The sequence below is a fragment of the Prunus avium genome, chromosome 7 (assembly GCF_965620075.1).
Source record: "Prunus avium chromosome 7, drPruAviu1.hap1.1, whole genome shotgun sequence".
NCBI lineage: Eukaryota > Viridiplantae > Streptophyta > Magnoliopsida > Rosales > Rosaceae > Prunus > Prunus avium.
Genome location: NC_142290.1, coordinates 33,857,966 through 33,982,813, shown reverse-complemented (window position 1 = coordinate 33,982,813; position 124,848 = coordinate 33,857,966). Strand labels below are relative to the sequence as shown.

Below are 124,848 nucleotides of genomic sequence, written 5' to 3'. Positions count from 1 at the left end.
ACGACAACGTTATTAACGCTATTAATGAGATTCGTGAATATAGGCTAGGCAAGGCTTCACCTGTTCCTCTTCAACTCAGCCCCTCACAGGCCTCCAAAGAGCGTGAGCATTCCCAAAATGATAGCACAGGCGGCGGATCTGTCGTCTACAACAATATTACTGGGAATATAATTTATGCTGCCGATTCCAAGGGGGTAGGAATTTCGGTTTGTAATTATATGAATGACCCCATGAAAGAAATTCTTTTTTGGGTTTCGGTCAATACTTGTTTGGTTTTGTTCTGTACTTTTTTGGTTGTCTTCAATACGTTAATGGTTTTGAAAGCAAAACTAGACGTCTGCGAAGAGGACCAAGAGTGATGAACCGATCAACGTGAGGACATGTTTGTGCACTTGCTATTTGTTTCATAATTCTCCAATTGCATGATCCAAAGAATTGCATCAGCATGAATAAGCATGAATTAGAAGTGTATAACCATATAATCAGGGGCGGACCCATAGAGCCATAAATGGAGTCAAGCGACTCCATGGCAGCCGAGAAAAATGCCACCTCTTTTTCTTCTTATTTGTTGACGCAATAAATACCCAATGGCTTATTTCAATATCCTGTCTGATATTCAATCCTCTTTCATATCAAGTAATATCACGTAATGGAGACTGAATTAATATTTATTCAAGAAAAGGACCCGTCAGTTATCACCTACTACAAACCACCTGGCGGTGAAATGCAAAATGGATGGTTGGTCCCCCAACTCACTACCGTGGAAACAAAAATAACTCATCCTTTCAATTCAATGGCAATTGATAGATATGGCAACGTGAACAAGAGTTAGTATAGTCAAAGACAACCATCTGCCTGCTGAGGAGACTCTACTATCTGACTACTATTGAGATTTATCCTGTACCATTATCAGATCATGCGTAAAATCTTATGTCGCGCTAAAAACGCGCCTTCAAATTTCTGACAGGTGCTGTTGTGCTGTCCCAATATAAATCTCCAAAATCACATCGGTGCTGTTTTGTTGTTACACTCTACAATAAATGGCGAGGAGGGGGGTTCCTCCCAGAGCCCGGCCAAAATGTTCACTCTCTCTCTCTCTCTCTCTCTCTCTCTCTCTTCGTGATGTATAATGGCTCTGTCGTACTTTACATTTTCTGGACAGTGTTGATAAACAATGGTTCGCCGTTACAAAGGAATACAAGATTTACTATGACCGCACCCTCCACCTTTGAATCTGGCGGCAAGCAGTTGGTTAGCTGGAGCAGCTAGTTTCCCTGCAAAGAATTCTCTACAATCTTCACTTCCGTGGTTATGAAAATGAGAATCTTGAGAAAAGAGAAGTCGCTGATCCTGAAGCATCAATAGCTGGGCTAGGAGGAACATCTCCGGATGCTCGGTACGCTAGTTGACACTTCTGCATCTGCATTCATATATAAAGTGCATAAATTAGAATGGAATTGATAATCAAGGAAAACCACAAGGGAAGTGTGATAGTTTCGAAGCATCATAGACAACTAACTAACTACAACTGCAGCATAGGAGAAAAGAATTTCACCTCGTCTGGACTAAATTGAAGAAGCATACCAACTACAGGTAATAGGGCCTCCACTTCACCTATTTGAGTAATAAAAACAATCAGACATTCAAATATCACTTGTATAATGTGTCTCACTAGGTGATCGCCCTTGAATATAAAATAGACAACTTTGATCGTTACATCAGTCTAATAAAAATACCTGTTTCAAGAAGCTTTAAGATTACATTTTTCAGGTACGTCATATCTACTCCTTCCCTCTTCTGCGTTCTTTCCATGTTGCGAAGCTCAGCCTTCAACATAGATTCCTGCATATATGTCACACCATTGCCAGTTCATCAGCAATTACATTTTCAGATATTGAGCATTCATACACATTCTATTATTTACTACAACTTCCAAAAGGAATTTCCAAGCAACTGAAATCAAACAAGCCAAAACAACAGGGGTAAAATCTGCAAAATCCAGACTTCATGATACCTGCTGGTTATGCAGCCGATTCTCGCGCTCCAGCTCCTCAATTTCCTCCTGAGTGAAACAAAAAAACATGTATCAGAACTGACCTAAAGAACAGTAGTAATCAAGATGAGGGATTACACACTTGAAGCGCTAAAATGTGCCGCTGTGACTGTGCTAGTTCTTCCTCTCTTTGGGCTTGTTGCCTTGCCAAAATCTGAAATTCATATTAAACCAGCATATGAACACATCTGGATGTACAGCATGAAAAGGAAAAAGCCAGTGTACAAATCTGCAATGATAATAACCCGTATACTTGAACTCATAGTAAGATCTTAAAGCCCCCAAGTAGTCTAGTTATTATAAATATCAGCACTTCAGACCACCATATACCATGAAGTTCATCACTACAAAAGTGAAGCACCTAGACATTCTAATTTTATCCAATCCAGTTGTCTCATAACCAGCCATAACATTATAATACTCCGGGTACAATAAGCCAAGTTTTCCTCTCTTTTTTCCTTGGCAAGACTTGAAAGTAAATATAACAATTAAAAGCGAACTGCAAAAAACAAGAAGCTCCCAGTTGGGTGTTACATGGCAAGAAAAATCTAGAGAGAATATAATTACCAGAATCTGCTGTTCTGCAGCAGAGTTGCTTATACTTGATGCGTCCTGTTTATACATGCCTGATTATACCAGTGTGAAGAAAAAGACATGTTAGAACTCCACTAGGTACCCCAACAGGTAAAGAACACCAAAGTTCTAGTAATAAATAAATCTTCATCTAACTGGAACAGATAATAAGAAATTGTACTCAGGATTCTCCTACCTGTGTTATAATTATCGTTATGATCAACCTGAGGTTATACACCGCAATGTCAGGACAACGGATTACAAATACCAAAGAAAAAATTTATCAGAAATTGAAGTGTATGGATAAAGTTATAGATGTCACTTAAGAAAAAGGAACATACTCGTGGTCTTGAGTCCAATGATTGATGAAGTTTCTTGCTATCATCTACAAGTCTAGAAATTTCTTTGTCCTTCTCCTCAATCATTCTATCAGCAAGATCACGAAATGAACTGTGCTCCTCCTAAAATGATAATACAATTAAGAGAGACCCAAAATTTAAACATTGTATAGGAGCAAAAAGATAGAGATTAAAGCAAATTACCTTCAATTTTTTATACCGTAATTTGAGCTCTTCCAATTCTGTTTTTATATCTTCTCCAGAAGATGCTTCATTTTGAGCTCTCAGTGTGTCACATCTTACTGCAAAAATTATTATTTCAAGAATAAATCCATTCAAACTTTTAACAATAAGCATTTCCTATAACAAGCAATAAGACAAACATTGAAGGAGGGAAAAAACATCATGAAACAAGATATGTAATTAGATTAGCATGGAGATAGTACCCCGCCATGTTTCTTCCAAACTCTTAAGGTTCACTTCCCATGCTTCTTTTGCTGATCGGTGATGAGTATTAGCAGATGCAAGCATTGATTCTAAGCTCTTGATCTGCTGCAAGGTGTCGTTAAGAGCAGCATCTCTGTAACAAGTATTGAACTGAAAGATCAAGATCATTGCTTAACACTTTACAGTAGTATATTACCGAACTCGTAAACAACTAAACGATACTCCATGAAGAGTGGAAGGCTTTTAGACAACAAACAAGACCAAACTACAGTGGGGAAGGAACAGCCACCATGACTCAAGTAATTATGGTCATGAAATGGTGAATAATTGACTACAAGTCTAAAACAGCTAATTGTTGAAATTTGTTGCATCAGAGCATTGAGCTTTTATGAGGAAATTATAATTGTTCAAATTGGTTGCATCAGAGCATTGGGCTTTTCTGTACTTCTGGTTAAACACATGTTGGTGCCTTTTATTTTAAAAATCATCTTGCCGTTTTTCTCTTACAATTACTAATAAATTATAATTACCTTGCCCTTTTATGAGGAAAAAATATCTATACCATTTCTGGATTAGGGACATTTTGAAAACAATCCCAAATTTGGGCCCCTGGGCAAAGCTCACCTTTCTTCTATTTCTTTGTAATGATTAGCCAAGGCATCCTGAAGATCTTGAATGGCCTTATCCCTTTCAGCACACACAAAAGATACTTCCTTTTCAGCCTCCTACAGAAAAAAAGAAAGAAAGAAAAAGTAATTAATAAGGGTTTGAAGATGCGCATGTCAGTTCAAGATTTTTCTTCATGCTAGAAAATAAGATTAATTGCAAGTACACACTTTTAGTGCTTCCTCAAGAGCTTTGACTTGTTCGGAGTCTTTAACTCCAGCTAGCTCTGCATCCTTCTTCTGGAGAAGTGCATGAGCACGGCTTTTGTAAGAAGAAAACTCACGTTCAAGGCGGTTGATCTGCAGGATATAATATGTTGACAGAAGACACATCAGGAAATATTTGGATGTAAGCAACTAGATCTTCACTCAGTTTAATCCTGTTGAGAAAAGCGGGTGGTAATAAATTTAAACCTCATTCTTGACAGCTGCAAGTTCAGCATCTCTAGCATCAAGCATTCGTGTTTTTGCAGACACCTCTGATTCCAGCTGGCCTGCCCAATGGGAAAAGCATGTGACGCTGATATAAATATATATACATATATAAATAGATGAAAATTCAGTAAGGAATATAAATATACTTCTCATTTTGGCTACTTCAATTTCAGCACATATCCGGTTGCTCTCAGCAATTTGAAGCTTCGTGTTCAGTGCCCGGGAGGAGGCTTCCCAGCTTTCCTTTTCTTTCTCCTGGAAGAATTATATATTTTTACGATATATCAAAATTAGAAGCAGCATATCCCAAAAGTACAGAAGTGGTAAAGTAACCAGGCAAGGATAATGGTGGCATTGATTAAAGGCGCAAAAAAAAAACCACTCTTAATCGACAAAAGGGCATCAAATAAGGAACTACACATAATGGTCTGCCAAACAAGAGATCCTGGAAGCCATAATTCATACATGCTCATGTTTCAAGTGAGTAAGGTCTCCTTTTAGAGTTTCCCCAGCCGCTCTAAGCCTTGCTGCCTCACCCGTTGATGCTGCTTCCATCTCTGCAATCTTAGACTCTTTCTCTGCAACTAGCATCTGGAGAATTACATTCACTAATTAGTCTGATCCATTTTCAGGTTACAGAAACAGTAGGTGACTAAACTATGCAATGGAGTAAAATTATTATCCCAAAAAGAAGCAAAGATATAAGATAACACAACCACTAATCCACTTCTACTTTATTGTCTTCTCATTCTGATGCCAACTTTCCAGCCCCTTATATTTTAATGGACCTTATACCTTTCTTTTATTCCAATAGTGGGCTGCAATTGAGAGGAGCACAAGACTCAGGCTTCACATGACTTGACTTGTTATGGTTGCACAGCCTAAGCTCAAACATGCTAATCAGTTCCTAGCATATTCATGAACAAGAAGGTTGAATTATTCCTAATCTAATTACGGGCCACACATTGATAGATATAAGCTTGTTGAAAAGATTACAAAAGTACCTCATATTTGGGGGTCTTGGTTATTCACTTGGAAATTAAAAGGACTTACTGTTGAATTTGTTTAGATTTCAAGTCCAACTCATGATTATTAGTGACGTATTGGGAGTGAAAACGTCTACCAATCAAGCTTGTAAACATGCCCATGCCCACTTACACATTAAAGAACTAAACTTGAAAATATAATGGAGCTCATTAATGTGCTGTATCAGCTCATGCTCAATCCAAAATTACAAAAACCAAATTAAAAGATTTCAAGCTAGCCCCAGATTATGTTCAGCCATATCTTCTTCTTTTTTTTAAATGGAATTTCAAACCTATCTATAAGTTGTTAAAAACGGAGTGAACATTATAATCAAAACTCTCACCTGCAGTGAAGAAATAGTTTCAGTTGCTTTATTTCTATCAGATGACGCATCAGCAAGCTGGGCTTCCAAACTCTCCAAATTCTGAAGAAATCAGAGACAGTAATTAAAGCACCAATTTGTTGGTGAAACTAATAGCAGGGAAAGAAATACACCATCCTTTATTATAAACAAATAGGAATACTAAATTAGACATACAAATGCAAATACACCTTCTGATGTTTAGCAGAGAGTTCAGCTATTGAAGCTTGCCTTTTTTCATCAGCAGCCTGCAGCAACCCTCGCATGTCTTCCAACATCTGAGATAAATGCAAGTTAACATTAACATAGATATCCTTTTCTGTTTATTTCTTATTAATAGATATCTCATGTTAATGAATAATACAGAACTTCCCAAAGTATAAGCACAAATAGTCATACCTGTTCCTTCTCCAAAATTGTATGTTGTAATGCCTCAATAGCAGTCTCCTTTGGTTGCAATTGGTGCCGTAATTCCTCAATGTTGTCTCGTAGTCTGAATGTCAAGAACATAGTTACAGTTAAGATAATAAATGGCAAAAGCAGTTATGAGTCTCTCAACATATGCATAAATGGGTCATGGTAGGAAGTTAAGGATTTACTTATTGTTTGCACTTCTTAGTTGTTGCCTCTCTGCATCAATTGCTTTCAGTGCATCATTTGCTTGTTGCCTTGTTCTATCCAGCTCTTGCTGCAATGCTGACTGTTGGGACAACGCTCGCTCAGAAGCTTCATTTACTTCACGAAATCGAACCTCGAGGTCATCTTTTTCCTGAAGAAAAAAGACAATAGCCACCAGCTTCCGAACTTAATTTCCACTTAAAAGGGTTTTCCACTACGTATGTTGACAATCCGGAAAGAATTTACCTTTTGAACATCTTGAATACGCTGTTTTGCTCGTTTATGAAGCCTGGTGAATTTCAAGTCGAGATCAGAATACTTCTCTTCCCGTTCTTTAATTTCTTGATCCAACTTCTGTTGAGCTACACAAAATGAACAGCAAACAGTGCAATACATTCAGATTACGAAAGATAAACTTATGAATTACGATAATTGGATATTATCAGCAACATTTTCCCAACAGAAACAACAAATTTACCAATGCAGAGACATAATCAGACCTTCAGCGAGCTTTGCAGAGAGCTCTTGAGCTTTAGAATCTGCTTCCGAGTGTGCTTCCCGAAGATGCTTCAAAGCCACTTCAGCTGCAGCTCGTGTTTGTTTCTCTTCCAAAAGCTCCACATTCAACGATTCAATCGTTTGACGCAGTTGCTCCACCTCTTCAGATTTACCGCCTTCCGTCTCACTCGGCTCTGTTTGTTGGAAATTCTGAAATCCTTCGAACTGAGACTTCAGGAATTCGTTCTGCAATTTGAGCTCCATGACCATCTGAACAAGCTGATCATGAGCATCGCTCGAGCCCGGGCCGCCATTCCCCAACGCGAGATCTCCATTGCCATTGCCTCCGTGCTTCTGCGGCTTGGATTTCTCTTCCATTTGAGCCTCAACCTCCGTCGACATTGTTAACGCTTGGTTTCAAGTTTCAACCTGAGAGAGACAAACACGACAATCAAAACAGTGCGTATCAATGCTGTGTGGATCTCATCAGATCCCAAACCAAACAAACAGCGAAGCCAATTCAGTGAAATCAACGCTGCTGAAATTCGAAGCAACAACCAGACGGTACCGTTTTGGGAGATGGAGAATTGGTGATCTATCCAGAAAATTGAAATCTCGCCCTGGTGTTGCTCGGCTGGAGGTCTGAGTCTAACGCTTAGCCAAGCACACAGAAGAGAGAGTCGCAGACACAGGGCGGGACTGAGAACGGTAAACGTCGCCGTTTTTGATACGGACGTGACGTGCATCTGCTGTTAGTCTATATCTCTAACGGTGGCGCGGGAGGACGTGGCCGATGCCTCCGTCATAAGAGCCGTAATTACTTAAATTTGAGAAGGGCTTTTTAGTAATAAAAGAGTGGAGCCCAAATTACTCTTGCTCTCTTGCGCCCAAATTTGGGTGGGAATCTTAACGGAACCTTTCACGTGAAGCCCAAACTCTCAAAATTTGAAGGCCTAGAGCCCATATCTCTTATTAGGCCACTGCTAGTGCTGGCTTTTATTTAATTTTCTTTAAATTAATTAATTTTGAAGAGCACATTCGTTTTTTTTCTTTTTTAGAGTACAAACTAAAGGGAAGGGGGATTTCACACACACAACTAAGATGCCACGTGATTTCAAACTTGAGACGTATGGTTTGTAAATCTAGGCCATTTTCCACATTCTTTTTAAAAAAATGAAAATTAAATAATTTTAAACAACACATTCTTCTAAAAATATAAATTATGAATTTGGGTATGAAAATTAATTTTTTAGTGTGAATACAAAACCCATTATTTTCTGCTGGCTCCATTGAACTTGAAGTAAATCATATCTGCTTCTAGCAAAAAGTAGGCATTAAATATGAAAAGGAGTACATTGGTCACCCACCAACAGGCTCAAATAAAATGACCCAAAACTCCTATCAACTTTTTTTTAAAATCTGATGCATTCAATATTTCAATGCATATTTCAATGCAGTTCAGTTTGATTATAACTTACAAGAGCATAAAATGAAAAACTAGGGTGCATCCCCAACCAGCTTCAACTTCTCCCCATCTGATTCATGGGTTCATTCTTTCTGGGTCACGGCTACTTCTAAAGAAATTTGCTGCTGGTTCTTCTCCCAATTTGTTATGGGGGGTAGAAAGAGAAGAAATCAGGTACTAAGCTTAACATCTCCTGTTCTTTAAACAACTGGTATGAGAACCTCAACATCAGCATGGATAGCAGGGAGTGGACATGGTTAATGAAATTGTATAAGACGGGCTGATACAACAAGTCACTTTCCTCTCCAAACACCACAAACTGCCTTCACATTAGCAATTTAGTAGCGGCGGAGATCTACGCCTAGCTACATCTCTTAAGTGCTCCTATGAGTTCTTTCTGAACTGTGACCTCCTGAAAACAAGTAGCAGATCTTCAAGGACAAAGTTTAAATAAAGCTCTGGAAATAGTTTCTTGAGAAACATTTGGAATAAAAAATTACCAAAAAAAACACACTAACCAGCAGATCTTGTATCTCTACATTGAACAGCTACATGTTCGAAAAACTCTTTTGAGGCATCTGCAGATTCACCACAAACCTAGATGTAAGACATGATAATATAATTGAACCAAGCAAAGACTAATCTTAATTTTAAAAAACAAGATGACCAGAGGAGGACATTCAACCCATGGTACTATAGAATGTGAAGTAGCCTGCCTGTAGCATATAACTTTACTTCAATCCCTAATGGATATGTGATTTCCTTACAACTTTCTGGCCTTCATCTCAATATCCTAGTTCTAAATCAAATGGATAAAACAAATGCAAGACCTCAGCGGAATGAGAACATTTTTTATTTGTAGGCCCTGCTCATATGACATACCATGCTTCATTGTTAACGAAGGATCTTTTTCATCTACATATCCAATCACCTTTGCTGGTATTCCCGCCACCATGCTTGAGAACCAGAGAAAGAAACGTCACTTTCCTAAGAGTAAATATTAAATATTCAAGAATCATTACTATACTGAAAATCAGCTACCTGCGTGGAGGGACATCTTTCAGCACAAGGGAACCAGCAGCTATCATTGCTCCTTGACCTATTTTTATATTCCCGAGTATTGTTGCACTGGCTCCAATTAGTGCACCATCACCTACTTTTGGGTGACGATCACCAATTTCCTTCCCAGTTCCCCCCAAAGTTACACCCTGTCAATAAAGTGCAGGACACATAGTTCTTTGTCATCAACAATTACTTATCAGCACAACAGAAGTGAACCCATGAGTTGATACAAAAAAGAATTATTAAATGAACTTACATGCATCAATGAAACTCTGTTTCCTACAACAGCAGTTTCGCCAATAACCACACCTGTACCATGATCCAGCAGTATTCCCTCTCCAATTTTTGCAGCTTTAGAAAAACCATCAAAGAGAAATTATATTAAATGTTAGTTTTACATTATAGCCAGAGGTCCTTCCCTATCTCCTATAGACACAAATTCTACAGAGAGCAACGGTTTCAACAAACAAATCAAGTGTTGTACATAAATCTTCAATTACTCTAGATTTGACCAAACCTTTCACTTGCTTGAACATGTTGTTCTTTGTTCTATAAGCAAGTGCTAAAAACAATAAAAGAATTGACATGTTTATTTACTTGCTTGAATTATTTTTTATCATTTGGATTAAATTATGCTAATGAATGACACAATGGCGAGTGATCCAGTGATACTATATGTCAATGAGAAACACAATCTTTCGTGTTGGGAGGACTATGTCAGAAGATTTCCAAAATCACATCGATTATATGTTTAAAAGATTCCACCATTTTTCTTATCAAACTCAATATTATCATGTCTACCGATAGCGGAGCAGAAATGAAAATACCTGGGTGAATGTCCACTCCAAAGACCTAGGAAAGCATGGTTATAAAATTAGAAGGAGAACAGAAAAACCACAAACCTATAAAACAGGTAGTAATGGTCATCGAGGATCAACTGAAAAGGAAAATACCTCACTAATTCGGCTTTGTAATGCCAAGGCCAAAACCTTGCGTCCTTTACTCCACAACGAATGAGCTACTCGATGCACTTGCAAAGAATGGTAACCCTGCAAAAGTAAAGTCACAACATCACTTATGCACACTTGTATATCTATAACAAGAGAGTGAAAGAAAACTGATAAGGAAATTAAGAGCAGGGGAAGAGCAGAACACCTTAAGATACAATAGGGCAGAACAATAAGACAAGCAAGCTGGATCACGGTCTTTAAATGCCTGAGGAAACAAGTTCAAAACAATAGAACAAAGTTTCCATCAGTTACGAAGCATAAACAAAGTCAGCCACTATATTTTCAACACAAACTTTAAGTTACCTGCACGTCTAAGCGAACAGATCTTTGAATATCTCTATCATGCATCATCACATCATAAAATATATCCATCAGCTGGGTTGCCAAAAGAGTCGGGTTTTGCAGTCTATTGGCAAGAACAAAGCCCAACGCCTGCTCTAAACAATCATGCGCCAAGATGCTCGCGTACAAGAAGCTACTCAAAATAGGCTCCTTTTCTGCCTGCAGTGTCAAAAACCATCAAAATAATGAGCCTCTGTAAAACCCACGAAAGAAAAAGATCGATGGGATTGCTGTTAATAATTGCAGCAAATTTTGTTGCCTAATATAACTTAAAGCTTCATCCTTTCTCACTTGCAAAACTTCCCGGACTTTTTCATTACCAAAAAAACACTTATTCTGGTTGCTAAAAACAACTATTTTCGACCATTTAACAAAAACTTTTAAATTTTAAAAATAATAATAATATTCAGAGCACCAAACTTCAACTAACTAAAGAACCAGAAATCCCTCGTTAAGAAATTGCATTGTACCTCCAACTTGGCCTCTTCCCTGACGGCATCCCATATCGGGTCGCCCGAAAAGGAAGCCGGGTTAGCCGGGTCGGAGTCGGGTTTCGGAATCCCCAATGCGTACACAGGGAAAACCTTCTCTAACCGGTATGCGGTGGACTCGGACCCGAAAAAGCTGGGCTGCTCGTCGTCGTGGCGGTCTTCTTCTCTCAGAGCCAAGCGTTCCGAGAGCATTTTGGGGAGCGCGACCCAGCTCTCATCACTGACACAGGCCATGAGAGGTTGAAAATGAAGCTTCGCTAGCTAGGGATTTACTGAATCACAATCACTCGATTGGGAAAGAGAGCCTCATAAATAACGAGAAGCAGAGGAGAGAGAGAGAGAGAGAGAGAGAGAGAGAGAGAGAGAGAGAGAAAAGGCGGTGGTGGTGGTATGGGTTCCTGTGTGTCGCAGAGTGTGGCTTTGGTGTGGTGGAGGTGACGAAACTGCTGCGTTTCGCTTCGCGTTTTTTCCCTTTTTTTCCAATATTTTTGGCGTGAAAACTGTCGTGGCTGGGATGAAGATAGAGACGCGGCTGCGACTCTGCGAGCGATTTTGATAATTGTGATTTTCTTCGAATGGATGGTTCATATCATGAGTTGGGTTTTCTTCTCCTTTTTAAAAGCCTTTGGTTCTGATTTTGGTACGCTTTTTGCTGTTTCGTCTTTTTGCTTGCGTAAAAATTCGTGTAATTATTATTATTATTTGTTATTATTGCTCAGGTTTATTTTATGTCATGATTAATTAAATGTTTTGGAAATGGAACAATGTTGTGTCACCCTTTTGTTTATGATAAAGCTGGTATTTTGAATATTTCACCATTCTCTATCTTTTGCTTTATATATATAGATTATCTATTATGTCATTATTATTTTAGGATGTGGGATTATATTTTAGACAATACCATTAATATTAGCGAATCAGAGGTTGAATATGATGATAAATTAAGTTAATGCATCTTTCAGTGCGTTGGAAATGACTCACACTTGAGGAGAATTATATTATTCTAATAATTTATTTATTTTAATTGATGAAGAATTATAATATTCATCAATATAAGTTCGAACAAAAAAGAAGATTATTCATAATAGATTCCTATTAAGTGTAGAAGTATTTTTGTAATCCATATGTTAACATCATGGTCATGAATAAACATAGTGAATCCACTTTTCCTTTTAGCAGATAAGAGTCAACGTCCCATATTAATGAGCAAAATCTCATATTATACGAAAGGGAATAGCTTCTAGTTAATTGTTGTGTGACAGATTATATTATGTAAAGCTTTTTCTTATCATGAGCAAATTGTGTTAGTAATCTAGCCGCAAATGGCCAATACAAATACAAGGGTTATATGAATAACATCAAGACAATAAGGTGTTTCTCCAACTAAGTGGGGCTTGGATAAACCAAGCATCGATAACATAAAAGCAACATTAAAGCTAAACTCTTCAAAGTCATCGATTTGACGATGTGACTTTAACTTCAAGATAAACGAAAACCCAATAAGGGAAAGACTCACTAAGACGAATAGGATGATGCGGAAGATTCATTGAAACGATGACATGATTGAACTTCGAGGCAAACAAAAACCCAATAAGAGAAGAGCTCATTGAGAGGAATAAAATGACGAATTTTTGACTGAAATCAGCAACTACAATAAGTCAATGAGCAATTACCCTTGTCAACATATAGTTAAAAGTAGCTTAGCCAAGTAGGAGCAATTCATTCTAACGTACACCAATTTTTTGTTGGAAATTTTATCAACTTACTTCTTCAAGGATTTTCTAACTTTAAGTATTAAAAGTTGAATACCACATATGCGTCGCTTCCATATTACTCTTTCATTTGTAGGATTGCTAAAATTAGTTTAGTGACTATAATTTGGAGAAATAATACGAGTTTACATTTAGTTTAAGAAAATTTAACTATTTTGTAAACCAAAAATACTTCTAACAACGTTTGGTAGAAACGTTCCTAAATGGTATGTAAATTCATGGAGCTAACTCGAGTATGAGTTATACTTAAGTCGATCGCTCTCAACCCACTTAGTTAACCTAATTGACTTGCAGCCCTTTTTAATTAGGACAAGCTACTTGCTGATCATGCTAATGCAATTAGGAAGACATCGCAAGATCCTGTTAAGTGTACGTTTACTGCTTCAATAGTGGAAGATTTGAGAGGGGGGTCATATGTATATTGTCTCTATCTTATGTCTTATTTGATCAACAATGCTTTTCTAAAAATCGATTGAGGTCGGTCAAACAACTTAAGACAAAATACGTCAAACACCCGATGGGACATGCATGTTATCCCAACGTAGTGTGATTAGACATCTCCAATTGCAGACATGGTGTTATGATTTTTTTTATCTTATGTTTAAAATTTATTTTGGAATAGCGATTCGCACAATTTGTATAAATTTAGGGTAATGATTTTCCCACTTTAATTTTATATACTTACACATTTTTTTTAGTTATAAAATAGAGTGTAAGTAGATAAAATTGGAGTGGGGAAATCACCACTCTAAATTTATTATGTTTTATTAGGTTATAAATTAATCACAACTCGATATATTGTATTCGCATTCTGTAAAAATATTAAGATTAGTACAAATTTTTGGAAGGCACACAAATTTATTAAACCCTTTGATTATTACTTGTATGAAAAATCCATCCCAACCAGTTAACCAAAGAAGCGTAATGAAATTTGAACATCAAAATTGGCATGTGATACATTTGCTGCTAATGTATCATCTATGTAGATATAAACGATGCCTGCGTTCAGTGTATTTCGATCAAAATGATAGCGGGTACCACCACAAAATTCGTGAAGATGGAGTTTTGTCTTCCTAATTATAAATTAAGGGGCTAATCAATCTCTTAATAATCATAACCAGACTTGCTGTCGCCTCATGATTTGTGCTCCATCCAAAATGAGCACCGCCGCAAGTGTGCATAGATAAAGTTGTGTCCTCCTTCGCCGCAGAGGCTGCTGAAGCCGACATAGGAGGTGAGGGACGTGCAAGTGAGTTACTTTACTAGTGTTACTGTAGGCACGTGAAATGAAAAAAGCCACCCGTATGATATGAGGATTGGATTGGGACATTTGAGATTGAATATAGTCATGTACACGGCCAGGGACATTCCTCCATTCATTTTTGTATGCCCTTTCTCTTCCCTTTCAATCCCAACCATATTATATTACTAATCATTGCTCTTCCAAGCATTCAGAATTTTATTCAGACATTGGTATTTTAATATTTATTATTATTATTATTATTATAAGAGGACAATGGCATCTTTGGCATCTGGGATTCATTATAATAATATTAATTATTATATTATTGTAAGTGGACAAATATTGTAGATTTCTATGACCAAGAAGAAACTCAACCAGAGCTTGACCAAAATAGAACATAGGCAATGGTCCTGCCTCAATATCATCAAGCTTCAATTTAATATTTAAAACAAAAGTGAACTGCATAGCTTTCATTAAAAAAAAACACTACTTTTACAGGTATATATAATATATGTAATGATTGGGGGTAGTTGTGAGCAATTCTATGGTGCAAATTTGTAGAGCCATCTAGTAAATATGATGAAATTTGTAAGGTTTACATCTCACGTGTTAAGGAATTTTGTATGCGTGTTTATAAAGAGTCGAGTTACTTTTTTATTGTCAATTAATTTTGAAAAGAAAACTTAGCTTTCTTCAAAATCTAACTCGCATCTAGTGAAATCATAATCGTTTTTATATCTATCTTTGTCATTTAAACTAACGCGAAGACTTTGTAATCTTTGAAATTCAACGGACTTATTTGTCCATACTACAATATAAATTTGTTCACCTCTAAATCTGTTTGTATGACATGGAAACCCGCGCCCTGCTTAACATATTAAGAAGCTTTTAATTGGAATGTCTTTATGTTTATTAATCTCGTTGATCTTCTTTTTTGTTGGTCAAACAAATAATCTCCGGAAAAATGGCGCCTTTTTCCCGCGCACTGCTCTGCCGCTGCTTTTTTCTCATTGTGGGCTCTGCATGCGGTCCAACCGTTCCCCACCGGGGCCCACCATTCATAGAGCCCTGGACGGTCCTTACTATTTCTGGCCCACCAAGCTTTTTATCACTTTCACTCAAACAATAAAAAATAAAAAGTAAATGTTCTTGAGAATCTTCACATTCCAGTCAGTCACTCTCTCTCTCTCTCTTCTGATTCGGCGTCTTTTCCCCACAAATGGCTTCTCGGATCGCATAAGCATAAACATAAACATCAATTCACTGGTCCCGCAAACAAGCCCTACTCTCCCGAAAAGTCCAAAATCCCAATCGGACCTTAACCGCCATGGCCCGAAGATCCGTACCCATCCTCCGCCACCTTCTCACCAAACCAACCACCCCGACCCTCGCCCCCGCCAACCCGACACGATCCGTCACCTACATGCCCCGACCCGGCGACGGCACCCCCCGCGCCGTAACCCTAATCCCCGGCGACGGTATTGGCCCCTTGGTGACCAACGCCGTCGAGCAGGTAATGGACGCGATGCACGCTCCGGTGTACTTCGAGACCTTCGAGGTCCACGGCGACATGCCGAAGGTTCCAGACGAGGTGATCGAGTCGATCAAGAAGAACAAGGTGTGCTTGAAGGGAGGGCTCGCGACGCCCATGGGCGGCGGCGTGAGCTCGCTCAATTTGCAGCTGAGGAGAGAGCTCGATCTCTACGCTTCGCTCGTCAACTGCTTCAATCTGCCGGGCCTCGTCACCAAGCATGAGAACGTCGACATTGTTGTTATTAGGGAGAATACGGAGGGCGAGTACTCGGGGCTCGAGCATGAGGTTGTTCCTGGCGTCGTTGAAAGCCTTAAGGTATATCAATCAAATTCTGTTTGGGTTTTTAGATTTCTTAATGTTAGAATAATACTGTTTGGGTTTTTGTTGTTATTTGGTTTATTGTTTGATTATTGATTGGATTTTGTCGTTTTCTAGTTTAATCATGTGGAATTGAATTTGTTTAAGGTTAAGTATAGGGTAATCATATTCAGTACATGGTAATTAACTATGTTTAGCATTCTGATTGCATTTATTGAAAAAAGTGAGAATGCTTAATATAATGTGACACATGACACATGTTTAGCAATGGTCCTATGGCAGTGACTGAAATTACTCTCTCTTATAATTCATTGTTAAGATTGCACTGACTGACCTATGAGGTCCCACACTATGGGAACCATTGCATGTGACTGTTGTATATGACCTCCCTCTGTTCAACATGTACGTGGGACCCACTTTTAGATGGCACTGGGAGAGTGAGGCCATACGTGAGGATCACACGCAAAATATTCTCGAATGCATGGAAGATTCTGATATGTTCATTGCAGGAAATGTTTGTTCTTCAATTGCAAGTGATGTAGTCCCATTTTGTGTTGCGCTGTTGAAGTTTTTGGTGCTGTTAAGTGGTTGTCTGTTGATTGAGTTTGTGATATTTTAGTGTTCAATCTATAGAAAATGATCTAGTAATTGTAGCAGGAATATCACTTTGTTTCATGGGTTTCTTTTTCTGCTTATAAACTTTTCCCTTACATTTCTTGCAATTTGAAGGAATGTTTCCTGTTATCTTCTACATATTGCATAGTGTTGGGGATATTTTTGTCACTTATACTTACTCTTTTGCTAGGTGATCACAAAGTTCTGTTCAGAGCGCATTGCTAAATATGCTTTTGAGTACGCTTACCTAAACAACAGAAAGAAGGTGACTGCTGTGCACAAAGCAAACATTATGAAGCTTGGAGATGGCCTATTCTTAGAGTCTTGTCGTGAGGTGGCCACAAAGTATCCTGGGATTGACTACAAGGAAATAATTGTGGACAACTGCTGCATGCAACTTGTTTCGAAGCCTGAGCAATTTGATGTCATGGTATGCCAATTACATTCAGTGAATCTGGTCGTTATAAGCAAATTGTTTGTTTATTATTAGAAAAATGGAACCCCACATGGTAAAGATAGGCTATTACTGTACATATTGGATAAAGAAAAGTATGTTGCATCTCTTTCCATTATTGTGTGGGACAGTAGGACTGGACCTTCTATTGGTTGAGCATTTTTGAGCAGCCTAGGATGCCTCAGAAATGATGAGGCATCTCTTATGAGGGTTAGAAGATTCCTGAATCTTTGATTCTGTCAGATAAAAAACTATAGATTACCATGAATATTTCCTTGGTTAGGAAGTTAAATCCTTTTTGCTGCAATCTTTCTGTTAAGCAAAACCTGATTGTGTTGGAGCATTGTACCTTCTAGATTCTTGGGAAAAAATTATGAATGTTTTGAATTGTAGAAAGTAGGGGAGTTTGAGGAGATGAGTAAAATTAAAACTAGTGCAGTGTGAGTTTTCTTTCTCATCTTGAAAGATTGTTGCTTTTAACAATTCTAGTGGGTCGAACTATCTCAGTTTTTTGTTTCTATTTTATAAATCAAAGAGGCAAAGTGAGTTTTGTAGCTGAAGCAGGCGGATTTACATTTTGCAGGTGACACCAAATCTTTATGGTAATCTAGTTGCAAATACAGCAGCTGGTATTGCTGGAGGCACTGGTGTCATGCCAGGAGGTATATCAATTCAACTGTTTGATTTATATTCCATTCACGGTCTTCTTTATAATACTGTCAACAATGCCCCTTTCAAATGAAAAATCATAGGTAAAAAGAAACCTGATCCATGTTTGAACAATGTGTTTCTTGTTGGAAATTAACAATGATGGTTCTGGTCTTTTGCCTGCAGGCAATGTTGGGGCTGATCATGCTATTTTCGAGCAAGGCGCTTCTGCAGGGAACGTGGGAAATCAGAAAATATTGGAGAAAAAGAAAGCGAACCCAGTGGCCCTGCTTCTCTCATCCGCCATGATGTTGAGACATCTGCAGTTTCCTTCCTTTGCTGATCGACTAGAAACTGCCGTGGCGCGAGTAATATTAGAGGGTAAATGCAGGACAAAAGACCTCGGAGGACAAAGCACCACGCAAGAGGTTGTTGATGGAGTCATTGCTGCCTTAGAATGACAGAGAAGAGAAGGTATTCTTGAGCTACTACTGTTCATCCCATAGAATTTTTGGATTTGGCAAGGGGGGAGTGTTTATCCGCCAGAAATTTTCCAAATTTTTTTAACGTAATTCTTTGATTGCCTCCAGATATTATTCACAAATTTTGTTTCATAATAATTCTCAAAGATGAACAACACTGATCTGGTGTTTTTTTTGATACAAAATCCTGATCAAGTTTATGCTCATTCCTATTCTGTTCATAAACTATGGACCTTTTTAGATTGGGGTTCAATTGAATTCATCATGAACCAGGAACAAAGGCTTTTGATTTTGAACTTGTGCATACGCAGTCACAGCATCAATTTTTGAGTTTATAGAGAAGGGTTTCTGCAATGGGCTGGGTTGTAGTTGATATTTGGCCAAGTTTACGCCTGGGAATTTTTGATGAGGAGGCCAAAATGGGGCTGGGCTATAGTTGGACAATGGGCTCTTGTTGTTGGGTTCACTAGGCTTGCTACATTAAGTGTACGGGTAAGGTGCTGGGCTAATAAACATTTTGAAGTCATGGGGCCAATAAAATAAAAGAAAATTGGCCTAACATTAAAACGTCCAACTGGTTCTCATAGCATAGCAATAGTGCAATAATTGTTATTATTTATTTCTTTATTGAGAAAATGTAGTGATAAGATTGACTTCTATATCTAAAAAAGCATGGATTTTTTGTATGCCCATATATCACAATAATATTCCAAGCCTGTCACCCACTCTTATGTTGCAAAGTTAAAACACATGATAATGAGTATAAGTTTAAAATACATGCACGGTGACATTTTCGTTACATCCAAATTTTTTTCCAAACGAACCCATATTATATTATATGATCAAAGTCCATTTATATTTTTTTTTTGGTTACATTGGAGGAAAGAAACCCCACTGGGGTTCGATCCTGGGTGCCATGGGGGGAAGGGGGAATCCACCACCACTGTGGTGGGAACCCATTGGCCAAAGTCCATTTATATTGCCAAGTTATTTATAACTCCTTTCCATTGAAAATAACCATATCCCCTGTCCATTAGCCAAATCCGCCCAAGCAGTCTTTGTCAGCTATCTAGAGACTTCTTCATTTATTGCTTAGGAAAACTACTTTTAACTTGAAATCCAAAGCACACGTCTTTTTTTTTTTTGGGTTGAACAAGGGAGGGGTAAGAACCCCAACAACCAAAGAAACTAAACAACATAAATCATGAGGTTTAGACAACTCCAGCAGGTCATCCACCAACACAGAGTCAAGCCAATCAAAAGCACACGTCTTTTGCAACATGATAAGGTTCTCTTATAAAACAAAAAAAACAAAAAAACAATCAAACAATATAAAATATAAATCCTCATCTAAAGTATTGATTAAGGGTGCATCCACCTAACTTACACAATCCAATGAATGAGTCAAATTAATTTTTACTATAATAGAATAGGGTGAATTCGTGTAAGATGAATCAAAATTAATCTATACCATAACAGAATAGGGTGAATCCATTATGCTTACACGATCCAATAAATCGAATTAACCTATATCATAATAGAATATGAATGTATCCATCCATCTAATTAGGGATGGCAATATTTCACACGTGTTAGGGTCTTTGCGGGGCTTCGACTCTAATGGGTCGGATATGAAGGATAGAAAGCGGGTATGGGGAAATTTTTGGGTATGGTCTTCGGAGTGGGGTGAAGATGGTATTTTGATCCCCAACCTGAACCTGCCCCTGTTTAGAATATATATGTATATATTATTTATTTTTCATATGAATATTTTTCTAAGTGACATTTAACTTTGTCCACAATTCTCACCAAATTTTATGTTATAGATATTACATTATATATTAAATTCAATAACATAAAAACTGTAAGTCTAAAACAAAACTTTTGTCTAACTTTTGTTATTTTTTTCTTATTCATCTTTTTTTATTGATATTTTTGTAATGGGGCGAGGCGGGGGATTCGTTTCCCAATGAAGGTTGGGATGGGGAATTCCCGATTTCAATATTATGGGTATGGAGGCGGGGATAGTGAAAGAAAACTTAACGGGGATGAGAATGGGAATGGCATACCCATCCCCAATTCGCCTGATTGCCATCCCTACATCTAAGGGCTACAATAATGTTGTTACTAAATCTAATGTTGCCTTGCCTAATGCCAGTCTAGCAAAATAAACATTGTTACCATAAGTGGTAAGATTAGCATGGCGACTAACATGAAATTTACCCCTTGTAGTTATCTTGTCAGTGCAGCTGCCAACCTAGGAATCGGTAATGACAAACCACTTCTTCTGACCAACTAATGTACTTGTAGACAATCCAATTATCCAATATTCATAGAGGCACAGGATTTTCAGAAATCTCTTTGTCATCTCCGTCAAGACCATGAACCACTTGGTCAAGAACTCGTCGACTCGCTTGGCTTCTGCTATCAGTCGTTATCATTTTCGTCCTGCTGTTGCTCATTATCTTCGTTTCTGCTCTCACTTCTCTGGGAATAATTTTGAGCCAGAGTCATGGAAATCAATGGAGGGCCTTGTTCGGTGCCCAGCTAACCATGTTCCTTTATCTCCAATAGTGTTCTTGGAGCGAGCTGCAAAGGCCTACACAGACAGGACCTCACTGGTCTATGGATGTCTGAAATATACCTGGGCTCAAACTCATGAACGCTGTCTGAAACTAGCTTCTGCTTTAACCCAGTTGGGAATTTCCCCTGGTGATGTGGTGAGTTGGTTTTTTTTTTTCCTTCATGTTTTTATTGGCTTCTTTAATTCACTGCTTTCTGTGCTGCTTAATTGTTTCTTGTTTCTTCAGTTTTTCCCATTTCAGAATATCATGTTTTCTTGACAGATACCTCAAAATCATACTTCAAATTTTGAATTAATTTGCTCATCTATTATGTTAAATTATTAGTCAAAGAAGTTGCGGATGAAGCCTGTTTTCATGTTTGAGCATTTCCATTGTTGAACCAGGTTGCAACCTTGGCTCCCAATGTCCCAGCCATGTATGAGCTGCATTTTGCAGTTCCAATGGCGGGGGCAGTTCTTTGTACACTAAATGCACGCCTTGATTCAGCTATGATATCTGTCCTGCTGAGTCATTCTGAGGCGAAAATCGTCTTTGTAGACTACCAGTTACTTGAAATTGCCCAAGGAGCAATTGATCTTCTCACCCCAAAAACAGATACAAAACCACCTTTTCTTGTTTTAATTGCTGACTCTGATGGGTCATCTAGCACATCTCCCACCATATGCACTTCAAACACCTATGAATATGAAAGTCTTCTGGAAACTGGAAATTGTGGATTTGAGATAAGAAGGCCAAGGAGTGAATGGGATCCTATCAGTGTCAATTATACCTCCGGCACAACATCCAGGCCGAAAGGGGTTGTTTACAGTCACCGGGGCGCTTATCTTAATGCATTGTCTACGGTTCTGCTTCATGGAATAGGCTCAATGCCTGTTTATCTATGGACTGTGCCTATGTTTCACTGCAATGGGTGGTGCCTCACTTGGGGGGTGGCTGCTCAGGGTGGCACTAACATATGCCTCAGAAAAGTCAATCCAAAATATATATTTGACAACATAGTTCAATACAATGTGACACACATGGGAGGGGCACCAACTGTCTTGAACATGATTGTTAATTCACCGGTCAGTGACCAGAGGCCACTTCCTCGCAAGGTGGAAATAATGACGGGTGGTTCACCACCCCCGCCACAGATCCTTTTCAAGATGGAAGAACTGGGGTTTGGAGTAAATCACTTGTATGGTCTAACAGAAACTTATGGTCCAGGGACTTATTGCTCATGGAAACCAGAGTGGGATTCTCTGCCTTCCAATGAAAGATCAAAGCTTAAAGCTCGACAAGGGGTGCAGCATCTTGGTTTAGAAGAGGTTGACATAAAAGATCCTGTCACTATGGAAAGTGTAACCCCTGATGGTAAAACAGTGGGTGAGATTATGTTCAGGGGAAACACTGTCATGAGCGGTTATCTTAAAGACTTGAAAGCAACAAAGGAAGCTTTTAGAGGTGGATGGTTTCGAAGTGGGGATCTAGCTGTGAAACATCCCGATAACTACATCGAAGTGAAGGACCGGTTGAAAGATATAATCATATCTGGGGGAGAGAACATAAGTACAGTTGAGGTGGAAACAGTTTTTTTTAGCCATCCAGCAGTTCTTGAGGCTGCAGTTGTTGCACGCCCAGATAACCATTGGGGGCAGACTCCTTGTGCATTTGTGAAATTGAAGGAGGGATTTGATCATCTCAAAGCTCAAGACCTAATCGAATTCTGCCGGGATAACTTGCCTCATTATATGGCTCCCCGGACAGTAATTTTCGATGATATACCAAAAACTGCAACTGGAAAGATACAGAAATTTATTCTCAGAGAAAGAGCAAAGGCCTTGGGGAGCCTCTCTTGAACAAGCTGTAACAAGTGGAAGGTAACTTGTTGGCTCCTTATATTATAAGCAAGGCAAAAATTAAATATACCAAGTTATACCATTGCATCTATCTATGCTTAAGGTTCTCTAATGAAGCTACACTAGCATTGCATTTTTGTTGCAAATTATATCGAAAAACAGGAAATTGTACACACTATAGCTCATGTAGTGGGATGTGCATGATGTTGATGGAGATCGAGGCAGAGAATGTAGGGATAATTGGATTAAGCTAGTTGATGGTACCAATTATTATTTAAATGTAAGTCAATTAACCTAGTTAAATGGCAAAAAAAAAAAAAAAAAAAAAAGGAGTAACAAAGTTAAAGACTGCAAACGATGATAGTTTTAAGAGCTGTGGTAGGAATCTTGAAGATTTAATGAAACATAATGATGTTTATGCCTCTCTCTCCTTTGAGCCGTCGCCTCCTAGGTTTTCGCCATGTTTTATATCAATTATAGTACTTTATAATTTATATATCCTTTTATTTTGCATGATTTTGGTATAAATTAATAATACAAAATAATTATAAAAGAAGGAAACGCCTAGGCACCTGCCTAAGCCCTGATTACTCTTCTAGGCGCTAGGCCCCTGCCTGCGGCCCGCCTACCTCCTAGCCATTTTTCGAACATTGCTGCTACTAATATATATACATGGCATCATGTGCAGTGCAGGATATGGGCGGGCAGATGGCTATTGAACATCAGTTATCTGCTGAAGCAGGCTCCAAATTCAAATTGAAATCTTCTTTCTAGAGTACAGAAATGTGAAAACAGCTGACATTAAACCAATCATGTTTTGGAGCCAATATATGATTATGTCTGTCCAGGTGAAGAAGGTAAAGTACATTAAATTGTGTCCCTCCCTAGAGTGTGGTAATAATTGAGTTCATTTTCCTTTTCGCCGTTGAAATTGATAGTGCAATTTATATTGTGTTATTGTAGCCTGCACTCTCAACCATAACAGGAATCTACAAATGGTATCAGTCTCACTGTTCACCAGAATGTACCACTTAATTAATACAAGGTGAAGGTGACTCGGCTTTCAGATGTTGATAAGCTTTTGGTTCAGCAGAATAATCATCCCTGAAACCAGAAGGAAAAGAATAAAAAGTGAAAATGCAAACTCTTGATGTAAATTCGAAAAGAATAACTGCCGCTTGTTTTCTTGATCATTTTCTTCCTCTTGAACTGTCATTTGCTAAACCAGTTAGAAGTAGAAGAATTGGCTCTCCATTAGAAAATAAGTTGATTTCTGCAGATAGCCTGCTGTCACAATTAAACTTCCTTCAGGCTATAAAATTGAGTTGTACGACATGTCAAAAACATAGCATCAAAAATCTCTTTGGCCAACCTGCCCGAGAAAGCACCCAATCGTCATCATTGGTGACTTGAAACACATTGGTACCAAGTAGCTTCTTCTCCTTGACATATGCACTTGACATATGCAATCTTAGCTCTGATAGCTTCCGCATCATTAAAACCAATCCAACTCAATCCTATGATGCAATAATTCACAGCATAAGTAGAAGCGTTATACATTATGGGAGCTCCGTAGCTTCGAATGTACCACTTGATGTACTTATAAGTTATAGCTCGTGGAACCGTCTTTTGTCTCAGCTTTGCCGGCTGCAGATGCCCCAATTCCATTATTGTCTTGGGGGTTCACAAGTGTCCACGCATATAGCCATGGTAAGGCAAACCCAAAACCAGTTTGCTAGCAGGAAATGAGTTGTTTAGCCATTGCTTTATACTATAGCTTTGTTTAGCAAAGCTGAGCCTTGAGATAATGAATCAATTAGACATGGTATGCATTTATGTTCTAGCTATGTTCATTCATGTGCGCATAGGGTTGAGGGAAAATTTATGCATTGTTTGTGTGTGTTGCATGTGTATAAAGAGGTTGCTTATCTTCTTAGGTGCCTTTTGTCATATTTCCTCAAATCAGTAAAATATTTAAATATTCACTAAACAAATAATAATTAAAACATAATTACTAATTAAAGTAATTTAAAAAGCTAAGATATTACTTAACTACATATATCACTTCCTATTTTTTTTCAAAAGATACTAGCCTCTTTCATGCGCTTCTGCGCCTGTGGGAGGTTTTTTTTTTTATAAAAAAAATTAAATTTATTTCAGAATTAAAAAAAGATAATGGGTAGTTGTGTTCCTTAAAAGGAGGATCCATTATCTTATTTTTCTTTTAATTTTAAATTTTTTATATATGAAAAAGTGTGAATTTACCATATTATCCTCATTTAATTAATAATTTCAATTCTTAATGTTTGCATTAACCAAGAGCATTTTCTGGTATTTTGAATGTTTCACCATTTTCTGCTTTTTGCTTGATATATATAGATAATATCGCCGAGCGGCTATACTCGTTTTTTCTAATTTTTATTTAAAGAAATAGTATAAAAAGGAATATTAAAGCCGGTCGGCTATACTCGGTTTGTTCCAATTTTTTTAAAAAGAAATAGTAACGCCGGGCAGCTATACTCGGGTTTTTCCAGTTTTTTAAAAAGAAATAGTATAGCCAACCGGCTATACTCGGGTTTTCTAATTTTTTTTAAAGAGAAAGAGTATAGCCGACCGGCTCTACTTTGTTTTTTAATTTTTTAAAACAAATAGTTTAGCCGACCGGCTATACTCTGGGTTTTCAATTTTTATTAAACAAATAGTACAGCCGCACGGCTATACGCGTTTTTTAATTTTTTAAAAGAAGTAGTATAGCCAACGGGCTATACTCCATTTTTTCAACTTTTTAATATAAATAGTATAGCATTACGGCTATACTCTGTTTTTACTAACTTTTTTATTAAACAAATACGCTATACTCTTTTTAAAACTTTATTGTTACAGAAAGCGTATAGCCGCGCGGCTATACTATAATTTTTCTCTTTTGTTAAAGAAATGTTATAGCCGTGCGGCTATACGCTGTTATTTCTAATTTTTTTATTATAGCTATACTCGTTTTTAAACTTTTTTACAGAAATAGTATAACCTTCCAGCTATACCCTGTTTTTTCTAATTTATTTATTTTTTATAAAAGAGGCTATACTCGTTTTTTCCTACTTTTTAAAAAGAAATAGTATAGCTGGCCGGCTATACTCGGTTTTTTCCAATTTGTTTAATAAAAGAAATCGTGTAGCCGCACGGCTATACACCTTTTTAAATTTTTATTTAAATAAATTATAGTAAAATATTATATAGTGGCCGTGATATCTATAAAGTATAAACTAATGCAACTAGGAGGGTCCCTTTTTCATAATGTTTTTTTATTAAATAGTATAGCCAATCGGCTATACCATTTAAATATAATGTATTTAAATAATATAGCTGCCTGGCTATACTAGTATTTGGTTAGGAGAGGTCTAATACGGCAAGTTTCGCCGGGATAGACATGTGCCGAGGTAATTTCGTCGGGGAGGTTTAAACAAATATATATAAACTTAGCATGTTTATGTTAATTAATTTTTTTAATTTTATTTTTAGTAATTAAATAATATCTCTTCCTTATTTAATTATTTAAATTATTATTTATTTAGTGAATAATTAGTATTAAATGTTTTAATTAACTTCACGAATTATATCACTTAATAAATAATAATTCAATTTATCTATTTTTTTTCCTTTAATATTCACTAAGTAAATAATAACTAAAACATAAATACTAATCAAAGTAATTAAAAAAGAGAAAACCATATTATGCTACTTAAAAGGGTATAGCCGTGCGGCTATACGTTTAAAATATTCTATTTTTGGCGTATAGCCGCGCGGCTTTACGTTTAAAATATTCCATTTTTGGCGTATAGTTGCTCGGCAATACATTTAAAATATTATATTTGTAGAGTATAGCCACTCGGCGATACATTTAAAATATTCTATTTTTCCCATTTCAGAATATCTTACATTATTAGTCAAATGAAATTTTTTAACAGATACCTCAAAATCATACTTAAATTTTTTATTATTTGATTTCCTTATCTATTATGTTACATTATTAGTCAAATGAAATTGCAGATGAAGCCTGTTCTCATGTTTGAGCATTTCCATTGTTGAACCAGGTTGCAACCTTGGCCCCCAATGTCCCAGACACGTATGAGCTGCATTTTGCAGTTCCAATGACGGGCAGTTCTTTGCACACTAAATGCACGCCTTGATTCAGCTATGTTATCTGTCCTGCTGCAGAGTCATTCCGAGGCGAGAATCATCTTTGTAGACTACCAGTAACTTGAAATTGCCCAAGGAACACTTAATCTTCTCACCCAAAAAAAAGATACAAAACCACCTATTCTTGTTTTAATTGCTATTTCTGAGGGGTCATCTGACACATCTCCCACCATATGCACTTCAAACACCTATGAATATGAAAGTCTTCTGGAAACAGGAGATGGTGGATTTGAGATAAGAAGGCCAAGGAGTGAATGGGATCCTATCAGTGTAAATTATACCTCCGGCACAACATCCAGACCGAAAGGGGTTGTTTACAGTCACAGGGGCGCTTATCTTAACGCATTGTCTACGGTTCTGCTTCATGGAATAGGCTCAATGCCTGTTTATCTATGGACTGTGCCTATGTTTCACTGCAATGGGTGGTGCCTCACTTGGGGAGTGGCTGCTCAGGGTGGAACTAACATCTGCCTCAGGAAAGTCAATCCAAAACACATATTTGACAACATAGTTCAATACAATGTGACACACATGGGAGGGGCACCAACTGTCTTGAACATGATTGTTAATTCACCGGTCAGTGACCAGAGGCCACTTCCTCGCAAGGTGGAAATAATGACGGGCGGTTCACCACCCCTGCCACAGATCCTTTTCAAGATGGAAGAACTGGGGTTTGGAGTAAATCACTTGTATGGTCTAACAGAAAATTATGGTCCAGGGACTTATTGCTCATGGAAACCAGAGTGGGATTCTCTGCCTTCCATTGAAAGATAAAGCTTAAAGCTCGACAAGGGGTGCAGCATCTTGGTTTAGAAGAGGTTGACATAAAAGATCCTGTCACTATGGAAAGTGTAACACCTGATGGTAATACAGTGGGTGAGATTATGTTGAGGGGAAACACTGTTATGACTCATGAGTAATTATCTTAAAGAATTGAAAGCAACAAAGGAAGCTTTAAGAGGTGGATGGTTGCGGAGCGGGGATCAAGCTGTGAAACATCCAAATAATTACATCGATCGAAGTGAAGGACCGGTTGAAAGATATAATCATATGTGGGGGAGAGAACGTAAGTACAGTTGAGGTGGAAGCAGTTTTGTTTAGCCATCCAGCAGTTCTTGAGGCTGCAGTTGTTGTGCATTTGCGAAATTGAAGGAGGGATTTGATCATCTGAATACTAAAGACCTAATTGAATTCTGCCAGGATAATTTGCCTCATTATATGGCTCCCCGGACAGTAATTTTCGATATGTATCAAAAACTGCAACTGGAAAGATACAGAAATTTATTCTCAGAGAAAAAGCAAAGGCCTTGGGGAGCCTCTCTTGAACAAGCTGTAACAGGTGTAATTGGAAGGTAACTTGTAAGCAAGGAAAAATTTAAGAAACCAAGCTATACCATTGCATTTATATATGCTTAAGGTTCTCTAATGAAGCTACACTAGCATTGCATGTTTGTTGTAAATTATATCAAGGGAGCAGGAAATAGTACACCATAGCTCATGTAGTGGGATGTGCAGGATGTTGATGGACATCAAGGCGGATAATGTAGGGATTAACAATCGAACCGCAGTAGAGGTAATTTCCAATCTTGATCCCACTTGAAATGAGAAACAACTCAGGATCAGAATAGTGAGCAGTAGGTTCCCCATTCAAATTCACAGCCAACACACCAGCATTCTTCTCCATATGCGGTCTGCCTGCTGCGTACCGCTTCACAATTGCCAGAACCTTTCGAAAAAAAGGATATCTAAGTGCTAGATCCCAGAATGGTGTAACCTCCTGCCAATTTGGCATACAAAATGTCAATAAACCATGAAAAAAAAATGCATCCTTGTTCCATTCAAAACAGAACAACTGATGTGATTTTTCAGAAAACAGAGAGAAAATGAAGATCACCGTGGCCAATGCAATCCAGTACTGGCCTTCCCCATCATATCTGATATTATCAGGCAAGCCTGGCAAATGGTCAATAAAATTTTCTACACTCCCTTTTTTACTGCCTTGTAGATAGTATTTTCTACACCTTCTCCTGCAATATTAACCATTTAAGGCAGTAAAAAACTTTGTCCATACTTTAAGATTTAAAAAAAAAAAAACATAAGTCTTTAAGTACTAAGAACTTACATGACAGTTTCACAGAAGACAACGAAGTTTTGATCTGGAGAGACTGCCACTCCGTTGGCAAAGTAGAGGTTGTGGACCAGAACTTTGGTCTCTTTGGTTGTTGGGTTGTAGCTCATCAATCTGCCATGGGGTCTGCCCCCTAAAATATCCGAGATGAAGTCTTTTAAGCTGTATTTGTGTGAAGCATCTGTGAAGTAAAGCATGCCATCTTGTGCTACATCTACGCAGTCTGTTAGCTTGAATTTTACACCCTCGGCCTCATCTGTTAACAGTTCTACTGTTCCGTCCTCACTTATCTTCAATAGCCCCTGATTGAAAAAAATAATAATAACAAAAAGAAAACAAAAAGAAATATTGATATAAGTATGAGGCCACCTCCCTCTTACAATATGCACATGAGATTCAGGACCTACATTTATGCATGTTGTGAAACTGTAGGAAACTTAGGTGGGGAGTTGTCTTGCCTGCGAGCTTTGTCAGTGAGAAGCAAGTTTCTATACGAGTTTTGTTCATAAGACCCTACTCTCAGAAAAATTCATGTCAGGTTATATGTCTGATTAACGTGACAGTACGGATGGGTTACAAATTGTTGTACATGCATACACCGTAGCAGCGGGACCTACGTGCATGTTGTATGGACCTTACCAACTGAACCTCATTGTTACGTTTTTGTTTTTGTTTTTGTTTTTTTGGTAAGAATCCATGTATACTTAACTTTGACCAAATAATAAACATGAACAAATTTAATATGCACTGATAATTAGGATCGAGCTGACCTTTTCTGTGTCAGCCACAAAGACCTCGTTCTTATGGCCGTGAGCGAGTCCAAGCGGCCTCCCACCGGTGAAAACCCAGTTCTCCACCACCGAGTCAGCAGCCGACTCGGTCAGCCTGACTCGCTTGACCCACCCGTCAGCACAACCCGTGTAAATCAGCCCCGACTTTGAGTCATAAGCCACGTCTTCCGGCGCCACCAAAGCCCCAGCACCCACAAACTCCGACCCTTTGAGCATGTGGGCATTACGCGTTGGAGCAGCCGCGACTGGCTGAGTCAACTCGTGGAGGGGTAGAGGAGCTGGGTCGAGCGAGTCGAGTTGGTAGATGAGCAGAGCTATTGCCAGTGGACCCAGAACTGAGAAGACAAGAAAAGCTGAGGGCCATGATAATGAAGACGACGACGACGTTTTGGTTGTGGGAATGGGATGAATGTGAAGAGAGGGTTGGGTTGGGGAAGGCGGGTCGCTTGAGTTGGACATTGTCACGTACTGAGTTAATAATGGTGATCAACTCGTCCCAGAAAATCGATGGAGGATATGACTCATGAGAGGAGTGGTATATAATTGAGCCGTGCGAGCATATACAATAGGGCTGATCCTAATTTTCAACAACTAACGTGGCTTCTTTACAAAACAACACGCGTTTCTTTTCTTTTGTTTCTTTCAACTCCTTAACTCAAGTCTTTTGCTGGTTTTCTTTAACTTGGGTAAGTTAAGGAGGAAGAGACGAAGGCAGGGGCGGCGCCTTGGGCTTCGGTAGGCTACTATATGTAATATTATTATAAGAAATAGATATAATATATAGGTTAAAATAGTAAAATTAGTAAAACGTTCTTCTTCCTCTCTCCGCCAGCTGGTTATCACCCTCTTTCTTTCTTTAGCCATTTCCTTCTTTTCCCCTTCTTCTTTCTTCCTCTCTCCGGCTGTTTTTTCTTTCTTTCTTTCTTTTCTCCTTCTTATAATTTAGGAATTTTGGTGAAATAAAGACCACTTATTTTCCATGAGCCTCATATCAACTGAAGATAGACCTTCATTTTATTTTCCATTTTGGCTGGGTTAGCATGGTGCCTCTGGCCTTTTAAAAAAAATACCATTTTTGCCTGACTTGGTGTGCCTAGAACAGCACCGGCAAATTTTTTTTGATTTCACCTCAATTTAGCATGTAAGTTTTCTCCTCCTTCTCCCTCTCCCTCTCCTTCTCCTTTCTTCAACAACCATGAAAAATCTTTTTTTGGAAAAAAGAAAAGAACCTGCAAGTCACCCTCCCCTGCCTCGTCTCTTCCTCCTTAACTTACCCAAGTTAAAAAAAAACCAGCAAAAGACTTGAGTTAAAGGAGTTGAAAGAAAAAAAACAAAAGAAAGAAACACGTATTGTTTTGTAAAGAAGCATCATTAGCTGTTGAGGAGGAATGACTCCTGATATCAGGAGCCAAGCATTCTCCTTCATGTACAGGATATGGGAAAATGTAGAACTTCGAGGATGAAATTCAGTATTGGCGGTGTATGCCATGCCCAAGAGCCAAAAAATAAACATATAATAAGACATGTTTATGTTACCAAATCTGAACAACCCATATATGCAAATCTGCCTGATTTATATGATTTAGATTATTCATGTCCTAGTTAGTCACAAAGATATGAAATTGCTCTCAAGTTATAAAAGCATCCCACGCCTATACACTTGCGAGTGTAGGCGATTGAGGACCATCAATATTGCGTTATGAGATTTACTTACATAATGGATGTGTTATGAGACTCAATTACATCAATAATTCCCAGTTAGTTTGCATGCATGTATGAACCACCGATAGTAGAAATGCTATAATATGAAAGTGCTCTTAGGTTATTTTGTCATTTCCTGCTAGTGGCAAACCTTCAATCTTTTTATTAACTGTGACAGAAAAATGCGAACGAAATGTCGGAAGGAACAAGCGGTGCGTACAAATCTTACATGCTACCCAAGCAATTATTTATAAATTTTGGTCACTTGTATTGTATTGTACCCCACCATCCCAGGATTGGTGAATATGGGTGGTGGGAGAAGTGCAAGCGTCACACATGCATGTGTGCACCATGGATATGTGGATTTGGTGAGATATTGATGATGACACACAATTTCTCATACAAAGCCTAGCACGCACAGAAAAAAAAGAAAAAATCTAACATGTTACGTTAGATCACACGTTCGGGTTACAATATATAACATGTTTCGCAGAAAAAAAAGCTACAGAAATTTATTCTCAGAGAAAAAGCAAAGGCCTTGGGGAGCCTCTCCTGAACAATCTGTAATAAGTGTAATTGGAAGGTAACTTGTTGGCTCCTTATCTATTGTAAGAAAGGAAAATTTTATTAAACGAAGCTATACCGTTGCATCTATGTATGCTTAAGGTTCTCTAATGAAGCTACACTAGCATTGCATGTTTGTTGCAAATTATATAAAGGGAGCAGGAAATAGTACACCATAGCTCATGTAGTGGGATGTGCAGGATGTTGATGGACATCAAGGCGGATAATGTAGGGATTAACAATCGAACCGCAGTAGAGGTAATTTCCAATCTTGATCCCACTTGAAATGAGAAACAACTCAGGATCATAATAGTGAGCAGTAGGTTCCCCATTCAAATTCACAGCCAACACACCAGCATTCTTCTCCAAATGCGGTCTGCCTGCTGCATACCGCTTCACGATTGCCAGAACCTTTCGAATAAAAGGATATCTAAGTGCTAGATCCCAGTATGGTGTAACCTCCTGCCAATTTGGCATACAAAATGTCAATAAACCATGAAAAAAAAATGCATCCTTGTTCCATTCAAAACAGAACAACTGATGTGATTTTTCAGAAAACAGAGAGAAAATGAAGATCACCGTGGCCAATGCAATCCAGTACTGGCCTTCCCCATCATATCTGATATTATCGGGCAAGCCTGGCAAATGGTCAATAAAATTTTCTGCACTCCCTTTTTTACTGCCTTGTAGATAGTATTTTCTACACCTTCTCCTGCAATATTAATTAACCATTTAAGGCAGTAAAAAACTTTGTCCATACTTTCAGATTTATAAAAAAACAGAAGTCTTTAAGTTCTAAGAACATACATGACAGTTTCACAGAAGACAACGAAGTTTTGATCTGGAGAGACTGCTACTCCGTTGGCAAAGTAGAGGTTGTGGACCAGAACTTTGGTCTCTTTGGTTGTTGGGTTGTAGCTCATCAATCTGCCATGGGGTCTGCCCCCTAAAATATCCGAGAAGACGTCTTTTAAGCTGTATTTGTGTGAAGAATCTGTGAAGTAAAGCATGCCATCTTGTGCTACATCTACGCAGTTTGGTAGCTTGAATTTTACACCCTCGGCCTCATCTGTCAACAGTTCTACTGTTCCGTCCTCACTTATCTTCAATAGCCCCTGATTGAAAAAAATAATAATAACAAAAAGAAAACAAAAAGAAATATTGATATAAGTATGAGGCCACCTCCCTCTTACAATATGCACGTGAGATCAGGACCTACTTTTATGCATGTTGTGAAACTGTAGAAAACTTAGGTGGGGAGTTGTCTTGCAAGGTGACCTGAAAAGAACTATCTAGTTAAATCATAACAAGCGTTACATAAGACCCTAGGGGGTCGTTTGGCATGGCGGACTGTTATGGACTGGACTAAATTCTGGAACTGTCTAGCTTGAATTGGCCTAAGCTGGATTAAGTACTGACCTAGGTTTGTGTTGCGTCGGACTAAGAAGCTGGATTGTAAAAATGGTGAAGACTTATGTTTGGTGTTGTGTTGGACTAAAAAATAATTCTTACAATATTTAAATTTAATTGGGGTTTTTGACCTAAAAGATAAATAAATGCTACAAAGAAACCCAATTCAAAGATTTATAACAATATCTGGCAAAAGAAGAAGAAGATTTAAAACAATAATAAAAAAGAAAACAAATAAAATTCTGTTTTTTTTATGAAGAATAAAATTATGATATTTGTTTTTTGGCTTCTCAAGATTAATCTTAATTGGTCGAAACATTGTTAAAGGAGCTAAGCTCACTCTATATAATTCTAGGTTTTTCATGGCCCAAGTAAAACAATAATTAATATATATATATATAATTTTTGTATATTTGACTTTTGACTTCAAACTGAAAAATATAATTTGACAAGGTAAAATTGCTTGCGATAAAGAAAGCATCACATCATTTGGAAAAAAAAGAAAAAGAAAGCTATCACATCATGAATTATTAAACTTGTTTCAATATCAAAAAAATTTCAAACATTTGTAAATTACTATAGTTTGATTTTCCAAATGCAATATCAAAATAATTATTGTAATATTTTAAGGATTTTTATCTAAAAAAAATAAATGCTGCAAAAAAAAAAAAAAAAAAAAAAACCCATTCAAAGATCTAAAACAATAATTAAAAGAAAAAATAAATAAATTTCTGGTATTTTTTAAAGAGAGGCGTCGGACTCACGTGTTCTATTTAGCGAATCACTTTTCAAGCTCACTATATTAGACGAGCAAGTGAGGCGTTTTTTTCACTATTGGACTATACAGTCTCATTTAAGTTAGTTCTGTCTCTTACCAAATAGGAGTTTTGTCAGTGATAAGCAAGTTTCTATATGAGTTTTGCTCATAAGACCCTACTCTCAGAAAAATTCATGTCAGGTTATATGTCTAAGTAAATTACATATCGTGCACCAATAAGGATTGCTGGCATGACAACGAATACTGGTGGGGCTACACACAGTGCGTGCATGGACCTTACCAACTGAACCAACCCTCATTTGTTACGTTTTTATTTTTGTCTTTGTTTTTTGGGGGTAAGAATCCATGTTTACTTGAACTTTGACCAAATAATAAACATGAACAAATTTAATATGCACTGATATATTTAGGATCGAGCTGACCTTTTCTGTGTCAGCCACAAAGACCTCGTTCTTATGGCCGTGAGCGAGTCCAAGCGGCCTCCCACCGGTGAAAACCCAGTTCTCCACCACCGAATCAGCAGCCGACTCGTTCAGCCTGACTCGCTTGACCCACCCATCAGCACAACCCGTGTAAATCAGCCCCGACTTTGAGTCATAAGCCACGTCTTCGGGCACCAGCAAAGCCCCAGCACCCACAAACTCCAACCCTTTGAGCATGTGGGCATTACGCGTTGGAGCAGCCGCGACTGGCTGAGTCAACTCGTGGAGGGGTAGAGGAGCTGGGTCGAGCGAGTCGAGTTGGTAGATGAGCAGAGCTATTGCCAGTGGACCCAGAACTGAGAAGATAAGAAAAGCCGAGGGCCATGATAATGAAGACGACGACGACGTTTTGGTTGTGGGAATGGGATGAGTGTGATGAGAGGGTTGGGTTGGGGAAGGCGAGTCGCTTGAGTTGGACATTGTCACTTACTCGTCCCAGAAAATCGATGGAGGATATGAGAGGAGTGGTATATAATTGAGCCGTGTGAGCATATATAATAGGGCTGACCATAATTTTCAACAGCTAACGTGACGTGTTTCTTTTCTTTTGTTTCAACAGCTAAATAATTCAGTATAAGTCTTATTCTTACGATAGAATTTGTGTGCAATTCACACACGTATTGTTAGTAATCCAAGTTCTTTGACTTCAATGACATATAGGATTACATTCATTTTCTAATTTTATGATGTAATCATATATATTTTTTCTGTTTAAATTTATTTTCATGTTCCAAGTAGAACTGTAACAGATGAGGCCGGGGATGAACTGTCAACACTTCGTCTGTGAAGAACGTTTGTTTTCTTTCTTTTCTCCTTCTTATAATTTAGGAATTTTGGTGAAATAAGGACCTCCAATTTTTTTTTTTCCCATGATCCTCATATTAACTGAAGATAGACCTTCATTTTATTTCCATTTGGCTGGCTTAGCATGGTGTCTCTGGCCTTTTTTTTTTTAAAAAAAAAAAAAAAATCCATTTTTGCCTGACTTGGTGTCACCCTCCCCTGCCTTGGTCTCTTCCTCCTTAACTTACCCAAGTTTAAAAAAAACAGCAAAAGAATTAATTCAAAATATTTATTTGAAGTGTTTTGCTGCATTTCTTTCTTTGATCGTGACTTGCACGAACTAGACACGCCTTTAATGGTTGACTTATCTTAATGCTTGGAAAGGAAAATGAAAATGTTTTCGTTCCTTTAAATGGACTTGTATTAAAAATATCTATCACGAACTTAGGAGATAACCATGAAAACTTGTCACATTTACATCATAATTAAAATATATCAAACACTGAGAAAATATAACCCTTTCAATTGTGAGCATAAGAACAATTGCCCTAGCAATTTTCACAAAAACCGCAAGCATTAAGGGATAATCCTCCAAATCTGTTCTTATAATGGAAATAAAATCATAAATAGTACGAATGCCTCCATCTTATCTCTAATTCTTTATCTAGCTTTGGAGCAAAACAATGGACTTTGTCAATAACAATGTGACATGTGCATAAGTTTTTCTTTTTATATTTTTGATAAATTATTTTTGCATATTTATCAAACTGTGATTCGTAGGAATAAGGAGTATCTCCTTACCGACAAGGAGGCAAGTAATATCTATAAAAATATGAGTCTGCAGGGTTCACTGAGTCGGACACGACCGTTAATTAACGTTGGGTTGGTAGTTTTCTCTATTGTATGTGTTCAAATTATAGTAGTGTCTGTGGAGATTTTATTGGCTGCACTGCATGCATGCAGAGATTGTGCAGGTGGGGTGGGGTGAGTGAGTGAGTGGTGGGTTGCTCTTGCTGGTGACTTATCTTGCGTATATGGAGAACAAAGTGGACGGGTCGGGCCTAACTACAGCCAATTGCGGAAAATTAAATAAATGGGTTGGTTGGTTTGGTTCTGTATAAACTGATGAACCAAATTAGTTAGTCGTTTAATTATATTGATTTGTTTGATTCAGCGGTTAAGAGATATGAACTCATTTAAGAACTTTGTCACTATAGAATGACTCAACAAATAGATAACATGATTTGCATTCTGGATTATTGTTAATGGATTGTTGTTTTGGGCCATTTTCTTATTTTGTTTTATTTTACCCCTTTGGCCCATTTCTTCTTATAATATAACTTAAGCATCTCCTTTTGTGACACAAGTTCTGTATTTCATGTCTATGGAGAACTTAGACTTGAAAAAATCGGTTTCATTTTACTACTAATACTATGTCTATTGTTTGATTTCCTGCAATGTATTATGTAACAAAGAAAAAAAAGAAAAGCGCTATTATAACCTTATTATGGTATACAACAAAAATAATAAGTAAATAATCATCCTCAACCCCAATACCGAAAGTTTTCATGTAACCAAAGGGTGTAAAACCAACAAACCTGTTTGCCAATTGTCAAATCAAATGCCCATATCAGGGATTATTGGCCTCCCACAAGATTGGTCTTCCCCCTCACAATTTTTTTTTAAATCTTCCCAGTTGGGCTAGGCAAATTCCCATACATCATAGCTTTTGTAACCATAAAAGCAAGCAATTCCTCCTTACAAAACTTTAGAATCTCTCTAGAACTTGCATCAGCCCCACCACACCCTTGTAATTCACTATCGCTTGTATTAAAAAATATATATATTACCAACAAGCGGTCCTTAGTAAGGTGTCATTTTTTTTAAAGCCCTAAATTTCTAATACAACCCACCCAAGCCTATTCATAATACCCCTTCACACATAATCCCTTTATGCAAGATAAATTTAGTCCACCCCATTTATGTTGAGGGATATATATAACAGAGAAAATGTGTTTCGTACCGCATTATATATAGTAGCTTCTTGTTCCTCAAGCAACAACCATTGTTGGGTATTGTTGAATGTTGAGGTGAAGCATGTAAGGATGGAATACCGAGCCGCAGAAAATGTGATTTCCAATCTTGATTACACTTGAAACTAGAGACAATCCTGGATCATAATAATGTGAAATCAAATTTCCATCTAAATAAACGGCCAAAACGCCACCGTTCTTCTCTACACTGGGTCTCCTTGTGTACTTCTCCATAATCCAATAACTTTTCTGATGAAAGGATATCTAACAGTTAAATCCCAAGCCAATGTAGGTGACAGCATCAAAAGTTGCACAAAACAAAAACTAGGATTTTAGTATAAGCCCTTTACAAGGAAATGCTTTTTGAAAAAAAAGGTGGGAACATTTTTTATTTACCATTGACAATGCAATCCAGTAATAGCCCTCTCCATCATATCTGATGTTATCTGGCAAGCCTGGCAGCTGATCAATAAAAGTCTCAACACTTCCCTTTTTCTCCCCTTGTACGTAATACTTTTTACATCGCCTCCTATATATAACATGCACAAACAAAAAAACAATCTAACATGTTACATTATCACACTATCAATCTAGATTACACGTTCATACAACAGAACATCATAAACTAACATCGTACATGGGGTTTCACAGAAGATTACGTGGCTTTGATCGGGCGAAACCACCGGTCCATGAATCTACCACGAGGCCGACCCTCCAAAAAGTCCCAAACAAAGTGTTTTAAGTTGTACTTGTATGAAGCATCTGTGAAACCCCCATTTTTCCTAACTTTTAAAAAAGATATGAGTAATGCTAGGCTTACCACATTTTTCATACCACATTGTATACCACCCCCGCATCTATTAGAGAGGTGGTATCAATGTGGTATGAAAAATGTGGTAAGCCTAGCATTTTCCAAAAGATATAGTATAGCCGTCGGCTATACTCTGTTTTTACTAATTTTTTTTAAAAGAAATGGTATAGCCATGCGGCTATGCATGGTCTTTTCCAATTTTTTATTATAAAGCTATAGTATCGCCGCACGGCTATACTATGAGTTTTCTAATTTTTAAAAGGAAATATCTATAAAGTATAAATTAATGCAGCTTGGAGGGTGCTTTTTTCATATTTTTAAAAATTAAATAGTATAGCAGCCCATGCTATACTATAGCCGTGCGAATATACTAGGTTTTTCTAATTTTTTTTATAAAAGAAATTGTATATCCTAGTGGCTATACTATGTTTTTCCTAATTTTTTTTTTAAAAAAGAAACAGTATAGCCGATTGACTATACTCGGTTTTTTCCAATTTTTTTAAAAATAAATAGTATTGCCGCACGGCCATACCCTTTTGTAAAATTTTTATTTAAAGAAATAGTATCGCCGGCCGGCTATACTCTGTCTTTTCTAGTTTTTAAAAAGAAATAGGATAGCCGCGCGGCTATACACGGGTTTTTCCAATTTTTTAAAAAGATATAGCATAGCCAGATAGCTAAGCTCTATTTTTTCAAATTTTAAAAAGAAATATCAATAAAGTATAAACTAGTGCAACTTGGAGGGTCCTTTTTCATATATATATATATATTTTATTAAACAGTATAGGAGACCTGCTATACTATAGCCGGGCGGATATACTCGGTTTGTCTAATTTATTTTAAAGAAATAGTATAGTAGCGGCTATACTCTGTTTTTTCCAATTTTATTGAAAGAATCAGTTTTTTCCAATTTTTTTTATTATAAATAAATAGTATAGCCGACCGGCTATACCGTTTTTTAATTTTTATTTAAAGAAATAGTATAGCCGGCCGGCGATACTCTGTTTTTTCTTATTTTTAAAAAGAAATATTTGTAAAGTGTAAACTAACGCAACTTGTTTTAAACACTGTAGAAGCCCGGCTATACTACGTTTTTTTTTTATAAAAAAAATAGTATAGCCACGCGGATACGCTCGGTTTTTCTAATTTTTTTTAATTATAAAAAAAATAGTATAGCCGCTATACGCTCTTTTTTAATATTTTAAAAAGAAATAGTATAGCCGCGCGGCCATACCTGGTTTTTTCCATTTGTTTTTAAAAAATAAATAGTATAGCCTGCCGGCTATACTCTGTTTTTTCCAATTCTTAATAGCCTTGATTCAGCTATGTTATCTGTCCTGCTGCTGAGTCATTCCGAGGCGAGAATCGTCTTTGTAGACTACCAGTTACTTGAAATTGCCCAAGGAACACTTGATCTTCTCACCCGAAAAACAGATACAAAACCACCTGTTCTTGTTTTAATTGCTGTTTCTGAGGGGTCATCTGACTGACACATCTCCCACCAGATGCACTTCAAACGCCTATGAATATGAAAGTCTTCTGGAAACAGGAGATGGTGGATTTGAGATAAGAAGGCCAAGGAGTGAATGGGATCCTATCAGTGTAAATTATACCTCCGGCACAATATCCAGGCCAAAACAGGTTGTTTACAGTCACCGGGGTGCTTATCTTAACGCGTTGTCTACGGTTCTGCTTCATGGAATAGGTTCAACGCCTGTTTATCAATGGACTGTGCCTATGTTTCACTGCAATGGGTGGTGCCTCACTTGGGGGGTGGCTCCTCAGGGTGGAACTAACATGTAGAAAAAACTAAAAACTCACGGCAGCAAACTCACAAACAACAAACAGACCAAACACCAAATGATGGCACGCAGATGAAACCCAAAGAAAATCAAGCAAGAAAACACTCACTCAAGAACTCACACAGACTCAGAAGAGAATAGAAGGAAGAAGACATAAGCTTCCTGCTCTCGATAAGTTTTCATTCAATAATAATAGTTTTATACTACAACACTCTCATTACAAAACAAGAGACCAACGTCTCTTTGAGAGACAAACTTTTAGTCAAAAGAGAAAAGTTGTATTGGGACAACAACCGACAACATGGGTAAAACAACAGTAGCTCATTGAGCCAATAAACTCATTGAGCCAATAAACGACAGCATGCTCTTACAAAAGTAGCTTTGGATTCCTGCTTGGTTTAACTTTCAACAGCCTCCCTTAAACCAAGCTCATCATAGCTCTCCATTCCCATCATCTTCTTCAGCTTCATGAACGCATCCATCCTGAGACCCTTTGTAAATATATCTGCAATCTGTTCTCCAGTTGGACAATATTGGACTTCAACCACCTTGTCATTCACCAAATCCCGAATGTAGTGGAACCTCACAGGTATATGTTTAGTCCTCCCATGAAAAACAGGATTCCTTGCCAATGCAATCGCTGAATTATTGTCACAATAAATTGTTGTGGGGCTTTTCTGTTCATGATGAAGATCACCAAGTAATTGGCGCAACCATACTGCCTGTGTAGCAGAATTTGTGGCTGCAATATACTCTGCTTCAGTAGATGAAAGGGCTACAACTTGCTGCTTCTTTGATGACCAAGAAATCACTCCAGAACCAATATGAAATGCATAGCCAGAAGTACTTTTTGCACTATCAACATCACCAGCCCAGTCACTGTCCGTGTATCCTACTAGCTTCACAGGACAATTAGCTGAATAGAAAATACCATCACTTTGAGTTCCTTTGACATATCTCAAAATTCTTTTTGCTGCCTGCATATGTGACTGTCTTGGACTTTCCATAAATCTACTAATTAGCCCAACACCAAATGTGATATCTGGCCTAGTAGCAGTTAAATAACGCAAGCTACCAACCAACTGTTTGAAAAATGTTGGATTAACCAACTTTCCAGCTCCATCTCTCTGCAGCTTCAATCTTTCTTGAACTGGAGTTGAAATTGGCTTGCATGACTCCATTCTAAACCGTTTGAGGATGTCACCAGCATATTTCTTTTGAGAAATAAAAGTCCCTTGTTCAGTTTGTTTCACCTCAATACCAAGAAAATAACACATCAACCCCATATCAGTCATCTCAAATTGAGATGCTAAAGCCTCCCTGAATTCTGCAACCAATCTCATATTATTTCCTGTAATTATCAAGTCATCCACATACAGACAGACAATAACAACATCCCCTTGCTGATTATTTTTGACATACAAAGTATGTTCATATGGACACCTTTGAAACTTGTGCTTCATGAAGTAAGAATCAATTCTGGTGTACCATGCCCTTGGAGCTTGTTTAAGGCCATACAAAGCCTTTTTCAGCTTATACACCATATCAGCTTGCCCTTGTTTCACATAACCTGCTGGTTGCTCAAGATAAACCTCTTCTTCCAAGGTTCCATTCAAAAATGCAGATTTTACATCCATTTGGAATATCTTCCAAGCATTATGGGCAGCAAGAGAAATAACCATTCTAACAGTATCAAGCCTAGCAACAGGAGCAAAAACCTCAAAATAATCAATACCTGGTTTTTGCTTGTAGCCTTTAGCTACTAACCTCGCCTTGAAACGATCCACATCTCCATTCGGCTTGTACTTTGTCTTGTATACCCATTTAACTCCAATAGGTGTTTTTCCTTCAGGAAGAGAAGTAAGCTCCCAAGTGTCATTCTTTTCAATTGCATGAATCTCTTCACCCATTGCTGTAATCCAGTGTTCATGTTCACATGCCTCCTCAAATGATAGAGGATCACAATCTGCATATAGGGCAAAATTCACAATTTCTTCATCTGAGGCAACATTTCCTGTTCCCATTTGATAATCTTGGAAACGAGATGGCAATCGATGCTCACGTGTTGACCTTCTTGGCTCAACTTCCTGTTGAATTTCTGGTTCATTTACTTGTTGATCATCTCCAAAATGATAATTATCAGCTGCTGGAAAATATGTTGCAGGTCTGCTTTCATTCAAGGACCAATCCCAAGTTCCTTGCTCATCAAAAATGACATCCCTGCTGATTATAACCTTCTCTGTCTTTGGATTATAAAGCTTGTAGCCTTTTGTGACTGTGCTGTAGCCAATAAAAATGCATTTTTCTGCCTTCTCATCAAGTTTCTTTCTAATATGATCTGGGACATGGGAATAAGCAATACATCCAAACACACGAAGATGCTGAATATTTGGCTTCCTGCCACTCCAAACTTCATAAGGAGTTCTTCCATTCACACTTCTGCTAGGAGCCCTATTCAAAATATACACAGCACAAGCAACAGCTTCTGCCCAAAAATACTTAGGCAGATTCTTCAATTTCAGCATACATCTCACCATATCCATAATTGTTCTGTTTTTTTCTCTCAGCCACACCATTTTGCTGAGGTGTATACCTGGCTGTCAATTGATGTTTTATCCCATTCTTCTCTAAAAACTCATCACAGACTATGTATTCTTGGCCTCTGTCAGTTCTCAGTACTTTTATCATTTCACCACTTTGTTTCTCAACATAGGCCTTGAACTTCTTGAAAGTGTCACAAGCATCATATTTGTTCTTTAAGATATACACCCAAGTCTTCCTGCTGAAATCATCAATAAATGTAATGAAATATTTTCCACCACCGTGTGAGGTTGTCTCAACACTACACAGATCAGAGTGTATCACTTCAAGAGGCCTTTGAGCTCTAAAGGCTTTTCCTTTAGGAAAACTGTCTCTGTGCTTTTTACCATGAACGCAGGTCTCACATAAATCATTAGGCACATAAATATGAGGCAAACCAAATACCAAATTTTTCTGAGCAAGGAGATTTAAACTGTTAAAATTTAAATGTCCATATCGCATGTGCCATAGCCAATTATCGTCAACCATCATTGAGCTGAAACAAGGTAATTCACAGTAACTGAGATACAATGGAAACAGCCGGTTTGGAGTCATTTTTACCTTTGCTATTAGTCTATGATTGGCAGCATGGATGGTGCAAACTCCATTGACAATTTGGATGTCATATCCTTTCTCTGACAACTGTCCCAAGCTCAACAAATTGTGCCGCAAACCAGGAACGTAATAAACATCTGATATGGAATTGGACGAGCCATCCTTTAGCCTGATAGTGATTCTTCCTTTTCCTTTGGCTGGAATCTTTGTTTGATCACCAAATGTAATCACAGACTGCACAGACTCATTCAAATCACTGAACAAATCCTTGTGCCCACACATATGATTACTACATCCAGTATCCAACAACCACTTGTTTTTCTCATCATCACTTACAGCATTAAAAGCCAGCAACAAAGTCTCTTCATTCCCCTTTCCATCTTCTGCAACTTTAGCATGATGCCCCTTATTTTCAAACCTCTGAGAATTGCATTCATTTTTGTAGTGGCCATATTTCTGGCAGTTAAAACACTGAACATTAGATTTATCACGAGCTTGACTCCAACTGTTGCTATCACGGGCTTGGCTCCAATTGTTGCTTCTTCCTCTTCCTCTGCCTCTTCCTCTTCTGTTTTCAAATCTATTCTGTCCCCTTCTGTAATTTGAGTTATGATTCTTGCCATTTGATCTTGCTTCATTGCAGGACTCCTCATTTTTAGAGTCATTCTTTTCCTTTTTCAAGTTCACTTGGGCCTTCAATGCTTCTTCAATCCCAATCTCTGACTTCTCATTTAGTCTTTGCTCATAAGCTTGCAGTGAACCTTGCAACTCATCAACTGTCAAAGTACTAAGGTCACGTGTCTCCTCAATAGCTGTAACTTTGCCTTCAAACCTGTCTGTCAAGGTTCGAAGAACTTTCTCCACAATCAGTAGCTCTTTCATATCCTCACCATTGGCTTTCATCTGATTAGCCAAGGACAAAGTACGTGAGAAATAATCAGAGATGCTTTCTTTTCTTTCCATCTGCAAAAGTTCAAACTGCCTCCTCAAGGTCTGCAACCGTACCTTCTTTACCTTCTCTCTTCCAATATAGCTATTGATTAGCACATCCCATGCCTCCTTAGATGTAGAGACATGTGCAATCTTCTCATAGACTGCTGGATCAATTGCACCAAAAATATACATTAAGGCCCTGCTGTCTTTCTTCCTATTTTTCACCAACTCTTCTCTCTGGTTCTGTGTGAGAGTTGCTTGATCTCCTGGTTCTGCAAAACCATTTAATACAACATCTGTGTACTCCATCACTTTGAAGAAAAGCTCCATCTGAGAACGCCAATATTGGAAGTTCCCCTTCCCATCAAATTTACCGACGGGGCACTGCACAAAGTCATTTCTGTTTGCCATTCTTCTTGAGCCTCAGCTCTGATACCAGATGTAGAAAAAACTAAAAACTCACGGCAGCAAACTCACAAACAACAAACAGACCAAACACCAAATGATGGCACGCAGATGAAACCCAAAGAAAATCAAGCAAGAAAACACTCACTCAAGAACTCACACAGACTCAGAAGAGAATAGAAGGAAGAAGACAGAAGCTTCCTGCTCTCGATAAGTTTTCATTCAATAATAATAGTTTTATACTACAACACTCTCATTACAAAACAAGAGACCAACGTCTCTTTGAGAGACAAACTTTTAGTCAAAAGAGAAAAGTTGTATTGGGACAACAACCGACAGCATGGGTAAAACAACAGTAGCTCATTGAGCCAATAAACTCATTGAGCCAATAAACGACAGCATGCTCTTACAAAAGTAGCTTTGGATTCCTGCTTGGTTTAACTTTCAACATAACATCTGCCTCAGGAAAGTCAATCCAAAACACATTTGACAACATAGTTCAATACAATGTGATACACATGGGAGGGGCACCAGCTGTCTTGAACATGATTGTTAATTCACCGGTCAGTGACTGGAAGCCACTTCCTCGCAAGGTGGAAATAATGACGGGCGGTTCACCACCCCTGCCACAGATCCTTTTCAAGATGGAAGAATTGGGGTTTGGAGTAAATCACTTTTATGGTCTAACAGATACTTATTGTCCAGGGACTTAATGCTGATGGAAACCAGAGTGGGATTCTCTGCCCTCCATTGAAAGATCAAAGCTTAAAGCTCGACAAGGGGTGCAGCATCTTGGTTTGGAAGAGGTTGACATAAGAGATCCTGTCACTGTGGAAAGTGTAACACCTGATGGTAATTCAGTGGGTGAGATTATGTTAAGGGAAACACTGTTATGACTGGTTATCTTAAAGACTAGAAAGCCACAAAGGAAGCTTTACGAGGTGGATGGTTGCGGAGCGGGGATCTAGCTGTGAAACATCCAAATAATTACATCGATCGAAGTGAAGGACCGGTTGAAAGATATAATCATATGTGGGGGAGAGAACATAAGTACAGTTGAGGTGGAAACAGTTTTGTTTAGCCATCCAGCAGTTCTTGAGGCTGCAGTTGTTGCTCGCCCAGATAACCATTAGGGGCAGACTCCTTGTGCATTTGTGAAATTGGAGGGATTTGATCATCTGAATGCTAAAGACCTAATCGAATTCTGCCCGGATAATTTGCCTCATTATACGGCTCCCTGGACAGTAATTTTCAATGATATATCAAAAACTGCAACCGGAAAGATACAGAAATTTATTCTCAGAGAAAAAGCAAAGGCCAAGGGAGCCTCTCTTGAACAAGCTGTAACAAGTGTAATTAGAAGGTAACCTGTTGGCTCCTTATCTATTGCAAGAAAGGAAAATTTTAATAAACCAAGCTATACCATTGCATCTATGTATGCTTAAGGTTCTCTATTGAAGCTACACTAGCATTGCTGTTTGTTGCAAATTATATCAAGGGAGCAGGAAATAGTACACCATAGCTCATGTAGTGGTTTGTGCAGGATGTTGATGGACATCAAGGCGGATAATGTAGGGATTAACAATCGAACCGCAGTAGAGGTAATTTCCAATCTTGATCCCACTTGTAATGAGAAACAACTCAGGATCAGAATAGTGAGCAGTAGGTTCCCCATTCAAATTCACGGCCAACACACCAGCATTCTTCTCCAAATGCGGTCTGTCTGCTGCATACCGCTTCAGAATTGCCAGAACCTTTCGAATAAAAGGATATCTAAGTGCTAGATCCAAGTATGGTGTAACCTCCTGACAATTTGGCATACAAAATGTCAATAAACCATGAAAAAAAAATGCATCCTTGTTCCATTCAAAACAGAACAACTGATGTGATTTTTCAGAAAACAGAGAGAAAATGAAGATCACCGTGGTCAATGCAATCCAGTACTGGCCTTCCCCATCATATCTGATATTATCAGGCAAGCCTGGCAAATGGTCAATAAAATTTTCTACACTCCCTTTTTTACTGCCTTGTAGATAGTATTTTCTACACCTTCTCCTGCAATATTAACCATTTAAGGCAGTAAAAAACTTTGTCCATACTTTCAGATTTAAAAGAAAAAAAAACATAAGTCTTTAAGTTCTAAGAACTTACATGACAGTTTCACAGAAGACAACGAAGTTTTGATCTGGAGAGACTGCCACTCCGTTGGCAAAGTAGAGGTTGTGGACCAGAACTTTGGTCTCTTTGGTTGTTGGGTTGTAGCTCATCAATCTGCCATGGGGTCTGCCCCCTAAAATATCTGAGACGACGTCTTTTAAGCTGTATTTGTGTGAAGCATCTGTGAAGTAAAGCATGCCATCTTGTGCTACATCTACGCAGTCTGTTAGCTTGAATTTTACACCCTCGGCCTCATCTGTCAACAGTTCTACTGTTCCGTCCTCACTTATCTTCAATAGCCCCTGATTGAAAAAAGAAAATAATAACAAAAATAAAACAAAAAGAAATATTGATATAATTATGAGGCCACCTCCTTCTTACAATATGCACACGAGATCAGGACTCGTCTTGCTCGTTGACATGAAAAGGACTACCTAGTTAAATCATAACAAGCGTTACATAACACCCTACGAGTTTTGTCAGTGAGAAGCAAGTTTCTATACGAGTTTTGTTCATAAGACCTTACTCTCAGAAAAATTCATGTCAGGTTATATGTATAAGTAATGAGACAGTACTGATGGGTTACAAATTGTTCTCCGCGCGTACACCGTAGCAGCGGGACCACGTGCATGTTCTATGAAACTAAAACCAACTTGAGCATTGATTAATTTTAGTTAATAATTCATGGGTGACCAATTTTTGTACGTTTTTGTTTTTGGTTATGAAAAGTTTAGGAAGAGATCGATTACTCTCACCACAAGCACTAGGGCATACTCGCAACCTTGAACCGAAAGGACTTATGAGTGGCACCCAAGTGCCAGTTGCCATCAGTATGGATTTATGTATTAAATTACTGATTGAGCACCAATTAGGATTGCTGGCATGGCAGCGGGACTCGAACACTAGTAAAACTACACACAGTGCATGGACCTTACCAACTGAACCAACCCTCATTGTTACGTTTTTGTTTTTGTTTTGTTTTTTTTGGAGGTAAGAATCCATGTATACTTTGAACTTTGACCAAATAATAAACATGAACAAATTTAATAAGCACTGATATTTAGGATCGAGCTGACCTTTTCTGTGTCAGCCACAAAAACCTCGTTCTTATGGCCGTGAGCGAGTCCAAGCGGCCTCCCACCGGTGAAAACCCATTTCTCCACCACCGAGTCAGCAGCCGACTCGTTCAGCCTGACTCGCTTGACCCATCCATCAGCACAACCCGTGTAAATCAGCCCCGACTTTGAGTCATAAGCCACGTCTTCGGGCGCCAGCAAAGCCCCAGCACCCACAAACTCCGACCCTTTGAGCATGTGGGCATTACGCGTTGGAGCAGCCGCGACTGGCTGAGTCAACTCGTGGAGGGGTAGAGGAGCTGGGTCGAGCGAGTCGAGTTGGTAGATGAGCAGAGCTATTGCCAGTGGACCCAGAACTGAGAAGATAAGAAAAGCTGAGGGCCATGATAATGAAGATGACGAAGACTTTTTGGTTGTGGGAATGGGATGAGTGTGATGAGAGGGTTGGGTTGGGGAAGGCGAGTCGCTTGAGTTGGACATTGTCACGTTCTGAGTTAATAATGGTGTCAACTCGTCCCAGAAAATCGATGGAGGATATGAGAGGAATGATATATAATAGGGCTGATCATAATTTTCAACAGCTAACGTGTTTCTTTTCTTTTGTTTCTTTCAACTCCTTTAATTTTTAAATCAAGTCTTTTGTTGGTTTTCTTTCAACTTTGGTAAGTTAAGGAGGAAGAGACGAAGGCAGGGGCGGCTACCATAAGGGAGCTTCTCCATTGCGAAGTCAAATAATGCTGAGTGATTACGAATTTCTATTTTTGACTGTGAGATGATTTGAATGCTTTTGATTGGATATATATATATATATATAATTTTATTTTCTTCATTCTTCTTCTCCCCGAGTTCAATATTCTCTCTCCCCTCTTTCTTTTTTTATTTCCGTTCCTTCTCTCTCTCTCTCTCTCTCTCTCTCTCTCTCTCTCTCTCTCTCTTTTCTTCTTCTTCTTTCTCTCCGACAGATATCTATTCTTCTTCTTTCTCTCCAAAATGTCCAAAATAGCGTCTGTCAAGTTGTACTTGTATGAAGCATCTGTGAAATAAACTGTACTATCCATCGCTACATCTACACCGTCTGGAATTCTAAATTTTACACCCTCCCTTGTTACATTCAGCAGGCCCTGCCATATCATGCACATATACTTTACATACAAGATATTAAAATAATAATGTTCCAAATTGGCCTAACATGTAATTGCATTTTCATGTATAATGTATTATCAATTAATAAAAAAATAGGAAAATACTTCTCTTCTTACTAGATAAATAGGAGTTCCTACATTTCTGCCAATAACAGCAATGTGATGAATTATTTTTACATATGTATCAAACTGTAATTCGTAGGAATGACGAGTATCTCCTTGCCAACATGTGTATCACACATGGACACGACCGTTAATTAACGCTGGGTTGGTAGTTTTCTCTATTGTATGTGTTCAGATTATGGTAGTGTCTGGAGTTTTTATTGGCTGCATGTGCAGGTGGGGTGGGGTGAGTGAGTGAGTGGTGGATTGCTTTTGCTGGTGACTTATCTTGCGTATATGGATATGGAAGAGAATCAGATGGTTTTTATTTAGACCAAGATTTTTCCCACTAGGGAGCCCACTGACGTGGCATTTGGACCTTAGTATTTTCTTGACCCCAAATGAAGAACAAAGTGGATGGCTCGGACCTAACTAGTAACTACAGCCAATTGCGGAAAATTAAATAAATAATTTGGTTGGTTTGGTTCTTATTTTGGTTTATTTTACCCCTTTGCCAATTTCTTCTTATAATGTAACTTAAGCATCTCCTTTTGTGACACAACTTCTGTATTTCATGTCTATGGAGAACTTAGACTCGAAAAAATCGTTTCATTTTACTACTAATACTATGTCTATTGTTTGATTTCCTGCAATGTAACAAAGAAAAAAAAAGCGCTATTATAACCTTATTATGGTATACAACAAAAATAATAAGTAAATAATCATCCTCAACCCCAATACCGAAAGTTTTCATGTAACCAAAGGTTGTAAAACCAACAAACCTGTTTGCCAATTGTCAAATCAAATGCCCATATCAGGGATTATTGGCCTCCCACAAGATTGGTCTTCTCCCTCACAATTTTTTTTTTAATCTTCCCAGTTGGGCTAGGCAAATTCCCATATATCATAGCTTCCCCCCCCAAAGCAAGGTTTGGACCTCCAGTGCACAAAAGACAGCCTGGACAAGGCATGGGACCCACCAGCTTGGGCAAGCCCACAGGCAAATCCTGCCTGGGCTTAAGCCCGAAGGTGTTGATGTCATGCTGATGTCAGCGAGCGAAAAAAATTCCAAAAAAGTTCTTTTTTAAAAAAAAAAAACCAAAAAATTATGGATGTTTTCCTACAAATACATAACAATTTTATTCACTTTCCACACCAAATCCTCATACAAACTCTTCTCCTTCCAATATTTGTAAATTGTAATCATTCTTTTTTCTTGCATTTGTAAATTTTTTATATTTTCTTCCATATTTTTTTTTTCTTGCATAATCATTTTATTTCTTACATTTCTAAATTGTTTATATTTTGTTGCATAATATAACCCACCTAAGCCTATTCATAATACCCCTTCACACGTAATCCCTTTATGTAAGATAAATTTAGCCCACCTCATTTATGTTGAGGGATATATATAACAGAGAAAATGTGTTTCGTACCGCATTATATATAGTAGCTGCTTGTTCCTCAAGCAACATCCATTGCTGGGTATTGTTGAATGTTGAGGCGAAGCATGTAAGGATGGAATACCGAGCCGCAGAAAATGTGATTTCCAATCTTGATCACACTTGAAACTAAAGACAATCCTGGATCATAATAATGTGAAATCAAATTTCCATCTAAATCAACGGCCAAAACGCCACCGTTCTTCTCTACATTGGGTCTCCCTGTATACTTCTCCATAATTCCCATAACTTTTCTGATGAAAGGATATCTAACAGCTAAATCCCAAGCCAATGTAGGTGCCTGCATCAAAAGTTGCACAAAACAAAAACTAGGATTTCAGTATAAGCCCCTTACAAGGAAATGCTTTTTGAAAAAAAAGTGGGAACAGGTTTTATTTACCATTAACAATGCAATCCAGTAATGGCCCTCTCCATCATATCTGATGTTATCTGGCAAGCCTGGCAGCTGATCAATAAAAGTCTCCACACTTCCCTTTTTCTCCCCTTGTACGTAATACTTTCTACATCGCCTCCTATAACATGCACAAACAAAAAAACAATCTAACATGTTGCATTATCACGCTATCAATCTAGATTACACGTTCAAACAATAGAACATCGTAAACTAACATCGTACATGGGGGTTTCACAGAAGATTACGTGGCTTTGATCCGGTGAAACCACGAGTCCATTAGCAAAGTAGAGATCACGAACCAGCACTGTGGTCTGTTTGGTTGCTGAGTCATAGCTCACGAATCTACCATAAGGCCGACCCTCCAAAATGTCCCAAACAAAGTGTTTTAAGTTGTACTTGTATGAAGCATCTGTGAAATAAATCGTACCATCCACAGCTACATCTACACCGTCTGTAATTCCAAATTTTACACCCTCAGCCTCGTCTGTCAGCAGCATCACCTCACCCCCACTTGTTACATTCAGCAGGCCCTGCCATAAATTTCATTTTATTATGCACAACTTGCATCCATACCCTACCTCATATAAGGCCAGTCTTTCTTAAGCAGATACATTATCTCAAAATAATATTCAAGTTTTACACTGATTACATTATTAGTTTTTCCAGTTTCCAAAGATGTCACAAGTTTCTTTGTTCATAATTAAAAAAAAAATAGTAAATTTGGCTTACACCCTTCAAATTCAACTTACCTTACATGCAACCCTTCACTTTTTGTTCCTATAAATAATATCCAATTTTTATAAGGAAAAACCAATGACTAGGATCCAACTCATCAAGTTACCTTATTAAGCTCAATATCTGATTTATTATCATTTTTTTGATTGCCAAAATACCTTTATTTATATTTCAACGTGTAATGGGGTGGTGTTTTAATTTGAGATTTTCTATTTAAACCTCACACTTCTCTTTGTTCACACCAACTTCTAATTTAAATTTTCACAATTTCTAGGAAAATCCCACTATCTTCCCAAACTACCTTTAAATACACCCCAAGCTGAAAAAATAAGCAATAAAAGAGATTTTCTATTTAAACCCCACAACATCTTATTTTATTTTTTACCCAACGGAAAAATGTCAATTATCAAACATTGTTAAACCAACCCTGTATCAGGAAGAGAATGGTCAGGAAGCCACTGGAAGTTGTTCATTATAGAGCTGGTCCCATAACATGTTATAAACAAAACCAAGACAAATGAAATAGCAAATACCTCCACCCATTCCATCACAAGCACCCTACGAGTTGTGTAATCTAGACACATTTCTAGAACCAAAACATTTGGTATAAATTTTAAATCAAAAATCAAAACAACCAAGCAATCAACAAAGGGAAGAGAATAAGATCATTACAGCCAAACAATCAACAAGCCCTTCCATTAGCTACCATGCAGATTTTAAAGAGGTAGGCTCCTCAATGTTCTACGTCTTTAAAAGAGAAGAGTAATTTGGCAATAGGATGTAGAGGAGTTTGTATTTTTCTAAAACTTAATATGAAGAGTGGTGGGGTGTGTGTATAGATGTACTAGGGTTAAGTATTAAGTTGGATGACCTTTTTTGTCTTTTTACATAATAATAAAACTTACAGCTTAATGATTTAAGTATTGGGGTGAATAAAGAGAAGTGCGGGGTTTAAATAGAAAATCTCTTTAATTTTGGGTTCCCCAATTTATTGTGGTGATTCCCTCTAACAATTTTGTCTGCAATTAATTATCCGTTTTATTATTAAAAATGACTTTAAGCCTTAGTTTTTTCAAGCCCATTTAGATATGAGTGCGGACCCATGACACAAGTAATTTTACACAAATTTTCAACTATTAGATTAGGCCAAAATGAATGACTGAGATTAAACAAACTAATTACTTCTTTTTTAAACAATTATAGATATTAGACCTTTGATTATCGTAACTATTATAATATTTTTAATCCAAATATATATTGAAGAAAAACAACCAAGAAATAAAAATATTGAACATTTCCTACGTGTACCAACCTTATCGGCATCAGCGACGACAACTTCATTGTAAAGTCCGAAAGCGAGCCCGAGCGGTCTGCCGCCCGTGTTGACCCAGCTCTCCACCACAAACTCGGGATTTTCCGAGTCGTTGAGTTTAACTCGCTTGAGCCACCCGTCTTCACAACCCGTGTAAATGACCCCCGACCCGGAATGATAAGCCACGTCCTCGGGGGCCCGCAAGACCCCAAAGCCCACACGCTCTGACCCTCGAAGCATGCGAGGGTTGTGAGCAGGAGCCCTCCTGGTTAAGCGGCGAGTCAACTCGTGATAAGGCAGAGGGGCTGGGTCGAGCGAGTCGAGTTGGTAGATGAGCGTGGCGGTGATGATGGGAAGTATTAGGATTAGAAACAGAGAAGTTGTGGTTGAGGGCCATGAGTTTGAGGGTTGGGTTTGGGTAGCTGACTCGGCCGAGTCTGCAGGGTTCTTTGACTCGGACATGAACTAAGTGATCAAACTATAGTCAATTGGAGAGAAATAAATAAATGGGTTTGTCGGTTGGTCCATTTAGAATTATAAATAGGTTGGTTGGTGTATGGAGAGCACAGTTTCCACGTCTTCACCAATTTGAACGTCCAAACCATGATCTCGATAACAAAGAAAAAGAAAAACGCTATTGTAACCTTATTATAGTATACCAAACAAATAATAAGTAATTAATCATCCACAACCCAAATACGGAAAGTTTTCATGTATGATTTGCCAATTGTCAAATCAAATGCCCATATCAGAGATTAGGCATCTTATTCTTAGCCTCCCACAATATTGGCCTTCTCCCTTAGAACAAATTTTTGTATCTTCCCAGTTGGGCTAGGCAACTTCCCAAATATCACAACTTTTGGAACCATAAAAACAGGCAATGTCCCCTCACAAAACTCTAGAATCTCTCTAGAACTTACCTCAACACCACCACCAAACCCCTCCTTCAACTTCACAAAAGCACAAGGAGTCTCCCCCAAAACCTCATCATATTTTCCCCCAACAGCAGCGTCCAAAACTTGCGGATGAATCAGCAAAACTGCCTCCACCTCAAGGGTGCTGATAACCTCACCTTCACAAAAAATGATATCCCTTGCCCTGTCTTTCATCTGAATGTACCCATCTGGATGCCTAACTGCCAGGTCACCAGTCCTATACCATCCACCCTTGAAAACCTCATGAGCTGGTTTTGAATTCTCTAGATAACCCAGCATCAAAGTGTTGCCTCTGAACACAATCTCCCCCATTGATTTCCCATCAAATGCCACACTTTCCGTTGTTTTTGGATCCTTCACATCAACCCCTTCCATCATCAGATTGTACTGAGATTGCATTTTAAAAGTATAGGTTATTTATAGAGAATAGCCGCGCGGCTATTTGTTTTAAAGAATTTGACAAAAGACAAAAGTAAAGAAACTAATTTTATACTTTTATATATTTTTAAAAAAACTTCCCCGATGACATTCGTCGGCCTAAAATTTGCCGGATTAGACCTCTCATGATGACATTTCGTCAGTAGAGGTCTAATCCGGCAAATATTTGCCGACAGAGACATATGCGGACGAACTTTTATCGGGAGAGTTTAAAAAAAATAAATATACACTTAATATCTTTATTTCAATAATTTTTTTTAAAAAAAATTCTTTCTAGTAATTAAATAATATCTTAGCCTTATTTAATTACTTTTATTAATTATTATTAATTAATTATTATTTATTTCGTGAATAATTAGTATTATTTCTTTCATAAATTATATTGCTTAATAAATAGTAATTAATTATTTTAATAGAATATTTAAATACTAATTATTCACTAAGTAAATAATAATTAAAATATAATTACTAATTAAAGTAATTAAAAAAGAGAAATCTAGATTATACTTTTTAAAGGGTATAGCCGCATAAATATACCTTTAAAATATTCTATTTATAGAGTATAGCCGTGAGGCGATAGTTTAAAATATTCTATTTATAGTGTATAGCCGTGAGGCGATACTTTAAAATATTCCCTTGACCAACAGACTTCTAACCATGTTGAGAATGGTTCAATTCTTCCTCTCTGATACACCATTATATGCTGAGGTGAATATGTGGCTGTGAGCTGCCTTCTTATGCTTTGTTCAACACAAAAAGCCTCAAACTCCTTTGAGAAATACTCTCAACCACGATATGTTCGAAGGGTTCTAACTTCTTCCAATTTCATTCTCAACAAGTGCCTTGAAACTTTTAAATGCATTAAAAGCTTCTGATTTTTTCTGCAAAAAATACACCTATGATTTTCGACTAAAGTCATCGATAAAAGAAACAAAATATTTCTTTTTACCATTTGAAATTGGATTAATTGGGCCACATATGTTTGAATGCACCAAATCCAACAGATTATAAGCCCACCACGCCTTTCCTTTTGGGAATTGATCTCAGTATTGCTTGCCAACAATGCAATCTTCACAAATTTTGGATGGTGGTGTGATCATGGGAAGGCTAGTCACCATTTGCTTCTGATGAAGTGTCCTCAATCCATTGAAATTCAAGTGACCATATCTAAAATGCCACAACCATGACGAATCATCTTCCTTAGCCATTACACAAGCCTGAACTGTCTTTATCTTCAGCGGAAACAATGTGTTTGTTGTCATTTGAACAACGACAATGGCACCCCTTGCTGGATCATATATTTCACACACATTTTCTTGAATTGTTATAACATAACCCTTATCTTGTAATTGGCCAGCACTCAACAGGTTAGACTTCAAATCAGGAACATAAAACACATTTAAAATTGTCTCAACAAAGTCATTTTTAGTCCTAATTTGAATATCACCCTTTTCCCAACACATTAACAATTGAACAATCCCCAAAACTTACAGTAATACGAAAATCTTCATTTAAAAATGAAAAAGAAGACTTACTACCAATCATTTGGTTGCTGCAACCTGTGTTAACATACCGTACATCCAACTCAGGTTCCTCCTTGGCATGGAAAGCCATCAAAAGTGTTTCTTCTTCCTTCTTTTCAGCAAAGTTTGATATTTCTCCATTTTCTTTTTCTTTGGGCAGCTTCGTGTAGCACTCATTTCGATAGTGCCCAAGGTTGCCACACCTATAACACTCAATTTTGGACTTGTCACCTTGTCCTCTACCTCTGTTTTGGGAATGGTCATCATTCCTCTTGTAATTATGAGATGATCTGCCTTCATCTTTGTTGCCTCGACCTCCATCTTCATCTCTGTTTCCTCGACCTCTTCCTCTTGAACTTGAGGATTCAGCAAAAATATAAGCATTAAAGCTCGCTCATTTGAGGTGCCTCTATTTATCATTTGATCATGGACCAGCAAAGAGCTTTGCAGCTCATCTATTGACATCTTGTCAATGTTATTTTACTCTTCAATAGAGCACACAACATAAACGAACTTGGGAGCCATAGATCTCAGGATCTTTTTAATAATGGCCACATCATTGAGCTTGTAACCATGGATTCTCATCTTGTTTGCAATTCCCATTGCTCTCCCAAAGTAATCTGTAATAGACTCTCCTCCTTTCATTTGAGAATCTCAAAGTCTTTTCTCAAAGCTTGAAGCTGTACACGCTTCACCCTTGCTGACCCATGGTACTTTTTTTTTCATGGATTCCCATATGTTTTTGGCTGTATCCTTTTGGAGAATCATTTTCAAAATAGCACGATCAATTGCCTGGAATAAATAATTATTCACCTTTAAATCTTTCAGCCTTTGATCATCAAGTTTCTTCTGTTTTTGTTGTGTCAGTAGTGCTCCTTTTTCTGGCACTTCATATCCCGTCTCCCCAATATCCCAATATTCTTTGGACCTTAGGAAATTCTCCATCAACATGCTCCAATGATCATAGTGACCATCAAAGCAAGGTATGGCTGGCTGGACAAAGGTCTCTGCTGGCTGTTGAGGCCTAAAAAATCCAGGGTTGGGCCCAAATAAATTTTTGGCCCAGTATGACACCTTATTAAGAAAAGACCCGGTTCGGAGCACGGGAAATTCGTCATGCACGCTTGCACGAGCCACAACCACGTGCCATGCCAAATCAATATGGAATCCACCACGCTATAGCCTATAAAATGCACTGGCTCTACGAGCCCAAGCAAATTATCCCGTCAAGCATCATATCCCTTTCCAACGGTGATAAAATTCAAGCACGCCAATCAACATGCCATGCCAAGCGAAACATCATTATTTTACACATTATTTTACACATAGCCATGCACAAGCTTAAGTGGGCCCAAGCCACGCAAATGTCCAAGGCTTACTGAGTGGGTTGTGGTATGGATGGTAACGAGCTTTCATGAGGCTCATTGATGAGCCGAGAAATGGAAGTTTTGGGTTTTTTTGGGAGCTCAAAACTCAAGCCCATTTCTTGAGCCCAAATATGTGGGTAAGCATAAAAGAGAGAGAAAAAGGAAGCCCAATACTCTAGAAAAATTAGCCCATCACTTGAAAAGATTAGCTCATTCCCTTAGTAGGCTTACCTATCACCTTAAGAAAGCCCAAGCAAACCAAGAAAATATCTACAAGCTTCCAGCACATGGCTGGAGATAAAAACAACGACAAAAACCAAAGCTATCCATAGGTGTGAGCTGCTGGGAGGCTCCAGCACATGGGAAGGAACAAGTTTTAAGCAAGAAACATCCAACGAACCATGGAATATTGGTGTGCAAGAAGGGAGGCACCTTTCAAACCAGCGTGCATATCCATTTCTTTCTGCCTATCAGATCTAGCCATAGAAGATGGGAGAAAATAAGGAAGAAAGATAGCTGAAAGTGGGCATTCCCCATTGAGACAGCTACAGGAAAATCCTAGAGCTCCCCAAATCCTGTTTTTGTGCAATTGGGCAGAGAGGATTTCACCAAATAGGATAAGTCAATGGAAGAGAAGAGAAAAGAATGGAAAGATTTGGCCAAATTGGATACAAACCATTAGGGTTTCTTGGAGAAAGGGGGCTTCCAGCAGCTATAAAAGGGGTCATCTTCTACCCATCAAAACCAACACACATTCAAAGAGCAAGCTTCATCTCTCACCCTGAAATCTCTGCAATTTCGAGCCCTATTCCTCCATCTCCTCCCCTTTTTCTCTTCTATTAAGGCGTTCCAGAGCTTGACAGAGTTTTCGTCAAGCTGCCGGAAACTACTCAACACACCCATTATACCCCCATCTTTCTCTCTCTTCAACAAACCCTCTTATAATCCATTCCCCCTTGTCTTAAAACCCCTGTTTCTCATAGGAATTCATAGCCTTCTCTCTGTTTATGCTAAACTCATGATGGTTTTGCTCCCATGCCACAAACTTCTCATACCAAGCTAAGAATCTACCTGTAAGCCATCGTTATTTCTATTGGTGAAGATAACCAGGTTGTTTCCTAAGGTTTTACTATTCTTTCGAAACATTCTTGGGGCCTAGTCCTTAAACTCAGGCACAGGGAGTAATTTCACCTATTTTCGCTCCTTACGGCAGCCCAGCCCATTTGAAGCTGTCGGAACAAAAAAGCCCCTACACTGGCTTGTTAGTCGCCATAAATTCTTGCTACTGCAAGATACAAGAAGCTACTGCTGTTTGGGATTTTTTAAGTCAGTCCCAGTGGGGCTCTAATACCAGATGTTGAAAATTAAAAGGCTAAAGAAAAATAACCAGAACGTTGAAAAAAATAGGAAAAGGCTGACAGACTTCAACTTAATTCTTAATAAACTTGAATGAAAAATTACATCTTAAATAGAAACACCAAAGTTACTGTCGCAAGTAACTCAGCCACAACTTTCAGATTTTGTGGAACTACATCCCACGATTAAAAGCATGAAGAAAGACGGACTAATCATGACTCTTACAAACTAGAGATTCTCCTATAGACTAGGGAATACCAGTCTCCTATCTATAGGCAACAACCTTTATTGAAACTAAATAACTTTTAAAATAAATCTTAACGATTGTACCCCACCATCCCATGATTGGAGAATATGGAGGGTAGTACAAATGCAAGCGTCATACATGCAACCCTATATATATATATATATAGCTGCTTGTTCCTCAAGCAACATCAATTGCTGGATATTCTTGAATGTCGAAGCTAAGTATGTAAGGACTGTGCAGGGAACCGCCGAAAATGTGATTTCCAATCCTGATCGCACCTGAAACATCTGTCAATTCTTGATCAAAGTAATATGAAATCAAATTTCCTTCTAAATCAACCTCCAAAATGCCACCGTCCTCCTGTGTACTGGGTATCCCTGTTGTGTACTTCTCCATAATTCCCAGCACTTTTCTGGTGAAAGGATATCTAACAGCTAAATCCCATGCAGGCGTAGGCGGCTGCATCAAAAAATTGCACACAAAAAACAGAAACTACTTGTTAAGCCCTTTACAAGGAAATGTTTGAAAATTAAAGGGCAAGAATGTAAAGTGGGAACTTTCTGTATTTACCACCGGTAATGCAATCCAGTAATGGCCTTCTCCATCATATCGGATGTTGTCTGGCATGCCTGGCAGCGGATCAATAAAAGTCTCTACACTTCCCTTTTTCTCACCTTGTATGTAATACTTTTTACATCGCTTCCTATAGCACGCACAAACAAAAAAACAATGTAACATATTACGTTATCATGTTATCAATCTAGATCAAACATTCGGATTGCAATATATAACATCGTGAACTAATATCGTACTTGGGGGTTTCGCAGAAGATTACGTGACTTTGGTCGGGCGAAACCACCACTCCATTAGCAAAGTAAAGGTCATCCACCAGCACTTTGGTCTCTTTGGTTGTTGGGTCGTAGCTCAAGAATCTACCATGAGGCTCACCCTCCCAAATGTCCAAAAGAGCGTCTGTCAAGTTGTACTTGTATGAAGAATCTGTGAAATAAACCATACCGTCCGTCGCTACATCTACACTGTTTGGAATTTTAAATTTTACACCGCCAGCCTCGTCTGTCAGCAGCTTTACCTCACCCTCACTTGTTATATTCAGCAAGCCCTGCCATATCAATCACATGTGCTTTACATATACTGGTCATAGTCTTTCTTGGACAGATACCAGATATTAAAATAATGTTCGAAATTGGTGCATTTTCATGTATTATCAAGTAATAAAAATACTAGGTATATATAAATGTATTATCAATTAGGGTTTGGTTTTGGAAGCTGACTCGGCTGAGTCTGCAGGGTTCACTGACTCGGACATGACCGTTAATTAACGTTGGGTTGGTAGTTTTCTCTATTGTATGTTGTTTCTGATTACAATAGTGTCTGTGGAATTTTTATTGGCTGCACTGCATGCATGCTGAGATTGTGCAGGTAGGGTAGGGTGACTTATCTTGCGGATATGGATATGGATATGGATGAGAATCGAATGGTTCTTATTTAGGCAAAGATTTTTCCCACTAGGGGGCCCACTGACGTGGCGTTTGGACCATAGTATTTACTTGGCTCAAAATTTTTTTTGATCAAATTACTTGGCTCAAAATGAAAAACAAAGTGGGAGTCATTCAACAGTGAGGGTCATATATAAGGCCATCACTGTAGAATTCTTGGTTTTTGTTGTTGTAGAATTCTTGGTTTTTGTTGTTGTTGACAAAACATAAATCGAAATTATTTTAACAAATATTACATGTATTCTAATATGCTTCACCTCATAAAAACTTAGTAGCCCGCCACATGTAACCTAGTAATTCATTGTACACTCGACATTATATGCTCAATTAATATTCATAATCCCACACTAATTAGTGACTTTAACTATCTTTATTTTCCAATTTTATGGGAAATTCTTGACAAATCATATCCAATCGCCACATAATTACTGCTTAATACTTATTTCATCTATATATATAAAACAAAAGGAAGAGAATGGTGAAACATTCAAAATATTAAAAAATGCACTTGGTTAATGCAAACATTAAAAATTGAAATTATTAATTAAATGAGAATAATATGGTAAATTCACAATTTTTCATATTAAAAAAATTAAAAATAAAAGAAAAATAAGATAATGAATCCTATTTTTATGGAACACAACTACCCATTATTTTTTTTAATTCTAAAATAAATTTTAAAAAAATTTTAAAAAGTCTCTTGCAGGCGCGAAAGCACGTGCGTGCGGAGAGGCTAATTCCAAATAAAGTCAATATTAGCCAACACAGATGCTTCATTCAAGTACAACTTGACAGACGCTCTTTTGGACATTTGGGAGGGTCAGCCTCATGGTAGATTCTTGAGCTACGACCCGAGTGCAGGATCAGCCTCAAATACTGACATAGTATTTTTATTAGTTAATAATACATGTTGATAAGTGTATTTATAATATCATGTAAAAGTATTATTGTGAGTTAGGACAGTTCAAGAGCGGAATCATGAATTTTTTAATAGGTGAGTTAAGTAAAGGGTGATACAATCACCGTTAACATGAATATTGATGACAAACTGAAAATTGATTAGACATTTGATTATTTTGGGTACCTCTCTTATTTCAAACATTTACTTAATCCATGCAATAAGTTCAAAAGATGAAAGGTGGATTAGACATTATTATTGTAACTATTATAATGTTTTCTTATCTAAATAATGCGTTGGTCCGTATATTAAAGAGAAACAACCAAAAAACAAAAAAATTTAACATTTCCTTCGTGGACCAACCTGATCGGTATCACAGACGAGAACTTCATTGTGGAGTCCGAAATTGAGCCCGAGCGGTCTGCCGCCCGTGTTTACCCAGCTATCCACCGCAAACTCGCTTGGATTTTGCGAGTCGTTGAGTTTAACTCGCTTGACCCACCCGTCTTCACAACCAGTGTAAATGAGCCCCGACTCGGAATGATAAGCCACGTCCTCGGGGCCCAGTAAGACCCCATAGCCCACAAACTCTAACCCTGGAAGCACGAGAGGGTTGTGAGCCGGAGCCCTCCTAATGAAGTGGCGAGTCAACTCGTGATAAGGCAGAGGGGCCGGGTCGAACGAGTCGAGTTGATAGACCAACGTGGCAGTGAAGATGGTAAGTATTAGGATTAGAAACAGAGAAGTTGTGGCTGACGGCCATGAGTTGGAGGGTTGGGTTTGGGAAGATGACTCGGCTGAGTCTACAGGGTTCTTTGACTCGGACATGGTAGTGATCAAACTACAGCAAATTGGAGACAAATGAATAAAAGGGTTGGTCCGTCCATTTATAACTATAAATGGGTTGGTCGGTTTATTTATAACTATAAATGGGTTGGTTGGGGTTGGTGTATTATTGTATGGAGATCTCGGTTTTCACTTCTTCACCAATTGGAGGGTTGGGTTTGGGAAGCTGACTCGGCCGAGTCTGCAGGGTTCTTTGACTCGAACATGAACTATCTGATGAACTAAACTATAGTCAATTGGAGAGAAATAAATAAATTGGTTATTTGGTCGTCGGTCCATTTAGAATTATAAATGGGTTGTGTATTATTGTATGGAAAGCTCAGTTTTCCACGTCTTCAACCAATTTGAACGTCCAAAGCATGATCTCGATATTGTTAATTTGTTGTATGGGTTCTTTTCTTATTTTGACTGGTGTATACTGGTGAGGGAGTGCTGGAGCTGGTGTATACTGGTGAGGGAGTAACATAAGTTCCTTCAAATCTATGTTTGAAGAACTTAGATTTGAAAGAACATCAAACAAATAATAGTATACCAAACAAATAATAAGTAATTAATCATCCACAACCCAAATACTGACAGTTTTCTTAAATAAGCCACGTCCTCGGGGCCCAGTAAGACCCCATAGCCCAAACGCTCTAACACTGGAAGCATGCGAGGGTTGTGATAAGGCAGAGGGGCCGGGTCGAACGAGTCGAGTTGATAGACCAACGTGGCAGTGAAGATGGTAAGTATTAGGATTAGAAACAGAGAAGTTGTGGCTGACGGCCATGAGTTGGAGGGTTGGGTTTGGGAAGATGAGTCGGCTGAGTCTGCAGGGTTCTTTGACTCAGACATGGTAGTGATCAAACTATAGTAAATTGGAGACAAATAAATAAACGGGTTGGTCAGTCCATTTAGAATTATAAATGAGTTGGTCGGTCCATTATTGCATGGAGATCTCCATATTGTTAATTTGTGGTTTGTGTCAAAAATGGTCCAACACTTGTGGCCCAATTTAGTGATGATGACATGTTGGTGCATTATTGTATGGAGATCTCAATTTCCACGTCTTTCACCAATTGGAACGTCCAAAGCATGATCTCGATATTGTTAATTTGTTGTTTGTGCCGGCTGATGCTAAAAAATGATCCAACACTTATGGGCCCAATTTAGTGATGATGTCACCTTCAATCTCGTGTCTTTGACAGAGCGGATGATCTGTAAGACAAAGAGTGCTCGGTAAGATCTTTGACACCGATGTGATATCGATCAAAGGCTCTCGATATACTTAAATTAGAATAAGCGCGGAATGAATAGTGATATGGACAGAATAATGATTAAATTGTCGAATGTCGCAATTACCTTGTTTTATGTGCATATTGGGTAGAATTTCAATGTGGGACTATCGGCATTATCTGAGGAGGTGCCACGTGTATCTATAAGGAATTCTTATGAAGTGCGTCTTTTTCTATGATCAGCAGTCCAGGGTGCCGAAGGCTCACATCCTGCCGATGATGCTTTGAGAAGCGCAAATAATTACCGATTTTAACGGGTCCTCTCGTGGGTCCCTTATTCCACATGTCATTTTCTGATTGACCAATTATATATTGTATAAACAGTATCCTTTTCTTATTTTGAATGGTGGGTTTGTGAAGATACTGGTGGTGGGAAGGAGTGGTGGAGCTGGTGTGGGGATAGGGTTGGACACGAAATGATCATTTTGCTCTTAAATTTAACAGAAAGTGTAATGGAGTTGCTAAAGGAAGTGGAATTCACGGACTCAAGAAACCATTTTGCGAAATCAACAACCAAAATTCAAATTGGGGAACAAATTTAGAACTACTTTTGCTACAATTGAGCATTAGTTTTATTTTATCCGTTTAGCCAATTTGCTCTTATAATATGATATGATTATTATGGCAAAATGGTTGTCACAATATTCACTTTGAGACTTCAATTTCTTGATTGACATAAGTTACTTCAAATCTATGGAGAACTTAGATTTGGAAGAACATCATAGTTTAATAATTATGTTCATTGTTCGATTTCTTGCAATGTAACAAAGAAAAAGAAAAACGCTATTGTAACCTTATTATATAGCATATCAAAAAAATATTAAGTAATTAATCATCCACACCACTACCCAAATACTGAAAGTTTTCATGTAAAAACCAACAAACCTGTTTGCCAATTGTCAAATCAAATGGCCATAATCAGAGATTTGGCATCTTATTCTTGGCCTCCCACAATATTGGCCTTCTCCCTTAGAACAAATTTTTGTATCTTCCCAGTTGGGCTAGGCAAATTCCCAAATATCACAACTTTTGGAACCATAAAACCAGGCAATGTCCCCTCACAAAACTCCAGAATCTCTCTAGAACTTACCTCAACACCACCACCAAACCCCTCCTTCAACTTCACAAAAGCACAAGGAGTCTCCCCAAAAACCTCATCATATTTTCCCACAACAGCAGCCTCCAAAACTTGTGGATGAATCAGCAAAACTGCCTCCACGTCAAGGGTGCTGATAACCTCACCTTCACAAATGGTAATATCCCTTGCCCTGTCTTTCATCTGAATGTACCCATCTGTTAGCATGTAGACTACTGTTTGGTAGGTTGGCTACTCTAGAGTGGCTATAGGGCTGCTGTAATTAATATCTGCTGTATAGGCGGGCTGTGTGTAATTAATGTAATAGGCTGCTGTGTGCAACCTCTCCTAGTATAAGGCCATCCTCAGTGGTTGGGGCTCTAAAAAGGGTTTATAGAGCCTCATTTAGAGCTCCGATGGAATTTTTGGGGCTCTAAAAGAATCTCTCCCACAATGGGAGGCCCTATATTCATGGCGGGCTCTATATTTTTTTATGATGTAATTTGATTTATGTGGTGTTTTTTTTTTTGTTAACTATTTTACTTTAATGTTTGTTCATGTTATGTTAGGTTTTTTTTTTTAGATTATTATAAATAAACCCAATCCTAGACATGTATTTATAAAAAAACCCACACACTATTTAAACATAGAAACACACCCAAAATCAACTCCAAAATCAACAATTGTATATTTTTTGGGTGTGTTTATAAATGGGTTTTGAGTGTGTGTAATGATGACTTTTGGGTGTGTTTATAAAATGTTTTGGGTGTTGGGTTTTTTTATAATTTCAGCCCCCATTTTGGGTATTTTAGTGAAACCCATTTTTTTTTTTTGTGAACATTTCAACCAAAAAAAATCAAAATTTGGACAAGATTTGGAAATCAACATTTTATTTCATAAATATGATACAACATGGTTAAATTAAAACAAGATGCATAACATTAATTTCGGCCATTAGTGAAAAAGAGATTAACAAAAAAATTACAAAAAATTAAATAATCTAGTGAGTGAAAAAATTTGACAAATTGATCAAGAGTGATAAAGATGTTGTGGTGTGTAAAAATTATGAGAGATATGATGGATATTTATAGGAAGAATTGAGTTACAAATCTATTTATTTTAAATTTTAAAAAAAAGAAGAAGAAACAATATGGCTGTTTTTAGCCGTTGGACATCTGTAGCCACCTGTTGGCTTTGAAAAAGTGGCTTAATAATATAGTTGTTCACACAGCTTTTGGAATTTTGGTTTAGCATGTTGGGTCAACATGCTATTGACAAAACAAAAAAATGGCAAGTAGGCTTTGTACAATCGCAAGGCAAGTGAGAGACTTGCAAAAGGTGGGCTGCAGCTTTTTTCCTTGCTGGATCCACTTGGTTTCAAAGGCTTCAACCAAGCACATATATTTAGCTACTACTCCGGTTGGGCTTCAAGTTTTAGAGCCCCAAACTTGCACCATTGGGGATGCCTTTTTAAGAAGAGTTTGTATTTATGGGAGCCTTGTGGTGATTGAGCCCCGTATAGAGCCCCCATTGGAAATGGCCTAAGTATCACATATTAAAAGAAATTAAAACCAGAAAATCTCTACACTTTGTCTCTACACTTTGTTTAATTCTCTACACACCATCTGGATGCCTAACTGCCAGGTGATGAGCTGGTTTTGAATTCTCTAGATAACCCAGCATCAAAGTGTTGCCTCTGAACATAATCTCCCTCATTGATTTCCTATCAAATGCCACACTTTCCATTATTTAAATACTATTTATTCACTAAGTAAATAATAATTAAAATATAATTACTAATTAAAGTAATTAAAAAAAAATCCAGATTATACTTTTTTAAGGGTCTAGCCGCGCGGCTATACCTTAAAAATATTCTGTTTATAGAGTATAGCCGTGAGGCGATACTTTAAAATATTCTATTTATAGTGTATAGCCGTGCGACTACACTCTTTAAATTTATTGTATATATGCTCATGTTATAGGTTAAGAAGGTTAACAAAATGAGGCTCGCTGAGTACATTGAGGCAATGAGTGGTGTGAAGGTTTGGTCACAAGTTCTTACAACTTCTATCCTGTTCATCGTTTCTCTTTTGTCTAGGAGGTATGTTTAATAGATTACATTGAAATTTATCACTTTCAACTGCAGGTTAGTTTAGATGCAATGTTTGATGTGCAAACAAAGCGAACACACGAGTACAATAGACAACTGCTTAATATACTTGGCATTATCATCGATATGACTGTGTTAAGGTGAATCTGATTTTATATGGTGAAGAACTTTGCATTCCATATTTTTATAACTTATTAACAAAGAACTACCTTATACCTTCTAAAGGGAGCTATCACCATCCTCCAGCATTGTGCATACCTATTTCATCTTCTTCTCACAGTAATTTGTTGATTTTTCAATGAGATATGGATGTGGAGTTGGAGCTTTCTTTTCTTCTCATGTTTTTTCTTTTTTGGTAAGAAAAAATAAATAATGACACGGATGTCGGAGATCTTCTGAAGTTGGTAACAGAAATAATTTTGTATCCTTCCATGCAGTCTTCCTATCCGGTTTTGTACAAATATTGAGAGTTAAAATCTCTGGTTTTCACTCTACAACGTGTGATGATTCCTTTGCAGCACCGCAGGACATGAGGCCTCTGGACTGGAAGCATGAAATTTCTTATGAATGGATGTTTACTCTTAGCTACAGAAGATGGGTCTATACAATTGTTGAAGAAATAGGAGCAGACAACCTGGTAAATTTTATATAACGTTATACAAGCATACCACTGTGATGTGAATTGATAAACCTTCTCTAAAGATAGATGACGTGTGACTGAACATAACATGAGCTTCCGTAGAGAATGGAAAGGCCGAGCGAGATTTATGTAGCCAACTATAATTTAGTTGAATTCAGCTTAGCTGATTGTGATGTCAAGTATTGTCGACCAACTGAAATTTGCTTTTGCTGTAACTTCTGCAAGATGGAATCTGTGTATTGACTATTTCAAGATCTTAGATTGGTATATGGAAAGATATACTTGTTTATAGTATACAGAGATAATTCTCTTAGAATTTGCTTTCTCCAATTTTTGTTTGGGGGAAAGATTCATGAAGTTCCTAAATTGCATGAGGAAGTATCTCCTAAAATGCCACTGCAATGTGCACGTGTTATAAGGTATGCAATTACAGTCACTTCAATTAGTCATACTCACTTAGCCAATTAGTGATTGGGGTGACCAGTCTAGAATTTTCAGATTCTTTAGAGGGCATGTGTTTGGTGTCATTTTTTACCATTGTTGTTGAGAATTAATGACTAACTCACTGCCCTTTTAAGATCTTGTTGTTGATGGACTTTGGACAAAGAACTCAATGATGGATGAGTCTTACACACACACACAGAAATTAACCAAGCACAAATGACACAAGTGTTTATAGAGGTTCAGCAAATTGCCTACATCCTCTTTGGTGATCACCTTGAGAAATTTCACTAATGAAGATAGGTTACAACTTTGGTTTACAAAGGAAACCCCCTTAGAACACTACCCTCACAATCTGTTTCTCTCACACCCTTGCTCAACACCTTGATACACTTAGAGAACTCTCTTGCTCTCCCCTTAGTTTTTCTGAACACACAACTAAAACTTCAGCTCTAACTCAACTTGGAATACCAGCTTCTTCCACTTACAATTATTCAACTTGTTTTCTCCTCTTGTGTTATCTTACTTCACCCCATTTCCTACACAAGCCAATAGACAAGAGATAAGATATCAGCTTGTCCTCCACGTTCTTCCCTTTAGTCACCACTTAGACTAAATGTCAGATCAAGTAGGTAAATAGAATCCAACTCAGCCACCTCCCACTTACACCAGAAAATGGAGAGTGATATCTTTGAAATAAGATAACCAATTAGCCATGAGTGCTCTCCCAACTATCCAGCAGGTAGTCAACGTTCATTTAACTCAGAAGTGACCCACTAAGCCTCTGAAATCTTGTGGAAAGCGATAGCCATTGAAAACACTGTTGAAAACGCGTAAGAAATCGTCACAGCACGATTGGGACGACCGGTCGCCAGGAACTGGCGACCGGTCGCTTTTGGTTTTTCCTCCAGACCTTGAATCTGCTTCTAAACGACCGGTCGCAAATGCTAAGCGACCGGTCGCTAGCTTCCTGCGACCGGTCGCAAAGAACTGGCGACCGGTCGCTCGTTGATGTTGCTCCAGACTTCGAATCTGCTTCAAAACGACCGGTCGCAAATGCCTAGCGACCGGTCGCTTTTAGGCAGATTCAAAATCTTCCTTTCAGCGCCAAGACCAACCTTGTATCCTTAGGTGAGCCATTTTCCCAACAATCTCCACCATGGCGAGCCTAATACTCCTTGTGGACATCATTGCCTTCTAGGACATCTGTAATGTCTTGAGAATCGTCCTAATAACTCTCAAGAACTCCACCTCAATCTTTAGCATGTAACAAGATTGAGCAAGCTCAAACAATGCTTGAACTTAGCTGTTGTGACTGGCTTTGTTAGGCAATCTGAAGCGTTCTCATTTGTATGAACCTTCATTATTGTGATGTCTCCATCATTCACCCAATCCCTTATCCGGTGGTATCTCACATCAATGTGTTTGGACCTCCCATGGAACACTTGATTCTTCACTAAGCAAATAGCACTTTGACTGTCACTTAGAATCACCACCAAGTCTTGAGCTATCCCGAATTCCTTTGCCAATCTCTTCAGCCATACCGCTTCTTTTGAAGCTTCCGTTAAAGCCATATACTCCGCTTCCGTAGTAGACAAGGCACTAACCGATTGTAACACTGCTCTCCAACTAATCGGTCCTCCACCACAAGTGAAGACATATCCTGTGGTGGATCTCCTCTTGTCTAGATCTCCTGCATAATCAGAATCTACATACCCCGACACACATGCCTTTCCTTGTTGTCTTTCAAACAATATCCCAAGCCTTTTGGTGCCCTTCAAGTACCTGAGAATCCATTTTTCTGCTGTCCAATGTTGCCTTCCAGGATTCGCCATATACCTTGACACCACACTAACGGCTTGGGCTAAGTCGGGGCGTGTGCACACCATTGCATACATGAGACACCCTACCAAGCTTGCATATGGAACTTTACTCATTTCCTCCTTCTCCACATTCGTAGAAGGACATTCTTTTGCACTTAACTTAAAATGCTCCGCCAAAGGAGTAGACACCGGTTTGCAATCCATCATATTAAACCTTTCAAGTACCTTGGAAATATACTTGCTTTGTGACAGCCACAACTTGCCTTCCTTTCTGTCTCTCCTTATCTCCATTCCTAGGATCTTTTGTGCAGCACCAAGATCCTTCATGTCAAACTCCCTTCCAAGTAATGTCTTCAAATTCTGGATTTTTGACATGTCCTTACATGCAATTAGCATGTCATCAACATAAAGAAGCAAAAGGATGAAGTTACCATCCTTGAATGCATGAGAGTACACACAACAATCAGATTCACATCTTCTATACCCAATCTTCATCATGTAAGAATCGAAGCACTTGTTCCACTGCCTTGGAGATTGCTTCAGTCCATACAAAGACTTCTTCAACCTGCAAACCAGATTTTCCTTCCCTGCTTCAATGAACCCTTGAGGTTGGCTCATGTAGATGTCTTCCTCCAATTCACCATGAAGGAAAGCAGTCTTCACATCCATTTGCTCCACCTCCATGTCCTCTTGTGCTACTATGGAGAGTAGTAGTCGTATAGAAGTATGTTTCACCACCGGAGAGAAGATTTCATCATAATCAACTCCCTCCTTTTGCAAGAATCCTTTTGCCACCAACCGAGCTTTGAATAAGGTGGCACCCTTCTCATGCATTTCTTCTTTCTTCCTAAACACCCATTTGCAGCCAATAACCTTGCGACCTTTGGGTTTAGGAACTAACTCCCAAACTGAGTTTTGGTGTAGAGATTCCATCTCTTGCATCATAGCTTCCATCCAACTTTCCCGTTCCTTGTTCTCAACAGCTTCTTGGAACGTGGTTGGTTCTTCTTCACTAGCATTTAGGGGATAGTGAACTGCATCCATCTCCCATCCAAACCTTTGAGGTGGTTTGATGGTTCTCTTGGGCCTGGACCGAGCTATAGATGATGGCTCCACCTGTTCTTGAGCCTCTTCTTCTTCTTGAGTGTGTTGTTGATGCTGCCCAGCTTCTTCCTCTTCAATGTCGGACTCCACCTCCTCCTGAACGTCTTCAGTTGGCTGTTTCTGAGTAGTCTTTCTTGACACCTTCTTGAGTGGAACTTCAAAGGTTGTTTCTTTCTCAACAACATCCTCCTTTGCCTCTGAATTCTTGACTTTGTTCATAGGTATGGTCTTCTCATCAAACACAACATTTCTGCTGAGTATCTTCTTGTGGTTCACTGGATCCCACAGCTTGTAGCCCTTCACACCACTCTCAAATCCAATGAAAATACATTCAAGAGACTTTGGCTTCAACTTGGATCTTTCATCACTAGGAATAAGTGCATATGCACTGCACCCAAACACCTTAAGATTCGAATAATCGATTGACCTTTTAGACCATACCTCCTCTGCACACTTGAACTCAAGATTTCTTGAAGGCGATCGGTTAACCAAATAGGCAGCGTGGTTAACCGTTTCTGCCCAAAAAGATTCGGGCAACCCTGCATGAATTCTCATACATCTCTCACGCTCCATGAGAGTTCGGTTCATCCTCTCCGCAGCTCCATTTTGTTGGGGTGTCTTCTTCACGGTAAAGTGCCTCTTAATGCCTTCACTTTTGCAAAACTCAAGGAACTTGCTGTCCTTATATTCACCACCATTGTCACTCTTTAGGATCTTGATCTTTCTTCCGGTTAGGTTCTCTACTTCCGCCTTCCACTCTTTGAATTTGGTGAAGACCTCAGATTTCTCCTTCATGAAGTAGACCCAAACCTTCCTGGAAAAATCATCCAAGAAAGTCACAAAATAGCGAGCTCCACCCTTCGATTTAACCGGTGATGGCCCCCATACATCCGTGTGAATATAATCTAGCACACCCGTGCTTTCTTCCTCTTTGTTTCGCTGCTTGAAAGCTATTTTTGATTGCTTTCCCATGGTACAAAATCTGCAGAACTCAAGCTTGCAACTTTGAACACCTTTCAACAATTTTCTGTTGTGTAGTTCCTGCATGCCCCTCTCACTCATGTGCCCTAGCCTCAAATGCCAAAGCTGAGTTTCATCTTCCGAGTCCTTGCTTGTAGATACAGCTGCTCCACCTATGATTGTTGTACCACACAACCTATATAGACAATTAGGTTGAATCTCACCCTTCATAATCACAAGTGAACCTTTTGAGACTATGAGTTTCCCTCCATTTGCTTTGAATGAATAACCATTCTTATCAAGAGTTCCAAGGGAAATGAGATTCTTACGTAACTTTGGAATGTGCCTTACCATTCCAAGCGTCCTAACAGCCCCATCATGCATCTTTACCTTGATTGTACCGGTTCCTTTGACTCTACACATTGAGCCATCCCCCATCATCACTTCACTGCTATCTTCTTTCTCATACGTGTCAAACCACTCCTTGTTTGAGCACATATGATATGAGCATCCGGAATCCAAAATCCAATCGGAAGAGGAACACCTTAAAGAATTAGCCAATGCATTTGTTTTAACATTGCTATTAACACACAAAAGCTCACCATCACTTTCCGTGACATCCTCCGCTGTGTTTGCTGCATTCTTCCCTTTGTTCTTCTTCTCCTTCCATATGGGGCAATTCTTTTTCCAATGCTCCTTTGACCCACACTCGAAACAACCATCTTTCGCCTTGGATTTGGACCTTCCTCTATTGCCTTTCTTGCCTTCACGCCTCTTTGAACGACCTCTCTCTCCGGTCTTTGCAACTAGACCTTCACCTTGAGAGTTTTCTCCCGAACGTTGAGTCATCCTATGGTGTGTCATGATGTCTTGCACCACAGGCTCAAAATCAAGAGTAACCTTTCCGAACATAAGAGTGGTTCGGAAGTGTTTATAGGACGAAGGTAAGGATGTCAACAACATGAGAGCCTTATCCTCCGGACTATAATTCACATCCATTCTCTGCAAGTCAGCAACACATCTATTGAAACTACTTAGATGTTCCATTAGATTTCCTCCCTCCTCCATCTTAAGATTCAGGAGTTCTTCCTTGAGGAAGAGTTTGTTGGACAACGATTTCCCTGCAAACATCTCTTCGAGCTTCTCCCATGTTTGCTTCGCTGTATCCTTTATCACGTTGATGAGCACCTCATCGGAGAGATAGTTTTCGATAGCTCCTCTGGCTAACTCGTCAAGAACTCCCCACTCATCATCCGTCATGCTTGCTGGCTTCTTCTCCTTGCCAACCAACACTACATGGAGCTGTTGTTGTGTAAGAGCTGACTTCATCCTTCGTTGCCAAAGAGTGAAGTTCTCCTTCCCTGTGAAAGGCTTTAACTCCACCTTCATACTTGCTGCCTGTGGTGGCTTCATATGCTGTGAACTGCTACCACTCTCAGCTTCCATGTCACTTGCCATCTTCAACACACTAGCACTCCAAGAGAAGAACTAGCTCCAGCTGCCAAACACAGCTCTGATACCACTTGTTGAGAATTAATGACTAACTCACTGCCCTTTTAAGATCTTGTTGTTGATGGACTTTGGACAAAGAACTCAATGATGGATGAGTCTTACACACACACACAGAAATTAACCAAGCACAAATGACACAAGTGTTTATAGAGGTTCAGCAAATTGCCTACATCCTCTTTGGTGATCACCTTGAGAAATTTCACTAATGAAGATAGGTTACAACTTTGGTTTACAAAGGAAACCCCCTTAGAACACTACCCTCACAATCTGTTTCTCTCACACCCTTGCTCAACACCTTGATACACTTAGAGAACTCTCTTGCTCTCCCCTTAGTTTTTCTGAACACACAACTAAAACTTCAGCTCTAACTCAACTTGGAATACCAGCTTCTTCCACTTACAATTATTCAACTTGTTTTCTCCTCTTGTGTTATCTTACTTCACCCCATTTCCTACACAAGCCAATAGACAAGAGATAAGATATCAGCTTGTCCTCCACGTTCTTCCCTTTAGTCACCACTTAGACTAAATGTCAGATCAAGTAGGTAAATAGAATCCAACTCAGCCACCTCCCACTTACACCAGAAAATGGAGAGTGATATCTTTGAAATAAGATAACCAATTAGCCATGAGTGCTCTCCCAACTATCCAGCAGGTAGTCAACGTTCATTTAACTCAGAAGTGACCCACTAAGCCTCTGAAATCTTGTGGAAAGCGATAGCCATTGAAAACACTGTTGAAAACGCGTAAGAAATCGTCACAGCACGATTGGGACGACCGGTCGCCAGGAACTGGCGACCGGTCGCTTTTGGTTTTTCCTCCAGACCTTGAATCTGCTTCTAAACGACCGGTCGCAAATGCTAAGCGACCGGTCGCTAGCTTCCTGCGACCGGTCGCAAAGAACTGGCGACCGGTCGCTCGTTGATGTTGCTCCAGACTTCGAATCTGCTTCAAAACGACCGGTCGCAAATGCCTAGCGACCGGTCGCTTTTAGGCAGATTCAAAATCTTCCTTTCAGCGCCAAGACCAACCTTGTATCCTTAGGTGAGCCATTTTCCCAACAATTGTGTGGTGTTGTTCTGAGCAAACTGTTTCCTGCTTTGATATTTATCATGTGTAGGAGGGTCTGAGATGGCTATTTCGGCTTTAAAGACTACTTTGAATCTCTATGCGCATGATACTATGGACGGTGGTAAAGACTTCTATTTACTTGGTTCTGATTTTGAAGGCTATTTAGAGGCGCATGTAATTATTTCTGTTTACTTGGCAGTCCCAACTCAAAGCATATATATGCAGTTTGAGTTTTGTGTTGTACAATGCGTGGGATTTGACTCTATATGACTACAGGCTGCTGCTGATAAAGCATTTGCGGATCCAAATAAGCGGACTCAGATGAGCATCCTTAGCACAGCTGGGCCGAGGAGATTTAGCAACTATAGAACAATCCGAGACTACGTGGAGAAGACTTGGGAAATAGAACCATGCAGATTCCTTTTTGATGGCTAGCACACCCTCATCCACACCCCAGTAGCAACATTTTACAAATTTGAATCAATGGTCAATAAGCTTTCTAATAACATATATGTTCCAGATAAGCAGCTGTGAGCTTGTGGCAATGAGAGGGTAATAAAGAGATAGACAAGCATCCGACGCCTATACACGTGCGAGTGTAGGTGATTGTGAGCCATCAATATTACATATATAGGATTACATGAGTTATGAAATTTACTTACATGGTGGATATTATTGTGTTAGCTCGCATGTATGAACCACCGATGGTAGCAATGCTATAATATGAGAGTGCTGATGAGTAGATTTTATATCATATATTTAACCCAATTCTTAGTATATTTTGGTTAATATTTTGAAAATTTTTTGATACTTTGAACTATATTTCCAATATAGGACTTTCGACTTCCTCTGGAGCAAAACATAATCAAATGGACGAAATTTGGAGTAATTCCAGTTGGAGGACGTTCGTGAGTCATTTAGCTTGATTATATCAAAATTTCAGATGTTTCTATCAAGCGGTTATTTTCTGGAAATAAAATAAAGGAGCAGTGCGCGGTGCTGGAATAATGACGTTTTGGGCCTTTATTGCATTTTTGGAGCCCAAGATGACCTCAGATGGGTTCATGGCCTTCTGGAGAAGTGTTCAGAACGTTTTTATCTTTAAAACAAGCTATCTTGGGCCGGATTTGGAGGAGATTTGAGGCCAAAACGTGGCTGGGCAGATTGTGGGCAAATTCTCCTAATCCAATTTAGACTTTATATCCTAGTATTATTTTATTTTAATTTAGTTTCCTTGTGGGGATTGGGCAGCTAGGTTTTAGGAGGTATTTAAATTCTTTTTCGCAGCAATTTTTGGGACCTTTCTTTTATGCAATTTTGGGGAAGACAGAGACTTTTGCTAGGGTTTTTGAAGAGCTTCTACTTCAAGGTGTTTTTATTCCTATTCATTCGAATGATATTTTCTTTGATTTTAATTATGAGTATGCGTAACTAATTCAAATTGCTAGGGCGAGGCCATAAGCCTTAGCATGAATATGTAATTTTATTAATTTGCTTATAAATGGATGCATGTTTGCTTTGAATTATTAATCACTGCGATTAAAACTATCTATCTATTTTAATGACTAATCACCATTATGATATTTAGACAAGTAATTTGATGCAATTTCTGTTGGAACACCACCCTGAAATTGAGGAGGGCTTCTTGTGATTAGTAGTTGTAACTTGTAAGTTCACTTAAGGCGAACATCACGCTCTTAAGGGTTGCATGATTTTTCAAAGAGTTTTCACAAAGCTTAATGAGTCTTGCCTGTTTATATTTGATCTGAACATCACAGACGGATTGCATGTTAGATATACGTTTTCGCTTGAACATCACAAGGAAAATATGTATTAGGAAAACCTAACTTTCAAAGCATATATGTGGAAATTCATAAGTAATTGATAAAATTGCATAGGATTGTGACAGTGATGGCTAAACCCTAGTTTTCTCTAAATTGTTAATTTTAAAAACGTTTTTCTTCTTCGTTGTTATTATTTCCCAACTTTCAGATTTCTTTTACTGTTAATTTAATCTTTTCAAAGTCATAAATTTCAAATCTTTGACAAAGTCTACTTTAATTATTAACTAAGAGTTAGTTTAATTACAAATTAGTCAAACAATCTTTGGGGACAACGACCTTGCATGAGCATTTATACTACAATTACCTTGTATTCTTGCAAGTATTTTCAGAGATTTTAACCCTTTTTGCGCAGGTACTAAAAATCCTATCAAGTGCTCTTAGGTTATTTTGTCATTTCCTGCGAGTGACAAAACCTTCAATCTTCTTATTAACTGTGGCTGAAAAATGCGAACGAAATGTGGGAAGGAACAGGCGGTGCTTACAAATCTTACATGCTACCCAAGCAATTATTTATAAATTTTGGTCACTTGTATTGTTGTTGAAAATTAAAAGGCTCAAGAAAAATAACCAGAACGTTGAAAAACAATAGGAACGGTTGAGAGACTTCAACTTGATTCTTAATGAACCTGAATGAAAAATTACATTTTAAATAGAAACACCAAAGTTACTGCCGCAAGTAACTCAACCACAACTTGCTTGGGTAACTCAACCACAACTTTCAGATTTTGTGGAACTACATCCCACGATTAAAAGCATGAAGAAAGACAAACTAATCATGACTCCTACAAACTATGGATTCTCCTATAGAGTGGGGAATACCAGTCTCCTATCTATAGGCAACAACCTTTATTGAAAATAAATAACTTTTAAAATAATTCTTAACGATTGCACCCCACCATCCCAGGATTGGGAGTAATTTTTGAGTGTTCCCGGTACACCACGTGGTTGGTGTACCATCCAATAGACGGAAGACATATGGAATATGTCCAATGTAGTCCGCCACATGTCATAAGAAGAAATGCAGTAAGTTGGATAATAATTCCACATGTTCTATGTTTATTGGATGGTACACCAGACACGTGGTGTACCTGGAACATTTAAAAATTTCTCCAGGATTGGAGAATATGGAGAGAGGTACAAGTGCAAGCGTCATACATGCAAACCCAGATATATATATATATATCTGCTTGTTCCTCAAGCAACATCAATTGCTGGATATTCTTGAATGTCGAAGCTAAGTATGTAAGGATTGTGCAGGGAACCGCCGAAAATGTGATTTCCAATCCTGATCGCACTAGAAACCTCTGTCAATTCTGGATCAAAGTAAGATGAAATCAAATTTCCTTCTAAATCAACCTCCAAAATGCCACCGTTCTCCTCTGTACATGGGTATCACTGTGTACTTCTCCATAATTCCCAGCACTTTTCTGGTGAAAGGATATCTAACAGCTAAATCCCATGCCGGCATAGCCGGCTGCATCAAAAAATTGCACACAAAAAACAGAAACGACTTGTTAAGCCCTTTACGAGGAAATGTTTGAAAATTAAAGGGCAAGAATGTAAAGTGGGAACTTTCTGTATGTACCACTGGTAATGCAATCCAATAATGGCCTTCTCCATCATATCTGATGTTGTCTGGCATGCCTGGCAGCGGATCAATAAAAGTCTCCACACTTCCCTTTTTCTCGCCTTGTATGTAATACTTTTTACATCGCTTCCTATAGCACGCACAAACAAAAAAACAATGTAAGTTATCAATCTAGATCAAACGTTCGGATTGCAATATATAACATCGTGAACTAATATCGTACTTGGGGGTTTCGCAGAAGATTACGTGACTTTGGTCGGGCGAAACCACCACTCCATTAGCAAAGTAGAGGTCATCCACCAGCACTTTGGTCTGTTTGGTTGTTGGGTCGTAGCTCAACAATCTACCATGAGGCTGACCCCCCCAAATGTCCAAAAGAACGTCTGTCAAGTTGTACTTGTATGAAGCATCTGTGAAATAAATCATACCGTCCATCGCTATATCTACACCGTCTGGAATTTTAAATTTTACACCGTCAGCCTCGTCTGTCAGCAGCTTTACCTCACCCTCACTTGTTATATTCAGCAAAGCCCTGCCATATCAATCACATGTACTTTACATATACTGGTCATAGTCTTTCTTGGACAGATACCAGATATTAAAATAATGTTCGAAATTGGTGCATTTTCATGTATTATCAAGTAATCAATTAGGGTTTGGTTTTGGAAGCTAACTCGGCTGAGTCTGCAGGGTTCACTGACCCGGACATGACCGTTAATTAACGTTGCGTTGGTAGTTTTCTCTATTGTATGTTGTTTCTGATTACAATAGTGTCTGTGGAATTTTTATTGGCTGCACTGCATGCATGCTGAGAGGGTCAGCCTCATGGTAGATTCTTGAGCTACGACCTGACAACCAAACAGACCAAAGTGCAGGGTCAGCCTCAAATACTGATCTAGTATTTTTATTAGTTAATAATACATGTTGATAAATGTATGATATATAATATCATGAAAAAGTATTATTGTGAGTTAGGACAATTCAAAAGCGGAATCATGAATTTTTTTAATGGGTGAGTTAACTAAAGGAACCGTAACATGAATATTCATGACAAATTAAGGAAACAAATCGAAAATTGATTAGACATTTGATTATTTTGGGTAGATCTCTTATTTCAAACATTTACTTTCTTTTTCTTTTTCTTTTTTTGGGTGGATTAGACATTATTATTGTAACTATTATAATGTATTTTTATCCAAATAATGCGTTGGTCCGTATATTACTATATTGAAGAGAAACAACCAAAAAACAAAAAAATTTAACATTTCCTTCGTGGACCAACCTCATCGGCATCAGCGGCGAGAACTTCATTGTGGAGTCCGAAAGCGAGCCCGAGCGGTCTGCCGCCCGTGTTTACCCAGCTATCCACCGCAAACTCGCTTGGCTTTTGCGAGTCGTCGAGTTTAACTCGCTTGACCCACCCGTCTTCACAACCAGTGTAAATGAGTCCCGACTCGGAATGATAAGCCACGTCCTCCGGGCCCAGTAAGACCCCATAGCCCACACGCTCTAATCCTGGAAGCATGCGAGGGTTGTGAGCCGGAGCCCTCCTAATGAAGTGGCGAGTCAACTCGTGATAAGGCAGAGGGGCCGGGTCGAACGAGTCGAGTTGATAGATCAACGTGGCAGTGAAGATGGTAAGTATTAGGATTAGAAACAGAGAAGTTGTGGTTGACGGCCATGAGTTGGAAGGTTGGGTTTGGGAAGATGACTCGGCTGAGTCTGTAGGGTTCTTTGACTCGGACATGGTAGTGATCAAACTATATTAAATTGGAGAAAAATAAATAAACGGGTTGGTTGGACACTATATAGAATATTTTTCAAAATAGAAGAGAAATTGGACAAATTATAAAACCAACTGGTCTGCCTCACCAACTGGTCTCACCAACTGGTCTGCCTCTCACCCTCTCACCCTCTATGGGCCCAAAATGAATTATAAATGAGTTGGTCGGTCCATTATTGTATGGAGATCTTGATAATGTTAATTCGTTGTTTGTGTCAAAAATGGTCCAACACTTATGGGCCAATTTAGTGATGATGAGATCTCAAACTGTTAATTGGTTGGTTGGTGCATTATTGTACGGAGATCTCAATTTCCACGTCTTTCACCAATTGGAACGTCCAAAGCATGATCTCGATATTGTTAATTTGTTGTTTGTGCCTGTTGATGCTCAAAAATGGTCCAACACTTATGAGCCCAATTTAGTGATGATGTCACCTTCAATCTCGTGTCTTCGACAGAGCGGATGATCTGTAAGACAAAGAGTGCTCGGTAAGACCTTTGACACTTATGTGGTATCGGCCGAAGGCTCTCGATATACTTAAATTAGAATAAGCGTGGAGTGAATAGTGATCTGGACAGAATAATGATTAAATTGCCGAATGTCACAGTTACCTTGTTTTATGTGCATATTGGGTAGAATTTTAATATGGGACTATGGGCATTATCTGAGGAGGTGCCACGTGTATCTGTAAGGAATTCTTATGAAGTGCGTCTTTTTCTATGATCAGCAGTCTAGGGTGCCGAAGGCTCACATCCTGCCAATGATGCTTTGAGAAGCGCAAATAATTACCGATTTTAGCGGGTCCTCTCGTGGGTCCCTTATTCCACATGTCATTTTCTGATTGACCAGTTATATATTGTATAAACATTATCCTTTTCTTATTTTGAATGGTGGGTTTGTGAAGATACTGGTGGTGGGAAGGAGTGGTGGAGCTGGTGTGGGGATAGGGTTGGACACGAAATGATCATTTTGCTCTTAAATTTAACAGAAAATGTAATGGAGGTGCTAAAGGAAGTGGAATTCACGGACTCTAGAAACCATTTTGCGAATTCAATAACCAAAATTCAAATTGGGGCACAAATTTAGAACTACTTTTGCTACAATTGAGCATTAGTTTTATTTTATCCGTTTAGCCAATTTGCTCTTATAATATGATATGATTATTATGGCAAAATGGTTCTCACAATATTCACTTTGAGACTTCAATTTCTTGATTGACATCCTAAGCATCTCCTTTTGTAGCACAAGTTACTTCAAATCTATGGAGAACTTAGATTTGGAAGAACATCATAGTTTAATAATTATGTTCATTGTTCGATTTCTTGCAATGTAACAAAGAAAAAGAAAAACGCTATTGTAACCTTATTATAGCATACCAAAAAAAATATTAAGTAATTAATCATCCACACCACTACCCAAATACTGAAAGTTTTCATGTAAAACCAACAAACCTATTTGCCAACTGTCAAATCAAATTGCCATAATCAGAGATTAGGCATCTTATTCTTGGCCTCCCACAGGATTGGCCTTCTCCCTCAGAACAAATTTTTGTATCTTCCCAGTTGGGCTAGGCAAATCCCCAAATATCACAACTTTTGGAACCATAAAACCAGGCAATTTCCCCTCACAAAACTCTATAATCTCTCTAGAACTTGCCTCACCACCATCACTAAACCCCTCCTTCAACTTCACAAAAGCACAAGGAGTCTCCCCCAAAACCTCATCATATCTCCCCACAACAGCAGCCTCCAAAACTTGTGGATGAGTCAGCAAAACTGCCTCCACCTCAAGGGTGCTGATAATCTCACCACCACAAATGATAATATCGCTTGCCCTGTCTTTCATCTGAATGTACCCATCTGGATGCCTAACTGCCAGGTCACCAGTCCTATACCATCCACCCTTGAAAACCTCATGAACTGGTTTGGAATTCTCTAGATAACCCAGCATCAAAGTGTTGCCTCTGAACATAATCTCCCCCATTGTTTTCCCATCAAATTCCACACTTTCCATGGTGTTTGGATCCTTCACATCAACCCCTTCCATCATCAGATTGTACTGAGATTGCTTTTGATCAGGCTTGCATGGTGTGACAATTGCTGGCCCAAGAGCCTCTGTCATGCCATATCCATGGCTCACATTGAATCCCAGCTCTGCAACCTTGATCAAAATCTGAGGTGCTGGCAATGCACCAGCAACAATAATCTCCACCCTTGATTTTATTTCCCTGGTTTGGTCATTTTCTGAGGCATCTGCTAGCATGTTCAAAATAGAAGGTGCACCACACAAGTGTGTTACCTTGTGGAGATGAATTGCTTCAAAAATGAGTTTGGCTGAGACATTTCTGAGGCAGATGTTGGTGCCTCCAAGAGCAGCAACAGCCCAAGGGAAGCACCAACCGTTGCACCGAAACATTTCGACTGTCCATAAAAACACCGGCATTTTTCTCATGTCACTTTGAAAAATGGCTGCCAATGAATTCAGATACACAGCTCTGTGGCTGTATAAAACTCCCTTGGGATTTCCAGTTGAGCCAGAAGTGTAACTCACTGAAATTGAGTCACATTCATTGTTGGGTCTTAGAATCTGAAAGTTGGGTTCTGCTTTTACCTGCAGCAGGTCATTGTAATTCAGGGTACCTGGTGGAAGGTCAAGATCGATGGGAGAAGATGATGACGATGATTGGTCAAACTCAGGGATAAGAATGAGCAGAGGTGGATTGGATTTTGTTTGGGACAATCTGTCCAGTGCTTGGAGGACAACTTCAATGTGCTGATGATCTACAAGAATGGCTTTTGCTTCCAACTGTTGTAATATCAATGATAATGTGGGAGAGTCCAGCCTAATGTTAAGTGCACAAAGAATTGCCCCTGCCATTGGAACGCTGAAATGAAGCTCATAGAGTGCTGGAATATTTGGTGCAAAAGCTGCAACCTGGCCAGGGAAGAAAATCAACCATTTTAATTACTTGGCTACTGTTAGGTACATTAGACCTGCCTCTAATTTAAAGCATGTGCAATCCACTGTATTGAGGTAGATTAACCAACTAACTACAAGTTTAGTAGTATTTTTCTTCATGTTATTAGAGAATGTTAAAGAATCGAATTCTCTTACTTCCAATTAAAAGAAAAAGGGTGATGTTAAATGAACCTAAAATTAACCAAGTACACCTTATTACCAAACTAATTTACCATAATATAAAATGACCAAAAGGATATATTAAATTGTGAAACAAATGTAATTTTAATAAGTACACACTACTCACCATATTCAACCCTAATAAAAAATAAAAGAAAAAACTACTTTTTTCTTTTGTATTTGGGTTACATGTAAATTATAGCATGTTATGTCTCCGGGACTCCTTTTTTCTTGGATTTTTTCCTGATATATATGTTTCAAGATTTCTTTATAACTTTAATTCCCTGTGGTGTGGCATTTTCCATTTGACTTATAAACCCCTACACTAGTAGTGCTGGATGACAGAATCATCACTGCAGCCCGAAAATTATGATTCAAACAACTTTTTGTCTAATTGACTGCAGTCGTTATTTGAGTTGTATTTGTTCCTACAGAGAAGAAGATTTGTAACAAAATAAGAAACAAATTTAAGAGGGTTGATTGTCTTCGTTATGCCAACCAGGATGTCAACTACTAAAGATCATAAGAAGCACAGAAACCGTCACAAGGACCAGAAGGTGGGTTAAGGAGCAAGTTCGGCATCAAGGTGAGTTTGGTGGTTTGATAGTGTTCGGCAGTCAGCTTTCGAATAGGTTTGGTGTTGTGTGATAAAGTGAATTAGGATATACCAAGGGTATTTTTGGTAGTTAAATATAGTGTACTTCTTTAATTTTACATTTTGATTTAAATATTAAGATGTACTTAGATCATATAGTGTACTCAGTTAATTTTAGAGTTCATTTAACAACGCCCAAGAAAAATACCAAAATGGGACTATGAGAAATATTTCTTTTTATGTATGATAAAACTATATTATTTACTCTTGCTAATACTAAATTAAAAGTAGATAGAAGCTAGACTAGGTTATATAGTTAGTCGAATTTCTAAGCCTATCTCACTTTGACTGACTCTGGGTCTTGTACTACATTGTGTACTACTTTGAAAAAGAAATGTGAACATCTCCTCTTCTCTACTTTTCACTATTGGACAATATAGCATTACAATATTCAAGATGTTCACACTAAAGAGCGTACCAAACACACAAATTATTGGCTTTTGACATGATCCCACTTCAAATTAGCAACTAAATTAAAAGCGAAAGTACTCAATTAGTGACATGATCTTGAATTATCTTATAATTAGTGACATAATCAATTAGTGACATGACCATTAATTATTTATAATAGTCAACCTATATTGTCCGCATGCACTCTATTGTATTGTTAATAAAGATTAGTGTCACAATACTTGTGTCACTGGTTCTGTTCAGGATGTGATGTCTTAGCTAGGTATGCGGATCTTATACGACTAATTATGCTAAACTTTTTTTTTGTAAGAGACTCTCTTATTCTGGGATCACATCATCACCCGTCAAACCACTTTCATAAGTAAAATTGATTCCTTGCATTTGGAGTAGGACTAACATAAGGAGAAGTTATAGAATGTTACGGGCGGGTGGAATTCAAACGTAGTGTAATTTATTTACATATCATAATATAAGTGAATTATCTCTCCATCATAAGGCCGGGTGGAATTCAAACGCAGTCCAAGCGTTTCCCTTAAGACTATCTTCTTGTATTTATTAGGATCACTCTTGCTATTGAAGTGCATGAATGCGTGTAACGCATGCAGGACTAAAAAGGGCACTTCATTGACGTAACTTTTGGGTTTTAGCAAGTGTTTGTGTTTCCATTGATTTCTTATTCTCAATAAAGATAGGGGGTGAGGTAGCTGTATTCTCATCCTTTTCTGCTAGTCTCTATCTATCCTTATCTTTGTCCGCGTAGGTCCAGAAGAGAAGAAAAGAAAAACGAACAACAGACAAAATCTACAAATTGGAATCAATTAGCAATAGACAACAATTGATAAACAAAGACATCAAAAGCTACGTTCGTCGTCAGTCACCTTGTACGCGCATATGCATGAATTATTACTTTCTATTGATCTCTTTTAACATATAAGTATGTGAATCTTGATTATCGATTAAATTGGTTATATATTGTCTTAATTAATATATGATATTCAAACTTATGTGTAGTCTCATAATAAGTATAGAGTTTGTCTAACAATTTAAATTTGGTAAACGAATATTACCTTATGTTATGTGAGCGCAACCTCTACTATTTCACTACATTAAAAAACAAACAAAAAATCTACTAGTAAAGAACGTGCTTTGTGGTGATCAAAGTTTTCCGTTAGTGGAAATCATGCGATGATCACGACTTTTTATTTTGTCATATATAGGTTAGCTAGCAAAAGAGATCAATATAATAAAGAGACAAGAATCAAGAAACAAACGGAAGTACAAGTTTGTAGAGTTGTTTATATAATAACTTTGTAGCTTTTGAGGGATTCCGAAATGAATTTTTTTTCCAATGATCCAAACTATCTATTTTTTAAGTCTATATTTATAGATCATTATTACAAAAAATTAGACAACTCGGAAATCATTTCGACATCCAATTGTATCATACAAAATCAATAAACACGGTGCTTAGGAAAGTACTAAAATCAATAAACTCGGATTCAAGTGATTTTTATAGAGATGATCCTTGAATGATTATCTAAAACATAGACGGTTTAGATTAATGAAATACAATGCAAAGTGAGTCCTACAAGGATGTCCTCAAATAAACTTCCATTGAAGAATTCCTCGATGGAAGCTATATATATATATGATGCATGTATGTGCACGCAATTGCAGCTCTATGATTCACTGATTAATTGAAGATGGTCAGCCAGCCGTCATGGGACAGTTTTATATGAATAAAACGCCGACAGGCATATATCTAAAGGAGGCTCACCATGTTACTTGGTGGTTCGATGATCATGGGGCTCATGGCCACTGTCCATTTGACCCGCCAATGTGTAAATAATATTGTCCCAAGTTCTATGTATTGACTTGTTAAATATTAAAAAAGATATCAGAACCCGACAGTCACGCAATAAAGTACAATGGACTCTTGACTTGCTAAAGTCTCAGTCTTTTTGGCAAACTAGTCGTTGCCTCTCGTTGGTTAATGAACTCCTATGGCTTTGCAATATTCATGGCTATGGTTTCCTCACTGGTTTAAATCAAACAGATCAAATATCTACCTCTCTCTCTCGATCTCTCGACATGACATGTCCATGCACTTCCTCCATTTGCCCTCAAATTACAATGAGTTTCTCTTCGAAACACAAGACTTACTCAAGTTGTTGAAGGAAAACATGATCACAAGTTTATATAGGCGTCCTAAAACATGTATTAACTTACTCTAAGTACACTAACGGATTAATATAGGTATAGTAATGCTTGAACTATAAACACACATAAGTTTGGTTTAATTAGATTCATTTTATACGAAATTTAAACCACAAGATATATTCATGTTCATGAAATAATTAAGATTAATAGCTACTCACAACGTCATGGCGGGATATCCCTAGGCGGACAAAAGCTGAAGCGACCTTGAAACATCTTTGATGCGTCTCCTTCCATGAAAATCTCTGGTCACCATAGATGATCGAAACCTTGTTGCCATAGATGACAGCTGCTCGCTCTAAGAAGCTTATAGGTGACAAGGGCATGTAGTTTGCTGAGCACTGAACAAGACAACCCTTATTCATGGTTTGTTACGTCTAGCTTATAGGGTCTTCCGCATAATATGATTCTACATAAGTTAGGTTACATATATATATATATATATATATATATATATATATATATATATATAGAAGAAACCATGTGGATCTCGTTGGTGGGTCTGCTGACTCGGCACATAAAAAATAAAAAATAAATAAAAAAGAGTTAATCATGTAAATTCTTTTTGGGTGTATCGCGTTAGAGTAATTATTAATTAAGATAAGGACGAATGCATAGTGGAATCATACGTATAGTTCTTGATTTATTCTTAATCACTCTCTAAACTTTCTTTTACTATCCCGAAATCCGTACATATAATTTCTTGTATTTTGCAATCAAACGGTTATTTGGTTCCAGAAGCACAACCATTGAGAACCCGGTTTAGTTTCAAGGTTAGAATAGGGGTCATCATTAGGCCCGTGAGCTCATGGGTCGATGGGAGCCCACCCAGCCCATCGAGAGCCTAGCCCGGCCTGTTGTGGAGTGGGTCGGCTTGAGCTTGGGTGTCTAAAGCCCTGCCCGGCCCATAAAGAACTATGAAAAAAAAAAAAAAAAAAGGAAACATAGAGGGAAAAAAATAAAGAATTGACAAAAAATTACATATTAAAAAAAAAAGACAAAATAAAATAGCCCAGCCTTGATGGGCTTAACCTGGTCCAACCTGATAGGCTAGGCTTGGACTTTGAATTTAAAAAAAAAAAATCTGCTCGGCCCGAGCCTAAGCTTGGATCAGGCTAGCCCAATCTTGCCCATTGACTTTAAAATTAGTATAAAATTAATTTTCCATGTTTGGTTACGTAATACCTCTTATATGAGTATGAACCTCTCATATAGGAAGACATGATACCCCGTCCCCCTTTTGATATGGATTTCCATTTCTTAGGAATATGAATTTTGTGCTTTCATTAGCATTTCACCGTTATTAGAACCATGACCGTATATTGTGCTAATGGTCAGCCTATTTTAAATGGTGTGGCGGTTGCAATATTCTATGGAAGAGGCCATTGAAATTGGAAAGTCATAATTAAAAAACAACATATAAAATTTCAGCCTAAAATAATGCGACCCAGGCCCAAGCCCAAGAGTTAACATATAGTCCTTTTAACAATTTCATTTCCTTCTTGTTTGTGGGGAGACCAAGGAAGAATATTCACCCATGTATGCTTTTTTTCTCTTCAAACAAAAACGGTACTTTGGCAAGTTGGCATTCAATTTCTCACCTAAATGTTCGGCTAGACGCTCGTCAATGAGAAGTTATTGGTTTTTTTAGGTCAATGAAAAGTTATTGGTTAAACCAATTTTTCCAACACTTATCGCTAATCAATATAAGGAGAATGTTAGCAACCTTCTCCCTTTTCTTCTTTAACATGTGTCACTTTTCTTATACTTAAAACAATATCATTAATGCTTTAGTCAAGTTTTTTTTTTTCTTTCCGAATTTACTCTTATTAAATTTATTGACTTTTATATCTCTTTCAATTTAATTTAATTTTAGAGATTCCTTCAATTTATACAGTTATCACCTTCTCTTCTCTCTTCTCCCACGACAGATTTGACATTCTTCTCCACAACACTGAAACATATGGTTCTTCTTTTTCAGTCGCTAATGGCCATTATTTGTTGTCTCAAACCCGAATAGCTTTACTAATTAAAATCTTGAGTATAAATCGTTTTATCATGATGGATTTTTATATTTCCTTCTTGTGTGCCAAACTCCAAGAATACTGTATCTATTCAAAAGCCAAACACTACAAAATAAAAAGAAACTGTGGGACCAAAAAGTAGCAGCATATGAAATAGGGCAGGCAACCTCCCCTCATGAGAGTTTTGGCAACCTTGGTTTATCCTCGATGTGGAAGACTGACCCCAAAGGAAATTGCACGCACAATGTCGGATAAGTTAAAGGCACACCATGTAGACTCTTCTGGCCTTGCCAACTTTGCCAGCCATCTAGAAATTGAGAAAGGTAACAAAAACAAAGAACTACAAAGCCGCACTCTTGGGGTAGCAATTCAACTGCGGCAAGTGACAAAAAAAAATAAAAAATATCTGGAGCTTTCTGATATGAGGTTAGTATCAATGAATGTGATGGTGGGATCCAAATTAGGCTCAGCAAATGAGTTATTCATTAACTTTTTGATTGTCCGACCCTCTTTGCATATGGATGGACGTCTTCTTCTCCTCTTCTTTTGAGCTGGGTTAGGGAGTTGGGAAGAGGAAAAGTCCTAATTGGTTAATGTGTTTTAATTAATAATAAATAATTAATAGGGGTAAACTTGGAAAATAAAAGCTACTTTATCTGATGCATTAATGACATCACTATTTGCGAAAATAGTCAAACAAAACCGCTTCCTCTCTACGCTATATATAGACATCCCCACGAAACCAAATCCACAGATCAAAAAGACATCAAACACTTTCAGAAAAAGAAAATGAAGTTGCAGAGTCTTATCATTTTATCCCTAGCTTTGCTGTTAGGGATCTCAGCAGAGCAATGTGGGAGGCAAGCTGGAAATGCAGTGTGCCCTAATGGGCTGTGCTGCAGCCAATTTGGGTGGTGCGGCACCACAGCTGATTATTGCGCCACTGGTTGCCAGAGCCAATGTGCCTCGACCCCTACCCCAACCCCAACCCCAAGTGGTGGCGGTGGTGGTGATGTCAGCAGCATCGTTAGCTCAGCTGTTTTTGACCAGATGCTTAAGTATCGAAATGACGCGAGATGCAAAAGTAATGGGTTCTACAAGTATGATGCTTTCATTGCTGCTGCTCGAACATTTAATGGGTTTGGCACAACTGGGGATGTTACTGTCCGGAAGAAGGAGCTTGCTGCTTTCTTGGCTCAAACCTCTCATGAGACTACTGGTCAGTACTCTAATATTGGTCATGATTGTTTGTTTGGTATAAGTTACGCTATGTTGTCGGTAGTAAATGTGTTGTAATAAGAATTTCATAGTTCATATAAACAGATCCAACGATAATTCACAAATCTAATCTCTACTATTAAAAATTTGATTCAATTGTTAGAAAAAGTGCCTACGAATTCTTACACGATTCTCTCTTAACCCTATCACGATGAATCCTGAATATGTGAATTTGATTATGCAGGAGGCTGGGCAACTGCACCAGATGGACCATATGCATGGGGATATTGCTTTATCAATGAAAATAACCAAGATGTATATTGTACACCATCCGCCCAATACCCATGCGCTGCCGGCAAGAAATATTATGGCAGAGGACCCATCCAACTCACGCAGTAAGTCTCTCTCTTATCTCTCTTCACATAACAAGTTCTGGTCCATTGACTTGTTGACTTTGACTGACTTGTTTACGTGTTGACTTTTCTTCTAGCAACTACAACTATGGTCAAGCGGGTAAAGCAATCGGACAGGATCTGATAGCCAATCCGGATCTAGTGGCCACAGACCCGGTTGTATCATTCAGGACAGCTATATGGTTCTGGATGACCCCACAGGGAAACAAGCCATCGAGCCATGACGTCATCACTGGCAGGTGGAGCCCATCTGCTGCAGACACGTCGGCGGGTCGGGTCCCCGGGTATGGAGTGATCACCAATATAATCAACGGTGGGATTGAATGTGGGCATGGCCAAGATGATAGGGTGGCTAGTAGGATTGGGTTCTACAGAAGGTATTCTGAGATTTTGGGAGTAAGCTCAGGGGACAACTTGGATTGTTATAACCAAAGGCCTTTTGCCTAAAAGATAAAAAGGCTAAAATAATTTTATGTACGGTCTACCAAATAATACAATAATCATCCTATGTAATAGGAAATGTCTCGTTTCTATTTCATAAATAAGAGCTTATTACTTTGCATTTGCACTAATTTTCTTTAAATACAAGTGATATTACAAAAAACAAAAAATAAAAGGAGAAACAAACACCGACCAAATGAGCGAGTAAATAATTTTAAACATTTGAGTTATTAGTTAACCTTATACTACTCACTTGTCAATTATTATATAGAAAATAACAAAGCACTTGTCAATTATTATATAGAAAATGACAAAACATCGTTCTTTGTTTGATTTGGTTATCATGAAATTTGAATATAGAACATCCTCTTCCTCTACATAAACCCTAGTCAATTTACTAAACGACAACTGTAATAACTAACTTTAAAATTAAGGGCATATGGTAATTTCATTCACTTTGTTACTTACTCCACTTGCTCTCTAACTTGTAGGCTGCTTTTTCATTTTGAGCATGAGCCAAGACACAAATTTATTAAGGTCATATTCTTTTGCAATTTACGATATGTCGTTTTTCATCAACATCTAGGCTTTTCATTTTGGGCCATTACGAAAAACCGGGCTTTAGCGCCAACAATGTCAACAACGAACCTAAAGGAGTAAACCTCCCCATGACCCATCACAGCACCCGCAATCCCCAAATCTCAAACCCCTGCAAAACCCTAACACCTTCACCAGCACAGAGCTTCCCCTTTTGATATGGATTTCCATTTCTTAGGAATATAAATTTTGTGCTTTCATTAACATTTCACCGTTATTAGAACCATGACCATGTATTGTGCTAATGGTCGGCCTATTTTAAATGGTGTGGCAGTTGCAATATTCTATGGAAGAGGCCATTGAAATTGGAAAGTCATGATTAAAAAACAACATATAAAATTTCAGCCTAAAATAATGCGACCCAGGCCCAAGCCCAAGAGTTAACATATAGTCCTTTTAACAATTTCATTTCCTTCTTGTTTGTGGGGAGACCAAGGAAGAATATTCACCCATGTATGCTTTTCTCTTCAAACAAAAACGGTACTTGGCAAGTTGGCATTCAATTTCTCACCCAAATGTTCGGCTAGCTGCTCGTGACTGAAAATTTTATTGCTTTTTTTTAGGTCAACGAAAAGTTATTGGTTAAACCAATTTTTCCAACACTTATCTCTAATCAATATAATGCTATATTTTTTTCACACATAAAAAATAATCCTATCTCCACTTGGAGTAAGGCATAATGACCAGTTAACTCTTATCGAAGAAAAACTTAGTTACAATAGGGATAATACTATTTTACTATCTCCGACTAATAATGCTCTGTCACGTGGAATTGTTATCACACGTGTTATAATGTTATTAGCCGAAGATAGCAAAATAGTGATATTCATGTTTATTGGAACTCTTTCTCCTCTTATTGATAAAGAGATCCCTTTTGCAAGTTTGTGATTTCAAATAATTCCCATTACCCCACCTAAACCTGATATATCCTCTGATATTTTCCTTTTCCTGTAGCCAGACATTTTTACAGACAAAAAAAAGAAGTTTCAGATACATACAGAGTGTGAGCGAATGATAAGAATCTATGACAAGAATAAAACAAAGAAGTAAGAAATAGTAAGAAAATTATACTTGGGGTAACTTTGATCAATCACATTCACCTTGATTTCTATAGACTTGGTTTTAGAATGTGGTCAAAAGAAGAGAGATTCAAAGTACGACTAGATCTCTAGTTCTAGGTCTGCACTGTTCCTGCCCTTATCCTTCAATTTTGAGATTTCAATCGATTGCCGTGTTTTAAGGGGAACTGGTCAATCCGTACGTAAACTTTTCAGATATTTTCTAGCAGCCTGCCCAAATACACCGTCTCTAAAAATAATCCTGTTGTGTAATTTCCACAACTAAACAAACTTGGAAGAAAAAAGCAAATACAATGGGGTGGGTGCATTGCCAATTTGAGAAAATAGTCAAACAAAACCGCTTCCTCGCTACACTATATATAGACATCCCCACGAAACCCAATCCACAGATCAAAAAGACATCAAACACTCTCAGAAAAAGAAAATGAAGTTGCAGAGTCTTATCATTTTATCCCTAGCTTTGCTGTTAGGGATCTCAGCAGAGCAATGCGGGAGGCAAGCTGGAAATGCAGTGTGCCCCAATGGGCTGTGCTGCAGCCAACATGGGTGGTGCGGCACAACAGCTGATTATTGCTCCACTGGTTGCCAGAGCCAATGTGCCTCGACCCCTAAACCAACCCCAACCCCAACCCCGACCCCAAGTGGTGGTGATGTCAGCAGCATCGTTAGCTCAGCTGTTTTTGACCAGATGCTTAAGTATCGAAATGACCCGAGATGCAAAAGTAATGGGTTCTACAAGTATGATGCTTTCATTGCTGCTGCTCGGACTTTTAATGGGTTTGGCACAACTGGGGATGTTACTGTCCGGAAGAAGGAGCTTGCTGCTTTCTTGGCTCAAACCTCTCATGAGACTACTGGTCAGCACTCTAATATTGGTCATGATTGTTTGTTTGGTTAGAAAAAGTGCCTACGAATTCTTACACGATTCTCTCTTAACCCTATCGCGATGAATCAATAAGCATCCTGAATATGTGAATTTGATTATGCAGGAGGATGGGCAGCTGCACCAGATGGACCATATGCATGGGGATATTGCTTTATCAATGAAAATAACCAAGATGTATATTGTACACCATCCGCCGAATACTCATGCGCTGCCGGCAAGAAATATTATGGCAGAGGACCCATCCAACTCACGCAGTAAGTCTCTCTCGTATCTCTATTCACATAACAAGTTCTGGTCCATTGACTTGTTGACTTTGACTGACTTGTTTACTTTTCTTCTAGCAACTACAACTATGGTCAAGCAGGTAAAGCAATCGGAAAGGATCTGATAGCCAATCCGGATCTAGTGGCCACTGACCCGGTTGTATCATTCAGGACAGCTATATGGTTCTGGATGACCCCACAGGCAAACAAGCCATCGAGCCATGACGTCATCACTGGCAGGTGGAGCCCATCTGCTGCAGACACGTCGGCGGGTCGGGTCCCCGGGTATGGAGTGATCACCAATATAATCAACGGTGGGATTGAATGTGGGCATGGCCAGGATGATAAGGTGGCTAGTAGGATTGGGTTCTACAGAAGGTATTCTCAGATTTTGGGAGTGAGCCCAGGGGACAACTTGGATTGTTATAACCAAAGGCCTTTTGCCTAAAAGATAAAAAGGCTAAAATAAACTTATGTACGGTCTACCAAATAATACAATAATCATCCTATGTAATAGGAAATGTCTCGTTTCTATTTCATAAATAAAAGCTTGTTACTTTGCATTTGCACTAATTTTCTTTAAATACAAGTGATATTACAACAAAAAAATTGAGAGAAACAAACACTGAATGAGCGATTAAGTAATTTTAAACATTCGAGTTATCAGTTAATCTTATACTACTCACTTCTTTCTATTAAACCCAAAAAGAAAAAAGAAAAAAGAAAAAAAGAAAAAAAAATTCAAATTAGATTGTTAAGACCTAAGAGAACAACCAAGTGTGTCAATAAAAAAAACCTTGATTAAGGAAGAAAGAAAACTTGTAAAAAAATCTAGTATACCCAGAATTACCTTCGAGATGAACAAAACTTTCAGATACAACTCATATGATAGTTTTCTCTCCTTGCCATGTAATTCTTGATCTGGAAGTCAGGTAATAGTGTTAGAATCTCCCATCCATACTAGGGCACCATATCTCCACTAAGAAAATAAAACCACGCCACAAGAGAGTAATGAAGCTATGAAAGATAGGAAAATATAACCGGGCATGGGGCTGACGGAGGGGGGATAGATACAAGAAGTAAAAATTAAACTAAGTAAATGTAGCAATAACTTATATCAAGTGATCTTTTATGTTTTCTAAATTTGTACTGAGAACATAGGAATTAAGAGTATATGCTATAAAAATAAAAGAACAGCAAGTTGGCTAATCTAAATAATCAACCACTCATATCTCTGAATGAGATTGATATTTGAGTCAATAAAATGAATGTACAGGGACACCTAGTAATTAAAGACATTGAACAACTAACTTAACTGTATTAAACATTCAACCCTTCGCTTAACAACTTCATCTTCTTAAAGTGTATGTGGCTGCTATACAAACACAAATTTGAACCCAAGCATGTTGCAAATAATTATTTATAAACATATATAAACATAATTGAATGGGTGGAGTTGCAGCAACTAGTACAATTTGCAAGTTCTTTCTCCTTAGCAGCTGCCATCCTCCTTAGCTTTGCAGCTTGTGCAAATGTTGAAGGCCTGGATTCAACAAAAATAAGATCACAATCCTGCTTATGTAAATGTAAAAACTTTGAAGATGCAATTATCAAAAGAATGCTAAGAACCCAAAACCCAAAATTAATATAGCATGTATTTAAATTGATGGAAAATAAGATTTAATTAGTAAGAATCACTCACTGTGACAATGAGCTTGCCTCCTTCAAAAGCCCCTCTGCGAATAAATACAATTAATGAATCAAGAACATGATTAAGAGAATGATTTCACGCCAAATTACCATTAATTTCTTAAATGCGTATCGATAATCGTTGAAGCAAGTACCTTCTTCAACTGTTGCAGCCACCTGGACACAAATTGGAAAACGACGACGAGTATGAAGACGAGAGGAGCTGCCACCGACCTTCTATGGCCCTCTAGGGTTTCAACCACCTCTCCCATCTCTGATGGTCTCCTTGCTCGATCCCTACCAACAACACCTTCTTCGTCCTCTCGGAATCTCAATACCACTGCTACCTCTGCATCTGGCTCTCCGTTTTTTTTTTTTTGGGACAGAATGGCACTCGGTTACGTTCTCCTGCTTCTCACATCTGGCTCGTCGTCGTTTTCTCTGGTTTTTTTTTTTTTCTGTTCAATAACGTCGTTTTGTAATTGTTTTCTTTGGTCAATGTCGTCGTTTTTCTCGGTTACTTTGTTGTTCTGACCCAAGTCCAAATGGGCAAATTTAGCGGCCGATATTTGCTTGGGCATGGTCCAATTCAAATTTGCCCCAAATCTGAGGTTAGAACTTAGTATCGACGTTTCAAATTTACTAATTTACCCCTAAAACAATAATGTCAATAACCACTACCATTCCAGAAATGAGATAAAATCAAAGCCTAAATTTGTCATTCCTGTTTCCATGATTATTTATTGATTAATTGTTTATTTCCTAGCTAAACCCTACTTCCATTCCAACTCTCTTTACTTTCCGCCCAAGAAAAAGAAAACTCTAATTTTTTCTATTCCAGTTAGCAAAACGAACACAGTATATGAAGACACCAAATCATCAACAAACCCTATTCTTATTTCTTGACCAAGAGCAGCTGGGACCTAAGATGAAGGAAATCCTTGATAGTTGCTGGTTTGGAAGAAACTTTTTAACCGGATGCATCGATCTTCTATTAATTTTGATGCCACATCTTTTAATATTTTCAATCAAAGGTAAGTATTGTTGATTTGTTGTTACAATTTAATTTACTTGAATATGTAACTGTTTGACATCAACTGTGATACTTGTTTGTGTTTTTGTTTTTGGTAAATAATACAATTTTGTGTTAATTATATCTTGACTCCTTTGATACAATTCTTATATGAACCATCTACGTGATGAGTTCAATACTTATATTCAAATTTGTTACTAGGGTTGGAGAAGTCGAGGGCTAAGGGAAACGAAAATGTACACAGCTTGTACATTTAATTACGGGTTATGGGTTAATCATATCCTAACACAGCTACTATGCAATTTAAATGTACACAACCACCTTATGCTTAGAGGAGCAATAATCCTGCGTTTTTGTAGAAGAGTGATATTTTTATTGATTAGTGCGATGCACATTGCATCTATCATATCATCATTTTTCAAAGATTTTCAACTAGGCTAATTAAATCTCGTTGTCGGTAACAATATTATTAAATGAATATCTTCTCCTCATCATTGGTTGAGGATGAATTTGTTGAACTTTTAGTATCTGAGCCTATAAATTATTAAAGATGATCACACGTGAAAGGTGACCGAGCCTAAGCCCCCAATTAAATTATGTGAATGCAAATCTTATGATATAAATACTATCTTATGTGAACGTTGGGAAGAGTTTCACAAGGCAAGTCATTTGTATCTTATGTGAACGTTGGGAAGATGATCACCCTAAATGATTTTCAACTCCAAGACCTACTTTCACAAGGCAAGTCACTTGTACCTTATTTTTGGTAAATTGGATGTGGTAACAGAATGTCACACCTTAACCATGATTTTTGAGAGGGCTCTCTTAATCTGAGTAAGTTCAGGTAGATTGGACAGTAAAACAAGACCTATGGGACATACCCAACTCTCTTATGGTTGTCCTAGAGGTCAGTTTGTTTGGAATATACGAATTCCATTAAAAATACAACAAATGATTTCAAACCTGTAATGATTGGTTCCAAACACAGTCAACAATCAAGCATTGCCTAAGTGGGAAACATGAACTCTTTGTTGCCAACTTGCTCATTCTCATGCACCCCTCATTGCAATGAGCTTACAATTAGGGCCATTAATCAGTGCTTTTCCAAAAAAAAAAAAAAAAAAAAAAAAAAAAACCAGGTTACACCATAATGAAACAGTCTAAAGCATGCAAGAGCAATTTTCTATATGAAAGTTTGCACACGGGAAGGGAACTGCAGGCTTTACTGATTTGCTGCTATTACTGTTTCGATACAATCGATTTGCAGTTTATGAAGCTTAAGAGTCTAAGAAGCTTCTGTGGAGTCCAAGTACAATGGAAGCTCTGCATTTGTAATTCCGGGGTCCAAATATAAATAGAGGCTCTTAAATTCAAGGCAAAGGAATGGCATATGATGCCTGCAAAAACAGGTCTCGTTTTCGGCTTCAATTGACATTCAAAATAAATGCCAGTAGGCAGTGTTGGTAACGTAATTGACCGAGCAACTAGCTAGGCTAGACCATCCACATGCCATGCTTTGAGAGGTCATCACCTTAGCCAAATAAGCATTACCACAACTCTAAGCAAGAGGAGTCCCACATCGGAAAACTACAAGAGATGGAGACTCCTCCTCACCTATAAAAGAAGACTACTCTCCCCTTAAAAAAGGGCTCTCTCTTCGAGACTTTCCTGCTGGTCTGGTCTTCGGGTCCTGGGTCTCCGGATCTTGGGACTTGACCCCTGGGCTTTGGATTCCTAGCTTAGTACCTTAGGCCCTAGGCCTTCTTCCATTTATCTTTGGGTCTAATCCCCTTGTACAAATGTAAACAAACATTATCATAATGAGAACATCTTCTTCGTGGACATAGCCCATCATTCGGGTGAACCACGTATATCTTGTCTTCTACATGCTTATTTACTTTATTTACCTTAACTGCCGAAGGCAACAATATGCCGAAGGCACATACACCTGCTGAAGACTCATGTCTTCACACATCATCCACCATTCCATCTTTATCTAAGTTGACCTCCCAAAAAGAGCATTAACAGTTTGGCACTGTCTGTGGGAACTGACACAATAGACTTCTGTTGTTCTCCCCTTCTTCAGTGGCCTTCGGCACCCATACAATCAACATCACCTAAGTTGTCGTTCAGCAATACCTTACTGGAGCAACAATGAATGCTAAGGCAACAAATTGCAGAAGATGATATTTTAAGGAAAAGCCAATGAGAATGTGGCTATCATTTTGCATGGCTTGCATGGCCAAACCAACATCTCAATTCAAAGTGTCGTTCGGCACTTCTTTGAAGAGTAAAAATATGGGGACTTGAGTTTGTCCTACAAGCTTCATCATTTGGCACATGTGCTACCTTCGGCACCCCGTCATCATTCGACGCGAGCGATGCCTTCAGCACCCCGTCGTCATTCAGCTCGAGCGATGCCTTCGGAACCTCATCATCATGTGGCGCATGCAATGCCTTCGACAGGCCTCTCTGACGTGAGCGATGCCTTTGAGACCTCGCCTTGCATGGCCAAAAGAGAAAGCCACCATTTCAGCCCAAGGAACCTCCTTTCAGTCACGTTGAAATAGTCAATTTATGGGTGGCCAAATATTCCAAATGCACCAAGGATATCACCATGCATGGCTTGCGCATGGCCAAGGAAAAATTGCTCCACTCCGAAGGATGCCCACGTGCATCCATACCACAAGATAAGATTTCTCTTCTTACATATAAATATTGTATACAAGCATGCAATATGTTTGTACCATATCTGATCCTCCACTCATCCATTGACACGTGGATCGCTTAAACTCTCCAAATGCCCAAAGGCTCCGAACAATCAGCATCGGCTACCGATGATATTGTCTCAAAGCAGCAAAAGACCGCTACAAGCCCAACACAGCCTACAATCGGTATCCCTTACCGATTCTGCAGAATCAACCTCGAAGCACCCGCCCGAAATATCTAAGGACTCGTGTCAACCTCATAGGGCCCTCCCACGAGTCCCACATCGAAAATGAGTACCAAGAGCATACAAAATCCCCTCTATAAATAGGCCCATTCACTGCAATACAGGGGTAAGACTTTCCAGCTTGACCTTTATACTATTATATTGTCAACAGCGAGGGTTTTTAGAAAACAAACTTACTTTAGCATCGGAGGGTCTTAGGCTGGTTCCACACCGGTTCCATAGACCTTATGAGCCTCAACCCTCTTCTATTTAGGATCTGCATCCGAAGACAAGAAGAATCTGCATCTATCACTCAATCGATCTGCTAGATCGTCCTCTCCACTTGTAAGTTGCACTCATCTCTGTCTGTTCAGTTTAAGCGCCAACACAATATTTAAATAACTCATTGCACAATCCTATTCAACAATATGATTCATAAAGATTGCATATGAATAACAGCTGTCCAGATTCGGCCACTTTGAAAATGTTCCAATTTGGCAATAGCCAAATATTCCAATTCATCAACAGCATCACTTTGTATGGCTTGCATGGCCAAGGAGGCCAACCACCATTTCAATCCAATGGGAAGCCCATGTGGTTTTCTCCAGTTCAACTAGAGTATATTATTTCCAAAGGTAAAGATTCTCTCTCACATATATTATTTCAAAGCATGCATGCAATCTTTGTTACAGACTCTATTTAACGTGGCTCAATTGGATGCCAACATGGGCATGCTATCATGTCAGCCCAGAAGGATACCCACGTGCTCCTTTCAAACCTCATATGAAGTATAAATAGATGGCACCTAACAGCCAGACCAGCAATGGGTAGCGTCCACCTTGGTGTCTTCATCAAGTTTTGTTCAGCAAAAAAGTTTAAGAATGGCACATTATTGTTCGGCGTCCCCATGCAAATAAGCATATAAAGACTCTTCCAGCATTGGACCAACAAAACCCTAACTAGAGACCACTCGTGTGCTTACCGTTAGACACTTTCTTTACTAAACCAGATAGACAAATCTCATTGACTGCAAATAGACACAACCTCCCATCCCTGCCAAAATTTTTCAAGTGGGCAAACCAAGAATGCCAAACTCATGTTTTCAAGGTTCTAATATATCGGGCGGCACACCCATATCCAGGATATTGCTCAAGGAACCCAAGATTTTTGAGAGATCACCATCTCCATGCCATTTGATCAGCTACCGAACGATAGCCATGTCATTGGCTTTCTCAAAAAAAAAAAAAAAAAAAAAAACATGCCGAGGCAATGGTGGAGGAGGCGCAAGAAAGAAACCCGCTCCTTCCAAGCGGATGTTGCCGAACCCAGCTCCAATACCTCTCTATCATATTCGAACCAGCCTATGTAGAAAAACGGAGAGGTTACTAATTTTTTTTTTTTTGGACAAGCCTTGCCGTTCGGCAAGGCCTATGCCCAAACTACGACCTTATGTAAAAAGTCTTACCAGTTGACTCTGTCGAATGCCGACGCCAAGGACGATCGCCGTGCGAACAGACGGTCCTCCCACAGAAGGACCCTTGCCGAACGGCAAAGGTGGTGTCGCACCTTAGGGAGTCGAATTTGACTACCACTAAAGCTGTTAAAAACCGAGGACCTCACCTGCCTTGCTGAAGCCAAGGGACGCACGCAATCTCCTTCCAAAATCAACCTTGTCGACGCTCCAACAACCCAGACATACTCTCTTGCCGAAGATCTAGGAGGCTTAAAAAAAATATTCTACAATCCACCCTTGCCGAACAGCAAGGGCTGTGCAGAACCTAGGAGGGCGCTCGAAATTGTATAGCAATGATCTTGCCTAAGGCCTCCTTCGAAACCAGTCTTGCTGAAGCTCCTTTCGAACGGTAGACTCTATATTATGCGGAATGGTAGGCAGCATGCCGAAGCCCAGCTCCTGGGGCAGATTCCAGCCAACCTTACTGAACGGCAACATTATGTTAAAGCAACGCAGAGCCCAAAGAAAACTCACCTCCAAGTCGACCTCAGCTCGGATAGCACGACAGCGCTGCCCAAAGACCGGCCGAATGCCGACGCCAAGGACGCGAGCGATAAAATAGGGGACTCGTCTCCTTCCAACCACGACACCGAAGGGGTCCACTAAGACTCACGAAGGTTATTTTCAACATCACTTCTCCTTCACGAATCTTGCCGAACGACACCCATCTCAAAAATGACAGAAGCCCGACTCCAACTTATGCCAAATTCCAAACGGCAAACCAACTGAAAACCTGCTTCGAAGCCGTCGGGCCGAAGGAAAACTATGGTGGAATCGTCACCAATCTTCCGTCGGCGTTTAGGGTGGTGCAGCTTTTTAATTCCCAGGGCTGGGAGCGAGTGAAGGTATTCGACTCCAACCCGGTCATGCTACGAGCTCTTCTCCGCTATCGCCAAGTCCCAGTCCTTCGCCACCAACTGGGTCCAACGAAACATCGTCCAGTGATCGACAACGAGGTCTTCATCGACACCCACGCAAGCAACCACACCATCTCCAGACATTTGCGGAACCCCCAAGTCTACGATGGCGTCAGCTAGAGGCTCAAACCCACCTCCATGATTGATGGGCGACATCCCCCCCAATTTACTTCGGCAAGGACCCTGCCGAACGACAAGGGTGACATCACACCTCCCTACCAGTAGGCCGTTGACCAAAGCTGTAAGACAGTCCAAATCCAACTCCAACGACCGGTAAATTTCATCAACAACATGATGTCACACTTGCCGTTCGGCAGGTGTCGTGCTAAAGGTAGGTAACAACCCCAAAAAAACTCCTCAAATTGATATGGGTTTACCACTATCCCAAATATATATATATATAATTATTTTTCCTAAATAATAATAATTCAAAAAAAGGCGCCCCGGGGGGGGGCACGTTTGCATTTGTTCCCTTAGGCACCCTCTTTCCTTTCGGAACCCTCCTTCCGAAGATGCGAAGGGACCTAGGCGACACGCGATGATGTCATACCTTCCGTTCGGAACCCTCCCTTCCGAAGTGTGGAATGAGACCCACGCGACATGCGATTACGTGGTAACCCAAGTTCGGAACCCTACTTTCCATTCAGCACCCTCGTGCCCAGCACATTGCCTTGCGACATGCAAGCTTTGTGTCACCTTTGGTACCTTCACGCCTCAATCGTATACAACAAGCCTATTTAACAAACATAAAATTACCCTGATTTCTTACCATTTCTTTTTCCCAAATTCATTGCAAATTTCCCGTATTTTGCTAAGCCGCCTTGGCAGACGAAGAAGTAGTACAGACATCGGAAGTTAGAGAAGACATAGAAGACTCACTAGAATTCAAACTCTTGCTATCCATGAAGAGATACTTCGAATTCCAGAAAGCTGTAGAAAAGGACCGAGACAACGCCGAAGATGACTAGAAGCGCTCCAATGCACATGTTATTGTTCAGTATACCGAGTCCGTCAAAACTGAGATGTGGGATCAATTGCGACCTAAGTTGATCCCATTAATGGAAAGCAATAAGATTTCTTCACCGCAAAGTCTGGATAAGCCACAATCTTATCAAGATTTTGACGTGCTTGAGTTTCTACTGAGGTATGCGCACACCGCCCCAGACCAGCGCCGCAGCCTTCCGACGTCGCCCGCCCATCCCATCCCATCCCATCCCATCCCATCCCACCCACCCACTTGGACGGAGTGGTTCATGCAAAAGGGAGTGTCTTGGATATCCGCTCGAGGTAGTACCGGTGGAAAATTCGCTACCGCTATACTTCAGCTTTTAGCCTCTGTCCTAGTTGCCAAGCTCATGTCTGGGGCTTGGAACTGGTCGCTAGGAAAAGACCAAGAAACTTCCAACAAAGATACTGACAATACAAAGCCCAAAGACAACGGCAAAGGCGAAGAGAATGAAGACCTAGACTTGGGTATTTCATATGATTTATTTATTTATTTTTTAAACATTATCTGTTTAATTTTTTATCTCTTTCATTTTTTAAAAGATTATATTTGTAATAACATACTGTTTCTCAATTGGACAAATTTCTAAAGCGGCTCTGGGGCAATTCCTAAAAGAATCATTTGGCGATGGTGCTAGCACTAGTGGATTTTGAATTCTACTTCTTTCAAGGTACTGTTATATAGTTTGCTTTTTCACGCACACTCTGTAATTCACTATTATAGTAGCTATATAAATCTATTTTGGGTTTTTATTAGTTTTGCTATTAGTTTGATTTCTGTTTGTAGGTAATGGACTTTTTTCTATGTAGATTCGATTTAGATTAGATTTATTAATATGACATCCCCTAGGTCACGGACTTTTTAAGGATTAGATTTATTCTTTTCTTGAGAATCTTTTGAATACTTAAAAATTCAAGCAGTTTTATTGACAGGACTCGACCCAAATTCCACTTTGGAATTCGAGTCGAACCATGTGCATGTTCGACACCCTCTTTCCTTAGGTCATGGACTTTTGCATTTGTTCCCTTAGGCACCCTCTTTCCTTTCGGAACCCCCCTTCCGAAGATGCGAAGGGACCTAGGCGACACGTGATGATGTCATACCTTCCGTTCGGAACCCTCCTTCCGAAGCGTGGAAGGAGACCCATGCGACAAGCGATGACGTGGTAACCCAAGTTCGGAACCCTACTTTCCATTCAGCACCCTCGTACCCAGCACATTGCCTTGTGACATGCAAGCTTTGTGTCACCTTTGGTACCTTCATGTCTGACACTTTGCCTTGCGACATACAAGCTTTGTACTTCCGGCATCCCCTTTGCATTCAGCACTCTCGTGCCTAGCACATTGCCTTGCGACATGTAAGCTTTGTGTCACCTTCGGCACCCTCGTGGCTGGCCCATTGCCTTGCAACATGCAAGCTTTGTGTCACATTTAGCATCATGTTTGCCTTCGGCACCCTCATGCCTAGCTCTTTGCCTTGCGACATGCAAGCTTTATTCCTCTGATATCACATTTGCCTTCGGCACCCTCGTGCCCAACACATTGCCTTGCGACATGCAAGTTTTGTGTCACCTTCGGTACCCTCATGCCTGGCCACATCGCCTTGAACAGGCAAGCTTTGTGCCTTCGACACCCTCGTGCCTAGCCATATCGCCATGCGACATGCAAGTTTTGTGTTGCCTTCGACATCCCCTATGTCTTCGGCACCCTCGTGCTTAGCCACATCACCCTACGACACGAAAGCTTTACACCTCCGGCACCCTTGTAGGCACATCGCCTTGTGACATGCGTCTTCGCCTTCGGCACCTACGTTCCATTCGGCACCCTTGCATAACAAAAACGAGACTTGCAAACCACTTAGGTTTTTGTTGCAAGTTCCCTCCCTTTAATGTCCTTCTTACCCGGGGACTTGGGGGACAATGGGCAGTGCACTATGCAGCTTGGAAGATGAACTGTGGTGTGGCTTGGCCAGTGCACTTAAAACTACAAGACCCCAATCAAGAAGTACCTTCTTACTCGAGAACTTGGGGGACTACTGTTGATATCGTAACTGACCGAGCAACTAGCCATGCTAGACCATCCACATGCCATGCTTTGAGAGGTCATCACCTCAGCCAAATAAGCATTACCACAACTCTAAGCAAGAGGAGTCCCACATCGGAAAACTATAAGAGATGGATACTTTATTTACCTTAACTGCCGAATGCAACAATCTGCAGAAGGCACATACACCTGCTGAAGACCCACGTCTTCACACATCATCCACCATTCCACCTCTATCTAAGTTGACCTCCCAAAAAGAGCATCAACAGGCAGTAACTGATAGGAAAATACTTGTATCATGATTCATGTTGTTGTGTAGGTATTTGGTTCCATGGTCTTTAGTGAAAACAAGAAAAGCAAGGCCGTAGGACCGCTTAGTAATTTGGTGGCAGTTGATCGCATTACTTTTTTTCCTGCTATATATATTACTGATCTTGAAAGATAAACTATCCACATGGGTTTAAAGTATAACATAAATGTTTAGCAGATTCAATGATTTTACTAATATAACCCTATAGCAAATTACTCATATAACCCATATACCTCAATCGTATAGAACAAGCTTCATATTCAGCAAATTTACATATCTACGCCTCAATCGTATACAACAAGCCTATTTAATAAATATAAAAATACCCTGATTTCTTACCATTTCTTTTTCCCAAATTCATTGCAAATTTCCCGTATTTTGCTAAGCCGCCATGGCAGACGAAGAAGTAGTACAGACATCGGAAGTCAGAGAAGACATAGAAGACTCACTAGAATTCAAACTCTTCCTATCCATGAAGAGATACTTCGAATTCCAGCAAGCTGTAGAAAAGGACCGAGACAACACCGAAGATGACCAGAAGCGCTCCAATGCACATGTTATTGTTCAGTATACCGAGTCCGTCAAAACTGAGATGTGGGATCAATTGCGACCTAAGTTGATCCCATTAATGGAAAGCAATAAGATTTCTTCGCCGCAAAGTCTGGATAAGCCACAATCTTACCCATCCCACCCACTTGGACGGAGTGGTTCATGCAAAAGGGAGTGTCTTGGATATCCGCTCGAGGTAGCACCGGTGGAAAATTCGCTACCGCTATACTTCAGCTTTTAGCCTCTGTCCTAGTTGCCAAGCTCATGTCTGGGGCTTGGAACTGGTCGCTAGGAAAAGACCAAGAAACTACCAACAAAGATACTGACAATACAAAGCCCAAAGACAACGGCAAATGCGAAGAGAATGAAGACCTCGACTTGGGTATTTCATATGCTTTATTTATTTATTTTTTAAACATTATCTGTTTAATTTTTTATCTCTTTCATTTTTTAAAAGATTATATTTGTAATAACATACTGTTTCTCAATTGGACAAATTTCTAAAGCGGCTCTGGGGTAATTCCTAAAAGAATCATTTGGCGATGGTGCTAGCACTAGTGGATTTTGAATTCTACTTCTTTCAAGGTATTGTTATATAGTTTGCTTTTTCACGCACACTCTGTAATTCACTATTATAGTAGCTATATAAATCTATTTTGGGTTTTTATTAGTTTTGCTATTAGTTTGATTTCTGTTTGTAGGTCATGGACTTTTTTCTATGTAGATTCGATTTAGATTAGATTTATTAATATGGCATCCCCTAGGTCACGGACTTTTTAAGGATTAGATTTATTCTTTTCTTGAGAATCTTTTGAATACTTAAAAATTCAAGCAGTTTTATTGATAGGACTCAACCCAAATTCCACTTTGGAATTCGAGTCGAACCATGTGCGTGTCCGACACTTGGCAGGTGCCGGGCACAAATGACTAATTTGCCCCTCTAACAAAACTTCAAACTAATCTCAAGTTTGACTTCTGCCGAAAATTCGGCAAAGTCTCCCCTGTAATATGAACATTTCCCAAAAATTTTACCTGTCAAATAAGCATATAAATGTATATCACAACGGCCAGCATGTAATAAATTATATCCAAGAAAATCAAGCATCAAAACATTTTGGCCTTAGGCCTCAATAAAACGAATAAATCTTGCTACTATCAACATTCGATTCAAATTTTTAGAACATCATCAAAACAATTTTAGATCTCGAAATAACTTAGCTGGACTACCTTTTAATCACTTGACCTCGCGGCTGCACCTAGAATTCTAGGTTGCCTACGTACCCTTAACCAGGGATCAAGCCACATGTAGTTCTTTCACTTATTATACTGTTCTTGTTATACTTGTACATAAACCGAATATGTTCATTTATATTTATATATCCATTCATGCGTTTGCATAAGTCTTCACACCAGTTTAAAACATTGTAAAACAAATATTCATCTTCCACCTAAGTGTGTCTATCATTATTTGTCATTTCCTTGTGTCTCAGTTCGTGACATGGCTTCGCAGGCCTCGATAACACAAGGTCGCCCGAGCCGCAACCCTCGCAGGATTCAAGGGACGTCTAGTCAACCTGATCCGCATTTCTCGAAATAGTGCGTATTCAAGCATATGTAAGTCACTTATTGCATTTCCTCTAGTTCATACATATGTAAGTCACTTATTGCATTTCCTCTATATATATAATTTATACGTCATTGGCTTAAATGATATATATATATATTCAACAACGTAATTAGAATATATATTTCCATCTTCATTTGTAAAACAATTTATCGCTTACGAAAATAATGGTACTGTATAAACTCCTCCATTTTAGTTTAAAAGCATCTCAAAACTTAAATTCTCTCCACCTAGGCGTACCCCTTTCCTGATCCGTCAATTCCATCCTCGCAGGCCTCGGAGACCCCAAGTCCACTCGAGCCGCAATCCTCGCAGGCCTTAGAGATACCACTTCCATCCGAGCCGTAATCCTCACATGCCTTAGAGATACCACTTCCATCCGAGCCGCAATCCTCGTTGGCCTCGGAGATACCACTTCTATCCAAGCCACAATCCTCGCAGGCCTCGGAGATACCACTTCTATCCGAGCCGCAATCCTCGCACTGCACGTTTCGGATGTCCCCGAAACTTGTGGGGCATGTCATAAATGACAAATGGTTTCAAGACACTGGGGGGTACTCCTCTGGTAGGTTTGAAAGTCATATTCAGAAATTTATCACAAACTTTGCCTTCTATTCCTCAAATCTATTTTTTGCTACTAAATGTATGGACTCAATATAGATATATATTTAAATATTTAACTAGTCTGTTAGTCCCTTCGGACTCTGATGAACAATCCCTTCCAATATTATGTTTATAGTCTTAACAACACAATTAACTATATGAATAAGTAAATAGGTGATAAATGAACAAATAAATAAATACTCATACTTGTTTACTTGTTGACTTTTCTTCTAGCAACTACAACTATGGTCAAGCCGATAAAGCAATCGGAAAGGATTTGATAGCCAATCTAGATCTAGTGGCCACTGACCCGGTTGTATCATTCAGGACAACTATATGGTTCTGGATGACCCCACAGGGAAACAAGCCATCGAGCCATGACGTCATCACTGGCAGGTGGAGCCCATCTGCTGCAGACACGTCGGCGGGTCGGGTCCCCGGGTATGGAGTGATCACTAATATAATCAACGGTGGGCTTGAATGTGGGTATGGCCAAGATGATAGGGTGGCTAGTAGGATTGGGTTCTACAGAAGGTATTCTGAGATTTTGGGAGTGAGCCCAGGGGACAACTTGGATTGTTATAACCAAAGGCCTTTTGCCTAAAAAAGACAAAAGGCTAAAATAATCTTATGTACGGTCTACCAAATAATACAATAATCATCCTATGTGATAGGAAATGTCTCGTTTCTATTTCATAAATAAAAGCTTGTTACTTTGCATTTGCACTAATTTTCTTTAAATACAACTGATAATACAAAAAAAATTGAGAGAAACAAACACCGAATCAGCGAGTAAATAATTTTAAACATTTGAGTTATCAATTAACCTTATACTACTCACTTGTCAATTATTATATAGAAAATAACAAAGCATAGTTCTTTGTTTGATTCGGTTATCATGAAATTTGAACATATAACATCCTCTACATAAACCCTGGTTAATTTACTAAACGACAACTGTAATAACTAACTTTAAAATTAAGGGCATATGGTAATTTCATTCACTTTCTAACGTCTAGGCTGCTTTTTCATTTTGAGCATGAGCCAAAGGCACAAGAAGACTAAATTTATTAAGGTCATAATCTTTTGCAATTTACGATATGTCGTTTTTCATCAACATCTTAGGCTTTTCATTTTGGGCCATTGCGAAAAACCGGGCTTTAGCGCTAACAATGTCAATAACGAACCTAAAGGAGTAAATCTCCCCATGACCCATCACAGCACCCGCAATCCCCAAATCTCAAACCCCTGCAAAACCCTAACACCTTCACCAGGACAGAGCTTCCACCCACCAAAGAAGAACAAGAACAAGAAATGGGGAAAATCCCACCATCACTTCGGTCCTCAGTTTCAACCTCACTCATCAAAAAGCCATCTTCTTTAGTCCCAAACGAGTCCCCATCTCACAGACCCCATCACTTTCCCAAGAAAACCACCAAGAAAATCCCACCCCAACTTTCCGAGAAAACCAGAGAACCAACCTTCAGAAACCCCTTCACCTCCGCCAACCTCTCAGACGCGAAGAAGGTCTTCAACTCCATCGTCACCACCACAAAAGTCCCACTTGACCTTCGCGTCCACAACGCCCTCCTCCAATCCTATGCCTCAATCTCCACCCTCAATGACTCCATCTCTCTCTTCAACCACATGATCAAAACCCACCCTCCTTTCTCTCCCGACCAATCGACCTACCACGTTTTGCTTTCCCAGTCTTGCGAAGCACCTGATCAGACCCTCAAACCCGTACACCAAGTCCTCAACTTTATGCTCACCAATGGTTTTAGTCCCAATAAGGTCACCACGGATATCGCAGTCCGGTCACTCTGTTCGTCTGGTAATGTTGGCCTTGCCGTGGAATTGATCAAAGAAATGTCGCTTAAAAACGCAGCACCGGATTCTTATACCTACAATTTTCTTGTTAAGTGTCTCTGCAAGTCAAGTGCTGTGAGTACTGTTTATGAGTTTATTGAAGAATTTAAAACGTCTTTCGGTTTGAAGCCTGATATTATCACTTATACAATTTTGATTGACAATGTGACTAATAGAGAGAATTTACGTGAGGCTACTAAGCTAGTGGATGTGTTGGCTAAGGAGGGATTTAGGCCTGATTGCTATATTTACAATACAATTATGAAAGGTTGTTGTAGGTTGAATTTGGGCAATGAGGCACTTGAGGTTTTGAAGAAAATGAAGGAGAATGGTGTGGAGCCTGATCTTGTGACGTACAATACTTTGATTTTTGGGTTATCGAAATGTGGGCGAGTTGTTGAGGCTAAGAAGTATTTGGGTGTCATGGTTGAGATGGGTCATTTCCCGGATGCGGTGACATACACTTCATTGATGAATGGAATGTGTCGGAAAGGGGATGTCTTGGGTGCATTAGGGTTGTTGGAGGAGATGCAAGAAAAGGAGTGCGAACCAAATGTTTGCACGTATAATACGTTGCTTCATGGATTGTGTAAAGCAAAATTGTTAGAGAAAGGGCTAGACTTGTATGGGGTGATGAAAAAATGTGGGATGAAGCTTGATACAGCTTCTTATGCTACACTTGTGAGGGCACTTTGTAGGGAGGGGAGGGTGGCAGATGCTTATGAAGTGTTTGATTATGCAGTTGAGAGTAAGAGTGTAACTGATGTTGCTGCTTATACAACTTTGGAGGGTACACTGAAGTGGCTTAAGAAAGCAAGGGAACAAGGCCTTGCTACCTAACTGGTATTTTCTCTATTTTCTTTAACAACCATATTTTGTGCATGGATTCCAATAGTGTTTTCAAATGTTCCGTGATTGATTATATCCTTGTAACTCAAGATGCCACAGTGATGTTTATCAATTCCCATATTGGCAGATGCCACAGTGATGTTTATCAATTCCCATATTGGCAACAGTGGCCTTTGGTTTTTCTTAGTTTATGAAACTTACAAAGGTTGGATTGTGCTGTTGTTTTGTTTTCAGTAACGACTAAACTTGTTAATCTCAGTGAAAGTGTAACTGTAACACTCAAGGTTAAGCAAATGGCATTAACCCGGTTGTGTTTGTTTAATTTATTGTTTACTTGAAGAGAGATATTACACGAGTTTAAAGGTACTGAAGTGAATCCCTTTTGGCAACACTTAAATATGTACAGATGTTTTGTCTCTGAGATATGCTAAAGTTAATGCTGCTTGGATTTGTATGCTTTCTGGTTACCTAGTTTTAGATTATTGGAGCTGTTAGGTTGTTAAATTTGAAATTGTAAGTTTGTCATCTTCCAAATGCCTACAGTTGTCATAGCTTGGATTGACACAACTGTAATCAGGATTTTGAACACTCTTACCTTTTTCACATCAATGCACATATGATTATGTGGGTTTCACTAGTTGTGCTCTATTAAGGTGCGAAATGTGAATTGTGGTTTTTCTTTTCTATTATTATGCACGTAAGGCCATTACGTATATCTTTCATCATACAATATCCTGACTAAATCGAAACACTTCTTGATATTTGGGCCACCAGGTTTGTTATGGGGCTGTTGTAGAGTTTTCAAGATTCATCCTTGGTGAAGCAAGAAAGCTGAATGTAACATATTAGCACTCCTGCAATCTATCTGCACCAGGACAAACAACTCTTATGGTGAACGACAATGATAACAAAATCCCCCAACCCGTCCTGGACATGAAGCCATGGGGAAGGTTCATACATCTAGCCGTCATCCCTAAGATCTATAATTCCGTGATGCTGCAACAAATTGCAATTTACAGGACCAGTTTGAGCATATAGCAGACCTAGATTATTGACCGGCATTAATAACCTTAGGAAGCTCAATTTCCCCATTTTGTATTCACCATCCAGACAAAAGTTTTGTTCAATTACAATGAAAATCCAAAACCCAAAAAAGGAAAAAAAAAAATCAAATTAGATTGATATCAGTGAACACAATTAGGCAAAGGCAGGAAAGGGTGCCCTTAAAAATGCATCAATTAGCGGTCTCCTAATGAAAAAAGAGCGTAGCATTACTCTTTGTTTGTGATTTAAGGTTGCTAGGTTTGCGTCCTTCCAACATGGTTATGCAAAGTGCACGTGACACAAGTTACAAAATGTGGGCATTTCTGACTCCTGAGGTTTAGGCTCTTTTGTGACAGTAACTGCCAACAACCTGCCGCCCCTCTTAACCCAAAAATGCTTAACTATAATGCTTGGTTTTTGGGAATAAAAAAGGGTCAAAATGGCTCATTGTCTGTGCATAAACAAATGGGTTTTCTGCCACCTTAGTGCTAATTGTATGGTACACAAAATGATACGGAAATCGAGTGGTTACTTGATTGGATGAACCAGACCATTTTGGTTAGACGTACCTAGTTAATTTGACTAGCAAAGCCTAGCTAGATTCTTGTATTTGAGGTCTATAGATTTAGGCTAAATCTTGTCTAAGTGTTGTTGTTTTGGCTTGATTTTAACCCATTGATGCCTTCTTTTTGGTTTTCTTAAAAGACCACCAAGCACTGCCAGCCTTTCATGTCCATAAAACAATTCAAAAGGAATATGATTGAATTGTGATTGAGAGAATGGTACTGGTAAATGATTGGGGGAGGCAAGGAGGCATACGGCTCTCACGGTCTGTACATGTTGTTTGTGAAAAAAGATATATAATTTGTAGTTGTTGGCCAAATTTGATACAGGATCTTCAAATTGCAGGGTGACCCAGATTTACAATCACATGCAGGCCGTACTGGGTTGGCATGAAAAAGGCCATACATGTAATCCTCATCATTTGATGCTATAACTTATATATATATAAGACTTAAAGAGTTGGGTTTATTCAATTCAGTGTTCACTTTCAATTGTGAGAAAAAGTAAAGAGATTTTTTTTCAAAGCACATAGCTTTTCTTTCAAGTGATTGAAGATGGCTGTTTCACTTTCATCCATAGTGCCCGTGAGGTCCATTAGCTTGCCATCTAGGCTAAACCCCAATTCTCAAAAGATTGAGTCAGAGCTCAACAAGTTAAAGACTTTGAGATTTTCATGTGCTGCAGAAGCAGCAACTTCAAGTCCTCTAGGCAGTGAGGCTCTTCTGGAGGGTTTGTCTGGTCTTGCAGAGTTGTATAATTGCATTGAGGAACTTGTTCACTCTCCACTGACCCAACAAGCTCTCAACCATCACCAACAGTGCAAAACACTAGTGGAGGAAGCACTTGATGGCTCAGTTGGGTTGCTAGACTCATGTGGCAATGCAAGAGACCTGCTTTTGACAATGAATGAACATGTTCAGAACCTTCAATCTGCACTGCGCAGGAGGAGGACCGGAGATTCGAGCAGCATCCAAAGCAATTTCACGCTTTCGAAAAAATTCAAAGAAGAATATTGCAAAGACCCTTAGAGATTTGAATTCAAAGAAGAATATTGCTAAGCTCAGTACCATCCTCTGAATTCTCAGGCACCTCAGGGGAGGAGGGTGTCTCCGGAAAGAATACCTCATCTGGATACATCTTCTGGAAAAGCTGTCAAGTACCAGCACCAACACCAAATTTTATGAGGGCTTAACATTAGGTGATATGTAACAAGTAATTAGGCATGGTGAAAGTTATCAAACTTAAGCCAGTTAAAAGAGGGCATACCACCACAGTTGATTCTATCAGATCACTGAAGTTAATATTTCCATCTAGCATCGGAGTGGAGATGATATTTTCATATTGACCCTGAAATCAATGCAAATCAGAAAAGGCATCACAGGTCATACCTCTATCAAGATTCATGTCGCATTTACAAAAACCAGTACAACATGGTTCTAATGTCTTTCCAAAAAGGTAAATATTATATCTACATCACATGTGCCCTTTTTCAGCTTGATCCTCAAATCATCCACAGATGAGAACAAGTCATCACATTGGCATCCACAAATTTAATACATCTATGAGAACACATCAACATCCTCATCATCATTGCTAAACATCAAAGGCGACAAAGAACAAAAAAGCATTAAACAAGCGAACAATCACAATGCAAGACATAGAATTACTGAGAAACAAACTTTAGTGCAGACATACAGTGGGCAACGTTGTGAGCTCCTGAATGTATAACCTGCTCCAAAGCAGGGTGGGTTTTACTTCTGCATCTTCACTACCAGCTGCAGAACCACTTTCAGGATTCGCAGAAACAGGAAGGGTGAGAAGAGCATTCATGGCTGCATGTAGCAACCTTTTCCCCTGTCCTGCATCATCACATAAACCAGAAAAGTACAACACAAACCTGAAGAAGAGATGGTAAACAAAGTCAAATTTAACAGTTTCCTGGAAAGTGTGAGGGTGGGTATCTAATATCTAATCCATATATACAATGGTAAATACCCGGTATAGAAACTCTTTTTTTAAAGACAATCCCAAAAGAAGAAAGAATAGCAACCATGACTAGATAAGAGTCAATAACTATTAACAAGTTGATATACTTCGCGACCTAACATTAGTCATTTCTAGGCAATAGGACCAAGTATTTAGGCAGTTCCATATCATAACTACAGGAAACCAAAGGTTTGACCATTTCTATTTTTAGAGCTTAATAAGTCAACCAACTTGGGTTCATTAAATATACAGTTACAAATCCACATATGTAGGTGGCAAGTGGTAGTTCTTTTTCATTGCTTCAGGGTAGTTGGTCTATCAGATCTCATTGCTATAGCATGGAGAACAGATATGATGTGCCTAACATATACTTGAAGTTGTACATGTAATGCATAATTGCCAAATATTTAGCCATCAAGATATTAAAAAAAGTTAAAAAGAATGTCAAGATAAAAGATAAAAGAAAATGTGTATATATCTCTGTGTCAATGCAGAGAGAGGGAGAGAATTATTATCTTCAAAAATTTAGCATAAACATACATGCCTGATGGACAAACAGCCAGTTTGTCCAAACCGCCTCCTATCTGGAGAGCCCGAATTGAAGTATCCTGCTCAGGAAACAAAGCTGGGGAGGAGGGGGGAGGAAAGGAGACAAACAATTTTAGTTCTATTATTCAGTTTCAACAAAGCACACTAACATAACCAGAGTTAATTCTTACATCTAGGAGGATATATGAGCAAAAAATGTGATATATCTGGCTTCAAGGAACTGCTAATTATACATATTCCCCTAGCCACCTTTCTTTTATCATCTTTCAGACTTAAAACTTGAAAACTTTCTCTCAGGTCTGGTGGAGATGAAGCTGGCAGCAAAGGAACTATGAAGGTTGGATCCAAAACCAGCTGATGACTAAACAAATCCTCGCCTGAAGCTAATCTAACACCCTTGTATTGTCCACTATTCTGCAAAAGTCCTTGATAAACATTAACTAATTCGCAACTTTCAGGTAAAAATTTATTTCCATAAATATGTTACATCAGAAACAACAATAAGTACCCTCATGCCCATACCTGGTCAATAAGCAGAGCAGTCACTGGCATTCGCAGAACCTGCATTAAAATATTTTTCAGACAAGGATAAGCATTCCAACTGTATGTATGTATGTATGTTTATCTATACTTCCAGTGAATGCTATGGATTAAGCAGTAGGAACTAATGCACATGAACATAACTCCAACTCCTATAAAAGAAAATAAGTAGAGCTAAAACATTAACCTAACCCACCATTCTTTTTACAAATACCATGATTCACAATTTGCAAAATACAGAGTTGGAGACAAACCAAAAATTTCAACAAAGAAAAGAGTAAAAGTTAAATAAGACCACACATATAGGCCAATAATAAATAAATAAATAAATAAGGGTGGACAGATATGAAGAAGTATGTACAGGCCAATAACTTTAGGATACTTTTTTCCTTGAAATTAAGTAACAGACACTTCCGCTTAAACTTACATAAATGCAACCTTTAACAGCAGTGCGACGGCAAAAGGCTTGTGATAACTCCCCAAGACCATAAGTAGGATAAAGCAAAGCCCCAGACGCACCATACCTAAGAAGAACAAGAATGATAAAGAACCTATTTGTGGCATACTAGCTTCTTTTATATAACTTTGAGGCCAATAAGTATTGATTCAAGGGACACATCAAAATCAGTTGGCTCACATAAGAAATACAACACATCTAAGAAGAAAAGCTCTCTTTTCTGAAATTTTAATTTCAATGAAATTGACAGGATTCCGCCCATTCATACTTCCTTATTGCTTCCCATTCTAGACAGCTGTACATGTTCTCCACAATCATAAACCATTGCCATCAAACATTGTGGAGTTTCTTCAGTTTTTTTTATTACTCAAAGACTTATTCTTCAAAATATTCAAACTGAGCCTAGATCATGGATGAATAAATAAACTCATTGATAGTATACATACTACAGAGGTACTGGGTCGAGCATCACTACAATAGTACTACACAGTACCTAAAATGTCATATAATAAACGTTAAGTACAAAACCTAATAACAAAACTAACCTGCCAATCGAATTTTGGTAGAGAGCTAACCGCTCCATCCCATCTCTGGTCTTAAGCACAGATTTACAAACTTCCAAGTTATCTTGATCATAATCTACCAAGCAAATGGCATACAGAATAATCCTATATGGAAGAAACAAAAAAATATCTCAGAATAGCGAAAATAAAACTCTTCGAGGTGACCAAACCAAACAGAATAACTCATTTGAGAAACATGTTTCAGGATAAAAACGACCCCTTTCTTGGTGTAGACTATTAGAAGGACAACCAATGCTTGCTTTGTTTGAAGGAAAAACAACAGAAGTATAGATAATAATAAAAACTATATTCCCCTTTTCATTTTTACGATAAATAATGTAACAAGCAGCAAAGAGTACTAATGGGTATCTATAAATGTTTCAATCGCCAACAGCTCACTGAAGCAATGGGGAAAACTCAAAACCCCAGTAAAGCAAAGCAGTCTTATCAAAACAAATGAGACATGGGAAAAAAAAGCGCTGTCACTAACAGATAGAGAAAGGCAATGCGATCTGTACGATTTTATCTTGGGCGGCAACCGCATCTTCTTCAAGAACTCAACAAAGGGGCTCTCCAAATCCTCCTCTGAAATCTTCAAACTTTCCCTCCCTTCATCATTGCCGTTGGAGGCTCCCAAATGCTGCTGAACAAGCTTGAAGAACCTCATGAGCTGGTTCTTCTCTAGAAGACTCAAGCTCTTGTCTTTGAATATTGCTGATCGAGAGTCCGGCACATCACAGAGCCTCCCACTTCCATCCCAAATGAAGCTCGCTTCGATGCCCTTGAAATCCAATTACGAGTTTACGCCCGATTTGATCAGAAGGTCGGTGGCTTTGTCGGCGCAAAGAAAAACCCTTGGCCCGCCAAGGTCGACGCTGAATTGTGTGGAGTGTTGTGCTAGCGTTTCGGGGGCATAGTTGGCAGTCTCAACGTTGGAGTATAGCGATTGGAGGCTGAGATTTAGGGCGGTGAAATCATGGCTGCTACTTGCAGAGGTGGTATTGGCGGCGGTGGTGGAGGGTAGGGTAGCATGGTAATTTAGGAAGGAAGTGAGGTCATTAAGGTGAAGAGAGGCGGAGTGGCTGCCGTAAAAGGAGTTTGGGTCAAGGTGGAGGACGGTTTTTCCGCTGGCAGAGGCTGCGGCGGCGATTACTGATTCGGGGATTCCTGTCCCGACAACGATAAGGTCAAAGGTTGTGGTTTCAAGTTCGATTGGAAGGTACGAAGGTAATTCAGTCATGACACTGGGTGGGGATGGAAAGAAATTTCAGAGGGTAAAGGAAGAGCTCTCAGCAAATAGAATTTCTGTACTCGGCAGAAGAAGCTACGCGACCCGCAGTGAAAGAAGAAGAAGAAGAAGAAGCAAGGCTAAGTAAAATGAGACCGGTGCTCGGAGAGTTTAATGAACAATTTCAATATACCAAAAATGACCTTGAAATGATACTCTCATTTCTTTCTTTGGTTCCTGAAGTACAGAAACAGAGACCAACTAGAATAATGTCTAAAATCATAAGTCCAACTCAGGTCAGGTGAGCTTTACTGCTCAGGAACAGGAAGTGCTCCATAAATTCTATGATGATCTTCCCCATTGGAAGGAAGTAGTGCATTCCTTTTCTTCGCCTTTTATGGAGTTGGGGGTCAAATATAATCTTCGCAGTAAAGTTACTTATGATCAGCTCAGCACAGCACTTGCTTTGAAATTTGATTTTTGCTTGCTAGTGCTTTAATTTTAAACACAGAAAAATAAGGAATTATGGCAGCACCCGCCACTTAGAAATCATATCCATCCAATTTCTTTCATTGAGCAAATTTGCTTGCTTATATGGCTAAGCGGGCGGTTTGATAACCAGGCAGAAAAATGAAGCAATTACAAAACAGAAAGTAGAACCACAACAACTGTGGTAGCAGATGCTAGTAAAGATAACCCACATGTTCCTTTTGTCCACATATGGACTTCAATTTAACCATTTAAAAAGATAACAAATGATGTTTGTATATAACCCAAAGATAAAAATGTCTTAGCCCCACAATGGAAATTTCACATAAAAAAAATTTACACTGTCTCTGATCATCACTGCCTTGATCTGGATTCAGCCCGTCTAGCTTCATCTGGTGTCGATGGGAACAGCTCCACGTACCTCGACCCAATTGTCATCTTGTCCTTGCACATTGCCTTTTTAGCCTCTTCCGCAGAAACAAACTCAACATATGCCTCTCCAGTAGATTTTCCATCCGGACGGCAAGCAATATGCACCCTATCTTCTACAACCTTGAATTCTCCAAAAAAATCAAGAATTTCAGATTTTTTTACAGAGAAGGGGAGACCGCGCATCTTCAATATCTCAGTGTACTCCATTTGGTCCTTGTCGCTGAACCTCTTTGATTTAGATGGAGGAGGACTTCCTTGATAGTCATTATCATAAATACCTTCATAGTTTACCTCTGCTGCAACAGCATTGTAGTAGTCCTGCCTCTTGCACCGGAAAACTTCAACATACCTCCGCCCCATGTTCTGACGATCTCTATGAAGTGCAAACTCAACCTGCATGGGTCCAGCAAAGACTACAAAGGCCTCTCCTGAGAAGCGTCCGTTCTTGTTGACCAGCAACACATCAACAATATCCAGTCCCGCAAAGAACTTGAAGATGTCGATATCAGTGCAGTTGAAAGGAAGCCCCCTGAGACGGGCCACAGGAAAGGCAGGGGGCTGATAACCCCCACCATAGCTGTAAGGTTGAAAGCCACTTGTGCCGCTGCTCACTGCGAAGTAGGGATTCGAGTCCATCATTCTTGGTCTCTTTGAACGGACCTCGTACCCGTCCGAAACACCCCCGCTTCCCAACATTGCCCTTAATACCCAAAAAAGAGAAAATCCCCCACTCAACCTGTTAATAAAACCAAACCCAACCCAAACTTCCCTGACACCTAATGTCTAAAACCCTACATTTGTTATTCTCAAAAAATATAATTATATCTACCAGCCCCATATCAAACAGACAAATACAGAAATAACTACAGATGCATACAAGAGCATAGAAAAGAAAACACCTTTTCCTAGATATAAGATATCAACCAACTGATGTTACCAAAAGCAAGAAACCATATGAGATGTCACACGCAGAGGCATTAGGTGCACACATTTCAACACAGATTATATATACTCTCGGGTTTTAATAATATGGAATCAATTTCTCTATCCATTCCACATGTCACAGACTGCTCATGAAAATCATAAATTCAGTAAATTTTAGGCTAAAAGACTACACTTCTGTCCTTGAAAGATAGATTAAGTTTCTATTTTGCCCTTACTTCCGAAGAGGTAGAATGGGTCCTTTACTTATTTATTTCAATTGAGTTCCCATTGCATAGTCAATGAGCTTTGCAATGGTTCACCTGTCTTTCTCATATGAGTTGCAGGGATTTTGTTTGATGAATTACATAAATGGTCAATACCAAGCCAAGCTCAATGAGAAAAAGACCCAATTAAGTTTAGCTTAGACTAGCAAAAGGACCCGCGCGGTGCTGCGGGTTATAAAATTACGTAAAATGTGAAGAAAAGAAATATACAAACATGAAAATGCAGAAATGATGAGCAAACAAACATTACAAAAATAAAGAAATCAGTATGTGCAAACAACAGACAATAACAAAGCTTGACAGCATAACAAAGAAACTCAAATTCTCAAATAATTTATGGTGAATCATACCTGACTGAGAGAAAAAGAGCTAAATAAAATGAAGAGGTGGCTGCGAACTGCTGTGTTCAATCTGCGAATTGCAGACAGATAGGGTTAGCCAGAGATTCGAAGGGGGAAAAGAAAAAAGAAAAAAGAAAAAAAAGAAGAAGAGACAATCTGACCTGTGATGGCGGCGACTGAGAGAGGTGGCGGCTCTGAGAGAAACGGAGGCTGAGAGAGGTGCTGGCTGATAGAGGCGCTGGCTGACAGAGAGGTTTTGCGCAGACAGAGATTTGTCAGAGAGGATGAGAGAGAGGAAGGCTGAGAGAGAGAGAGAGGTTTGGTTGAGAGAGATGATGGCTGAGGGAGGTTTGGCGCAGACAGAGCCTCTGTCAAAGGGGTTTCGGCTGCTGAAGAGAGGAGATGAACAAAATTGGAGAAGGAAACGAACGGACGAAAGGAAAACGAAAACCTAATTGCGTTATAAGTTTTGTGCTGATTGTGTGCATGCACGCCTATGAAGCTTCATATACAACCAATAAAAATGAGCCATATGTAAAAAAAATTATAAATATATATAATATAAAAATATATATATAAATTAATTATATTGGACCGGTTCTGAGTGTTGAAAAACCGAGACCGAAACCGATCTGAACCGGTTCAGTTTGAATTCGAACTTTGGTATAAGAAGGGGAATTCGTTACTCTAGCCAACTGAATAAACCCATGTATACTATTGTGTTTCAGTTTTTTTATTCAAGCCTAAATTTTAAAATGTCATGCCTCGTTGATTTTTTTTCTATTCCAAAATTGCCCCTATAATCAATCAGGCATTTAATTCCCACAAATTTTGGAGTTTAAAATCTCTCAATTATGACGTTCAAATAGTAGAGAACTCCAAAAACAAATCCCACAAATTTGGAAATTTAAATCCAAAAACAGAAAATACACATATATCAAAATGACTTTCGATTGCATCACATGTCATTTTGGGTTGGACCCAGATCATAGTGTAAAGGGTCGGGTCAAAGCGCAAGAAACTGTTGGGCCATGAACGAAAAAAAAAAAGAAGCAAAACAAAACAAAAAGATAAATATTTAAGGAGCCTCTCGATAATTTTGGTTTCCCCTTCGAACAAGCTTGGTTAGGGTTTGGTAGATAACAGTTAAATAATTCGATTTTTCAGTCGTTCCTTCTCCTTAGAGAGTCGCAGCTGCCTTCGAAGACTCAAATCGTCTCAGCCATGTACGGATCAAGAGGGTAAGCCTAGTTCGATTTTGGTTGCATCTTTCAAATATCTGTGTGTTTCTTGTGATCTTCTTGTCGCTGTTTTGCGGCGTTATGTTGCTAAATTTGTGATTGATTATCTTGGAACCTGATTGATGGTTTAATCTGATTCTGAAGCGTCTTGGATTAAGAAAATTAATGAGGAGGAGGAATTGGTTTATTTGATAATTTGATTTGGTGGCTCTTGTATTTTCACGTAGAATTGAGTTTTGGGAATTTTAGTTTTTGATAGGTGTTTGCTTTCAATCTAAGCTATAAACATAATTGGGTCTTTTTTCTCATTCGTCAAGTTAGTAAAATACGTAGAGCTTGGCCCGAAAAACAATTATAAAATTAATTGTAAATTTTTATTGTAAAAAAAATTAATTAATTAATTAATTTGGCATCGTTCTAGCATGACATGTTCGAAACCTTCTTTGCACTTGCCATTTGTTTCATAATTTTCCATTTAAAGGATTTGCATGACCCAAAGAATTGTATCAAGCATAAATTAGACTTATATAACCATATAATGTGAGCTTTTGAGCCTTGTGCTTCATTTCATGAGTGTTATACACATACTCTTATTTTCTTGTCATCAAAGTTGTTGTTTGATCTCATTATTCATTGATTTGGTTGATCACTTAAAAGTCATTCATTCTTATGCAATTTGACTTCATGACATTTTAAGAAGTGATATTAAGGCATTCTTTGGATCGTTTGTGCCTTTCAAGCTAACCTTATGCATGCTTAAGCATGATTTTCCATTGTTTACCATTTTGAGCCTACATGTAAACCTTTTCTTTCATTTTACAAATTATATTTCCTCGCCTTAGCCCGAAAAACAAATATTTACCTTTCTAAGGAATTCATGAGCTCTAATTCGGATGTGTTTTTCAAGCTAAGTTTGGGAAGGGATATTACATCCAAAAAAAAAAAAAATCACACAATTGGTGAAAGAAAAGAGAAAGTTGTGATTAAGTGGCGGTTGTTTGAAAATTCATTTTTGGGCCTTCAAAATAATTTGGTGTTTGGAAAGGAGTTTGAATCAATGTAAAAGAAGGTATAAGGAGTTTTGATCATGTAAAAGAAAAAAAAATCTAATCGTGATGATTCGAAGTCTTGTAAACAATTGTTTTATGCTCTTACATTGCGAGTTCCTTGGACTTTGTATTATCCATACCTTTCATTTCTTACTCACCTTACACCCTTGGCCCCATTACAACCTATACTAAAGACCTAAATTGATCTTAAATGTCATGTGGTTGAATTGCATCCATTTTTCTACTTTTAAGTGTTTGGCATCCTTCTTGAGATCATATTAATGCAAGTTCTTCATCTTCCTATTTTGAGTTAAGTCCCTTATGATTTAACTCTAATCTCATGTTTATAATTGAGTGTTGCATTGTAGCCCTCTTCTGAGTGATTCATTTGTGAGAGGACAACTTCGGTGAGATTTGAAGTTGCATTTGTGCTTGGTATGATTTTTGAAATTGTGTGAAAACTAAGATTGGGGAATTTGTTGCATTTGGCTATCACACTAATACACTTTGAACATGTTATGTTTTGAACTTTGCCGCCTTGTAAATAATGTCTAAAATTGAGCTTTTAAACTTTTGAGTCATGTGCATGAGTCATTTCTCTTCATAAAATGTTCGAAAAGATTGTTTTGAGTTTTTATTTATTTATTTTTATTTTTATTTTTGTTTTGTTTTTGTAATTATTTTTGTTTTTGTGTTTCTTTTATTTTTGCTTAAGGACTAACAAATCTAATAAGTTTTCTAACCACTTTGTTTTGTAGAGTTAGTAAAACGTTTGTGGGTATCGTTTATGTTAAACCCTCAGGAGACACAACTCCTCCTACTAGGGATGCCTAGAGGTTTAAAGGCTTGTTGCATACGCTCAATACAATCGAGTTACCTACGAAAGTGGTCTAGTTAACTTCTTGCTTTGTTTTTAACTTTGTTTTGTGTTGTTTTGCTCGAGGACTAGCAAAATCTAGGTTTGGGGGTATTTGATCGGTTCATAATTGTATATCATTTTGTACCCTTCTAGCTTATGATTTGGTTATGTTTTTGAGTTAAACTTGTGCTTTTAATCCTTTTTGTGTTTATCTTTCAGCTTTAGGTAACAATGATGGCTTTGGATATGAAATGATGTAATCCATGCATGTTAAAGCCTGATTTGGATAAAGGGAAGAAGTGCTTAAAGACAAACTCATTTTGGCTACAGCCCCCTGCCAGTCCAGTTCCGTAGGTCATATTGCAAGCTTTGTTTCAGCAACCTACACAGCTCGGATGAGGCAGCATTCTTCATGAAAGTTGTTCCAATGGGTGTATACTATAACATATCCAAAATTCAGCCCCATTGGATAAATATTGAGTCTGTCACCTAGCAAACACAGACCCATGCTCAGGATGGATTTTTGTCAGCGAGCAAAACGAGTTAGCAATTTGTTTTGGCCTTAACTTCTTCATCCGAGCTTGGATTGGGCCAATACTTGTGTGGTTGGATCAGACACATTCTGAACTTCAATTTGGAGTGCTTAAAGTCGTCATTTGATTAAGAGAAGCCCAATTTGTAAGCCCTTGAAGTTGCTGGTCATGCTGACCTCAGGATGAGCTGGTTGGAAGCTTGGTCATGGTGAGCTAGGCATGAGCTACTGTAGCTGGTTGGAAGCTTAGTCATGGTGACATGAAGATGAGCTAGGGCTGCTGGTGGGATTTATTGGTGAAGTGCATCAACCAATTCTGATTTTCTAATCCAAGTGCATCAACCAATTCAGATTTTATAATACAAGTGTTGTATGCATTAGTCATATTGAATTCAGATTTTCACTTCCCCTAGGCCTATAAATAGGGATGTTCTCTAAGCTTGTAAACACACCCCAAGGGGGGGGAGCTCTCAAACACTTCTCTAGAGCTCCCTTCCCTTCTCTCCCTCAAATTCTCTTAATTTTGCTTTCTAGTTCTCAATTCTAGCTTTCCTTTTTCTTCTTAGTTGTAATTTATTTTTCTTTGTAATGTAAATTCTTTCCTTAAGTTTTCAAGTTGAATTAGTTTCCAAGTTTCAATTATGGTTTTTGTTCTTATTCATTATGCTTATAAGTTAATATGCTAGTTTGAATGATTGATCACAATTTAGGCTTGCATGTTAGCTATCTTGGTTTGAATTAAGAGTATACACCATGCTTTAATTCGAATTGAACTATAAATAGGAAGAGTATGTATGGACATTCGACAACAGGGATTAGATACATACTTGGTTGTTTAAAATGTTCTTCTATGCTTAATGGGTTCCTAATGCTTAATTTTAGGTTAGACAACAAATGATCAAATTAGGGAATTAGGAACACAAGGTTATGACCACACACCATGGCTTAATCATACTTTAGCTAGAATCAATCCATTAATCTAATTGAACTTGGGAACTTATTTGCTTGAGTTATTTCTTTTTTTCTTGTTGTATTTATTTCCTTTCTTTTTCATTTCTGTTTTGTGTAGGGAAAATGAATGGGATCATTCAATCACCAATCCTCGTGGGATCGACCTCGCACTTACATACGCTATACTACCGAACGGCTCGTGCACTTGCGAGTATCACAAGTTGATGATGCAACTGAATCCATTTTGGTGCAGCTGTATCTACACAACAGTAATAACACTGCTTGTTTGCTATGAAATCCTAATTCTAATGCACGTCTACCACTGTTAAGTTCCAGTCTAGGGTAATAACACTGTTTGTTTGCTATGAAATCGTATTTGTAATGCACATCTACCACTGTTAAGTTCCAGTCTAGGGTAATAACACTGCTTGTTTGCTATGAAATCGTATTTATAATGCACGTCTACCTCTATTACGTTCCAGTCTAGGGTAATAACACTGCTTGTTTGCTATGAAATCGTATTTGTAATGCACGTCTACCTCTATTACGTTCCAGTCTAGGGTAATAACACTGCTTGTTTGCTATGAAATCCTATTTCTAATGCACGTCTACCACTGTAAAGTTCTAGTATAGGGTAATAACACTGTTATTACTAGTAGTCATTTTTGTTTTTTTGTTATTTTTTTGTAGAGATATGGATGATTCGAGAGTGGCAAAGTGCACCTATGGTGCTGGAACTTTAATGGTTATTTTATCTTCAACTACTACTTTTGATTGGTTGTCCAACGAGTTGTGTAGTAGGTTTAAGCTTAAGTTAGGTCATTTTGAGTTGAGGTACTCCTTTACAGATTGCTCCAATTGTTTATTGGAATAGGATGATGATTTGAAAGTCATGTTTATGGTATGTGGACTGATGAAGGATCAATTAATTCACATTTTTGTTAGGGATAAGGCTGTAGTGAATCATGTTCAAACAGTTAA

The 124,848-nt window shown here is 38.6% G+C and overlaps 15 protein-coding genes, 1 long non-coding RNA gene and 5 pseudogenes across 23 annotated transcripts; 8 read left to right on the top strand and 13 right to left on the bottom strand.

Moving 5' to 3' along the window:
* Positions 1 to 892: 892 nt before the first annotated feature.
* On the bottom strand, positions 893 to 7,797 carry ATGRIP (Golgi-localized GRIP domain-containing protein). Its single transcript, XM_021955836.2, has 22 exons — positions 7,583 to 7,797; positions 7,017 to 7,443; positions 6,763 to 6,878; positions 6,498 to 6,667; positions 6,298 to 6,391; positions 6,090 to 6,176; positions 5,881 to 5,961; positions 4,977 to 5,102; positions 4,658 to 4,766; positions 4,491 to 4,570; positions 4,248 to 4,376; positions 4,036 to 4,136; positions 3,411 to 3,544; positions 3,169 to 3,266; positions 2,968 to 3,087; positions 2,823 to 2,850; positions 2,621 to 2,679; positions 2,136 to 2,207; positions 2,015 to 2,062; positions 1,737 to 1,842; positions 1,556 to 1,614; positions 893 to 1,420 (listed from the first exon to the last, which is right to left on the bottom strand). The coding sequence occupies exons 2-22, from the start codon at positions 7,414 to 7,416 to the stop codon at positions 1,310 to 1,312; spliced, it is 2,328 nt and encodes a 775-aa protein (XP_021811528.2). The 5' UTR covers positions 7,417 to 7,443; positions 7,583 to 7,797; the 3' UTR covers positions 893 to 1,309.
* Positions 7,798 to 8,315: 518 nt separating this feature from the next.
* On the bottom strand, positions 8,316 to 11,983 carry LOC110754719 (serine acetyltransferase 2). Of its 2 annotated transcripts, XM_021955822.2 has the most exons (10): positions 11,364 to 11,983; positions 10,855 to 11,052; positions 10,697 to 10,756; positions 10,495 to 10,590; positions 10,369 to 10,393; positions 9,798 to 9,892; positions 9,521 to 9,687; positions 9,362 to 9,435; positions 8,998 to 9,057; positions 8,316 to 8,891 (listed from the first exon to the last, which is right to left on the bottom strand). In XM_021955822.2, the coding sequence occupies exons 1-10, from the start codon at positions 11,616 to 11,618 to the stop codon at positions 8,854 to 8,856; spliced, it is 1,068 nt and encodes a 355-aa protein (XP_021811514.1). In that variant the 5' UTR covers positions 11,619 to 11,983; the 3' UTR covers positions 8,316 to 8,853. The 2 variants fall into 2 exon arrangements, with proteins under 2 accessions (XP_021811514.1, XP_021811515.1); XM_021955823.2 differs by lacking the exon at positions 9,362 to 9,435.
* A 3,564-nt stretch (positions 11,984 to 15,547) lies between these two features.
* Positions 15,548 to 18,737, top strand: LOC110754745 (isocitrate dehydrogenase [NAD] regulatory subunit 1, mitochondrial-like). Of its 2 annotated transcripts, none has more exons than XM_021955859.2 (4): positions 15,548 to 16,248; positions 17,069 to 17,296; positions 17,904 to 17,982; positions 18,155 to 18,737. In XM_021955859.2, the coding sequence occupies exons 1-4, from the start codon at positions 15,727 to 15,729 to the stop codon at positions 18,427 to 18,429; spliced, it is 1,104 nt and encodes a 367-aa protein (XP_021811551.1). In that variant the 5' UTR covers positions 15,548 to 15,726; the 3' UTR covers positions 18,430 to 18,737. The 2 variants fall into 2 exon arrangements, with proteins under 2 accessions (XP_021811551.1, XP_021811550.1); XM_021955858.2 differs by having other exon boundaries at positions 15,550 to 16,248; positions 17,057 to 17,296; positions 18,155 to 18,735.
* Positions 18,738 to 20,676: 1,939 nt separating this feature from the next.
* Positions 20,677 to 24,066, top strand: LOC110754722 (isovalerate--CoA ligase CCL2-like). Of its 3 annotated transcripts, none has more exons than XR_015836989.1 (4): positions 20,677 to 21,170; positions 21,419 to 22,894; positions 23,567 to 23,730; positions 23,837 to 24,066. XR_015836989.1 is itself a non-coding variant. In XM_088255837.1 (3 exons), the coding sequence occupies exons 1-2, from the start codon at positions 20,832 to 20,834 to the stop codon at positions 22,871 to 22,873; spliced, it is 1,794 nt and encodes a 597-aa protein (XP_088111963.1). In that variant the 5' UTR covers positions 20,679 to 20,831; the 3' UTR covers positions 22,874 to 22,894; positions 23,562 to 23,835. The 3 variants fall into 3 exon arrangements, 1 of the variants encoding a protein (XP_088111963.1); XR_015836988.1 differs by having other exon boundaries at positions 20,679 to 21,170; positions 23,562 to 23,730; XM_088255837.1 differs by lacking the exon at positions 23,837 to 24,066 and having other exon boundaries at positions 20,679 to 21,170; positions 23,562 to 23,835.
* Positions 24,067 to 26,297: 2,231 nt separating this feature from the next.
* Positions 26,298 to 28,392, top strand: LOC110754754 (isovalerate--CoA ligase AAE2 pseudogene; annotated as a pseudogene).
* A 49-nt stretch (positions 28,393 to 28,441) lies between these two features.
* On the bottom strand, positions 28,442 to 31,777 carry LOC110754738 (protein STRICTOSIDINE SYNTHASE-LIKE 5-like). Its single transcript, XM_021955849.2, has 4 exons — positions 29,966 to 31,777; positions 29,190 to 29,497; positions 28,962 to 29,094; positions 28,442 to 28,844 (listed from the first exon to the last, which is right to left on the bottom strand). The coding sequence occupies exons 1-4, from the start codon at positions 30,443 to 30,445 to the stop codon at positions 28,563 to 28,565; spliced, it is 1,203 nt and encodes a 400-aa protein (XP_021811541.2). The 5' UTR covers positions 30,446 to 31,777; the 3' UTR covers positions 28,442 to 28,562.
* A 401-nt stretch (positions 31,778 to 32,178) lies between these two features.
* LOC110773061 (protein STRICTOSIDINE SYNTHASE-LIKE 5) lies at positions 32,179 to 35,400 on the bottom strand. Its single transcript, XM_088255884.1, has 4 exons — positions 34,862 to 35,400; positions 33,059 to 33,366; positions 32,831 to 32,963; positions 32,179 to 32,713 (listed from the first exon to the last, which is right to left on the bottom strand). The coding sequence occupies exons 1-4, from the start codon at positions 35,339 to 35,341 to the stop codon at positions 32,432 to 32,434; spliced, it is 1,203 nt and encodes a 400-aa protein (XP_088112010.1). The 5' UTR covers positions 35,342 to 35,400; the 3' UTR covers positions 32,179 to 32,431.
* On the top strand, positions 35,368 to 46,190 carry LOC110770780 (isovalerate--CoA ligase AAE2 pseudogene; annotated as a pseudogene).
* On the bottom strand, positions 46,149 to 48,616 carry LOC110770776 (protein STRICTOSIDINE SYNTHASE-LIKE 5-like). Its single transcript, XM_021974996.2, has 4 exons — positions 48,057 to 48,616; positions 46,975 to 47,282; positions 46,746 to 46,878; positions 46,149 to 46,628 (listed from the first exon to the last, which is right to left on the bottom strand). Exons 1-4 carry the CDS (start codon positions 48,534 to 48,536, stop codon positions 46,347 to 46,349), a joined length of 1,203 nt encoding a protein of 400 aa, XP_021830688.2. The 5' UTR covers positions 48,537 to 48,616; the 3' UTR covers positions 46,149 to 46,346.
* Positions 48,617 to 49,955: 1,339 nt separating this feature from the next.
* Positions 49,956 to 53,752, bottom strand: LOC110770779 (protein STRICTOSIDINE SYNTHASE-LIKE 5-like). Its single transcript, XM_088255958.1, has 4 exons — positions 53,205 to 53,752; positions 51,380 to 51,687; positions 51,143 to 51,275; positions 49,956 to 51,043 (listed from the first exon to the last, which is right to left on the bottom strand). Exons 1-4 carry the CDS (start codon positions 53,664 to 53,666, stop codon positions 50,765 to 50,767), a joined length of 1,182 nt encoding a protein of 393 aa, XP_088112084.1. The 5' UTR covers positions 53,667 to 53,752; the 3' UTR covers positions 49,956 to 50,764.
* A 5,130-nt stretch (positions 53,753 to 58,882) lies between these two features.
* LOC148293361 (protein STRICTOSIDINE SYNTHASE-LIKE 7-like) lies at positions 58,883 to 62,362 on the bottom strand. The gene is made up of 4 exons (XM_088256015.1): positions 61,849 to 62,362; positions 59,883 to 60,190; positions 59,641 to 59,773; positions 58,883 to 59,529 (listed from the first exon to the last, which is right to left on the bottom strand). Exons 1-4 carry the CDS (start codon positions 62,311 to 62,313, stop codon positions 59,248 to 59,250), a joined length of 1,188 nt encoding a protein of 395 aa, XP_088112141.1. The 5' UTR covers positions 62,314 to 62,362; the 3' UTR covers positions 58,883 to 59,247.
* A 2,177-nt stretch (positions 62,363 to 64,539) lies between these two features.
* LOC148293360 (putative CoA ligase CCL13 pseudogene) lies at positions 64,540 to 64,908 on the bottom strand (annotated as a pseudogene).
* An 11,839-nt stretch (positions 64,909 to 76,747) lies between these two features.
* LOC110770784 (protein STRICTOSIDINE SYNTHASE-LIKE 6-like) lies at positions 76,748 to 79,218 on the bottom strand (annotated as a pseudogene). Its single transcript, XR_015837090.1, has 4 exons — positions 79,055 to 79,218; positions 77,996 to 78,304; positions 77,770 to 77,902; positions 76,748 to 77,658 (listed from the first exon to the last, which is right to left on the bottom strand). The product of XR_015837090.1 is annotated as a protein STRICTOSIDINE SYNTHASE-LIKE 6-like (transcript).
* A 1,643-nt stretch (positions 79,219 to 80,861) lies between these two features.
* Positions 80,862 to 86,384, bottom strand: LOC148293359 (putative CoA ligase CCL13). Its single transcript, XM_088256001.1, has 2 exons — positions 86,139 to 86,384; positions 80,862 to 82,490 (listed from the first exon to the last, which is right to left on the bottom strand). Exons 1-2 carry the CDS (start codon positions 86,340 to 86,342, stop codon positions 81,057 to 81,059), a joined length of 1,638 nt encoding a protein of 545 aa, XP_088112127.1. The 5' UTR covers positions 86,343 to 86,384; the 3' UTR covers positions 80,862 to 81,056.
* A 2,356-nt stretch (positions 86,385 to 88,740) lies between these two features.
* LOC110770782 (endochitinase) lies at positions 88,741 to 90,200 on the top strand. Its single transcript, XM_021975002.2, has 3 exons — positions 88,741 to 89,220; positions 89,464 to 89,614; positions 89,710 to 90,200. Exons 1-3 carry the CDS (start codon positions 88,791 to 88,793, stop codon positions 90,077 to 90,079), a joined length of 951 nt encoding a protein of 316 aa, XP_021830694.2. The 5' UTR covers positions 88,741 to 88,790; the 3' UTR covers positions 90,080 to 90,200.
* Positions 90,201 to 92,123: 1,923 nt separating this feature from the next.
* LOC110770777 (endochitinase-like) lies at positions 92,124 to 93,461 on the top strand. Its single transcript, XM_021974997.2, has 3 exons — positions 92,124 to 92,606; positions 92,739 to 92,889; positions 92,977 to 93,461. The coding sequence occupies exons 1-3, from the start codon at positions 92,174 to 92,176 to the stop codon at positions 93,344 to 93,346; spliced, it is 954 nt and encodes a 317-aa protein (XP_021830689.2). The 5' UTR covers positions 92,124 to 92,173; the 3' UTR covers positions 93,347 to 93,461.
* Positions 93,462 to 94,109: 648 nt separating this feature from the next.
* LOC110747530 (uncharacterized) lies at positions 94,110 to 95,042 on the bottom strand. Its single transcript, XR_002525221.2, has 3 exons — positions 94,743 to 95,042; positions 94,601 to 94,634; positions 94,110 to 94,441 (listed from the first exon to the last, which is right to left on the bottom strand). It is a non-coding gene; the product is annotated as an uncharacterized LOC110747530 (long non-coding RNA).
* A 13,254-nt stretch (positions 95,043 to 108,296) lies between these two features.
* LOC110748523 (Tetratricopeptide repeat (TPR)-like superfamily protein) lies at positions 108,297 to 111,178 on the top strand. Its single transcript, XM_088255955.1, has 2 exons — positions 108,297 to 109,828; positions 110,609 to 111,178. The coding sequence occupies exon 1, from the start codon at positions 108,431 to 108,433 to the stop codon at positions 109,823 to 109,825; it is 1,395 nt and encodes a 464-aa protein (XP_088112081.1). The 5' UTR covers positions 108,297 to 108,430; the 3' UTR covers positions 109,826 to 109,828; positions 110,609 to 111,178.
* A 672-nt stretch (positions 111,179 to 111,850) lies between these two features.
* Positions 111,851 to 117,116, bottom strand: LOC110761371 (rab escort protein 1-like; annotated as a pseudogene). The gene is made up of 9 exons (XR_015837073.1): positions 116,056 to 117,116; positions 115,520 to 115,642; positions 114,945 to 115,041; positions 114,500 to 114,538; positions 114,148 to 114,391; positions 113,969 to 114,053; positions 113,138 to 113,339; positions 112,709 to 112,789; positions 111,851 to 112,591 (listed from the first exon to the last, which is right to left on the bottom strand). The product of XR_015837073.1 is annotated as a rab escort protein 1-like (transcript).
* LOC148293358 (uncharacterized) lies at positions 111,997 to 112,470 on the top strand. Its single transcript, XM_088244692.1, has one exon. It carries the CDS (start codon positions 111,997 to 111,999, stop codon positions 112,468 to 112,470), a length of 474 nt encoding a protein of 157 aa, XP_088100818.1.
* Positions 117,117 to 117,396: 280 nt separating the features above from the next.
* LOC110761373 (uncharacterized) lies at positions 117,397 to 119,688 on the bottom strand. 2 transcript variants are annotated; one of them, XM_021963835.2, is made up of 3 exons: positions 119,397 to 119,688; positions 119,245 to 119,305; positions 117,397 to 118,386 (listed from the first exon to the last, which is right to left on the bottom strand). In XM_021963835.2, the coding sequence occupies exon 3, from the start codon at positions 118,380 to 118,382 to the stop codon at positions 117,609 to 117,611; it is 774 nt and encodes a 257-aa protein (XP_021819527.1). In that variant the 5' UTR covers positions 118,383 to 118,386; positions 119,245 to 119,305; positions 119,397 to 119,688; the 3' UTR covers positions 117,397 to 117,608. The 2 variants fall into 2 exon arrangements, with proteins under 2 accessions (XP_021819527.1, XP_021819528.1); XM_021963836.2 differs by having other exon boundaries at positions 117,453 to 118,297.
* Positions 119,689 to 124,848: the final 5,160 nt, after the last annotated feature.

Coding starts and splice junctions, on each gene's coding strand:
- ATGRIP (XM_021955836.2), bottom strand. CDS start 7,416: ATGTCGACGGAGGTTGAGGCTCAAATGGAAGAGAAATCCAAGCCGCAG. Junction 4,137..4,247: donor CTCTTGAGGAAGCACTAAAA/GTGTGTACTTGC, acceptor TTTTTTCTGTAG/GAGGCTGAAAAGGAAGTATC. Junction 3,267..3,410: donor TTTGGAAGAAACATGGCGGG/GTACTATCTCCA, acceptor TAATTTTTGCAG/TAAGATGTGACACACTGAGA.
- LOC110754719 (XM_021955822.2), bottom strand. CDS start 11,618: ATGGCCTGTGTCAGTGATGAGAGCTGGGTCGCGCTCCCCAAAATGCTC. Junction 10,394..10,494: donor TACAAAGCCGAATTAGTGAG/GTATTTTCCTTT, acceptor ATGCTTTCCTAG/GTCTTTGGAGTGGACATTCA. Junction 9,436..9,520: donor AAAGATGTCCCTCCACGCAG/GTAGCTGATTTT, acceptor CTGGTTCTCAAG/CATGGTGGCGGGAATACCAG.
- LOC110754745 (XM_021955858.2), top strand. CDS start 15,727: ATGGCCCGAAGATCCGTACCCATCCTCCGCCACCTTCTCACCAAACCA. Junction 16,249..17,056: donor GCGTCGTTGAAAGCCTTAAG/GTATATCAATCA, acceptor CTCTTTTGCTAG/GTGATCACAAAGTTCTGTTC. Junction 17,297..17,903: donor CTGAGCAATTTGATGTCATG/GTATGCCAATTA, acceptor TACATTTTGCAG/GTGACACCAAATCTTTATGG.
- LOC110754722 (XM_088255837.1), top strand. CDS start 20,832: ATGAACCACTTGGTCAAGAACTCGTCGACTCGCTTGGCTTCTGCTATC. Junction 21,171..21,418: donor GAATTTCCCCTGGTGATGTG/GTGAGTTGGTTT, acceptor TTGTTGAACCAG/GTTGCAACCTTGGCTCCCAA.
- LOC110754738 (XM_021955849.2), bottom strand. CDS start 30,445: ATGTCCAACTCAAGCGACCCGCCTTCCCCAACCCAACCCTCTCTTCAC. Junction 29,498..29,965: donor TTGTGGCTGACACAGAAAAG/GTCAGCTCGATC, acceptor TTTTTCAATCAG/GGGCTATTGAAGATAAGTGA. Junction 29,095..29,189: donor GTCTTCTGTGAAACTGTCAT/GTAAGTTCTTAG, acceptor TTAATATTGCAG/GAGAAGGTGTAGAAAATACT.
- LOC110773061 (XM_088255884.1), bottom strand. CDS start 35,341: ATGTCCAACTCAAGCGACTCGCCTTCCCCAACCCAACCCTCTCATCAC. Junction 32,964..33,058: donor GTCTTCTGTGAAACTGTCAT/GTATGTTCTTAG, acceptor TTAATATTGCAG/GAGAAGGTGTAGAAAATACT. Junction 32,714..32,830: donor ACTGGATTGCATTGGCCACG/GTGATCTTCATT, acceptor CCAAATTGGCAG/GAGGTTACACCATACTGGGA.
- LOC110770776 (XM_021974996.2), bottom strand. CDS start 48,536: ATGTCCAACTCAAGCGACTCGCCTTCCCCAACCCAACCCTCTCATCAC. Junction 47,283..48,056: donor TTGTGGCTGACACAGAAAAG/GTCAGCTCGATC, acceptor TTTTTCAATCAG/GGGCTATTGAAGATAAGTGA. Junction 46,879..46,974: donor GTCTTCTGTGAAACTGTCAT/GTAAGTTCTTAG, acceptor TTAATATTGCAG/GAGAAGGTGTAGAAAATACT.
- LOC110770779 (XM_088255958.1), bottom strand. CDS start 53,666: ATGTCCGAGTCAAAGAACCCTGCAGACTCGGCCGAGTCAGCTACCCAA. Junction 51,688..53,204: donor TCGTCGCTGATGCCGATAAG/GTTGGTACACGT, acceptor AATTTATGGCAG/GGCCTGCTGAATGTAACAAG. Junction 51,044..51,142: donor ACTGGATTGCATTGTTAATG/GTAAATAAAACC, acceptor CTTTTGATGCAG/GCACCTACATTGGCTTGGGA.
- LOC148293361 (XM_088256015.1), bottom strand. CDS start 62,313: ATGTCCGAGTCAAAGAACCCTGTAGACTCAGCCGAGTCATCTTCCCAA. Junction 59,774..59,882: donor ATCTTCTGCGAAACCCCCAA/GTACGATATTAG, acceptor TGCGTGCTATAG/GAAGCGATGTAAAAAGTATT. Junction 59,530..59,640: donor ACTGGATTGCATTACCGGTG/GTAAATACAGAA, acceptor TTTTTGATGCAG/CCGCCTACGCCTGCATGGGA.
- LOC148293359 (XM_088256001.1), bottom strand. CDS start 86,342: ATGAATAAGGGTTGTCTTGTTCAGTGCTCAGCAAACTACATGCCCTTG. Junction 82,491..86,138: donor GGATATCCCGCCATGACGTT/GTGAGTAGCTAT, acceptor TTCCCTGGCCAG/GTTGCAGCTTTTGCACCAAA.
- LOC110770782 (XM_021975002.2), top strand. CDS start 88,791: ATGAAGTTGCAGAGTCTTATCATTTTATCCCTAGCTTTGCTGTTAGGG. Junction 89,221..89,463: donor AACCTCTCATGAGACTACTG/GTCAGTACTCTA, acceptor TTGATTATGCAG/GAGGCTGGGCAACTGCACCA. Junction 89,615..89,709: donor GGACCCATCCAACTCACGCA/GTAAGTCTCTCT, acceptor CTTTTCTTCTAG/CAACTACAACTATGGTCAAG.
- LOC110770777 (XM_021974997.2), top strand. CDS start 92,174: ATGAAGTTGCAGAGTCTTATCATTTTATCCCTAGCTTTGCTGTTAGGG. Junction 92,607..92,738: donor AACCTCTCATGAGACTACTG/GTCAGCACTCTA, acceptor TTGATTATGCAG/GAGGATGGGCAGCTGCACCA. Junction 92,890..92,976: donor GGACCCATCCAACTCACGCA/GTAAGTCTCTCT, acceptor CTTTTCTTCTAG/CAACTACAACTATGGTCAAG.
- LOC110748523 (XM_088255955.1), top strand. CDS start 108,431: ATGGGGAAAATCCCACCATCACTTCGGTCCTCAGTTTCAACCTCACTC.
- LOC148293358 (XM_088244692.1), top strand. CDS start 111,997: ATGGCTGTTTCACTTTCATCCATAGTGCCCGTGAGGTCCATTAGCTTG.
- LOC110761373 (XM_021963835.2), bottom strand. CDS start 118,382: ATGTTGGGAAGCGGGGGTGTTTCGGACGGGTACGAGGTCCGTTCAAAG.